Here is a 136,200-nt window from a genome sequence, read left to right on the forward strand (position 1 = left end):
AAAAAGTTTTAAAACTTAGCCAGGGATGGTGGTGCATATCTGCAGTCCCAGCTCCTCAGGAAGCTGAAGTGGGAGAATTGCTTGAGCCTGGGAGATCGAGGCTGCAGTGAGCTATCATTGCACTGCTGTGCTCCAGCCTGGGTGACAGAGCAAGACCCTGTCTCAAAAAAAAAAAAAAAAAAAAAAAAAGACACAATTCCTGGACCGTACTCCAGAGGATTCAGAATCGAACCAGGAGAGAATAGCGGCAAAGGGCAGGGTCAGATTCTCATGCAGCCCCTTGGAAGATGTGGTCCACTCATCCTAACTCCCTAGGAAATTATTGCTCTGGGACTCCAAAACCACTGATTTAATTTATAAAATCCACCTCAGCCCAACACCATCAACATTTGAGAGGGACCCACCTGCTGGTCCTTCATTCAGTTAATAAGTATTATTCAGAATCGATTGTGTTTTAAACAAGGGAATAAAAATGTTTTTAAATAAAAATTTCTGTCTCTGATTATTTTTTAGGGTTATGATGGATGATCAGGCACACAGAAGCCCAAGGAGACCTCTGAAGACAAAGCATTCAGTCTAGATGGAGGAAAGACTGTCACTAAATAGAGGGAGAAGAGGGAGGTTACGCAGGAGAGAGTGGCAAGAAGATAAACGGGGAAGGGAAGGACCAAAGAAGCCGAGATTTCCTGGGAAACTAATGAAGGATGATTCTGGCTCCTTGGACCCATGGGAGGGAGACCAGCTTGATGGGTTAGTACCAAGGTGAAAGCTTTTGAGGCTGCTTTGTTTAAGCACCTGCTCTGTCCCTTTCCAACAGGCATTTGGCTCAACCTATTTGAGCCTCAGTCTCCCCATCTACGAATAGGCTGATAATAGGACTGCTCTCAAAGAGCCGTGACCAGCAAATGTAATGAGGTTGTTGGTGTTTCCCAGGCTCCGTCAGCTGGTGTGGCCACACAGCTATAGCTAGCCAGAAGCACGCAGTCCATGGGAACCATTATGATTCTAAACACCTTCTGGCAGTACTCAAACTTTTTCTATCTAAGTCATCACCTCTTAGTCAAGGGAAAGGCTGTCCCCTTATAGACCCTTCCAGTGACGATCAGTCCTGTTTCTGATGTACTTTATTTATTTATTTACTGAGACAGAGTCTTGCTCCGTCACCCAGACTGGAGTGCAGTGGTGCAATCTCAGCTCACTGCAACCTCTGCCTCCAGAGTTCGATTCTCCTGTCTCAGCTTCCCAAGTAGCTGAGTGCGCACCACCACGCCCTGCTAATTTTTGTACTTTTAGTAGAAACAGGGTTTCACTATGTTGGCCAGGCTGGGCAACATAATGAGACCCCATCTCTAGAAAAAAGTTTTAAAACTTAGCCAGGCATGATGGTGCATATCTGCAGTCCCAGCTCCTCAGGAAGCTGAAGTGGGAGGATTGCCTGAGCCTGGGAGATCGAGGCTGCAGTGAGCTGTCATTGAAGTCGAACTCCTGCCTTCAAGTGATCCATCCACATTGGCCTCCCAAAGTGCTGGGATTACAGGTGTGAACCACTGTTCCCAGCCCTTCTGATGTACTTCAAAGCCAGACTACACACCAATAAAAGAGTTTATAGGCTTTGTCTCATCCCATTGGTGAATGAGGAGAGGTGGAGCAGGAAAGGAGCCTGTTCCTGGGGTGGCGGGCCCAGCAGCTCTCATGGCTGCCTATGCCTCCCTCTGGCTCAGTTTAAACTCAGCGGGGCTTAATCCCAGGTGCACCGTCTGTTTGCAGCAGAGCCAAATGGGTTCCTTGCAAGGATTTTCTCTGCATCTCTTGCTCTTCCTCAATCTGGTTGCCTCTTTCCCACCATAACTTGCTACTCCAGGCAAAAACAAGACAAATTCATTGGAAAAGGAGCTGAGATTGACAAGAATTTAATTTTCCCTGAGAGATCCTTTAAAAAGGGGCAGGCCAGCACTCAGAGCTAAAGCGGGTTTATTGACTAGTAATTGGTTAATTATCTACACCAGTGGTTCTCAAACTTGAGCATGCATCACATCCACCTGGAGGGTTGATTCTTACACAGACTGCTGGGCCCCACGTCCAGGGTTTCTAATTCAGCAGGTCTGGGTGGGGCCTGAGACTTTGCCTTTCTACCAACCTCCCAGGTGATGCTTATGCTGTTGGTTCCAGGACCATACTTTGAAGACCACTTACTCTACATTTTGGAGAAAGAAACTATGAGTTATCAAAAGCTACAGATTATCATTAAAAAGGCAAATTGAAAGCTACTCTCCCTTAATGGCAAATTGTAATGGAGGCTAAAAGGAAGCAAAAAATATCACTAAATAGGCCGGGCGCGGCGGCTCAAGCCTGTAGTCCCAGCACTTTGGGAGGCCGAGACGGGCGGATCACGAGGTCAGGAGATCGAGACCATCCTGGCTAACACGGTGAAACCCCGTCTCTACTAAAAAGTACAAAAAATTAGCCAGGCATGGTGGCGGGCACCTGTAGTCCCAGCTACTCGGGAGGCTGAGGCAGGAGAATGGCGTGAATCCGGGAGGCGGAGCTTGCAGTGAGCTGAGATCCGGCCACTGCACTCCAGCCTGGGTGATGGAGCGAGACTCCGTCTCAAAAAAAAAAAAAAAAAAATCACTAAATAGGCATCAGATAATCTATGACATCATACTGGATTACAGTACTGGTTCTGATCACCAGTGCATGGTGTTCAGTTTATCGTTTGTGAGCATGGTGGTCGTCTTCTAATTTTGTTTTTAATTTATGGAGAACTTTGGCATCCAGTATAATATGAGGGCAATTGAATGACCCATTGTTCCAAAACCATCTCCTGTTTCGAGAGAAATTTCCAGCATCAGAGTCAGAAAGTTAATGACGACGTGTCTAGACCTACATAGAGAACTAAACAGGAAACCCAGAGTACCTTCTGGCCCTTCTCTCATTGAACTTGGAAGCATTAATTAAATTAGTTGTCAACACTTTGGTGCTGAGACAGTGAGAAGCAAAGCAACACAGGTAGAACCACGCCTAAAGTCAGCCTCAGAGGAAGAAAATGAGACGGAGAGGCAGCTTGAAGATTTTAGTCTAAGGGCTGGGTGCGGTGGCTCACGCCTGTAATCCCAGCACTCTGGGAGGCCGAGGTGGGCTGATCACCTGAGGTCAGGAGTTTGAGACCAGCCTGGCCAACATGGCGAAACCCTGTCTCTACGAAAAATACAAAAATTAGCTAGGTGTGGTGGCTTATGCCTGTAACCTTAGCTACTTGGGAGGCTAAGGCAGGAGAATCGCTTGAGCTTGGGAGGCAGAGGTTGCAGTGAACTGAGATCTGCACCACCACCAAAGTGAAACTCTGTCTCAAAAAAAAAAAAAAAAGAAAGAAAGATTTGGGTCTTAGGTGGCTGTCCAAGGACAAAACAGGGAGGGAGATACTGAAACAAGGTTACGGGCGGTATCAAGGCACCTGCTTTCAGGTACCACCATCTCGATTATCAAAGGGGTTACAGGATGCAAAAGTGACAGCAAAACAGGTCCTGACTGCTCCAAAGGGAAATCAGCAGAGTCATTAATGACTTGGCTCCTGACCAGCCCCGTGTGCCCTGTTTAATTCTCAAGAGCCTCTCCTCCCTTACGCACTGTCCCAGTTCTCTCCCCGTACCCAGGAAGGCATGCTTTCTGTGTAGGTCATTCCACAAGGAGGCTGGGTCACTTATTTCTGGGAGGATGTGGTGCAGGTCCATGGAGGGGAAGATCAGCAGCTCAAGCTCAGACAGAAATATGTACCCTGAAATTCGAGATGCCTTGTGCTAATTCCCATGGAGACTGGTGTCAGGTAACTGAGGACAAGACCGTAAACACAGTCGCATCTGTCCGACCCTGTTCTGCAGGCAGCATCTAGGGGATTCTCTCTCCCTAGGGCAGCCTCCTTGGGCCTAGCAGCCAGCTCTTGCTATAGAAACCTCGCCTGGAAAGGAATATTTCCATTGCGCAGGCTCAAAAGAGGCTTTACAGTGAGCTCAGGGCCTTTCTGGATAGTGGTGTACTCAAATTGGGGGGAATGATGAAAGTGTTAGGATGGGTAACGTTAGGGTGCACAAACCCAGAAGGCTGAGGGTTATGCCAAGAAAGGCTTTTGAACATATCAGATAAACTGGTTTTTGTAGCCTTCTGCTCATGAGCCAGGCACTTTGCCTGTGTTGTTTCATCCTTACTACAACCATGTGAAAGTGCAAAGATAGGCTCAGAACTAACTCACTTGCCCAAGGACATCCAGCAGGTAGTGACAGAGCCAGGATTCCATCAGACTCACTCAGAGCCCATGCTCTGTCCATCCCACCATGTACCCCCTAAAGGGGAACACCAGTAGGATCTCTAATTAAGGAGGAAAAGGTGATATTCAGGTGTTCTCTATTTCTGCAGCATGAGAGCTTTAGGTTAGACACAAGTGGGGATTGTTCAAAACAAAAATGGACTGTCTCAGGAAGTTAAAGAACTCCCTTTAGGGGATGATTTGGGAGCATGACCCTGCCCTGAAGTGGAAGAATGCAAAGTGAAGGAGGGCCCTCCGCAATCTAGGGGCAGTCCAGAGGAAAAGGCACGGATGTGGGGCCTGCACGTGGTTCTGGGGAATCACAGGAAAGGGAGAGTTGCTAAAGTCCCCCAACCCCACCAAACACACACACGCAATCCAAAAGACTAACTGAACATGTGGGGCCTTTTTTTAAACTTTACTACTCAAAGGAATGAAGCTGTAGTTTACACCAGGTGTCAGGTGGCTGTTTTTGGCTGTTAGACTTGCCCGCCCCTTCCCCGGGACACCCTTCCTTGCCTAGGATAAATGTTGTTGCTTATTCAGACTGTTCGGAGGAGGAGGAAGCAGAATATTTGTGCTCAGGAGACTTTTTTTTTTTTTTTTTTTTGATACAGAGTCTCGCTCTATTGCCCAGGCTGGAGTGCAGTGGTGCAATCTCGGCTCACTGCAACCTCCGCCTCCCTGGTTCAAGCAATTCTCCTGCCTCAGCCTCCAGAGTACTGGGACTACAGGCGCACACCACCACACCCGGCTAACTTTTGTATTTTTAGTAGAGACAGAGTTTCACTATGTTGGCCATGGCTGGTCTCAAACTCGTGACCCCGCATGACCCACCCGACTCGGCCTCCCAAGTGCTGGAATTAACAGATGTGAGCTGTCCCGCCCAGCCCAGACCTTCTCAGCAGAAGTCCATCCAACCCTAGGGGTTTGCACCCCGTGGGCCCTGCAACGAGGGAGGGAGGCAGCTGTACGTTCCCATCTGTGGAGGGCTGGTATGTCCTGCCACAGAGTCAGGGGTCCTCAGATCATGGGTGCCAGCCAAGAGTGGAATGATTAGGAGCAAAAGCAAATCTAAACCTTGATAGTCTAGTGGACTTCAGCATCCCCAGGTGTCCCCATCTGCAAGCAGTTCACCACCAGAAATGAGCTCCCTGGGGAGGGGCTCTGTGTGTAATTGGCTCCTCTGAGAGACTCCCTGCCCCCAGCAACTTCAGGCAACCTCACTTCCTAGGAGGAGCAGAGAGCTTTGCTCCCCAGTCTGGGTGAACAGTGTCAGTCGCTCAGGGTATCCTCTTTGACCACCTTGCCTACCCGGTGTCCCAGACACCCTCAGGTGTTCCCATTCACCTCTCCTACAACACTGTCTTTGCATTCAGGCATCTCTGTTTTCCCCACGAGTCTAAATCCTTTTCATCCTTCAAGGACTAACTGGAAGACACTTCCTCCCTGAAGCCTCCCAGGCTACCCAGCCCATGAAGATGTCTCCTGTGAATTTTTCACCAGTCTCTATTGCTCATTTGGCCTTCTCTGAGACCTCAATTCTCCTCACCATTAGTTGCCTTGACTTTTTTAGCTGTATCTCTGTACAGATGATTTCGCTTTTTAAACTATTTCCCGCAGCACAGAGTACACTCAGTCCAGTGAGCACAGCAGACATTTCGATTGCTAGACTGCCTGAGTATGAATTATGGACAAACTTCTGTAAAAAATTTTTTACTGGGTCTGCATTACATCCTCTCAGACACAAATGTCCCAGCCTTCACAGGGTATATCTGTTCATACAGAGGAAAATAATAAAACAGAAAATGGAAAGCATTCATAATGCCACCATCCAGAGTCAACCAGTGCGTGCTAGCATATATCCTTCTGCGTGCCTGTGTGTGTGTGTGTGTGTGTGTGTGTGTAAACAGCTTCATTGAGATTATCATTCACACGTGTCATACAATTTGATAGCCACGTGGAAAACATCAAATTAGATCCATTCCTTACATTAGGCACCAGGGTAAAAGCTTTTGGATTAAGCATCAAATGGATCAAAAGCTAAATGTAAAAATGAAACCATACAAATAATGCAAAAAACAGAGAGTGGAATACTTTATAATGTAGAAAAGACAAAAGCTTTTCTAATTGTAACTCATAAAATCCCTAACTCATAAAGGTAATAAACTATTAACAAATTTGGTTCTGTAGCATTATAAAAACATCCTAAGTAAAATATCCTAGTAAAATCAAAAGGCAAATGAAAACCTGGGAGAAGGAATTGCAAATTGTATCACAGACAGTCAAGGTTAGTTAACAATCAAGATTAATGAATTGTTAATATCCTTAACAATTAAAGAATTTCTCAGAAGAAAAAGCCTAATAACCTGATAGAAAAATGGGCAAAATATGAACAGACATTTCACAGAAAAAACGAAGCAAATGAAACTAGTGAAAATATGTTTACTATTGTTTTCCTAATAACAGAATTGCAAACTTAAAATATGTACACTATGGTACTATTTCTTATCTTTCATATAGGCAAAAGTCCAAAAGTTGGACAATATAGTCTATTGGTGAGGCTTTGGGGAAACATTCTCCCCTATTGCTGATGGGGATTCAAAATCACACAATCTCTTTGGAGAAGGATTTTGTAATGTCTAGCAAAATTACATGTGCCCTTGCCTTTTCACCCAGCAACCACAGTTCTAGGAGTCTACTGCAAACATAACTACCAGAAATGTGAAGTGGCATATGCTCCAGTTATTCATTGCAGCACTATTTGTAATAGCAAAAACTGAAAACAACCCAAATGTCCATCAGTAGGCCACTGGTTGAATTCATTAAGGAGTATGCACACAGTGAATTGCTGTGCAGCAATAAAAGGAAGGAGGATAGATGGCCTCCAGAGTATAGTGGTAAGTAAGAAATACAAGGTCAGAAGAGTAAATACGGTATGCTAGCTTTTTTTGTTGTTGTTAGAAAGGGAGGAGGGGCCCGGCACAGTGGCTCATGCCTGTAATCCCAGCACTTTGGGAAGCTGAGGCAGGCAGATTACCTGAGGTCAGGTGTTTGAGACCAGCCTAGCCAACATGGCGAAACCCCATCTCTACTACAAATACAAAAATTAGACAGGCATGGTGGCAGGCACCTGTAGACCCAGCTACTCAGGAGGCTGAGGCAAGAGAATCACTTGAACCCGGGAGGCAGAGGTTGCAGTGAGCTGAGATCGCACCACTGCACTCCAGCCTGGGCAACAGAGCAAGACTCTGTCTCAAAAAAAAAAAAAAAGGCCAGGTGTGGTGGCTCACGCCTGTAATCCCAGCACTTTGAGAGGCCAAGGCGGGCAGATCATGAGGTCAAGAATCCCAGACCACCCGGGCCAATATGGTGAAACCCCATCTCTACTAAAAATACAAAAATTAGCTGGGCATGGTGGCAGGCGCCTGCAGTCTCAGCTACTGGGAAGGCTGAGGCAGAAGAATGGCTTGAACCCGGAAGGCAGAGGTTGCAGTGAGCCAAGATTCCGCCACCACACTGCAGCCTGGGCAACAGAGCAAGACTCCATCTCAAAAAAAAAAAGTTAATTAGAAAATATTATCTCTAAGATGAGAAGAGAAAGAGAATGGCAGCTGTGACAGCTGAGTGGGGAAGGGGCAGACATGGAGGCTAAATTCTCTGCTTCTATCTCTCCTATAATTTTTACTTTCAGCATGTAAATATGTTAGAGTATTGAAAAACAAAATTATGCTTAGAAAAGGCAACCCCCTTCAATCAAAAACAAACTTAGCCAAATGATGGTTATAGTATAGCAAGTTGATTTTGTAATCACAGGGAGAAGAATTATTTTAAGTGACTTTAAAACGCAGTACTTTGACCGAACATCTCTCTAGGGAAGATGCAGCCTAGGGGCAAAGAGAACCACAGAGAAATCTGAAACCATATTTGTCAGTCTTCCTAGTTATTCTTCCGGACAAATGGCCCAGTTTCTTCAACAAATAAAACGAACAAAAATTGAAAGGAAAACATTCTTTTATGGATTAGAAAAGACTTGAGACAGACCTGTGACCAAATGCAAGGGTGAAAAGAGAATTTTGAAATAAAGAAAATTGAACTGTGACATTAACTGATATTAAGGAAGTGTTAATTTTGAGCGTCATTTTATTTAATTTCATGATTTATTTTATTATAGTTCATTGTATTATTATGGTTCTGATTAATTTATATTACGGTTTATTTGAGTACTGTGATTATGGTTTTTTTTTTTTGTTTTTTTTTTTTTTTTTTTTGAGGCGGAGTCTCGCTCTGTCGCCCAGGCTGGAGTGCAGTGGCGCGATCTCGGCTCACTGCAAGCTCCGCCTCCCAGGTTCCCGCCATTCTCCTGCCTCAGCCTCCCGAGCAGCTGGGACTACAGGCGCCGCCACCACGCCCGGCTAATTTTTTGTATTTTTAGTAGAGACGGGGTTTCACTGTGTTAGCCAGGATGGTCTCGATCTCCTGACCTCATGATCCTCCCGTCTCGGCCTCCCAAAGTGCTGGGATTACAGGCTTGAGCCACCGCGCCCGGCCGATTATGGTTTTTTTGTTGTTTTTTTTTTCCTGTTAAGATATTTTTTCCCCTTTTGTCTATGGTATATTTATTTATTTCTAATTTTATTTTGAGTTGTTTGTTGTTGTTTTTTAAAAAGTGTGCCTTTAAGTGAGATTCCCAGGAATCAGCAACAGAAGCTCAGTGGTGACTAATGCCCTAGATGTCCCAGGGCTCTAAGTCCTACGTGGAATACCTAAGTCAACAGTGAATTTTTCAGAAGGGGCAAGTAAGAAATGACAGCCTTAGGACCACGGCAGCGACGGCCCAGCGGGCTCCGTGCGTGGGTCCGCGACGGCTTGGGGTCCGCCCGCGGACTGCGGTGCGAGCTGGCGGCCGGCTCCCCTCCTCCCCCGCCCGTAGCCGCCGCTGTGATTGGGCGGAAGATGGCGCTGGGCGGATGGAAATCCTAATGACAGTCTACAAATTCGCCTCCATCTGTACCATGGAGTGGTGAATCAGATCGGAAAGATGCTTCAAAAGCAGATTCTCTACTGCACGCTGAGGAACAGTACAAAAAATGGCTGAAATCAGGTGGACATAAAATCGACAGTATTCAGGAAATCATGTTGAAGGATGAACCATTGAAGACTCCATTTCCCAACTGAATGATTGTTCTTTCTCACAGTTTACATTTTAAGAAAGCATTGGTATTAAATGGACTACATTAAAATGATTTTCGAGGAAAAAAAAAAAGAAATGGCAGCTTTAAAGGCAACGACCCTATAACAAATATTCTGTTGAATTGAAATTGATTGAAGCAGAAAAACTTTCTCGGCATGAAAAAATCACACCGTCAGAGGCCAAGAGCGCAGGCTCCCGCGCTCCAATTCCAGCTTTCTCACTTCCTACTCTCTGGCCTCGGGCCCGTTACTTAGCCTCCCTGTGCCTCAGTTTCCCTGTCTACAAAAGGTAAACAGGTAGAAAGAAAACCTATTTCATAGAGCTGTTGTGGGGAATAACTAAGTTAAAGACATGTAAAGTGCTTAGAACAGTGACTGGCACATATGAAGCACATTATTATTAAACAATAAATCTGATTTTTTAGCATTTAATTTTTAGAAAAAATTGATCAGTCATGTATATTGCTCCTCTTAGTTTTTTGCACCTTTCTTTTACATTTTTCTTTTTTCTTTTCTTTTCTTTTTTTTTTGAGACGGAGTCTTGCTCTGTCGCCCGGGCTGGAGTGCAGTGGCCGGATCTCAGCTCACTGCGAGCTCCGCCTCCCGGGTTCACGCCATTCTCCTGCCTCAGCCTCCTGAGTAGCTGGGACCACAGGCGCCCGCCACCTCGCCCGGCTATTTTTTTGTATTTTTTAGTAGAGACGGGGTTTCACCGTGTTAGCCAGGATGGTCTCGATCCCCTGACCTCGTGATCCGCCCGTCTCGGCCTCCCAAAGTGCTGGGATTACAGGCTTGAGCCACCGCGCCCAGCCCATTTTTCTTTTTTAAAAGACAGAGTCTTGCTTCGTCGCCCAGGCTGGTGTGCAGTGGTGTGATCATGGCTCACCACAGCCTCAAACTCCTGGGTTCAAGGGATCCTCCCGCCTCCCAAGTAGCTAAGACTACTGGTGTGTACCATCACACCCAGCTAATTTTTTTGGCGGGGGGGGCTAAATATGGGGGTCTCACATGTTGCCCAGGCTGTTCTTGAACTCCTGGCCTCAAGCGATCCTCCTGCCTCGGCCTACTTTTGCACCTTTACCTAGTGAACATGCCAATGGGGGAAAGATGACACAATCTGCAGTGATGCTCCCTCTTCTAGCGACTCCGGGGGCGCAAACTGGGGCCCACGGAGTGGAGGAGCACAGGCCGCCCTGAGGGCTGACCAGGCTTGGTGCCAAATGACCTCAGAATGGCCTCCTCCGGGAAGCCTCACTCCTCCCTGGTCCAGAGCAGGAGCCCTTCTTTGCCTTTTTTCCACTGCGGGTAGCTACTCCTCCAGGGCACATTCATCACATTAGAGTAAATGAAATTCACACAGTTCTCCCCTCCCCTGCAGAGGGGCACATTTGAGGGTAGGGCTGTGTTTCATTCTCCCTGGTAATCCCCAGCACCGCACCCAGCTCTATAGCGCTTCAGATCCACTTGTCAAAGTGACCAGAACTGTGGTCCAGGGGACAGCCTGTATGTGACAGACCCGCTTAAAGGACCTAGTGCCTGCACAGAGAGGAACCGTCAGAGGAGATGGCAGGAGTGGAAAGGGAGCCACAGGCAAAATCCTAGTCTGCATTTCTTTCTTTCTTTTCTTTCTTTTTTTTTTTTTTTTTTTTTTTTGAGATGGAGTCTCGCTCTGTTGCCCAGGCTAGAGTGCGGTGGCACCATCTCAGCTCACTACAACCTCTGCCTCAAGGGTTCAAGTGATTCTCCTGCCTCAGCCTCTTGAGTAGCTGGGATTACAGGCACATGCCACCAGCCCAGCTAATTTTTGTATTTTTAGTAGAGATGGAGTTTTACCATGTTGGCCAGGCTGGTCTCGAACTCCTGAGCTCAACTATCAGCCCGCCTCAGCCTCCCAAAGTGCTGGGATTAAAGGCATGAGCCACCATGCCTGGCCTTTTGCTTTTGGGAGACAGGGTCTTGCTCTGTCCCCTAGGCTGGAGTGCAGTGGCTGGGACACGGCTCACTGCAACCTCAACCCCCCTGGCTCAAGCGATCCTCTCTCCTCAGAACCCTTGAGTAGCTGGGACTACAAGGCGCATGCCCCCATGCCCTGCTAATTTTTGTATTTTTTTGTAAAAATGGGGTTTTACTATGTTGTCCAGGCTGGTCTTGAACCTCTGGGCTCAAGTGATCCACCCGCCTCGGCCTCCCAAAATTCTGGAATTACAGGCATGACCCAACACACCCAGCCCTAGTCTGCATTTGTACTTGGGGTCCACCTTGTCCAGCAACTTGAGTTCTACCTCCTCAAAAAGATGCTTGCCTAATCATCTTCACTGTATGTTCCTTGCCTCATTCCACAAGCCTTTACTGAGAAGCCCCCTGAAATACAATCTCGCCCCAACAAACTTCAGAATGATAAGAGATGAGCCTCATCAAAGAACATAATCAACAGAGTGAAAAGACAACCTAAGGAATGGGAGAAAATATTCACAAATCATAAACCTGATCAGGGACTAATATCCAGAACATATAAAGAATTTCTACAACTCAACAACAACAAAGAAACACAAATAACTCAATGAAAAAATGGGCAAATGACTTGAACAGACATTTCTCCAAAGAAGATATACGAGTGGCCAACACGCACAGGAAAAGATGCTCAACATCACTAATCATTAGGGAAATGCAAATCAAAACCACAATGAGATATCACCTTATACCCACTAGGATGGCTATTATTAAAAAAGAAATAAAGAAACAGTAAATCACAAGTGTTGGTGAGAAAGTGGAGAAATAAGAAACCTTGTACACTCTTGGTGGGAATGTAAATGGTGCAACTACTATGGAAAACAGTGTGGAGGTTCCTCAAATAATTAAAAATAGAATTATCAATTCCACTTATAGGTATATACTCAAAAAAATTGAAAGCAGGATCTCAAAGAGATATTTGCACACCCATGTTTATAGGGCATTATTCACAACAGCCAAGAGGTAGAAGCAACCCCAGTGTCCATCAGCAGATGATTAGATAAACAAAATGTGGTGTACACATACAATGGAATATTATTCAGCCTTAAAAAAGAAAGAAATTCTGGCCAGGCACGGTGGCTCACATCTGTAATCCCAGCACTTTGGGAGGCCGAGGCAGATAGATCACTTGAGGCCAGGAGTTCAAAACCAGCCTGGCCAACATGGCGAAACCCCATGTCTACTAAAATTACAACAACAACAACAACAACAACAACAACAAAATTAGCCAGGTGTGGTGGCACATGCCTGTAATCCCAGCTACTCGGGAGGCTGAGACATGAGAATCACTTGAACTCAGGAAGCAGAGGTTGCAGCGAGCCAAGATCACACTACTGCACTCCAGCCTGGGCAACAGAGTGAGACTGTCTCAAAAAAAAAAAAAAGGGAGAAATGTTTAAGAGTGTAAATTTTATGTTATGTGTTTTTAGCACAATTTTTTTTTTTTTAAAGAGAAAATCTGGTGCAAAAATAATTCTAGCTGGGCACTGTGGCTCATGCCTGTAATTCCAGTGCTTTGGGAGGCCGAGGTGGGTGGATCATCTGAAGTCAGGAGTTCGAGACCAGCCTGGCCAACATGGTGAAACCTCATCTCTACTAAAAATACAAAAATTAGCCAGGCATGGTGGTGGGTGCCTATAATCCCAGCTACTCAGAAGGCTGAGGCAGGAGAATCACTTGAACCTGGGAGGCAGAGGTTGCAGTAAGCTAAGATCACGCCACTGCATTCTAGCCTGGGTGACAGAGCAAGACTCAGTCTTAAAAAAAAAAAAAAATTCTAAACAGTTGATTGAATAATCTCAACTACTTGGGGATAAAACTACTTGGGGATAAAACATGATTTTTCTCCTAGTATAATTGCCCCCAACTAATCCAGACTGACCCATCCTTTTTTTTTCCCCCTCAAATAGAGGGTTCCTTAATCACATCTTTTCCACCTCCCATAGCTTTCTAGCCACCTTTGCTTATTTCCGATTTAAGACTCAGTCCTTTGCATCCTGAAGCCTCAAGTCTCATCACCTCCCGGTCCACCCCCGCAGACTGGGTCTGTCTGCGACTCTAGTTTACGCTTGATCTCTTTACCCATCATCTCCTCCCCTCTCTAGAACCAGCCCTCCAGGGTGTGTTGGTGCAGGAAGAGAGAGAGGCAAAGGGCAAGTGTGTCCTCTCTCAGCACAGCGAGGTTGCATGGATCCATCCTGCACGCCCTCAGGAGCCGAGAACTCAAGGCAGCAGTTCTGGGCCCGCTCTGTCGGGCAGTATATCCCTTCCCCACTATCTCCCTCCCATCCTCTTCTCCACAGCCCAAGGGCAGATCGAGAAGCCCGATGGCCAAGTGAACTACCATCTGGGAGCAAAACTCCCCTTCTTGCAAACACCTCTGGTTTTCCTTATGATTCTCTTAGGTCCTCACCCTACTCCTTGGTTTCTAGAAAGAGAGTGAATAACCCTCTCCCCAAAACCAGTCCAGCTCACCCTCTGCTTTGTCAACCCTCAGAGCTTGAATTGGGAATCATGGAACCAGATCGGACTTCCCCTGTAAGGCGAGGGGAGCTTGGCAGACTCCAGCTTCTGGGGGCTTACAGGTGGCTCTCAGAATGGAGAGAACTTTGGTTCTCACCTTTAGACCCTCTATCAAACCAGTGGTGTCAGAGAGGGGAGAGATCACTTTCAACTTTCAGTGACAGGGAATCAGAAAAAACGTTTCTGGAGAGGGAACATTTGAACTGGGTCTCAAAGGCTAGGTCAGATTTGGCAAAGTGAAGATGAATGGTCAGGTGAGAGGGAGGGAAGGCAGAGGTGAAGGCTCAGACACAAGGAGCTTCATGGCACGCAGGCGTACCGGTTAGCTACGACAAACATGCGTGCAGGAGAGTGGAGAAAGGGAGTGACAGCATGCCCAGTGTTTCACATTGTCTTTGGCTTTGTCTGAGCTCAGTCTGTCCCGTGATGCTTTGAGGAGGATGTAGGCAGCTGTGCAGCCATTCTCAGGACCTGTATTTGCATTTGCACAGGCCAGTGAAGCTGAGAGTACCGAAGTTCACTGATGCTGGCCGGGAGCTGTTTGGAATGACTGCCAGTCTTGAAAGTAGAGTCCATGTATCTCAAGACATAAAATTAGCAAAATTCTTCTGCCGCCAATCCCATTTTCTTGCAGTCTTCATGCAGAAGCACCAGCTTCTCTGAGCATTTGAATCACTCCACACAGCTCCTTCTATGCTGAATGACACTGCCCAAAATACACCGGAAGCCTGTCCAGCACCCTGGAAAATCCATGACTATACCACATGAGGAAGCCGAGTCAGGGGAACTGGGGGCTTTAGGTTAGCTGTGGCCACTCACGTGCTGTGTGATTTTGGACAAGTCAGTCTCTGAACCTCAAATTCATCAGAAATGCAGGGGTGAGTACTAGCTGCCCTAGCACAGGATTAAATGAGGGAAATAACGTGCACAAATATGTTAAAAAGTGTCAGCCGGGCATGGTGGCTCATGCCTGTAATCACAGCACTTTAGGAGGCTGAAACCAGCAGATCACTTGAGACCAGGAATTTGAGACCAGCCTGGCCAACATGGTGAAACCCCATCTCTATTAAAAATACAAAAATTAAACAGGCATGGTGGTGCATGCCTGTAGTCCCAGCTACTTGGGACATTGAGGCAGAAGGATTGTTTGAGCCCAAGAGGCGAAGGCTGTAGTAAGCCAAGATCACACTACTGCACTCCTGCACTCCTGGGTGACAGAGCGAGACTGTCTCAACAACAGCAACAACAAAAAAAAAGTAGTGACGTTGATGTGTATCTTACATGATGAATGCAGAGTTTCCACTCCTCTCAAGACCCCAGAGTATAGTGCATAGGGAAGCAGAAAGCATTTGTACTCCCAGAGGGGAGGCTGGCTGTGCAGGGAGGACATGATCAATAATACTGTCAGCTTAAAATAAGAATCAGTGTCACCAAAACACTGCTTCCAAACCAACCCCTGATGTTCTAGGTCCACCATTTCTCTGCCCCACCTCCCTGCTTTACCTCTTTTTTTTGTTTGTTTTGTTTTGTTTTGTTTAGATGAATCTTTTTTTTCTCTCTCTCTCAAAGAGAGGGTTTGAGAAAAACCTAGGCTGTCGCCTAGGCTGAAGTGCAGTGGTGTGATCTCAGCTCACCGCAACCTCCGCCTCCCAGGTTCAAGCAATTCTCCTGCCTCAGCCTCCCGAGTAGCTAGGATTACAGGTGCCTGCCACCATGCCCGGCTAGGTTTTGCATTTTTAGTAGAGACAGGGTTTCACCAAGTTGGCCAGGCTGGTCTTGAACTGCTGGCCTCAACTGATCCACCTCCGCCTCCCAAAGTGCTGGGATTACAGGCTGAGCCACTGCGCCCAGCCTTTCCTCTGATTTCCATGGTACCTATCACCATGGTATGCAGGTACTCACATCAAATCTGTTTTTAAGTTCAAAACAGAGCCATATGTGGGAAGACACATTCCTCTTCTGAAGCCTTATCTCCGAAGCTGAGCTTGGAGTGAAGTGACAGGAGGAACTGACTCCTTGGAGGATGGAATCTTGAGATTTTATGTGGGAGCAGAAGAGAAGCAAGCACCAAATATCTATCAAATGTCCACAGAGGGAAACACTGTAGTAGCTGCCTAGAGATTCAGTCCTGCCCAAGTTTCCCTGCTCAGATTTCAGGTGCAATTTTGAGAACTGTTCTTCCCCAGTGGAGTGACCTAGTCAATGACCTCACCCTTTATGGGAAGGCGTGCCCATACGCACAATAACACAGTACTCATAAAGTCCACGAGAGGCCGGTCCAGGCCTTGGCCAGGGAAGCATCCATGGACTTGGGCGTTCGTCGCAGAATCTTCAGACGAATCTGGATGAGGAGTGAGGCCCTGCCTTGGAGGTGCTGCCCTCCCTCTGTGGCATGGAAGCCCTGCTGCCTGTGACAGGAGGCGACTGCACCTCACCTGCGGCCTGTATGCTGCAGGACCCAGTGAAGAGCTTCCTTAGCTTACCGCTGCGCAGGCACTAGGAAAGGGAGCACGTGACAGGGAGATTTGCCTTCTTGGTCTGGTAGCAAATGTAGGCCCACCTGGTACAGGTAGGAGGTTCCGCAGGCCTTCCAGATCTTCTTGGCAGGTTTATGGGCGAGAGAAAGCGGTTCCCAGCCCCCTGCCCTGATGCGGCTGCACCTTCTGGAGCACCGTGAACACTCTGCCTCCAGCCAGGCCCCCAAAATACTCTTCTGTCTCTACAGTTGTGCCACCTTTCCCCAGCACCAGGGAGCAGCTCGGCAGGACCAGGCTCTGGGGGCCAGCACACGCGCTCTTCACAAGCCTAAGAGGGCTGTCGTGAGGGGAAAAAAATGGCATTATATGACGTCATTCCAGCTTTAATACTCATTCTGGAAAGAAGGGAGGATATAAAGAAATAGACATAGATTGTGTACACACATACATGAAGGGTAAGTACTTGGAAATGTTAAAGAGTTCGTTTTAAAAGTCCTTAGGCAGCACCCCCTTCTCAAGTTAACTCCCACTTGGTCCAAGGTGGAGCTCCGGGCTCCGAGGAGGCGCGGTGAGGGTGGGAGGCCTGGGCTGCGCCGACCGCGAGCGAGCCTCCTCGGTCTCCCTCCTTAGCGGAGAAGATCCTCCAGGCTAAGGTCCAAGGCCCAACTCCCTTGGGGCTGTCGCCGCCCACCTCCTCCCCGCCACCCTGGGCTTTGGCTTTGTCCTCGACCGCGCTCCGGTAGTGCGCCGAGCGGTCGCGGTCCTGCTAGCCGGGGCCGCGTTCCCACCGCGAAGGCCCGGGCGCGCGCTGCTCGGGATCGGCTCCGGGACTCCAGCCACCAGGTGGCGCCACACGGCTACCTGCGCGCCGCTCGGAGGCGGTCGGGTCGCCGCGGTGCGGAGGAACCAAGACCGGGGGTAACCAGTCACCCGAGCCGACCCACCGCGCGCACTGCCGAGGCTCAGGCGCCCCAGTTCGGTGCCCAGAGGCCCGCCCCGGGACCAACCTGGACCGGCAGCTTCAGCAAAATTGCGGGATAGTTTAAAAAAAAAAAAGTTTTCACCCCACCCGCCACTCCCAAATCAATTCAAAAATAGAAATTAAACTGGGCTGGGCGCGGTGGCTCATGGTGAAACCCCGTCTCTACAAAAAATGCAAAAGTTAACCTGGCTTGGTGGTGTGCACCTGTAATCCCAGCTACTAGAGGGGCTGAGGTAGGAGAATTGCTTGACCTGGGAGCGGAGGTTGCAGTGAGCCGAGATCACACTACTCCACTCCAGCCTGGGCGACAGAGCCAGCCAGACCCCGTCTCAAAAAAAAAAAAAAAAAAAGTTAAACTATGATGGGGAAAGTTATTGGCGACAACGATGCAGACCCGCATGGATACAGGCAGCGGGGCACATGAGTTCTGGAGCCCAAATCGCTGAGTTCAAATCCTGCTTAATGACCTTGCGTGCGTTATTTAACCCCGTATAACCCCATTGCCTCATCTGCAAATGCAAATAATTTACTTAAAACTCACGTCATGAATTGTTGACAGGAATTAAATGAGTTGATACCCACATATATGTATACGTGTGTGTTTTAAATATGTATTTAATATAAGTGCGTATAAATGTATGTATGCATATAATCATATGCATGTAAAATATGTAAAATTATGTACATATATAACCTATGTTATATGCCTAGTACATAGTATATGCCTAGTACATAGTAAGCACTAGTGTTAGCTATATTTTATGCATTTATATATTTATTCGTTATGCAACTTATATGAATTATTAATTTTTAAAAACATTTTCACTCAAAAGAAAGACACTATTGGGGTTTAACCTTTTTTTTTTTTTTTTTTTTTGAGATGGAGTTTCGCTCTTGTTGCTGAGGCTGCAATTCAATGGTGCGATGTCGGCTCACTGCAACCTCCGTCTCCCGGGTTCAAGCGATTCTCCTGTCTCAGCCTCCCAAGTGGCTGAAATTACAGGTGCCTGCCACCATGCCGAGCTAATTTTTTGTATTTTTAGTAGAGACGGGGTTTCACTATGTTGGCCAGGCTGGCCTTGAACTCCAGACCTCCGATGATCCACCCGCCTCAGCCTCCCAAAGTGCTGGGATTACAGGCGTTAGCCACCGCACCCGGCCTGTTAACTTTTTATATGGAAATTTTCAAACATTTACAAAAGTTGAGAAAACAGTATAATGAACCCACATGGGCACATCACCCAGTTTCAATAATTAACACATTGTCAATTCCGTTTTATCTATACCCCAGGACCCCTCTGCCACTCAGCTAGGCTATGTTAAATCAAATCTGAGATTACATATCATTTCATTTGTAAATACTTGACAATTATAAAGTATTTTTTAAAGTTCAATGTTTGATACTTCCTCCATGCACATATTATATTCTTCAGTCCGTAGATTTCCCATGACACTGGAAATCTTTTCCAAACCAGCATTTGACACAGAAGTTGGAACTGAATATTGAATCAGTTATGAAAAATTTGGAGCAGTGATGTATTTGTCTGAAAAGCATTTCCCCTTCTCAAGAGATGTGTTCTCCCTGAGGAAGGGAATATTACGCTCAGCCGCTGGTTCTCTTCTTGTGAGAATCTACAGCGTGTTCTTTTATCTGCAGTGACACACCCCAGGTTGAATGATCACTCCAGGGAAGGAGATTTCTTGTAATTAGTCAGATTCTTGCACTCAGAGAAGGATCTAATCCATTTTCAGAAGGAAACCACTTCTCCAGACAGTTGAAGGCTGTAGGATATATAGCCAATACTGCAGGGTAAACCACTGTCTGCTCAAAGTGTCTTTACACCAGCGCCAAGTCCCATCCATACTAAAAATTTAAGCACATTTATTTCCTCCAGGAATGTTGTTAACGTGTTAAATTATTTACTTAAGATACTAATACACACACATCCCAGCCTAATAATACATTAAGAGCCCTTTGAGACAGGAGAAAGAAAGAAACCAGGGAAATAGTTGTTCTTATTCAACTGTATGCTTTTTGGGTTTTTTTTGTTGTTGTTGTTGTTTTTTTTTTTTTTTTTTTTGAGGCAGAGTCTCACTCTATTGCCCAGGCTGGAGTGCAGTGGCATGATCTCAGCTCACTGCAACCTCAGCCTCCCAGGTTCAAGCAATTCTCCTGCCTCAGCCTCCCAAGTAGCTAGGATTACAGACGTGCACCACCACACCAGGCTAATTTTTGTATTTTTTTAGTAGAGACAGGGTTTCACCATGTTGGCCAGGCTGATCTTGAACTCCTGACCTCTAGCAATCCACCCGTCTTGGCCTCCCAAAGTACTGGGATTACAGGCGTGAGCCACCGCACTGGCCCACCCTGCTCATCTTTAAGTTCCTCAGTGCCCAGCCTCATAGAAAGCTACTCAGGAGGCTGAGGCATGCGAGTCGCTTGAACCCAGGAGGCAGAGGTTGCAGTGAACCGAGATCACACCACTGCACTCCAGCCTGGGTGACAGAGCGAGACTCGGTCAAAAAAAAAAATGTAGGTGCCCGATAAATGTTGATTAATGATTCCAGTCACTAAGACAACTTGCTATTGCCCCAACTTGCCTCTCTTTTAACAATCTGCAGTTAACTTGAGGTAGGAGGCAGGATTTTACTCTGGACCAGATTGAAGACTGGCTGAAACAGGAAGGAGGCGAAAGCACCTCTCCGTAAGACACACCCACGAGTGCCATATCAGTCTACCACCTAGAAAGTTATAACCATAATGTGATCCAGCGTACAACCACAGACTGGTGAGGCTGAGAAAACAAAGGTTATGCTTTTTTTATTTTACAAAAGCACTCTTAAAAATTATAATACACAAACCAGATATGGTGGCTCATGCCTGTAGTCCCAACTACTCGGGAGACTGAGGCAGGAGGATTGCTTGAGCCCAGGAGTTCAAGGCTGCAGTGAGCCAAAATCACACGACTGCACTCCAGCCTGGGCAAAAAAAAATATATATATATATGTGTGTGTGTGTGTGTGTATATATATATATATAAAATACACACTCTTAACAATTTAAATAAACTTAATTATAGAAAGCCAATATATTATATATAATATATAAAAAATATATCTCATACATAGTATTGACACATATTTTGTAATATATTATCATATATAATATATATATAATGTATATGTTTTTTCTCCTTCCCTGTCCAATTATACTCTCTTGAAGTAACCAGTATTAGCATGCTGGTGTATATATCATTCCATATGTTTTCTATGCTTACACAAGCACAGAATTACCTGTTGAAGGTTTCATTTATGCTTTTAACAAAAACATGGTCATATTCTTCATTATCATTTGCCACTTGCTTATGTTTACTTAGTATGTCTTCTACACCTTCCCAAGTCAATACATATAAATGTGGTTCATTCTACTTGATGATTGCATAGTATTCCATAGAATAGATGTACTAGAATGTATTCAATCAACCCATCACTAATCATGGGTTTTGGTTATAGCTTATCAGCTTTGTTAATTGTTTCATCTGGGCTAGTCCTGTTTTAGTTGTAATCTCCTAAATAACAAAGACCATACCGTAAACACAAACTTACTTCTCAGAACTTCATCATTGCCTACATTTGTCACACATTTAACATGACGTGAATATCCCTTTAATTTTGGAAAGGCACATAATATCTTCTCATTTGTTAAAAGGAAGACAGTTCTTAAGGTGATAGGCTTATATTTGGCACGTTTACTGAGCAGGAGGAGATAATTTTTAAAATTTCCTAATCCCATATGGTCTGATTTTTCTCCATATGTCAACCTCCTTCCCAACAGGTGCGTCATACTTTCCCACGGCACTGCTCTCGTATCTCTACAGAAATCATTTAAACTTTACCTCCTTACCATAAAATGATTTAAGTTCCACAATGAGACTGCTTAATCTAACACACTCATTTTAAAGATGAACAAAGCTAAGCATTCATAACTTAGCTACCTAGTAGAGGAGCTGAGGCTAGGACTATCCAGGGCTGTCTCCACTACAGGACACAGCCGTTCCAGGGCTGGGGAGTGGCTGGGGCACAGCACATAGGTGACAGTACTTTTATTTGTATAAATTATAAAGTAGGTCGTTAATTTATAAAGTAGGTCGTTAATTTTTCTCAAAGACTGAACAGGTAGCTGATCTGTGCCACTTGCTAACCACCTGTTTGAAGAAGGAACTCTTGCTGCTGGACCTCAGGTCTACAGCTTGTTTTTCGCCAGAGGCTGCTCTTGCTCCAGCTTGCGGTTTTCTCTGCATCCAGCAGCCAATAGAGTTGTGAATGCCCCTCTTTACTTGCATTCCCACACCATACCTGGCATGCCAGTGTGCCCTGGCTTGGAGTTGAGGCTGCTGACTATCTAGTTATATAAAAGTAAAATCCTTCAGGCATAGCCAGAGGAAGCCCATCACGGGTGGACACAGATTTGTGGGGCCTAAATTTACAAAGTTTTTGAGATCATCTTTAATGGAAAACAATATAAAAATGTCTTATTTTTGCCATTTATGAAAAAACATATGCACACATTGCTAGGTCCTCTGCCTGGTGTCTTAGAAAGGTCTAGTCCCTGACAAGTGAAGGTGATGAAGCTTAATTTCCTTTATCTTCAGGGCACAATTTCCCCTGGGCCTTATACGGAGTCAGTAGGGACATACCTGGGCCACCCTTTGATCCTTCACATGTAGATGGACAGAGCTGCTCAGACCCCTCCATGAAGTTATGCACACAGTAGCCCAAAGTCCAAGAGTTCCAGGACAGTCCCTGTTTTCATATATGTAATTATGTGTCAAACGATGCATCTTGACTTTTCAAAAAATATAAGTGATAATGTTACAGAATAGAAGTACCAAAGAAAAACAAAAAAAAGCAAGCAAAACAAAACAAAACAAAACCAACACCCCAAAATTCATACAAATCAGGATGGAATTACCAATTGTTCCCTGTGGATTTTTCCATTCCCATCTCAGAATGGAAAGAGCAAGCCCAGGACGGACAGTAACAGCACCCAGCAGCTGCAGAGTGCAAAAGTTCCCACCTGCTAAGAAATCAGCAGGAATCTTTAGAAGGAAATTCTCTTCCCTTATTGGGTAGCAGTAATTATGCTGCCAAGAAAAATCTTGCCTTCATAGACTTATGTTGCATAAGAAATAAAGTTTAGCTGGAACAGACAAGTTGAGTTCAAAAAACTACTGAAGAATCTCCTTCTAGTCCCTGTCCTTAGCTTTCCATTCCATAGTAACTAGACCCGAGATTTCAGAGCACAGTATTGAAGCCGCTATGCTGCATAAGTATCCCACACCCAAAGACTCAGGCAACTATTCCACAGATTTCTTTATTTTTTTCTTTTTTCTTTTTTTTTTTTTTTTTTGTGACGGAGTCTTACTCTGTCGCCCAGGCTGGAGTGTAGTGGTGTGATCTTGACTCATTGCAACCTCCACCTCATAAGTTCAAGCAATTCCCCTGTCTCAGCCTCCCAAGTATCTGAGATTACAGGTGCCCACCACAACACCCGGCTAATTTTTGTATTTTTAGTAGAGACAGGGTTTCACCATGTTGGTCAGGCTGGTCTCGAACTCTTGACCTCAAGTTATTCGCCCACCTCTGCCTCTCAAAGTGCTAGGATTACATGCGTGAGCCACCACACCCAGCCAATTCCACAGACTTCTAAGGGGCTATCAGGGAACAAATGTGTAGCAAAATCTGTTCATCAAGCATTTATGAATCATCCAGGAAGGTGAGGATAGGTTTTTGGTTTGCTTTACAGGAGACATCCTGTATCTGAAAGGCAGAAGACACCTATCTCAAGTCCAGGGTTAGCACAATGTATTCACTGCCTGTTCGAGAATAGTAACAATGATCATAATAACAGTCATAACTATTGTTTGTTGAGACTATGTGCTTTAAATGCATTATCTCACTTAACCTTCATATCAACTTTGTCAATATTCATATTTCACCTACAACCAAATAGACTTAGTGATGTGAAGAGACAATGTCATACAGCACACAGTGCTAAAGTTGATACTCAAACCCAACTCTATCAAACTGCAAAGGCCATCATTTAACCACCGTGAAAGAAAATAAAATCTCAGGACCCCATTCATTTAACCACCGTGAAAGAAAATAAATCTCAGGGCCCCAGTTCATGACGCCAAAAGGAAAAAATTAAGCTGAAAGCTGGGTCATGCCAGAAATTGCCTTTCTCTTTGCAGCTACAGATAAAAGGCCGGATGTCTTCACAGTTAGCTACTCTACGTTCACCTTATCAGTGATCAGTGCTGATTTACTGAGTGGGAGACAACTACATAATTGTCTGTGCTCCTACTTGCTCCTTGTCTCTTTCAACATGTGGATTCAGTCATATGACCACATCCTCCCTCTTTCTCTTCCAGCCTGCTTTTTCCCTTTAAATACTGAAGCCTTCAAAATGATCTTTGGAGAAAGGCCCGGACCACAGGCTGTTTCTGTGACATCTGTGTTCCTTTCTTCCGGCCATGTCCTTAACCTTGGCAAAATAAACTGCTAAGTTGATTGAGATCTGTCTCCGATACTTTTTGATTTATACCACTATACTTTCCAGTCTTCTTTTTTTTTTTTTTTTTTTTTTTTTTTTTTTTTTTTTGAGACAGTTTCACTCTTGTTGCCCAGGCTGGAGTGCAATGGCGCGATAGCTCAGTGCAACCTCCGCCTCCCGGGTTCAAGCAATTCTCCTGCCTCAGCCTCCCAAGTAGCTGGGATTACAGGCATCCGCCACCATGCCCAGCTAATTTTATTTTATTTTTTTAGTAGAGACGGGGTTTCTGCATGTTGGTCAGGCTGGTCTCAAATTCCTGGTCTCAGGTGATCCGCCCCCCTCAGCCTCCCAAAGTGCTGGGATTACAGGCGTGAGCCACCGCACCCTGCCTCCAGTCTTCTTTAATAGGCAACAGATGGATTTCTAAGCAGTTACCTCAAGAAAAAAAAAAAGAAAAGGAAAAGTCCATGAAACAAATCCACAAGGATTAGCCAGTCTCTACTTAGTGATGATGCCTACAGAAACTGCTGTTGGCCAGGCTCCATTCCCTCACCAATCCCAGCAGCAGAATCACCTGAGTACTTGCAAAAAAGCCAGATTCTTGAACAAACCTGCACGTTATGCACATGTACCCTAGAACTTAAAGTATAATAATAAAAATAAATAAATAAATAAATAAATAAAAATAAATTTAAAAAAAAAAGCCAGATTCTCGGGCCCACCCCAGATCTATGGAATCAGAATCTCTAAGGATAGAGCCTGGGAATCCTCATTTAAAATGATCCCCCATACCCCCAACTCCCAAGCAATTCCCCTTCACAAAGAAGTTTGAGAAGAGCTGCTTGAAGGATGAGCATTCTTCCCAGCTTGCCTGAAAGACAAGTTTATAACTGTTATCCTGGCATATCAATAGTGCCTCACCTTATCCCCATTAAGTGTTCCAGTTTAGACAACCAACTTGCATGTATATATTTCTATATTTTTTGTACCAAAATGAAACCATACTGTACATGCTATTTTATAACCTGAAATGTTTATGCAATGATTTCTCCTTTTCCATATAAACTTTTATCTTTTCTCATACCAATCTATATTCAGATTTTCTCCGTCATCTTTAAAACATTCCCTACATCTGGTTTAATCAGTCTACGCATTGTGTTATAATAGTTTCTCTTCTAAGCTAGTAAGTTTCTCTATCTCTTCCTCCCCACCCCACATCCCCACCTCTCTCTCTCTCTCTCTGACACTGACTTGTTAATAGACTAGGCCAGATATATTATAGGCTGGGCCATGTTTTGGATTTTTCTGGACAGTTCTTTATGGTGTTAGTTTGGTCCCTTGTTTTCTGTATTTCTTATCAACTGAAAATTAGATTAAAATTTTTATTCTTATCAAGTTTGAGCCAAGTTTGGCCAAACGTCACAGGTAATGTTGTTTATTTCATCGTATGTCACATCAGGAACATGTACTGTCTTGTTGACCCACAATTAGTGACATTGAGATCAACCACCGAATGAGAGTGACTTTTTGATCCAATGACAGGACACAGTTACATTGTTTTCCTTGCAACTGGGTAAAAATCTGTATGGTATCACTTTGGCTCTATATAAATATTCAGTTTCCTATCAACCATACAGCTAACACTTTCAACAATTTGATACTTGTTGCCTGAGTTCAGGGTGTTGCAAAATGTCAGTTCACTAGTTCTATCAATCTTCTATGTGATTAGCAGACATTCTTCAGTAGAACAGAGATTTTTCTTCATTATCTGGGACCATTTAGTTACCATGAAAAGCAGTTCCTATTGGAAAGGCAAGTTAAATGTTTCTTTTCTTTTCTTTCTTTCTTTTTTTTTTTTTTTTTGTTGTTGGTGTTGTTGAGACAGAGTCTCACTCTGTCGCCAAGGCTGGAATGCAGTGTGCAATCTCAGCTCACTGCAACCTCAGCCTCTGGAGTAGCTGGGATTACAGGCGTGTGCCACCATGCCCGGCTAATGTTTGTATGTTTAGTAGAGATGGGGTTTCACCATTTTGGCCACGCTGGTCTTGAACTCCTGACCTCAAGTGATCCAACCACCTTGGCTTTCCAAAGTGCTGGGATTACAGGTGTGAGCCACCGCACCCAGCCTGAATGTTTATTTCTTACACTTGGATTATTATTTTCAAAATAAGGAACTAGTTTAATAGCCACTTGGGCCCAATTTCTGTGGTCCATTTGCAGTATCTCCATCAAGACAGCGAGCACCTTCCAGAAATGTCTAGTGGTTATAGAAGAACTAAACAATGCCAAAAAGTTTGGCCACACTACGCATAGATATGACTGGCAACTGGAAATACTCTACTGGAAATGGTAGCCCTGATGAGAAGCTGTGGCCTAAGCTAACTAGTTTTTCACATCTGATCCTCTAGTCACATCATATATTGCTTTTTTTTTGTTTTTTTTGTTTTTTTTTGCTCGGGAAGTTCTCGAAGAGTGCTTCGTTTATGATAGAACACTCTCTTGCCTCTCCGAAAAGAGTTTTCATTAAGCAGAAACAGAGCTGCTCTAGTGAATGGGCTCTCAACAAACAGGAGTACTGTACCATGCAATGGGACAGTGATTCTTTGTGTTCCCTGAATTTGACACGTGGTGTAGGACTTTTTAAAAGGGTATTTCTGGTTGGGCACTGTGGCTCACACCTGTAATCTGTGGTTTGTTTTCAAAGTTGTTTTGGCTATTCTAGGTCCTTTGCATTTCATATTAATTTTTACAATCAGCTTATAAATTTCTACCTTAAAAAAAAAAAAAAAAAAAAAGACCTGCTGGGATCTTAACAGAGATCGCATTAAATCTATAGGTCAATTCAGGGATAACTGACATTTTAACTGTATTGAATCTTTTGACTCATGAACAAGATATATCTCTCAATTTATTTAGGTCTTCTTTAATTTATCTAAGCAACATTTTATAGTTTTTCAGTATACACATCCTGCATATCTTTAACTTTTTTTTATTTCTTATTTTTTTTTGTTGTTGTTTTGAGATGCAGCCTCACTCTGTCACCGAGGCTGGAATGCACTGGCACAACCTCAGCTCACTGCAGCCTCCGCCTTCCAGGTTCAAGTGATTCTCCTGCCTCAGCCTCCTGAGTAGCTGTGATTACAGGCACCCACCACCACACCAGGCTAATTTTCGCATTTTTAGTAGAGACAGGTTTTCTCTATGTTGGCCAGGCTGGTCTCAAACTCCTGGCCTCAAGTGATCCGCCCACCTCGGCCTCCCAAAGTGCTGGGATTACAGGTGTGAGCCACCATGCCAGGCCTATTTCTAATTATTTGTTGCTTATATTCATTGACTTTTTAATTCTTTTAATTTTTATCGTTTACAGTTCTTTATGGTTTTCTGTCCTTTTTTATTTATTTATTTTTTTTGAGATGGAGTCTCACTCTGTCACCCAGGCTGGAGTGCAGTGGCGCAATCTTGGCTCACTGCAAGCTCTGCCTCCTGGGTTCACACCATTCTCCTGCCTCAGCCTCCCGAGTAGCTGGGACTACAGGCGCCCGCCACCACACCCAGCTAATTTTTTGTATTTTTAGTAGAGATGGGGTTTCACCGCGGTGGCCAGGATAGTCTCGATCTCCTGACTTCGTGATCTGCCCACCTTGGCCTCCCAAAGAGCTGAGATTACTGGCGTGAGCCACTGCGCCCAGCCTCTTTTTTATTGTTTAAAAGCATCCCATATTTATTTCAATCATGTAAAATCATCTCATCGAAGAAGGTAAACGTTTTTGCTTTTTAATTTTTTTCTGCTCCCTGCATAGTCTGTTTTCTCTAGCTTTCTGTCTTTCATGTTAAAGGATTAATTTTTAGCGGTCCATTCATAATTAAGAGGGACACACTAAGAAGCCAATTAGCAGCTCTGCATGCATGGGCAAGGAGGGTTCAGTAGTAGCTATCACTATAACTGCCCATTTAACAAGAAACCCTAAAAATGTCAGAATCCGTCGTATTTTTGCCTTTGGCTAGACAGCTTCTCCAGAGAAAAATCCTCCAATCTGCTTAATGAGCTATAAGCTGATGGCCAGAATTCTGGGAGCCTAGTTGGAAGAAGGAGGGAGCAAGAAGAATGAGGGTGGGCAGTCGCAGTCTTCCATATATAGATTCATTTTCATTTTCCGAACAGTGCCTCAGCGCTCATTCTGTCCGCCTTTGTTTCTGAATTTGATGCTTCTCTACTTGAATTTCTCAAGAAAATAAGCTTCCTTTCTTGTTCAGAGGTAAGGAAGAGGTAGCCATCTGGCAGGGTCGGATATGGAAAGGGATCTGTGGTTTTAACTCTTCCTTATGTTCTTTCAACAAGACTCTGTTATGAGCCCCTCTCACCTCCAGCTAGTTAACACAACTGAAAGGTTCCGATTCTTGAACCTTTCAGAGTAAACTTTGTAAACTGGCATGCCTACTGGCATTTTCTCTGCAGGCTACTTTCCATTTTTCATCAACCACATTTTTCAGTTGGTTGACAGCACTAATTTGCTGGTTTCTTCTATCTTAGGTGGATTTTAAAGCATGCTTATTTTTTGCACAAGTGTGCAATCCACAACATTTATCTAGAAGCCGAAATAGTTTTGAATTACCAAGTAATAACCCAAAGTAGCAGTCCTGACCCTTCGTGCCATCGAGTGTGGCTGCAGAGTTCTTACATCTAAGGAAGGAAGGGAGGCTGAAAGGTAGGGTCTGGTTCACTCAAATTAGTAATTTTAAAACATATTGTCATTTGTAAAGATATATAAGAAAGTATAGATGACTATTTTCTTTTTTAAGAGATAGTGTCTTGCTTTGTCACCCAGGCTGGAATGCAGTGGCATGATCACTGTAACCTCAACTGCCTGAGCTCAAGTGATCCTTCCACCTTAGCCTCCCAAGTAGCTGGGACTATAGGCACACACCATCATGCTAAAGTGAGAAGTGCTTGAAGCCAGGAGTTCAAGACCAGTCTGGACAGCAGAGGGAGATCTGATGATGTTTTTAAAATTTTTTTTGTAGAGATAGGCTCTCCCTGTGTTGTCCAGACTGGTCTTGAATTCCTGGCCTCAAGCGATTCTCACTTCAGCGTCCCAAAGTGCTGGGATTACAGGCGTGAGCCACCTCACTCAGCCAATTTCTATAATCCTCCTATGATGGCAAACCAATATAAAAGTAAAAATTAAAAATTGCAACATCAGACAGAATTGCACTTACATAAAAAGAATGAAAGAATAATTACAAATCAATAAAAAGATGAGCACCCAGTAGAAAAATAAAGATGGTTAAAATATGTGAAAATAACATTTTTCACCTATGAGGCTAACAAAATTTAATAGGCCATTTCTTGAATTGAGGGGTGCAATTTGCAATTCTCTCGAAATGTGAAATGTGATTACTGTTTTTGACTAAGAAATTCTAGTTCAGGAAGTATCATGAGCACATAAATGGGTGCTTGAAAAGCTGTATGATGGGTAAGCATAGACAGAGTAACAACAACAAAAAAAGAAAAATAAAGAAAAATAAAATGAAGAAAAGCTGTATGGCAAAAACCCATCAGCATGGGATTGATGAAATAAGTTACCATTCCATCTCACAGTGGGATACTCTGCAACAATGAAAAAATGAAGTGGGGAGGTGATTTTCCTTTTGTTTAAACCTTTTTGACTTAATCTTTTCTAATAAGTATGTTTTACTTTTATAATCAGAAAAATCAACATTGCCATTTTGTTTTATTCACTTAGAAGCGATTTTGAATAGTAGTTGAGAGTATGACCTTGGGAACAAAATTGCCTGGGTTCAAGTCTGAGCACCACCCCCTTTTAAACCTTCAGCAAGCTGCTTGATGTCTTTGCTCCTGTTTGCCTGTCGTTTAAAGGAATATAATAACAACCTCATGAGGTTGTCGTAATAATTAAATAAATATATAAGATATTAATACTTGGAACCTACCTGGCTCACAAAAGGCAGTTGATATGTATTAGCTATTGTTATTTCATTTTGGAAACACAAAGATTATTTAATGATTTGTGTTTAGGCTGTGTCAAAATGTCTCTGATGTCAAACAGCTGTTTTAAAATGCCAGTAGTCAATGGAGAAAGACAAGAACCAAGTGATAGGTTTAAATATTGGAAAGGAAGAAACAACATGTAATTATTTGCAGATGATGCAATTGCCTACCTAAGAAAATATGGGAGAATCAACTGAAAAATTATCAGGATGAGTAAGAAAATTCAGTAGAATAGAAGAATAAAAGAGACATATTCTGAATTCAATAGCCTTACACTAAACTAGCAATTAGAAAATAAAATGGAAAAAAAAAGATTCAATTGACAATAACAAAAAAATATAAAACATCTAGGAGAAAGTTTTACAGAAATGTATAAATGCACACAAAGAAAATCAAGGTGTTGGCTCCTTTCCGGAGGCTCTAGGGGAGAAGACATTTCCTTGTTCATTCAGTTTGTTGGCAGAATTCAGTTCCTGACAGTGACAGGACTGAATTTACCTGCTGGCTGTCAGCTGAGGACTGTTTCCAGTTTCTAGAAGCTGCCCACATTCCTTGGTTTGCAGCCCCCTTTTTCTACCTTCAAAGCCAGCAACAGCAGGTCAGTTCTCCTCATGCTTTGAATCTCTCCTTTCATCTCCTTTTCTCTCAAAGAAGATAGGAAAGTTTCTCACTTTTAAGGGTTCATATGATTAGATTGGGCCACCTAGATAACCCAGGAAACTTTCGCTATCTAAAGGTCGGTAACCCTTACGCACTTCTGCAATGTCCCTTCTGTCATGAAGGTAACATATTTACAGGAGCTGAGGATTAGGATGTGGATATCTTTGGTGGGACGTTATTTTGGGGGGCTGTTATTAGAAGAGTGTCTGCTTTGGAACCAAACCTCAGGGTTTAGAATCCGGGTTTCACCATCTAATGGCTGAGCAAGACTGAACAGGTTACTTTACATTTCCCCATCTTTATAATGGCTTCAGCCTCATCCATCATAAGAATTACATAACATGTATATTTAACAGGATGCCTAACATGCAAGTGCTCAATAAATGTCAGGTATAATTATTAATAGTCAACTTAAATGAACATTTTCTGATCCCAATTAGGTCTCACCTTGTTTCCAACCCAGGGCTGCAGCCTGTCGAGAAAGTTTTTAATCTTAATTCTGTGGTTTTCAGTATTGTAACTTCCTTCTAGATTTGTGTTATCTTCCCTTTGATAGCATGCTTGCTTCTTCATCTCAGTCACAAAGTCAGGCAGGGTCACCCTGTGGCTTTGGCACAGATGGAGACAGTTCTCATCTGTGAGAACAACTTTACATAGGAGACCCTGACTATATGGGCAAGGTGCTAAGAGGAAGCGGAAAGGAAATACAGAGTTCCCTGCCGTTACAGAGTTCAGAGACGAATGGCTGTTTTAACAAAACAACAGGAAAAAAATGGGGTCACTGCAGTGGCAACCAAGGCCTACTCTATGCCACTCAATTTGGGTTTAATGAACAAATAGATAAATAAGAGAGATATTATCACTATTCTATAGATTAACAAAAAACTGAGGCTCACACCATCGTTAGGACTTGTTCAGGCTCATATGGCTGATAAAGGGCAGCATAGGATGCAAATCCAGGATTTCTGACTTTGCTAAGTCCTATGCTTCCTCCCCTTGGCACCTTCTTTCTAAGGATATGGAAACCAAAATGGAAAATAGTTTCCTATGCTTATCTAAAACTGGAGTAGGGTCTGCCACTGGCACACAGTTCTGTTTGCCACATCTGAGAATCTCAAAAACTCGAGAAAGTGGACAACTAAATGATGGAAAAAATCCTGGGGCTTTGATAAAAGAGCTACTTAATCAGAAGAAACTAAAAAGGATAGAAAAAAAAAAAATTGAGACTCATCAACCTTGAAATGTTATAGTTAAGAAAAGAAACCTATCAAATCCAGACTGACAGAACTAAGATGGACAGGGACGGTTTATGATAATCTAGTTGGCACTTTTCAAACACATGTTAAAGTACTTCTTCACAGACCAGAAAACAAACTTATCAAACTCTGCATCTCCACAGAGTGCTGGCCAGAAATATTCAGGCAGGCAGTCATGCCTGCCTGATTCAGGCTAAGTTGATTCAACTAAGTTGAATCATTAGGAATTAAATTGTGTTTTCCCATATGAACAGAAATATGAAGAGTCCTGGCCAAGGGGGTATCACGTCAAATAAACCATACATATGGCCAACGTAATATTAAAACTCAATGTTGTCTCTGGAAAACTCTATATACATTAAAAGTAAAAGGGTCTTTATGTACCATATCTTGGTTATATGGTTAAAAAACATTTTTTTAACAGAGATCGTGTCTCACTACATTGCCCAGGCTGGTTTCAAACTCCTGGGCTCAAGCGATCCTCCCACTTCAGCCTCCCAAAGTGCTAGGATTACAGGAATATAATCCTAAAATGATATTAACTTTGCCTGTCTTTAGAATTTAGGAGGGTTCTTACTGATGTTATATGAATGAAGCAAGTATTTTTTGTGTGTGTTATGTGAGCCAGGGTCTTGACCTATTGTCTAGGCTGGAATGAAGTGGTGCCATCACAGCTCACTGCAGCCTCAACCTCCTGAGCTCAAGCAATTCTCCTACCTCAGCCTCCCAAGCAGCTTGGATTACAGGCACACACCACCATACCCAGCTAATTTTTTTTGCAGAGATGGGGACTCACTGTGTTACCCAGGCTGGTCTCAAACTCCTGGGCTCAAGTGATCCTCCCATCTAAGCCTTCCAAAGTATAGGCAAGGTGTGAGCCACTGTGGCCGTCCGGCAAATCTGTAAGAAAAAAACAAAAGCCAGGTGCAGTAGCACTGTGTCTGTGGTTCCAGCTACTCGGGAGGCTGAGGCAGAAGGATCACTTGAGCCCAGGAGTTCAAGGATGCGGCACGCTATGATTGTACCTATGAATAACCAGTGCACTCCAGCCTGGGCAACATAGGGAGACCCCATCTCTTAGAAAAAGCTGTCCAGGTAGGTTGGGATAATTTGAATTGCCAACTTGCTGTTATTTTCTAGTACCTGAGCTAGACTACTTTTTTATCTACAAAATCCATTTGTATTGCAGAAAAACCACGGATTCACAATGGCAATGATTGGATTGTGGCAGTTGGTATTTTCTATTGTGGTAGCACAGGGACTCTCTGGAACACCCTTATCTCTTCTAGAGATTTGTACTGAATGTCACCAAAAGTACTTTTCTACATAGTATTTCATTATGAGATCAGTTGGTCCTCAGGTATTATTGCTGTTCCCATTTTACATGAAAGGAATCTAAAGTTTAAAAGTCACCTTAAATGACTTGCTCCCAGTCACATAGCTCGTTAGTGGCAGAGCCAGGATAAGCAGCCAGGTCTTACAAAGTCCTAACCCAGTGCTCTACTACACAATACTATCTCAAAATTATTGGGAATTATTTTAGGCTCATCCAAAATGACCAGAATGTAATGAGTTGTTTCTGTCCCTTAACTCCACCACATTATCTTGGGCTACATATAAATTGTATCTTAAATGAAAAATACTACTCTTTCCCACAGGATAACCAGCAGCTGTCTGGTTATCTTGGTTGTATTTCTTCCAAGAATCTTTGGGAGCTGGCGAGATGTATACATAGCCAAGGCAGGATTTCTAGGTGATAACAGTATGACCATAATCCAGACAGTAGACTATAATCCAAGTCTTCCCAGCAAAGTCTTTCCTATTTAGCCAATCTGTTTTTTTTTTGTTTTGTTGGTTTTTTTTGTTTTGTTTTGTTTTTTTTTTTGGGATGGGGTCTTGCTCTGTTGCCCACGCGGGAGAGCAGTGGTACAATCTTGGCTCACTGCAGCCTCGACCTCCTGGTCTCAAGCAATCCTCCCACCTCAGCTTCCCCAGTAGCTGGGACTATGAGCGTGTGCCACCACACCTGGCTAACTTTTGTATTTCTTTTGTAGAGATAGGCTCTCACTATGTTGCCCAGACTGGTCTTGAACTCTTGGCTTTAAGTGATCTTCCCACTTTGGCCTCCAAAAGTGCTGGGATTACAAGCATTGTACCTGACCAATTGATTTTTTAAATGCCTATGATCACTCCCTCTCACCACCAGATGGCCAATGGCATAGTGAGACTTTCTTCTGACTACAAATGCTCTGTTCAGATTTTTCTCAAAGCCACGTGACTGCAGGGGGAGTAATTATTGAGTCTCTTCTTCCTAAGTCTTTAGGATCTGGTATACCCCAGATTTCTTCAAGCTCAGAAAGGCCAGTCTTTGAAGAACACAGCTTTCAAGATATCCAAATCCAATACCTAGGTGTGCAAACACCGATTTCACTCCCTGCATCATAGCAACCCAATCTATCTATAATCTACATCCTGCCCCCATCCACCTTGCCCATTACTTGACTAAGAGAAGGTAGTTGGTGTCAATTGGGAATCCTATGGGATGGAACCACTGCTGCTTAACAATCATTTCCTCAGCTATCTTCCCATAGGGTGGGATAGAAAGTTCCCAGTCTGACCTATCTCTCTGACCTATACCAGCTTTAAGGATCCTCACATGAGCATTTTTCATGATGCAGGGAATTGGCAGGCAGCCTGATCCTTTCCTTTATTCACTAAGATTGTTGCTACAATGCAGAGTTACTAGGGAACAAAAATATTATTAAATTAACTTGATCAATTTTAAAACCCTATATGGATAATCCAGGCAAGAATAAAACCTTTACTCAATAGCAGTTTTACCCATTTTATCCAAAGAACTTCAGCAGCCCCTTTCCACACGTGGTAACTGCTGAACCAGAAAAGAATCAGAAAAAATATGGAACAGAACTGCATTCTTAACAAACCATGCCATGTAGCCTAACTTCTACATTATATAGATGAGGAACTAGACCTAGGAACTGAGTTGCCCAAGACCAAATAGTGACAGAAATTACTAAAATCCAGGCCTCGCCCCTCAGTCTCTGCCCTTTCCCTTGTCACATTTTTTTTTTTGTCTTGAGACGGAGTCTCGCTCTGTCGCCCAGGCTGGAGTGCAGTGGCGAGATCTCGGCTCACTGCAAGCTCCGCCTCCTGGTTTACACCATTCTCCTGCTGGGACTACAGGCACCCGCCACCTCGCCCGGCTAGTTTTTTGTATTTTTTAGTAGAGACAGGGTTTCACCGTGTTAGCCAGGATGGTCTCAATCCCCTGACCTCGTCTTGGCCTCCCAAAGTGCTGGGATTACAGGCTTGAGCCACCGCGCCCGGCCTAACCTGTCACATATTCTTCGTTGGAAGAGCATCACAACCCATCACATGGCCCTGAGCTCCATCCCATGTGTCATACCTGGTGGCAAGTAGTTTGAGGATGGGACTCCAGAATGTATTCCCTGTGCACTTTCAGTGTCTTGCTCTACAGTTTATAAACCATGTGGCCTTCATTCACACATAATGGCAATAATTTGCCAGAGCAGTCTCACCTTCCTCAGAAACATAAATAAACTAACAAAAATAACAGGTTTTACTGATCCCGAGTCAAGTGTTTAAGAGGCAAAACTGCAGGGAGCAAAGGGTTATTACACAGCAGGAGAGGTACAACAGGTGTGGAGCTATTTTAGTCTTTTTGGTTAAGTGGTGGAAATTTTGGCTCAAATACTAGTGCCTTGCTGAGAAATACTGTGGGATAAGTGATCATACTGGGCCTTTGTGGGACAAGCTTGAATTTGTATTGGCAAGTCATATAAATATTACTTACCCTTGTAACAGTCTAGCAAGAAAACCTCTATCATGACTGAGGTGGCTGACACTGGCATCAGTCCTCTCAATTTTCTATTAGGCAGAAAAATCTCAGGTTTTATTATGACAGGTGCATAAAACAAAATGCATTAGCTATCTCATTTTAGATTTTTTTTTCAGAAGATTCCTAAAACCCTCTTAAGGATTTATAAATACACTGCACACATAATTTTTTTTATAAAACAAAACAAATATTTGTCTACATAAATCAGTCTCTTACTGAATTCCTCTTCAAGACTTTGAAGCAGCTATGTATATACATTAGCATATGTGCCAAAGTCTAAATGAAACTGGGTAAACTGGATAAAATAGTCTCTTAATTTTTTAAGAAAATGTGAGTACATTCATGAATAGGTCCTCTTGCAGGCTGAGACTCAGTGAGAGTAGCTCAAAATTAGTTAGGATAAAGTCTGTAAACTAAGCAACCAGAGCATTACTCAGGCTTCAGAACACAAAGAAATTCTATTTTCTATTCATGGAATCATCCCCTCCTCACCCTCAAATCCTCTTTCCTGTCACTGTGCACAAGACCTCAGTGGGCTCTCTTCCCTGGCTCTAATCTCTTGTCCCATAGTCCAAGGTGACCAGAAGCAGCCAGCCACCCTAGCAATACAACCATAAACCAAACTCAGGATCCCATCTCCTGCTGGTGTGGGAGTGAACTAACTCACACATTCTCCCTGCACACCTCCCCAAATGTATCTAACCGGCTACATTTAAGCCTTGCAGACCCATATTAGCCCTTATTTAAACTAAAGGATTGGTGGGCTAGACCTACTTTGTTACTGTAGTAAAATAAAATTACTATTTTAACCTTTTTAAAGTATACAATTCAGTGGTATTTAGTGCATTCACAAGGTGTACAACCATCAGAACATTCTGATCACCCAAAATATATCTTGTAGCCAGTAACAATCACACCTCCATTACCCCCAGCTGGCAACCAGAATTTTGCTTTCTAATCATTTACCAAAGCAGATAACGTTGCTTAGGCTACTACAGCTTATACTTCTACTCACTGAGAAAAGCCAATTACTTCAATGACTCAAAAGGGCTTTTGTGTAAGATTTTGAGCATTAACATCTGGATTCAAGTCATTATATCCCCGTTTATTTTGTTAAACTTGGGCAGATCACAAAAATCTGGGCCTCTCACCCCCAGTTTTTGAAATGGAATGATTATACAGCCTTCGCACCCCACCACAAGTGCTGATCATTACTTGACCTTATTTTTTCATCTTATAGTGGAATTCATAAAAGCTAAAAGATTTAGATTATATTACCCAAAGACTAAAGACTCATTAATCAGTTTTCCTCTTAAGGATTTAGGAAATAGTCTGCCTCGTATTTAGAAAGAAGGTTTAGCCATTTTTCCATTGCTTCCCTTCTAAGCTCAAATGAACCTACTGACTTTTTAAAGCTAACCATCTGCCTGAACTTGTATTGTCTGGCATACTAAGTGCACTTGATAGAAGCTGGAATAAATGCCTGAAATATCCATGAAGCCAAATGGTTGCAAGTGACACTAGTGAAATGGTTTTTGTAGAAACTGAAGGTTTTTTGGTTTAAAATTGTCATTATTTGAATTTTTAAGTTGCAACAAAAATATTATCTACTTTACATTCATGCTTTGTGACATCAAAAATCAGATATTTTAAATGGAAATCAATGAACAAAATTTGCTTTGAATATATACACACATAGTCCAAGTCAGTCAGATTCTGCAGATTATCTGGGATATCAGTATTTTTTAAAAGTTCCCCACATGATCCTTTTTGTTAGTCATGAAATCATCTCCGCACAAAATAAAATGTTCCTAACTGTTGAGAAGCACTGCTAAATATCACTGTGCAGCACAGGCATTATCTACCTTTTCTTCCCCTACTCTCCTAAGAAAAGGTTATTTCACATAAAGTCACATCCAAAAATCACCTTAATAACCTAAACTTCACAATCGTAAGTTGTAATCAAGTTTCACACTCCCAAGCTATCCCACCGGTACTGTTATTTAATACGCTATACTAAAATTATGGTAACAATCCAAATCTTTAAGGCCATTTACTGATTTTCCGGGCTCTCAATAAACTATGATTACTTCCCAGAAAAAAAAAAAATAACATTGCTTCTTAATTTCTTTTGGTATTACTGGGGAGAAAAAAAAAGGAAAAAATAAATGATGACTAGATTATAATTATCAACTCAACTCAAAGCAAACATTTCAAGGTTGCTCTGCAGCTTAGCCTGATTACTGTGTCACCCCACAAGGGAGGTGTGAAAGTTTTCAAATCAGAGATTGCCACTAATTCAGTGCTTTTACTTTATTAGCAGTTCTGTATCACTTAACGTATACAGTAGAGATTTCTAAGTTACATATAAATAAGCTTTCTGCTCTTAAAAATTAAATGACCCGAGTCTATTTTAAATGTTCTCACTACAAAAGTATGCGACATAGTGGATGTTAATTAACTTGACTGAGCCATTTCATAATGTATACATTATACCCATATATGTAATTTTTGTCCATTAAGTTTTAGAAACCCTTGAAAGAGCCATTAACAAATCTACACACAATACTTTCAGTAAGTGTCCATAAATATTACATCTATGTCTAAACTTTGTGGTACCTGACAGAGGAGTACAAGGTAGTCTCACGCGTGTAATTCCAACACTTTGGGAGGCTAAAGCGGAGGATCATTTGAGGCCAGGAGTTAAAGACCAGCCTGGGCAACATAGTGAGACCCCCACCTCTACAAAACAAAAAGTTTAGAGTTACCAAAAAATAAAGCCTATGGTTAGCAAAAAGACAAAGATGTATCATGTTTAAAATAGTGCCTTTTGTCAAACAATTGTCAGTGCTTTCATTTTATTGTGTTGTTTGTAGATTAAACTGCTAAACATGAGATTTAGGCAAATGGAGACCCTTAAAATACATAGGTTGTGTTTTCAAACTCAAAAGAGAACTCTGAAGATGGGTGTATTGTGCACAAAATACCCAATGAGCCTATGCTCAAGGTGGTTTCCACTGTGTATTCAATTTTTCTCTACTAGCTAGTTTCCCTCAAGACAGCAAAATGGCTCTAACAGTCCCAGGCCTAACCTTACACAAGCAGACCACACTCCTTAGCGAGAGCACTTCCTCATCCATTCGTCAACAAATCCTAGGTGTCATTCTCTTTGGATCAGCCTAGGTTACCTGTTCAACACAGAATCAGACTATTACCTTGTTTACAACAGTGGTTCCCCACCCAATCTGATATCCTTTTACTATGCTGAAATAAAATTCCTAGATAATACCTACCTACACACAGACACACACAGCTTAAAGAAAAACCAAATAAAACTCTAATTGTTAAGGGAGAAATAAAATTTATGATAAAATATATGTTGTAATACATAAATGCTCAGGCATGGCTACAATAGAATACAGAGATGAATGTGACAAATGAAAACTGACCCTTGTGTATTATAATGGCAATCCCAATAATACGTTGATGATTTAATTTTCCAAAATGGCAAACAACTCTCGAAAGCATTCTAAACATTATTTCCTTGGTTTATAAGGTAGTTGTGTTGCTAAAAATTCAGTGTACTGCATATTAAAACCACACAAAAATATTTTGCATTAATATATTAAAAAGTCAGACTCTAGGATCAGGTCATTATAAACAGGTTTTTTACCTATTTGAATATCTGATAAGAAATCGGAAAGTCATGTAGGACAAGGGATAATTCTTCCTGGTCCTACCCATCGAATTGTTTGCAGCGTCCCCTAAACACTGAAAAAACACCCCTACAAACTGTCAAAATACCCCTCTAGGAAGACCTGCCACCCTTATTAAGAGGTACTGAGTTAGAGTGATGAGGCTAAGTCAATAACGCTCACTCAAACTTTGATTACTGCTAAAAAATAGGGGAGGGTGGAATGGAGGATAGAGAAAACAATATCCAACATTACTAGCTTCCTCATTTGTAAATTAAAACTCAGAGAATTTCAAGTGTTCCCGCGAATGAAGGACTTTCTATGAAAGTAACTAGAGTAAAGCAAAGTCCATTTTATTTGTTCAAGTTCAAAAAACATTAGAACTAAGATCCCTAGAAGATGGTATTTTGCTAAATAAAATATATTAGGTTTTAATTAACACTTGAATCCATTTGATGAAAATGTTAGGTTTTAGGCAAAAGCAACGATATTATGGATTAAATATCCACTACTTAAAATCCAAAATATCCGCGATTTAATATCCCAAATAATTTATTTGGTTTAAATAGTATTCATGCCTGCACATTCACTTACTTTTTGGTTGACATTGAAAATCATCATGAGCAGAGCTGCAGTACTGTGAAGACAAAGGCCTGCTACTCTTCACACGAACCCTCAGTGAACTAAAAGTCTCTTAGACCAAACCACCACATGGAGATAGGAAGTTCATCGCTGTTATCTCACAAGCACTTTCGTTACCTTTAAGATAAGCAAAGCTCCTTGTGCTTCAGATTCCTAAGTATGGGAGAATGTTCTCCACTCAAAATTTCTGTATTCCAGAAAGAGTATCACTGACAGCTACTTTGCAGTTCCCTAGCAGCCTATCTGTAAAGAAAACATAAAACAACTGACCCCATTTAGTCATTTTTTCCCCTCTTCTCAATTCTGTTCAAGACATAGTTGAGACAACCAAATCACTAGGATGTTTGCAAAGTCTCATGTTGGCTACAGTTGCAAATATTTTTATTTGGTGAAGCAACACCTTTAGCAGAACAGGGATTTTTAAAAGGCAGCTCATATTCCATAACTCAGTTTGGCAGATTTATTATCAAATACGTAGTAGGATTTGGATACAGAGATGGGATTTCAATATTTTTTTAAAGAAACTCAAAGCTAGTATTATTTCTTTATAGCTCTTAAATCTGATTTTTCTTGTTCTTCTAAAAGCATAAAGATAGCTCAGAGAAGAATGTTGCCAAGGCTAAGGGAAGAGGGAGTATTCACAAAGCAAACTTCATTAACAGCAGTCATCCCTAAGTAAACTATCAAAAACATTAGTGACAGCAGCAGTATAGGGCTTACGCACCAGTGCATATATCTATCAGCAAGGCCCAACTTACCAACCAGTTTACTCCCAAAGAATACACTTATTTTGGTAGAGAGCCTTACAGATAAAAATCATTTCTACAAGTCAAAACTAATTAAAATCTAAATGCCCTGCCAATACCTACAGGTTTATTTCTTAATATCTTAGGCATTAAAAAGTCTGTAATTCTGTAACCCACATTAATTTTCAGAGGAGGAAAGAAAGTAGACAACTATTACATAAACCAAAATTAAGGCATTTCAATTTTTCAACAGAGGTAGAAAAGTATTTATGGGGGAAAAAAGCTTTGTTTATTGTAAAGTTAGATAAACTTAGGTATTAAATTGGCAACGAGTAAGAAACATACATAGCCCAGTATCGAACACAGTTCACACAGTTACCCTTGGCATAACTTACTGGGTTCTGTGATAGGGGTCTAAAATACTTCTAGGTTAAAATTTAATTTTTTCTTTATCTTTAGAGGAAATGCTGGTCCACTGCCATCAAAATGAGGGGAAATAAATGTTAATGTGTGTTTAGTTTCCATCTAAACTTTCTATTAAACAGCTCTAAAACTGTAAACACGTGCTTTATTTATAAAAGGACTTTTATATTAAAATTTAAAATAAAGTCTTTACAAAAGATCTAAATGGAACTTGCATTTACAAATTTGTTTAAAAGTGTCAGGATTACAAAACTGCTATTACCAACTATTGATATCAGTTATTCTAGGTGGATGACACATATTCTCCCTTCTTTTAAAGATGAAAACAAAATGGCCACATCAGTTTTTCTATTGTAAAAAAGCTGTGAACTTGATAACAGTCGTGCTATAGTCTCTTAATACCACGTTTGGTCCTTAAATCTTACTTGCCTAGGTATAAAATCTATTATTTTAAAAAGAAAAAAAAAAAAAAAGCAGATCCAGTGGGAGAAAGAATGTTTAATAAATGGTATTGAGACAAATAGCTATCTGTTTGGAATAAAAATAAAATTAGATCCTTAAATCTTGTACCATATAGAAAAATACATATTACTGATGGATTCAAGAGTAAAAAATAAAAATGTAAATATCCAAAATTCTACATACAATTTTAGGGGGTACACAGATTCTCTGAAGCCCACCCATAGATCCCAGATTATTATCTATAAGAGGAACTGTTAATTATAACCTCTATTAAAATCTCAATGCCAAATACTAGCTGTATTTAAGTCACATGCAACAAATGAAAATGAACACATTAACTCATTGTTATAAGTTTATAAAATCTCCAAACTGGACTAGAAACAGAGAGGCATGTCAATACAAATGGACACTGACTTAAAAAAAAATACACCAATTTAAATAAGTTTGAATGCATACTGTACAAGTGTATCCATGTCTGTTAGCCTTTCAGAAATATAAAATCAGTTAAATCTGTAGTACTTAAAATTCAACATATGTAATGTTATTCTCAAACTTGATTAAATAAATACAAAGTTATGTTTAATATGAGTAACTGCAACATACTTAAACATCTAAACATATAATAGGAATTCTATATTAAAATGCAATACTTTCACCTGCATTAATCTCTTACACAATGAAAAAATACTTGCAGATAATTAGCATTAAGAATGCAAATATATTTTTACTGTGGAAGAAAAATTACAGTAATAAGGTTAGAAATTATATATCTGTATAATCTACAATGAAGCTGTAGATAGTCTACATTATGATATTCTATCTTAAAATGAAAACAATTCAATATTTAAGTTTACAACAAATTTACTCAAGGCAAAATATGTTTATTACAGAACAGGATCTTAAAGTAAGCAAGGCAACATGAGATCAACCATTTTAGATTTTTTTAATGAAGTGTAGCTTTGAAATTGTAATAAAGGTGAACATAAATTCTAACATGCTCTTCTCTTCTTATAAATGGGATGATGTAGAAAAGCAAAGCTTCAATGTATAGGGATTGGAACCATCTGTAAAAAGTAAAAAACAGAGTTAATATTTCACTTCTTCAAACTTTCAATATCACTTTGAAGTACCAGAGTAAATTATTTCACCTTTTTATACTAAATATAAAGAATATGGTGAATATAAAGCAGGAATATAAAGAAGTAAAACTGACCAGACTTGGTGGCTCACCTGAAGTCAGGAGTTCGAGACTAGCCTGGCTAGTAAGGCGAAACCCCTCTCTACTAAAAATACAAAAGTTAGCTTGGTGTCGTGGTGTGCGACTGTAGTCCCAGCTACTCTGGAGGCTGAGGCAGAACTGCATGAACCTGGGTGGGAGGTGGAAGTTGCAGCGAGCCGAGATTGTACCACTGCACTCCAGCCTGGGTGACAGAGTGGGGTGACAGAGTGAGACTCCGTCTCAAAAAAAAAAAAAAAAAAAGTAAAATTTCTAAGTAAGGTAAGGGGAAGATTTTTATTCATATTTACTGAAAGGTAAGCTCATGAAGGCAGACTTTATTGACTGCTACATTTCTATTGTTCTCAACACGGTCCGGCACTCAATTTTTTTTAGTGAACTGATCATTAAAGAATAAACAGTATCGGCCGGGCGTGGTGGCTCATGCCTGGGAGGCCAAGACGGGTGGATCACGAGGTTGGGAGATCAAGACCATCCTGGCTAACATGGTGAAATCCCGTCTCTACAAAAAATACAAAAAAACTAGCCGGGCATGGTGGCGGGCGCCTGTAGTCCCAGCCACTCAGGAGGCTGAGGCAGGAGAATGGTGTGAACGGGAGAGGCGGAGCTTGCAGTGAGCTGATTATCAGGCCGCTGCACTCCAGCCTGCACTCTAGCCTGAGGGACCGAGCGAGACTCCGTCTCAAAAAAACAAAACAAAACAAAACAAAAGAATAAATAGTATCAGGATTAAGCAGCAAAGTTCACATTGCAAAAATACTGCCAGCAGTTAACTCTCTATAAAAGTCAATTCAGGCCAGGCGCAGTGGCTCACGCTTGTAATCCCGGCACTTTGGGAGGCCGAGGTGGGCAGATCACGAGGTCAGGAGATCGAGACCATCCTGGCTAACACGGTGAAACCCTATCTCTACTAAAAATACAAAAAATTGGCCAGTCGTGGTGGCAGGCGCCTGTGGTCCCAGCTACTCGGGAGGCTGAGGCAGAAGAATGGCGTGAACCCAGGAGGCGGAGCTTGCAGTGAGCGGAGAATGTACATGTACAAAGCTGGAATTTACATTTACATGTACAAAGTTGGAATTTACAAAGCTTTGTACATGTACAAAGCTGGAATGTACATGAAGACATCTGTGATCCCAAAAGTTTCCAGGAAATCTAGTATTAAATCTCTCTTCATCAATGGGGCATGTAAGTTTTGAAATTACTGGAAAAAAAAAAAATTGGGTATACTTCACAAAAATATTTCCACTTTGCAAATTTTTCTTTCCTTTAATTTTTCAGACCAGGCAGAAAATGGCTCTTCCTCAACTGTATATATAAGAAATCAAAGCAAAGAACCGGTTTTGCTATCTTAATGTATCACAATTTTAGTATTAAAAGCTGTAGTTCATTAAAGAAAAAAAATTCCTGTAAGGGGAAAAGCATATGCATCAACAAGTGTGTACAAGACACTGCGGAGGATAAAAACATACATAAGTGTCCCTATCTGCAAACAGTTTACAATTTATATACTATCTCTAATGTATTTCATATAACTTTAAAGCTTTTTAAAACTTTCTCTCAAAAATTAAGCCTGACTCACTACTTAATAACATTTCCCTTTTTTTTTTTTAAACTAAAAGTAAAATGAGAAGGAAGTCGACATTGTGGCTTGTGCCTATAATCCCAGCAACTTGGGAGGCTGAGGCCAGAGGATTGCTTGAGGCCAGGAGTTCAAGACCACCAGCCTAGGCAATACAGCAGGACCCCCCCATCTAAAACATTTTTAAAAATAAATATACATCAATAAGCTGGGCATAGTGTTGCATGCCTGTAGCCCCAGCTATTTGGGAGGCTGAGGTGGGAGGATCACTTGAGCTCAGGGAAGTTGAGGCTGCAGTAGGCTGTGATTGCACCACTGCATTCCAGGCTAGGACATGAACAAGACCCTGTCTCAAAAAAAAAATAAAGTGTTTCTTACTTTTTATTAAGGAATTTTCAAACATACACAAAAATATAGATAGGTTTAATGAATCCCCACATACCTATCACTCAGTTTCAGTAATTGTCAATATTTGGCTGTCTTACTTCATCTACCTACCCTTCACACATAGTTTTGAAAGCCAGAATATTTCAAAGCAAATTTCAGATGTTATTCCACCCATAAATCATTCAGTGGTTTTTTTTCTCTTTTTTAAACCATCATTCATCACCACACCCAATAAGGTTCCCCTATTATTTAAATACCCTTTAGATCCAGGATCAAAGTAAATTACACAGCACAAAGTTTCAAAAATTAAACTTGAGTCTTCTCATGCCTGTAATCCCAGCACTTCAGGAGGCCGAGGTGGGCGGATCATGAAGTCCAGGAGTTTGAGACGAGCCTGGCCAACACGGTGAAACCCCGTCTCTACCAAAAATACAAAAATTAGCTGGGTGTGGTGGCAGGTGCCTATAATCCCAGCTACTTGGAAAGCTGAGGCAGGAGAATTGCTTGAACCTGGGAGGCGGGGGTTGCAGTTAGCTGAGATTGTGCCACTGCACTACAGTCTGGGGGACAGAGTGAGACTCGTCTCAAAAAAAAAAAAGAGGCCATTGTTAGTATAATGGAGACAATAAACAAGCGGTAACAATTTCACTTGGCACAAATTAAAACAACAGAATACCATTTTTAATCTATCATACTGGTAAAAATTGAGTATCTGACAACACTCAGTGTTGCTAAGAGTGCTGAGCAATGAACATTTTCATATACCACAGGTGGTAATGTAAACTGGTGCAACCTTTATAAGGTACAATCTAGCAACATTTTACCTAACTATAAATCTTCATGTCCTACACTACTGAAAAACTGTCCTAAAAACACACATTAGAAAGTGCAACTATTGATCAGTCGTGGTTGCTCACGTCTGTAATCCTAGCACTTTAGGAGGCTGAGGCAGAGCTCAGGAGTTCAAGACCAGCCTGGGCAACACAGTGAGACCTTGTCTCTATTAAAAAAAAAAAAAAAAAAAAAAAAAATTAAAAACTAAAAAAAATTAAAAAATAAAAAAGTGCAACTATAAGGATGTTTATATTATATTACAATAACACATAAAAACAAACAGAAGCAACCAGAGTGTTCATCAGTGGCGAGATACGGTAAATAAGACAAAACTGTGATACATCTCAATTATAAATAGCTATCCTGAAAATGCTTTAAAAAAGCAGCTTTGAATGTGGCAATATAGAAATAGCTCCAAGATATATTAAGTGAAAACAGCAAGACATAGGCAAGTATGTACAGAAGAATCATTTTGTTTTTCTATTTTTTTTTTTGAGACGGAGTCTTGCTCTGTTGCCCAGGTTGGAGGGCAATGGCGTGATCTCGGCTCACTGCAACCTCACCTCCTGGGTTCAAGCAATTCTCCTGCCTCAGCCTCCCAAGTAGCTGAAACTACAAGTGTGTGCCACCACGCCGGGTTAATTTTTTTTTTTTTTTTTGTATTTTTAGTAGAGACAGGGTTTCGCCATGTTGGCCAAGCTGGTCTCAAACTCCTGACCTCAGACGATCCGCCTGCCTCAGTCTCCCCAAGTGCTGGAATTACAGGTGTGAGCCACAGGGCCCGGCCAAGTTTTAAAAATATATATAATTATATACACACACTAGGGAAGAAAAAAAGAATGAGACAAAAGGTTCGAGGTTGTAGAAAGCTTTAACTTTTCATTTTGTACCTTTATGTACTGTCTGAGTTTTCTAACCATATGCATGTATTGCTTTCCTCTAAAATGATCAATAGGGATTGTGGAAGTTATAGCTCGAAGGTGATTCCAACCTCCTGGTACTCCCACCCTGTATAGTCCCCTCCCACACTCACTGTACTATGTTTGGTCTCTGTGACCAAAAAAATTGTAACGTTAAGTGATGGTATGCCACTTCCAATGTTAGGTTATAAAAAACATTGTTGATTTATCTCTTGGATCACTCAGAGAGAAGTCAGCTACCATGAAAAGGCCAATGTGGCTTGACTGAGCCTGCACACAACAACATGAGTGCGCCTGGGGGTGGATCTTCTGGCTTCAGTCAAGCCCTGAGATTACTGCAGACTTAGATAACAGTTTGACTGCCAACTTCATGAGAGATCCTAAGCCTGAATCACCCAGCTGAAATGCACCCAAAATACTAACCCTCAGAAACAGTAAGATGATAAATGTTTGCTGTTTTAAGATGCTAAATTGTATGGCAATTTGTTATACAGCAATAGAGAACTAATACAGGAATTAATATGCCTTTTGTTTTCGTATTTATCTGTATTTTTTAAGAAGCCTATTAAGTGTTATTTTTATATTACCATGAATGTTTCTGTGAAGGTAACTCCCACTAAATAATTATGACACAAATACAGCATTTTACTTACTCGGGACTCTTATCTGATAGTGATTCAGCGCCGTCAGGGCTTCTACTGCATCAGTTTTGCACTCCCATTCTAATAGCCCAGAAAGTGTTTTGGCTGAAGCTAAAACAAAAAAACACAAACTCAGTTATTATTACTTGCTTATCACCAACTTAACCAGAAAACTTTAAAAGAGGGACTGTTCACTTACGTTTTGCATCAAACACTTTATATTTGATGAATGTAAGAACTTCATGGTCATTACACAACTGCCAAAGAAAGTAAAACTTCATTAAAAATATAGCCAAAATAATATCCCACTTTTTTACAGAAAGTAAACTTTATGGCAGAATTTAAGTTTCAATTCTGGAATGAATGGATTAAATCAAGTATGTTTTTACATACTTTCTCAAGTTGTATGAGAAAATCAATTAAAAACAGTAAAATTCTATAAATTATGTTAAGTAACTTAGTGCCGTACAATAAAATCACCAATTTGTTAACTAAAATACATATTCTCAGAGTTGACCAGGATTTATCTAGTACTTAAGGTAGGGAGTAGAGTTCCAGAAAATCATTTATCTGAAGCATTTCTTACAATTCTTACTTAGCATTTTCTAAGTTAGGGGAAACAATATGGATAAAATTTTGTTGTGGGTGAGATTTAAAGACATGAATGTCTTTAAATAACTTTCTGAATGCAGGAGTAAGACGACCTCATTCTAATTCCAACGCTCAAAAGGAGTGAACCACACATCAACAAAGACCAATGAGGAATGGAGGCCAGAAAAGTACAACGGTCAAAGAATAAATTATCCATACCAAGTAAATAAAATACTAATAATATCAAAAGCAAAAGAATGAGCAAGGCGACTTCCAAATGAAGCTAAAACAGATTTTAAATAGGAAATGGCAACATTCTATACACATTTGTATTTCAGTGCCTACCTTTGTGAAGGTCTCCTCTGTGACACACAATGGAACATTGTAATAATGCAAAACACAGGAGGGTGGCTGGATTATATTCTTAGATGCTTGGCCAGCACTTGTAAAGCGATTATTTTTGCTCATTGCAAAATCCTTGTAGCTACTCGTACCATCCTCCAGCTCAAATATTTGACTTGGAACAACTGAATGTTGTTTAGACACACTAAAGATTAGAAAGAAAAGACATACAAAAGTACTTTGTTAGATAAAAAGCAACAAGTAGTCTCAGAATGCTGATATATTTTGCTTGCATAAATCTTAACCAAAAAAGGCATACATAGAGCTATTTAAATAGAAGATTTAGTTTGGGTTATAATCAATCACTCTTGTAGTTTAGACATCAATTAGAAAGAAAATCTATTAAATATATTCTCATATTAGAAAACTTTAACATAAAAACTTGCCCATTTTAACGTTTTATCATCATAAAACTAAAAAACAGGTATAGCCAAGCAAAATCTGAGTGATATGACCCTAATCCTTATCTAAAATAACAATACTACAGCTGTTGTTTAAGATGTGCCCTCAGTTACATTAAAATATTCTCAAGTTGACATTAATGTCTCTAATAAAAAAGGATAAAGATTTAAAAATATTTTTAAAAATTTATCATTTAAGATAGATAATTACCAAACATTAAGTCTTTTCCCAAATAATTTGACATTATTAAGGTGTGTGACAGCTCTTTCTACAGCATACTCATCACCCATTTCTACCAGTGCTGTACCAGGAATGGTCTTCATAAATTTTACCTGTAAACACAAAATCCCAAAAAGGTGACCATTTAATTCCCTTTTACAGTAGCAGAATTTTTTAAAGACAATATGACCTAAGTGGTTTAAAATACAGAAGATCACCTGGATTTTAACTATATTCTGCCATGTTACGAGATACTCTTAACTCTTATCAAAATTCAGTAGTTAAAAAGGAACACTATACTACTATTGTATAGCCCACTGAAGAACAGCACATTAATACATAATGTTATATATTAATTATGTGATTTGAGGGCAATATACTTAACTTCTCTGAGCCACGGATTGTTGTTGAAAATGTAGATAATACCATCTGGCAGGACTCATTAATATTTATTCTTTCAACAAATATTTATTAAGTGTCTAATATGTTTTGATAAGCACTGTGGTAGGTACTGGGGATTTAATGGTGAATGTTAACAGACATTATCTTCCTGAACCTTATATTCTAGTAGTTAAGTCAGAAATGTAAAAGTAAACAAATAGTAATTACAAACTATGTAGAATTCTATTAATGCAACAAACAAGATGCTATAAAAGAAATAATACAAAATAGCCTTGAGATAGCATGGTCACAGGAAGGCCTGTACAACGTAGGGGAATACATGTTATTTCAGGACAGTTTGGGCAGAGGACAAAGTTACCCTCTTGTACTATTTCCAGTTTTAGAATATAATGCTGTAAGGGTTAGAAGGTGTAAAGTATGATATCATTCAGCATAGTGCTTAGCCTTGGGAAGTCCCTAAGTAGCTATTAAGTACAGTAGTTCCCCCTTATCTTTGAGGGATACATTCCAAGAACCCCAATGGATGCCTAAAACTGCAGACAATGTCTGGCGCAGTGGCTCACACCTGTAATCCCAGCACTTTGAGAGGCCAAGGTGGGATGCTTGGTTGAGCCTAGGAGCTTCAGACCAGCCTAGGCAACATAGTTGAGACCCCATCTCTACAAAAAGAAAAAAAATGCAAAAACCAGCTGGGCATGGTGGCACGCACCTGTAGTCCCAGCTACTCAGAGCGAGACTCCGTCTCGAAAAGAGAAGAGAAAAAAGAAAGGAGAAAAGAAAGGAGGGAGGAAAGGAAGAAAGGAAGGAAAGAAGGAAGGAAGGAGGGAGGGAGGGAGGGAAGGAAGGAAGGAAGGAGGGAAGAAAGGAAGAAAGGAAAAGAAAGGAAAAGAAGACAGATAGAGGTTAAGCATAGTATATACTATATATAAGCATAGCATATATATACTACACTTTTTCCTGTACATACATACCTATGATAAAGTTTAATTTATAAATTAGGCACAGTAATAGACTAACAAAATAATAAAATAGAAAAATTATAAATGATCTACTATAATAAAAATTATGTGAACATGCTCTCTCTCTCACAGAATCTTATTTTACTGTAGTCACCTATTGTTGGAGCAGTTAACAGTGAGTAACTGAAAGCAAAACTGTGGATAAGGGAGGCCTCCTGTATCAATGGCATAGATGACACCTTGAATGTATTTCCTTCTTATCTATTGACCTCTAAAGAATACTGAGAATATATTTACACAACAAATGCAACATGGCATCTATTTCCATCACTTCAACTACCCACTTTAATAGGATATACTACACCTGTACTTGAACAAAACTCAGTTGTAACAATTTTTCAGCTTTATTTGAAATCTCTTGTCTTCTCATGGGCAAAATTCTCTCCCTTGATTTAATCCAATGACTATCTACAAATCTAATAGTGACTAAATATACACATTAAATATGTGGTTCTTGTATTGGTAAATCTTCAAAAGAAAGAAAAAATTAACTATATATGGATCTTTAAAGGATTATGATAGTTTGAGTTCAATGTACCACAGCCTATCATTTAAAATGTTTTAAAAACTTGGGAGATGTAGAGTGAAAGACACTAGAATTAGTCAAATAACATACAGAAAATCTAAGTTTCATTAGAAAAAGTAATTTGAGTTTCTAAATCATATGAGACAGTTTATAACACAAAAGACAAAGATCTACTAAAAATGTTGATTAAATTGCCTGATTCTGATTGTCTGCATATGTGAATAGCACAAAAAGAAAATATAAAGGAAGTTAAAATATACATTAAAGCCCATTTAATTATCAAACATGCAGTTCCCTCCACTTAACACTTGGGTCTAAGATAAAGTGTCTGTGTGAAAATAATACTTCTCCCAATGCTACTAAACCTATCCCATGTATTCTTGGCCAGTTACGCAAGCGTAAGTATCCCATATGTTATCCCCCAGACCAAATATGGAGTTTTCTTTTTTTTTTTTCCTACTGTGATCAAATGGTTGACAAAATTCTTGTTTCAGAATTTTGAAGAGTTGCTTCCTTTGATCAAGGAGGCTTTAGAATTAATGAACTAAGAACTAAATGTACCAACTTTTCAAGCCATGTTCCCCTCCCACACAGTGACTCACATGCTGCAAGTACCTACTGTTGCAAAGAACACTAAAATCACTTAAAACAGGAAAAAAACACATTACTACAGTACTAAAACTCAAATTAGCAAGTGTATCAAACAACTGGTAACTTAAGACTACCATTCACTTTCCTAGTTAAATTTTCCATGATTCTTTGAAAAACTATTTATCTCACATTTGTGAGACATCAATAAATAAAATGTCGCAGATTTGGGGAAAACACAGTTATTTGATAATAAAGTTACAATTATTAAAGACCTCCAAAATATGTAAATTGCTAGACAGAAAGTTTTGGACACATTCTATCAAAGTGGGTCAGTTTCAAATACTGATTGAGCTAAATGCACATGGTTCCTCTGAAGATAATAGAACCCTGGCATTTAGGAGGCAAGTGCCTAAATTCTAGAACTCTTCTGAAATTCACAACTTCTGGCTAGGCTCTTAAGCTTGTTTTTACATATACCCTCCATGAAAGTAACTGTTCTTTCAACATGTTAAATGCTAGAATCTCTTTGAAATGAGATCACAAAAATATAGACTTCACGCCTCTCATACCATAAGGTTGATTACTACTACTTTAGACTTCTTTTTATAATGGTTATTTAAAAAATATTTGTAGTATCAACAACCTATACTTATTACTTACCAACAAAAAACATTTTCCAGAGTTCCTATATAATAGATTTTTAGCTTATGTGGGTCATTACTGAAAGAACTTGGATATTCCTGATACAAGGAGAAGACACGTATTTGCAGCCTTTTCAGAATTACTACTGAGTATCCTAGCAAAAGAAACTAATATAAAGAGAAACTTACCTTTTCAATATTTCCATATAAGCAGAATAGGTTGAAGACTCTTGAACAATTCATTTTTAGTTGATGTAATCCACTAACCATTACAACTGAACCAGAGGGATTTCCTCCATGCATGTAAGAGGAAGAAGCCTGTGGTAATGGATAAGCAACAAGCTCAGGTGTATCTCGAGAGCCCATTCTGTAACGACTTGGCAAAGGCAATAATGGACCATGGGATCCTATAAAAATGATCAAAATAAACAAATTAACTAACATATACATATAGTTCTGTTTGTAAATACTTTAGGAGATATACTGCACCACATAAAAAATAAACTCTTAATATTAGCTAGTTTGATGTACCAAGAAAATTTAAATGTATGGATATTTCAGTATAACCCAAGGAAAATTAATAAAATTTGTATTCATTTGCACCAGATACAATATATATTGACCTATACCTGCATACACCAGGCTATGAGTTTATATTTTTAAAATATGACAGTTTAACAAAAAAGGCAATAAGGTGGGGGTTAAGAAAATGAATGTAAAATTTGGGGCCACTGTATATAAATTATACTTCAAATTTTAAAAATATCACACACCAGGTCCTATGGGGGGGGCAGGGATAGCATTAGGAGATATAGCTAATGTAAATGACGAGTTAATGGGTACAGCACACCAGCATGGCACATGTATACATATGTAACAAACCTGCACATTGTGCACATGTACCCTAGAACTTAAAGTATAATAAAATAAATAAATAATAAACCTCCTGCCAATGTCTTTTGGAGGAGTAATAATATTACATGTACAGTGAAATCTAAGAAGCTATCTCTATACAGATATAATAAAAAGAACCTCTTCAGTCCCACTGAAAAGTTGTTTCCTTGAATATATTTTACTGTGTACTTTCAGGTTGGTATCTTATTCCTAATTCTAATTTAGGAAACTAAACCCTATATTTAGTTAATAACTCAACTACACACAGGTGTCTTATTACAACTTCCATTTTTTGAAACAATATCAAAAACCCAGAAGGAAATAATGCCTGAGTATCTAAAACTATTTCAGCAGAAACACACACACAAATCTGTGTTTCTTACATTGAGAATCCTCATTAAGAATCAACTTGCTAACTTTAGAGTAGCTTTAAACAACTTTATCTGTTTTTCCCATCCACAATAAAAGTAACAAAAAATAAAGCGAGAGTGTAGAATGAAAAGAAATGACGGTGGAGAAAACTGACACTCAAAGTAGGCATAGGGCACATTTTACAGCAATAAGAAGACAGAGAAACTCAAAAGCAGCAACTAAGATGGAGACATGCAGCTCAGAAACAGAAACCCTACACATCTTAGGTGCTCCTAAGTTAATTATAACAGAAGCATCGTCTGGGGTACATGCAAAGGTCCCCCGATGTGCAAAACCAATCCAAAAACCCAAGTCCTTTCTCCATTTCTCAAGAACTAAAGAGTATGCAATGTCACTGAGTTGCACTTTTTGTAAATAAGACTAAGGGACAACTGTCATCTATCTACTAAGTGAATTACTAAGAACTACTAAATTTTGGTATTCATAACATACTATTAGAGCTTATGGTGGACTCCAATTTTCGGTATTCTAATAACAGCTGCCATTCATAACAATACAGTAACACTACCACCAAGCACACGCAAACACGGTGTGAATTTCGGCAGTTTTAGGGAGGAATACTTTATCAATTTATCATCATCAGTGTCTCCTTAAATTGGTCATGGATTTCAACTACTCCTTTTATTGGCAACTGGTAGTTTAACAAAACAATCCAAATGAGCGACTGTTTAGTCATTACATATTTTAGCCTCTTAGACTGTTATACACACACCAAGATTCAAATATCAATTATTCTTATTCCTACTGCAAAAGTACATATACATAATATACTGCCTCCCCACCACCTACCATTTGCTTATACAGTAATGACACTTCACCATCATCACACTGAATTTTCTTTTTCATGGAAGTAAAAAGACACATGGTAGATAGGCAGTGGAAACTTTTACTCTATGTATAGTGGCTAAGGTCCAAAACCTCTGAGATCTACAGCCCTAACAACCAAAATCAGTCCAAAAGAATAACTGATGTTTATAATTATGACTTTGAACCATCATTATTAAATTACCTTATCTATACTACTTAAATTATTACCTATATTGTTTAAGATAAGAAAAATCAGAAGTCTTTTAAAAGTTTTCTTTTTTTTTTTTTTTTTTTTTTTTTTTTTGAGACGGAGTCTCGCTCTGCCGCCCAGGCTGGAGTGCAGTGGCCGGATCTCAGCTCACTGCAAGCTCCGCCTCCCGGGTTCACGCCATTCTCCTGCCTCAGCCTCCCGAGTAGCTGGGACTACAGGCGCCCGCCACTGCGCCCGGCTAGTTTTTTGTATTTTTTAGTAGAGACGGGGTTTCACCGTGTTAGCCAGGATGATCTCGATCTCCTGACCTTGTGATCCGCCCGTCTCGGCCTCCCAAAGTGCTGGGATTACAGGCTTGAGCCACCGCGCCCGGCCGATAAAAGTTTTCTATACTAAAATGATAATAGAAAGTCTGGGTGTTCAAAAAACTAATGCTTCAAATATTTAAAAAACTGATGTGGAAAAATAAATGGTATATTAACATCTTGAAGGCATTTTTCATCTTTTAAGCTTTAAAATCTTTGGTCTACAAACCATATCCAAAGATGCTACAAATTAATATACAAACTCTTCTTGAGCTTATAGCAAATAAATCTATATATCAATTTCTGCCACGGTTCAACTAAGAAAGCTTCTACCAGCTCATATCATTAAGTCTGGGCTTCCCAAATTAAAAGATGTAAAGAATTGTGATGATTCACATATATTTCATAATGCTATAATAAACCAATGAATAAACTTACTCTGATGGAATCTATGGGTCCTGAACCATAATTAACTCTTTCTATTCCCTTATAGGTCATCATATAGGAAAAGGAAAGGTAATCTATAAGGTGATTCCAAAATGCAAGTAAACCTGTTTTGCTGAACTGCTGATCTGAAGGGATACATTTGTGATTTGCAATATTTGTAAAAAGGCTCAATATCACTAGCACACATCCCCATCTTTGCTTTTTCCCCTATTACTCATCTTACTTCACTTCTCTGCCTCTTTATTCACTCTCTTTCCTCCTATATCCCATTTTGCTTACTTCCCTAGAAAAGTAGAACAAATTAACCTCAGAGTTAAATATCTTAATGGAGACAGGTCAGAATGGATATCCCCCTAATACAATCCCACCACAACTCTCAAAAAATTTCACAATAGGCTTTTTAAAAATAAAAAATTTTTGCAGGGTATATAACATATTTTGTTTATACTATTTTTCGGTAAAAATTTTATAAAGGAAGGCAGACTTATACTAAGAAAAAATCTGTTTCCACACTACTACAGTACAGTTCCTTGTCCTCCATTTATTCTTTCACAGATGTTTCTAATCCCCTTTGGCAAACTATTTAACCAGGTTTTAGCCTTCAGCTGACTGCCATGACTCTACAACTATACTACAAACTTGCAACGGCAAATTTTTTGTAATCCTCCATTATCAAAGTGCAAAAGACACCCAATGTTTCTTTATTGCAGGATCAGAACTACCCATACAACCATGTTTAATATTTACTCTGTTACAGGAATAACTAAGAAAAATAATCAAGGTACACATTCACTAAACCAACTGTAGTAAGATTTTCATTCTATACCACACTTACTGTTTTGACAAAACAGAGATGGTTTCAATCTTTTCTGCCATATAGACTATGGAACCTTAAAACACACACACACACACACACACACACACACACACACACACACACACTCTCTCTCTCTCTCTCTCTCTCTCTCTCTCTCTCTCTCTCTCTCTCTCTCCCCCCTAGAGTTCAAAAGAAAAACACTAGAAAATAAGCCAAAACTCACAGCTAAGAATGGTCATTAAAGTAAATATGTAAGCAACTTGAACCGTTTAGGACAATAGGCAATACCAGGTGCTTTTCAGTGACCAATCCCAAGACTACAACATAGCAATTTCTATTTTCTGCCACTTTTAATAGTATTGTGCTTCAACTTTAAAGCACAGAATAGGTAGAGTCAATAACTACCACTAAAAACTAAAGAATATTTTAAAACCATTTACAGCTAGTTAAAAGATCTACTTATAAGGACAATAGTTTGATACCTAATGTTACCCTAACTTTTTCCTGGGGCAGATTATTATTCTAGGTTCCATAACCTTGTCAATGTAGCAAACAGTAAAAGCTGAGAAGTTTTAAAAGCGGAATAAATATGAACAAATTTAACTGAAGCCAAAATACCAGCTATAGAACTAAAAGGTGAGTCTAACCAAAAGCATGGTTCCTTTTTGACAAATACCCTATTCTTTCTGCCTTTATTACTCAAAATTCCTCTTTGTTCCTAATTGCTGGAATGAAAGAAAATACACTTACTGAACAATAATTCTTCTTTCTGGTCCTCTTACAAGCCAGAACCCATTAAAAATCAAAACCAAACCAAAATATAATGGCAAAAAAGTATTCAATCCCCGACTAGTAGCTCTCACTTATCTCAATGTTTTTTTTTTATAATCAATATCCTAAGAAAACAAATTTTGGACAACTCCTGGGAGCACATTATAAGGGACTGATCCCATATAAACCGAGGCAGATGCGCAGGAAAAATACAGAGACAAGAAATGTGCCATACTTCATCAGAAATGCAGCAAGTCAAACAGTTCATCTATACTACCTTCTTTCTGCCTTGACAACTTACCATAGCCATCATGTCTAAACGAAGAAGGGTGTTCTCCCAAAATGGCTTGTCTCTGGCGACCCTTTCCTCTATCTGACACAAAAGTAGAAACATGATTTTAACAATTTTGACCCAAGTACTTAACAGAGTTCTCAGATGGGAAACACCCATTCAAAACATCCAATACAACAATTCATAAAAGAAATATGATTCCTGGTTAACTTTAAACATCCATTCATATCCAATTTAAATACAACACCAAGAGTGTAAAAAATTAATTCTATCTAACAAATTCCACTTAACTTGAATATATCTTTTTGGCAAATGCCAAATACAATCACACTTTCAAATTTAAGGAAGAATGGATACTTTTCAGAAAGTGAACGTACACAATGCTAGAGGTTTGACACTGTACAGAAGTTTTTACCAATACATGTCTTTAAAACAAGCTTTAAGTGCAGTACTTTTGAAAGACAGTACCTGAATCATACTATTAGCTTCAACAGCAACACATTTTCAAAGTGGGCTTCTTTCAAGAAGTTTCAGCATAAGCCAACAACAACCTGTATTACATGGTTTCACAATCAGTAAACACAGAGTATTTTACATGTATATGCACATATTTACAAACACCTGACTTGAGAGCTGAAAATGTTCACATCACTGGCTCATATTATATCATGAATAGGTCATTGTCTATTGACCTTAACACCAGGTAGGACTATGAGCAACCCCCAAACTTTAAAGATGCCAAGATAAAGCTAACCAAGGGGGCTACATTATTGGATGAGAATACTACAATACTCTAAAGGATAATTTTTATTCTAGCTACATTTTCAGAAAAAGCATGCCAATTTTCCCAAATCTAATTAGAGACATCAACAAAAAAATTACTTATAAGTGTCTAAAATAGCACCTCCCATGTTGGTTAGTAAATTTTAAAAATCATTGTACAATACTTTTAGAAAGTTTGCTGATAAAATTACAGTGCCCAATAAGATTTTTAAAAATATGAATCTTAAAACTCTGGTCATTCTAATCCTTGAATATTCAGAGAGGCTTTACCTATATCCTTAGTCACGTAAACAAATGAGGTTTATGGGAGATGAGAAATACTTTAATTTTCACTTCAGTCTAGAGAAGTAGAGTTTTAATCATGTATTCCAAGTTATTGTAGCATTGAAATGGACTGACACCATCTAGTTTAACTTTTATTCAATGTAAAAATTCTCTTTACATCATCTCTGTCAGTTGGGACCATTTAGCTTCTGCTTACCCAAAACCAATAAGAAGATTTCCAGATAGCCCTAAATTGTGAGAAAATTAATTTTTATATTGTATAGAAATTGATCCTCTACCCATATTCTACCCCATTTGGGGCCTTACATACTTAGTCATTGTCCAAAACCTCTTCTAAATGCTTGAGTAGTTATTATGACTGTCCCCCCGACCCCATTTCCCCCAAGTCATTTCTTCTTCAATCTTAACATTCACAGTTCCTTCTACTACAGGGCTTCTAACGTCTCTCATCATGCAAGTCTCACTCCTTTTGAGCCAATCTAGCCTACTAATCCATCCTGTTAATATTCCTCTGCTTAAGCATATGCCATCGAACACTAAATACAATTCCTTATCTGACCTAGGAATCTTAAAACCACAACCATAATGTCTTCATGACTCAGTTTTACTGATACAGTTAACAGTGTGCTATAAAGGAAAGAGAACTGGGTTGGGAATCAGATGATTCCAATTTAAACCACTAGTTTGCTGTATAGTCACAGAAACAATTTTCATTCATAAATGAAGGAGTCAGATTATCTTCCAAGGTATCTTTCAGCCAAACATTCTCATTAATAATTCACTTCATTTGAAGTATTCGCTACCTAATAGGTCACGTAAAACAGAAGTGAGCAGAAAGCTGAACACTAAATATAACAGTTTCTTTTTTTTTTCTTTTTTTTTTTTGAGACGGAGTCTCGCTCTGTCGCCCCGGCTGGAGTGCAGTGGCCAGATCTCAGCTCACTGCAAGCTCCGCCTCCCGGATTTACGCCATTCTCCTGCCTCAGCCTCCCGAGTAGCTGGGACTACAGGCGCCCGCCACCTCGCCCAGCTAGTTTTTTTGGTATTTTTTAGTAGAGACGGGGTTTCACTGTGTTAGCCAGGATGGTCTCGATCTCCTGACCTCGTGAACTGCCCGTCTCGGCCTCCCAAAGTGCTGGGATTACAGGCTTGAGCCACCGCGCCCGGCTAAATATAAGTTTCTAAACAGTGGTAAGCTTTCCTAGAGTCAATTGATCTGATGGAAGCTGTGGACCTTCTCCCCAAAAAGATGCACCTATCTACAGGTTTTAAGATTTCTGGAGGGGATCCCTGGCATCCTGGTTAGGGATTCTTTACACTAAAATATAACTCAAGCTGAAAAGGGCTTTGAAAAAAGTGAAGTTATGTTTTTAAAAGAGCTTTTTTTTTTTTTTTGGTAAAAAAAAGTTTATGAAGGTCTTTATTTAGGGATAGCAACCTAACAGTTTCAATAGCTATCAACTTGAGTGTAAGCTAAGAGCTCTACAGAAACAAAAACATAAACTGTTATGGTCTTGCAAGACAAATATCTGTAAGGAATTAGAAAACAAAAAAAATTCCTTGAAAGCATAAACTAAAACTCTTTTACTTGCTTTAATTATATTTCACTATTCACTTATCTACCTTACACATTTCCAAACTTATCTGACCGACTAGAATTATATGAAGAACTAACCTCAGCTGGCTTTGTGTAAACTTCAGACCTTTTAAAAGAATAAATGTGAACACTATTAAAACAAGCTTATCTATACCTGTTTAAAGAGACCCTGAGAAAACCACAACCAAAACTATTTCAAATGAGATTTTTTTGTTAAAAAACAAAACCGAGTGGTCAAAAACTGTAAATTGACAGAAGTGAGAGATTTCTCATCAACCACTTGTCCTGTTGTTTGAGTGCTAAGGATTTGCTTTCTAATACTGACATCAACTGCACCAACCCGAGGCCAAGCAGATTTCCCTAAGTAGTGAAAAACATGGGGTCTAGCCAAAGCTGCATTACAAAACAAATCTATTTGCAATTTCATGCATGAGGCAAGATCATTTCCTGGGAATTGAGAGTTAAAGGAGCCAATCATGTAAAAGTCCTAAATATGCAAACATGCAAAAGATCAATCATCCCATTGTCTTTTTCTTTTTGCTAGAGTACATGCACTATAGAGTACCCACTGCCCAAGATATTTTGTATGCCATAAAATTTTTTTCTAGTCACTGACTTTTACAGACATACTTATCTTGAGTTTTTCCAATCTGTGGTTCAAACACTGATATTGTAGTTAAGATGTAGCCAATACTGCAGCCCCCTTGTTTTTACAAGATCCACATTTTAATTTGTATATTCCAGAATTGCCACACACTTAGTTGAACAATTTTATCAGTCAAATTTATGCTCATGAAATCTAGCACTTATAGGTGAAGATGCATCTCAAATGAAATGCTCTTATTTTCAGATTTATCAAGTTTAAATATATTCTACCTTGAACAGACATGTTACTTTCACCTACATTTGAAATGTCAAAATTTCTAGTTACACAAATTGACATAGTGATAACCTTAAATTGTTACAAAAAGTGACAACTTATAAACAGCCACTTTACAAAAATCAAACCACACAGAACATCTTTCACATATAATGTACCTTTTCATTATGTCAGAATTTCTGTTTAGTGTCCACAATTGAGGAAAAAACAAAAAATTTTAAAAGTAAACAAGTGCAGCAAGTGTGCACCTTTCTAATCCTTTTATTTTTACTATCTGTGTGGATTGGTTGAGCGTTATCAATTCCCAAGACCTGTTAATAAACTGGTCCTCGTTATTTGCCAATTAACAATTTGAATCTAAGCTGCAAACAGTTACAGTAATGGGCATTAAGATTTACAACATTGCAGATGAAGTCTAGTTTCCGTTAGTGGAAAGTCTTAATTTCTACAACTGAAACCTTAAGGGAAATCAGACCAATATATACATACAACTTGAATAAATGGGCACAGTCTATCATGGTGTTCATCCCATGCAATTCTGAAGTACTGTTAAGTGTCCTCCTTTAAAAACTTGGGGTGATGGTGCATGCAGTATGCAGTCAAGGTGAATTGCGAGTCTGAGTTTTTCAGAGGGCTTTTTGCTGATGCCGATGTTGTGCATGATGAAGTGTAGAGTCAGCCTGCTGGAGTCCTCTATCCTTCTTAATGCCTCGTCCAGCTTGGGGGAAAGTCCTTTCCATAGAGAAGCAGTGTGCAAGTTTGCAGTTTGTAAGGAATATTCTGAATCAGTTTCCTCTCCTCCAAAGAGAGAGAGCTGCTTGGAGAAATGCAAGTCCTTGAACTGCGGGCGTGCCTGAATGTGTGGGCTCCTTGTTGAACTAAATATAAATAGCTCAGTACATACCAGTAGGGGGCACTAATGTTCAAGGTTATTTTCCAGCATTACATGGCCTTTTGCAACAAAAGCATTCAACAACAAGGTTTTCATTTGAACTAGCTCATCTCAGGAAAAAAAGAATCTAACTGCATGTAAATATTTGTCAGCAGATTAAGTACATTCTAAAATGCATGAAATACCTACCTCGTCTTCCCAAATATGGTTTAGTGTAGTCCCAACTGTCATTGTCATTCCTAATAACATTTAGACGAGTTGGCTGTTAAGATTGAAAATAATGTAAGTTCAAACTGTATATCCAAAGCATAAATATTTCTTTGGTAGGGTGTTGGAAAAAAATATTTACCCGTGCATATTCAATTTTTAGTGTGCAACATCCAGCATATATATCAGCTCCATTGAGTGCTGCTTTAGCTTTCTGGGCACAAAGGACTGATTCAAACATAAGCTCTATTAAGGAAATTTGGTTTAAGGTATCTGATACTTAATCATTATTCACTCCCAAAGGACAGGATTGAAAATAATCAGAAGTAGCTCTTTTATTTCTGGAAATGTTTTACCTATTTCAGGATGAACTTTAACAGAATTGTTTTGTTTTGTTTTTGAGACGGAGTCTTGCTCTGTCGCCAGGCTGGAATGCAGTGGTGCAATCTGGGCTCACTGCAACCTCCATCTCCCGGGTTCAAGCAATTCTCCTGCCTCAGCCTCCCGAGTAGCTGGGACTACAGGTGTGCGCCACCACACCCAGCTGATTTTTTATTTTTTTAGCAGAGACAAGGTTTCACCATGTTGGCCAGGATGGTCTCGATCTCTTGACTTCGTGATCCGCCCACCCTGGCCTCTCAAAGTGCTGGGATCACAGACGTGAGCCACCGCGCCTGGCCAGGAGAATTTATTTTTAAGATCAAGGGTGGCTGGGCACAGTGGCTCACATCTGTAATCCCAGCACTTTGGGAGGCTGAGGCAGCTCAGGAGTTCGAGACCAGCCTGGTCAACATGGTGAAGCCCCGTCTCTACTAAAAATACAAAAATTAGCCGGGTGTGGTGGTGGGTGCCTGTCATCCCAGCTACTCGGGAGGCTGAGACAGGAGAATCACTTGACCACAACTCTGTCTAAAAAAAAAAAAATAATCAAGGGTACCAAAGAAAACAATACAACCAAACTATCTACCTTAATTCTTTTAGGTCATCATTAGTACTTTATAAATTGGAAAGCAGAGGAGATAATGGAGCATGGTCCCATTCCCTAGCAAAGGACAACTTGCAACCTTGAAACAGAAAAGATTTTACTCTTTAAGAAGAATATTACAAAGAGTCAAAATAATACAAAACAAAATATATGATTTTTATATATTTCTGAGAAGGCAGAGTTTTATAATACTTTATCTAAAATTTTATCAGTGTTTTAAAAAAATTACTTAAATCCATAATTTTAAAAAAATAAAATCACAAAGGTATATAAGGTAAAAAAACAAAAAAACAAAAGTGCCTTGCCAGAAGTAAGCACTATTAAAGAGTTTGCTGTATATCCCTACCTATTTCTATGCATACACATGCACACGTAGGTTGGGGTTTTCTCTTTATTATTATTTTTCAAGATGGGTCCAGCTTGGGGGAAAGAGTATTATCTATACTATTTTGTAAAACTTGCTCTTTTTACTCAACGTATGACAAATTTAACATAAAGAAGTTCTTACATAAACCATTACCATTTTAAAGGTTCAATTAAAAAAAGGTAAGATTTTACTGACTCTAAAGTTTTGGTACTTCCAAACTATTTTAAAGAGGGAGTCAGAAAAGTTCACTTGGGATAAATTCCAAAATAGTACAAGTGTACATATCTTCAAATAGTGTTATTTAATAGCTTAAAGAGGAAGTACTAGATTGCTTTCTGGTAGCAAGTCATTCTTATAAATAGTAAAATTCCCTATGAGTACTGCAGTTTCATTTTTTAAATCTAAGTCATGTAGATTTTTGTGAGAGGAGAAAGTAAACACCACTTGTCTAGGAATGCTTAAGCCAGAAAAAATAAGATCCGCATTAATTACACATCAATAAAAATTTACAAATAAAGGATATTCAACCATTGCTTGTATCCCATTTCTTTTGAATATAACAATACGCTGCACTTTGCCAACAGGGTTGCAGACAGTATATAAAACATCCTATGAAGGAAAAGAACAAGATTTCTTCACACTTTACATTTGGAAAAACATTAATGCTATGCTTCGTTTTGTTTTACCTAAAAACCATCAACTGTCAAGATGTCATTTCTATTGATTATTAATAAAATTAGATTTTTAAATTATTACTTTTTTTTTTGAGACAGGGTCTCACACTGTTGCCCAGGCTAGAGCGCAGTGGCATGATCACAGCTCCCTACAGCCCTGACTTCCCAGGCTGAAACAATCCTCCCACCTCAGCCTCCCAAGTAGCTTGAGACTTCAAGGCATGCACCACCACACAAGGTTAATTTTTCATTTTCTGTAGAGACAAGAGTCTCACTATGTTGCCCAGGCTGCCTCAAACTCCTGAGCTCAAGGAATCCTACTATCTCAGTCTCCCAAAATACTAGGATTACAGGCATGAACCACCATACTGGCCTAAAATTATTACACTTTAATAAATCTTAAGTTATTTCTTCACCTAAACAATACACCCACATTAAAGTAGTTCCAATGGAACATTTGGAAAGCACTGTCACCTATTTTATCTCCTAAATGAATCCTCAATTGTTATTTTCTTAATAGGTGACTAAAATAACTTCTGATGATATAAAATAAACCAAAACTATAATCAATGAGTATTTTTTCCAAATGTGACTCTGAAATGTTTAATATCATAATCACTTGCATTATAGTAATAAATATGTATTAAGAGCTAATATTAGAACAACTCTGGTACTCATTTTTCAAGGGATAATGGCTATAAAGAAAAGTCCCAAGGAAGATCAAACAGTTAGATGTCACTAAACAAGACACCTGAGTCATCTAAGATTCTAAATACCTACTTAGGAGTAATTATTCAACTACCAAGAAATTTCTTGAGCACCTATAATTTACAGTTGCATTGTTACACACCAGAGATATAACAAAAAACAGAGTACCTATACTATATTACTTATATGTTTTCCCAACACCGAATATTATAAATATATTAATTCTATATATTTATAAGTCTATATTTAAGATACAAAATGTCTAATTAAATCTCAAGAATATCTTACGCTTTAAGTTTATGTCCCAATATCATATGCCCAGACTACATATGATACCAACTGAAGTTTCCCTTACTATGATGTTCTTCTATTCATTACAAAAATCAAGTGTCTGTGTTACTAGCTTATCACCAGTAACACTTTTCAAAAGAGTAAAGAAGCAGGGAATTTAAAGTAAATCAAAGACAGATTTTTAACAAGCTATTGCAAAATAGTTCAAAATGGTATGTGCATCTTACCATAACATGGGATTCTGTCATTACCTAGTAGATGCTCTTACACATATGCTGGCATATGCGTGACAGAGATTTTTTGAACCATTTCAAACAAGTCTCTCTAATTCTTTATTATCAAAACCAACACTGGTACTGATTATACATTAAAAATTTCAATGTGCCTATTTAATTATGACAACTGTGCTTATCTTTTTAACTACAGTGCTCAGCATTTTTTCTTTGTTCATTAAACTTGCTAGTCAAGATTAATTTTCAAAATTAAAAAAGCTATTTTCTAGTATCTAGATGGTAATGAAAAAACTACAGATCAGTCACTCTGGACACAAACTGCAAAATCACTTTTAATTTCATTTGTCACACTGAAACACATACCACTGTAATTGGATAAAGCGGATTCTGAATTGAGAGCAGAAGAACTTTGTTGCCTCCTGATGGATCATCAGTATTTCCTGGCCTAGTGATCCTTTTGCTTGTAGAATAGTTGAAAAAAGCCTGTTGACCAGCAATGTACACGGGTTCATCTGCAGCAAATGTCACACATTCTTTGGCACTATCTATGTTTTCAAATTCCACTAGAGCCTGTCGTTTAAATGGCATCATCATCACATAGCTGAAAAGGGAGATAAGGAGGAAACACAAAAACACAGGAAGTTCCGTTAACATTATTTGTCCTCAATTAGGTAAAAGCAGACTTTAATACAAATGTGTCAAATCCCACAGATTAGTACTCTTCACTACCTGTGTTCAATGTAAGTCAACTCTTTTTTGAGACAGAGTCTCTCTATATCACCCAGGCTGGAATGCAGTGGCGCAATCTGGGCTCACTGCAAGCTCCGCCTCCTGGGTTCACGCCATTCTATAGCCTCAGCCTCCTTAGTAGCTGGGACTACAGATGTCCACCACCATGCCCAGCTAATTTTTTATATTTTCAGTAGAGACAGGGTTTCACTGTGTTAGCCAGGATGGTCTCGATCTCCTGACCTCATGATCCGCCCACCTCAGCCTCCCAAAGTGCTGGGATTACAGGCATAAAATAAATCAACTCTTAAATCATCCAAAGAATTGTGGTACACCAGGTAGATGTACACATATGAAAGCTTATCTCCCAGTGATTAAGTTTATCTACCTCATGATCTCCTCAAAAACAATTACCTGTTATTAGTTACTAACAAGACAACCCAGTTTATTCTTTGGGGTGCTACTCCGAAGCAGTATTAGAAAATTTCAAAGACACAGAAACCAACGGAGACTAAACTCAACAGAAGGTTGGCAGACAGAATCCCTACTTAACAGCAGAAACTACTAACCTCTCTTGAATTTTCTTGAATAAACATCCACACTAACAGCTAAGAACTGACTTTACTTTTAAAACAGATATAAATGGAAGCAACCACAGACTGACCAAAGTTCCAAAGTTCATACAAATAATCTCCTCCGAAACATTTTTACTATTAACCATCCATGAAAAAAATTCATTAGAATATGGCAATCATGATTGTCTATGAGCAGGAAGGTAAGATGTTTACTTTTCATAGTATACTCTTTACTAGAGAGACAAACAAAGCAGCCAAAAAACCCCAAAATACAACACATTAAGTAGTTCTTTTTGGAGGAGATACATTTTAAAACAGAAAATGAAGAATAAAGAAGTAAAGGAAGGGTGGAAGACAGAAATCACAGCACATGGATCACAATGGGGGAAACACGTCCTCTATTCACAGGAACGAGAACCTTAAAAATGCTTTAAAATACAATTAAGTGGTTTTAGTAATAGCAGAAGGCCAAAGAAATGTCGGGTCCAGTACTCAGTGACATCACTGTTTCTCAATCAGGCATCCAGGACCTACTGCTACACTATGGAAACTGACAAATGGTACAGTATTAATAAGAAACAGATCACCTTACAGCCTGGCAAATTATTATTATAATAAATGTCAGCCTCCTCATTGATAAAACTTGGGAGAATTGTCAAGATTAGAGTTACTACATACAAACTGCTAAGCGGATTGCCTTGCACATTGTACACCCTCAATAAAAGGTAACTATGACTGTATTATTATTATTTTTAACATACCTTTCCTCATTCATCTTTATGTCCTCAGAAGCTAGAAACAGAGCCTGGCACATATTTGTTACTCTAGGGGGGCTTGTTAGTTTTCCCCACCCATATCATTCAAAATTAAAGAAGTACAAAAACAAGGTGTTGGATTTAAATATTTACCAACTAAAAGTGCAAGATATAAATCCCAGGAGACATTCATTTTAGAAACACAGACGCTTCACTGAAGTTCTAAAGTCTTGCACATGGAAAACAGAAAACCGTGGTATCAGGTCTATGCTAAAGAAATTCAAGGAGAAAAAATCTTCTTTCACAAAACAAAAAAGTTGGTTTAATATCTAAATGTATTACTAAGTTTATGTCATTATGCTAATGATGCCATTTGAAAACAGAAAATTATAAAGGTACTGATATGGTTTGGCTCTATGTCCCCATCCAAACCTCGTATTGAACTGTCATCACCAGTGTAGGAGACGGGGCCTAGTGGGAGATGATTGGCTCATGGGGGTGGTTTCTAATAGCTTAGCACTATCCCCCTAGTGCTGTCTCCTGACAGAGTTCTCACAAGATCTGGTGGTTTGACAGTGTGCGACACCTCCCCCTTTGCGTGCGCGCTCTCTCTCCCTCTCTCTTTTTTTCTCTCTCTCTCCTGCTGGCTATGTAAAGACATGCCTACTTCCCCTTCACCTTTTGCCATGATTCTAAGTTTTCTGAGGCCACTGCAGAAGCAGAAGACTGTATATCCTGCAGAACCATGAGCCGATTAAATGTCTTTTCTTTATAAATTACCCACTCTCAAGTACATCTTTATAGCAGTATAGCAATGTAACAACAGACTAATACAGATACAGAAGTAAATTATTTATTGGCCTGTTAGAGACTTAGTAAATTTGCTTTCAGTAACTAAAATAAGAATTGAGCTGGCCGGGTGCGGTGGCTCATGCCTGTAATCTCAGTACTTTGGGGAGGCCGAGGTGGGTGGATCACAAGGTCAGGAGTTCAAGGCCAGCCTGGCCAACACGGTGAAACCCTGTCTCTACTAAAAATACAAAAAATTAGCCAGGCATAGTGGTGGGTGCCTGTAGTCTCAGCTACCTGGGAGGCTGAGGCAGGAGAATGGTGTGAGTCCAGGAGGCAGAGCTTGCAGTGAGCCGAGATCGTGCCACTGCACTCTAGCCTGGGCGACAGTGAGACTCCGTCTCAAAAAAAAAAAAAAAAAATTAGCTGGGCGCGATGGCAGGTGCCTGTAATACCAGCCACTTGGGAGGCTGAGGCAGGAGAATTGCTTGAACTCAGAGGGCGGAGGTTGCAGTGAGCCGACATCGCGCCACTGCAGTGCAGCCTGGGTGACAGAGTGAAACTCTGTCTCAAAAAAAAAAAAAAGAAATGAGATAAAAGCACAACTTAAAAGTGAAGGTTACCCAGAAAAGTAGCATCAATGAAGAAAAAATTAAAATGTTTTATTTTCCTTTTTATTGCCAATATTCAATATAAAAAAAACTGAAATGTTATAGACATTTTACCATGTGCTTAAATTGTCTGGTGCACAGGTTTTTTTCAATCTTTAAAACGCACTCATATGAAACCAGGTATGGTGGCTTGTGCCTATAGTCCCAGCTACTTGGGAAGTTGAAGTGAGAAGACTGCTTGAGCCCAGGAGTTCAAAAAAATAAAGAAAAAAGGTATTAATATGAGAAAGAGTGGGAGATCAAAGAGAGAAAAGGCTAAAGAAACAAAAAAGCTAAGGGACATGGTGGGATCAATGCTTTTAACTCCATCAATTTAAACATCTTTACTAATTTCTAAAAAAAAACATAGGAGAAGACAACAGATTTAGTGCACAAACCGGGTCCCAAATGTTGTATTGTAAAACTAATCATTTCCTAATACCTCCTTTAATGGGAGAGAAGGGGAAAAAGAAATACAACATATACTTTAAATATTCTTTTCATTATAATTCATACAGTATAGAAAAATAACAAAAGTTAACAAATACAAGCAATTTTATCCTGACACAACACAACCATTCTTAATATCTTGTTATATTTTCTTCTGAGCTTCTTTCCTATGCATCTAGTTTTTAGATATAAGCATACTATATATTGAACTTGGTAATTCACCATTTTAATATAAACAGTTTCTATGCTGTTTATAATCCCACACCTTCCATTAAATAAAGGGAAAGGTTCCAAATTGTAACATTTTGAAGCAAAATTTCTACTGGAGTCTGTTCAAGGTTCTTTCAGCCTTAATAGCAGCCACCTCTTATGCAAGTTCATTTCATACAACTGAAACTCCTATTATACTTATTTATGCCAATTAAGCTCTTAATTACACACTAATTTGTTCCAATTATTTCACAGACTTTTCTAACCACATAACTACCAATCTTGAGAGCAAATGATGCAAATTAACTGAATGACATTCACATACGGAAGACTTTACCGGAGACTAAGGATCAAACAACCTAGAGTCTAAAAATGCAAAGGCCACCCAGGAGTAATTCAAATTACTAACTTAAAATAGTTCTTTCTTTAATCCCTAACCTTCAGGTCATGGTACTAATTAACATCAAAATAGTTAGTGCTTCCCAAAGTTTCCATTTGTATTTGCTCATCAACTTGTTTTCTGACATCTGCCTAAGAAAATAAATTTTAAAGCCCTAAATATACAAGAATAGAAGAAAAATAAACCACAGACATCCACCTCTTTATAATTCCACAGGACAACATGCCACTTACATAATCATTAGAAGGTCCTTATAGAGACTGGGGTTAGTCTACTGCCAACAGCAAGACTAAAGGTCTAAGGAGTCTGTCTACCTAATACGTAACTCTCCACACAGATTTAATTTCAATATCCACTCCAAATGACTGAGAATTGATATAATCAACTTAGTGATACACTTTCAACATACAAACTTTACTACGCCCACGTGGATTCTCAATTTGTACGTCCAAGGTTAATGTGTATTTGCCAAGTCATTTACTTCTCAATGAGGTCACCGAACAAAATAAAATTATACCATGATGGAAAGTATCACCTAATACTACTATTCCTTTGAAGAAATAATCCATTTCTGCTGGATACCCTCTGCTGGACATCTCTGATCACTACGTCACTATCTATGCATTATCCTCTCAATACTCAAAAACTTAACCATGAATTTTTATAAAATTGAAGTAGTATCTGAGAAAATACATTGAAATTTCTCTTCTATTTATATACTTGAACTTGATCTGTGTCTTCGGTAGCTATAATAAAAGCTCTAAACATATTCATCAAGAAAAAAATAATAAAATCAACTCTAGATTATACTAAGAAAAGAACAACAGCCGGGCATACTCCAAAAATAATTTAGAATTTTTAAGTGTCTATTTTTGGCAGCAGATTCACTTTTCTAATTACATTTTCACTTAAGTTAATATTATTAAGCATACACCAGCTGTGGGAAGAGACAGGGGGAACCTGTGTGAATACAACTCACAAAAGGAAGACAAACTAGGATAAAATATTGCTCATGATTTGCATTAAGAACTCAGAGAGCCTATAATCCCAGCACTTTTGGAGGCTGAGGTAGGAGGACAGCTTGAGCCCACGACAGCAGCTGGGGCAATGTCAAGAGACCCCCATCTCCACAAAAATTTTTTTTTAATTATCCAGGCATAGTGGCATGTGTTTGTAGCACTAGCCATTCGGGAGGATAAAATGGGAGGATAACTGGGCTCAGGAGGTGGAGGCTCCAGTGAGCCATCAATGTGCCACTACACTCCAGCTTGGGCAACAGAGTGAGACCCTGTCTCAAAAAATAAAAAGAACTCATAGTAGTATGCACATAAACAAAAGAACTTACACAAATATGCACCTAAACAAATAATGTCTACCCTTAATCTATTTACTTTTAGTTGCCAATTCCTAAATATTCCAAAATCAAGAAGAAAAAAATCAATATTTAAGCATCACTACTCGAAACTCTGAAGATGAAGTGTGTAATCAACTCACTGGTTTAAAGAGTGTTTGAACAGGACTCATGTACCCATTTGAAAATCAGATGAAAAGTGCACATAATTTCTTTATACAACTTTGCTGGGGAGTGAGAAGTGATCATAGCTCCACAAAAATACATCCATGCATCACCCAGGAAGGTTAAAAATAGCAGGCTTAAAACGTTCCAAAGAAATACAGTCATAGGCAAACAATAGATCCTACTTTGTTTATATATACAAACAGTATTTACTATGCTAAACATCAAGGCTTGTAACAAGCAAGCAAGGATTATTCTGCCACACTGTTTTCAATCTACATGAAGTCCCTATCGTCCTTACCATATTGTCCCAAATTTTTCCAGCGCTTCCACAAGGTCTGCTTCCACCACAGATTCACAGAGTCCTCGAACATGGACGACGGGTGAAACAGAAACTTTATGATGACTTCCACCTGCCTCCTAGCAAGAGAAAATAATTTCTAGTTAAAAATTTTTAAGTCTAAGGCTGAACGCGGTGACTCACGCCTGTAATCCCTGCACTTCGGGAGGTCGAGGTGGGCGGATCACTTGAAGTCAGAGGTTCAAGACCAGCCTGGCCAACATGGTGAAACCCCATCTCTACTAAAAATACAAAAGTTAGCCAGGAGTGGTGGCACATGCCTGTAGTCCCAGCTACCGTGGAGGCTGAGGCAGAAGAATGGCTTCAATCTGAGAGGTGGAGTTTGCAGTGAGCCGAGATTGTGCCACTGCACTCCAGCCTGGGTGACAAAGTGAGACTCCGTCTTAAAAAAAGAAAAAAAAAATTTAAGTCTAACTTGAATTGCATCTTTTAGTAAATTCAAATCTGCTTAAAAAGTAAACATTTTTCCCAGCACTCTGGGAGGCCGAGGCGGGCGGATCACGAGGTCAGGAGATCGAGACCATCCTGGCTAACACGGTGAAACTCCGTCTCTACTAAAAATGCAAAAAATTAGCCGGGCGTGGCAGCATGCGCCTGTAGTCCCAGCTACTTGGGAGGCTGAGGCAGGAGAATGGCGTGAACCCGGGAGGCGGAGGTTGCAGTGAGCCGAGATCATATCACTGCACTCCAGCCTGCGCGACTGAGCGAGACTCCACCTCTAAAAAAAGTAAACATTTTTAAAATCCCAAACCAAATCGCAATTCACAAGTTAGCAAAAGGATATGAGAATAAAATAATTGTTTGTTTTAAAATTTTTAATCTCTAAAAAGGGAGTATTCTATCTCAGTAAGAAGTACAAAGATATTATTTAATAACATTTCTACTTCAAGAAAATCTCAGAAAGAAAATTTAGCAGATACATAGGGCATGCTACAACTGGAAGCATATTTGATACTCATTTCAGTCTTACCTCCATAAAATCAAAATCTCAACTAGTCCAAATGAACAAAAAGTTCCAATTAAAAATTTTTCCTCAACATGAAGATAATATTCTTATCTTTCCTGTAATGTAAATTTGTATCATCTTTTGTTCTTGTTTAATTGGTTATCCAGTCCCACTATAACTTGAAGATACTCACTTAGCAGGATAAATTAATTAAACACATGACAACTTAAATTCATACAAGGGTACTATCTTTGCAAGGCAGGGGGATGAACAAGAACTACTCAAAAATGCAAGCTCTCCTGGGCATCTACGGAATATTGTGTATCTTCGAGTATGCAGGGCAGGATGTTTCAAAATGTAATATGGTCTTAAACTTTATTTTTAAACGTAGTTATCTGTAAAAATTACTTTGAAAATGCAAATAGCTTTCATTTACTTATTCAAGTACCATTAAGACAAAGATCTGTATTTACAAATGCCATCAGGCACTTCTCTTGCATCATAACTTCAGAAATGACTTCCACCATGTACATCCTTGTCTATACAAAAAAATTTTAAAGTTTTTTTCTCCATAACCAGACTAATCTGAAAGCACTATTTTGCCATTAAAATTTAACAATTGTTTTAAGAAAATTAAATCTCATTAAGGCTATTTTAAATGACTCACCGATTTTTCTTTATTATAAAGACTGTTAGGAAAATACAACAAATGGAGTGCCCTGCCAGTAAAAATTTATGTCACAGCTGAAAGAAAGGAACTGATTTAACTATATGAAGTAACCAGAGAACTACTCAGGCTACTGTCAAATCCAAAAAATAAACTCAGTTCTTTGCCAATACTAATTCAATCCTTGGAATTTATTTGAATTGCTGATGCCCCATCTTTCCTATGGTTAAACAGATATCCCTTACATGCCACTAAGTTAGAAATGAATCATTCTGACTATACCCTAAGTAAATCAACACTTTCTGGCTGGGCGCAGTGGCTGACACCTGTAATCCCAGCACTTTGGGAGGCCGAGGCGGGTAGATCACAAGGTCAGGAGATCGAGATCATCCTGCCTAACAAAGTGAAACCCGTCTCTACTAAAAATACAAAAAAATTAGCCGAGCGTGGTTGCAGGCGCCTGTAGTCCCAGCTACTCAGAAGGCTGAGGCAGGAGAATGGTGTGAACCTAGGAGGCGGAGCTTGCAGTAAGCCGAGATCACACCACTGACAGAGACTCTGTCTAAAAAAAAAAAAAAATCAACACTTTCTTAAGCAACATTAACAATGAACAATCAAATGTGCATATCATCATTACATTCTTAAATATAACTGGAAATGAATAAAGCAGGAAGAGCTCTAAATAATACCTACCTGCCAAACAGAGCATGTATTTAAAGAATAACAAGTTTTACTCTCAAAATAATTAGACAATAATAATCTGCAAGATATAATTAAGAGAATCATATCAGTCCATTCTTAGAAATCAGGTGACAAAGGTAAAATAAAAGGGCAACAGAAAACTGTATTGGCCTGGACTCTTCAAAAAGTTAGTATCAAAAAACAGTGGAGGGAAGATTCCATATGGAGACTAAGAGATACAGCAACCAAATGCTGGGCCAGGCATGGTGGCTCACACCTGTAATCCCAGCACTTTGGGAGGCTGAGGCGGGTGGACCACAAAGTCAGGAGTTCCAGACCAGCCTGGCCAAGATGGTGAAACCCCGTCTCTGGCATGGTGGAGGATGCCTGTAATTCCAGCTACTCGGGAGGCTGAGGCAGAGAACTGCTTGAACCCAGGAGGCGGAGGTTGCAGTGAGCCGAGATTGTGCCACTGCCCTCCAGCCTAGGCGACAGAGTGAGATTCCGTCTCAAAAAAAAGACCCAAATGATGACGAGGCGCGGTGGCTCGCGCCTGTAATCCCAGCACTATGGGAGGCTGAGCCGGATGGATCACAAGGTCAGGAGTTCGAGACCACCCTGGCTAACACGGTGAAACCCCATCTCTACTAAAAATACAAAAAAATTAGCAGGGTATGGTGGCAGGCGCCTGTAGTACCAGCTACTCGGGAGGCTGAGGCAGGAGAATGGCATGAACCCAGGGGGCGGAGCTTGCAGTGAGCCGAGACTGCGCCACTGCACTCCAGCCTGGGCAACAGAGTGAGGCTCCATCTCAAAAAAAACAAACGCTGTATGTGAGCCTTTATTATACAATAGTTAAAACTACTATCAAACACATACATATTAGGGACAACTAAAGAAATCTGAATACAGACTGGATATTAGGTTAACATAATAGAATTAATTATCACATAATAGAATTAATTATCACAGTCTTTAAGAAAATAGTAATGGTTATATAAAAGAACATCCTTATTCTTAAGAATGTTGTGATATTTAGGCATGAAATGTCATCATGTTTGAAATTTACTTTCAAAGAGTTTAGGGGAAAAAAGTATATATATAAATATAGATATGCAGATGTAGAGATAAAACCCCACACAGCAAAAAGTTAAAAACTGCTGAATCTAAGTGAAGGGTATACGTAAGTTGAACATTTTATGTAATAAAAAGTTGCAGAATTATTTTATAATATTTAAAGCCTACAAAAAGGTATGAAGAACTTTATTAAACATACCCATGGCCAGGCACAGTGGCTCACACCTGTAATCCCAGCACTTTGGGAGGTCCAACCCAGGCAGATCACCTGAGGTCAGGAGTTTGAGATTAGCCTGGCCAACATGGCGAAACCCCATCTCTACTAAAAATACAAAAATGAGCTGGGAGTGGTGGTGCACGTCTGTAGCTACTCGGGAAGCTGAGGCAGGAGAATTACCCAGGAGGCAAAGGTTGCAGTGAACCAAGATCACACCATTGCACTCCAGCCTGGGCAACAGAGCCTCTATCTCAAAAAAAAGAAATACCCATGAACCCACCATCCAATTTAATAAATAAAACATTATTGGCCAGGTGTGGTGGCTCACGCCTGCAATCCTAGCACTCTGGGAGGCAGAGGTGAGCTCAGGAGTTCGAGGCTCAGGAGTTCGAGACTAGCCTGGGCAACATGGCAAAACCCGGTCTCTAGCAAAAACACAAAAAATTAGCTGGGTGTGGTAGGGTACGCCTGTAGTCCCAGCTACTCAGGAGGCTGAGGTGGAAGGACTGCTTGAACCCAGGGGGTGGAGGTTGCAGTGAGCCAAGATTGTGCCACTCTAGCCTGGGTGACGAGCAAGACCCTGTCTTAAAAAAAAAAAAAAAACCCACAAATTGATCGCATCTGCTCTTACTATCCCCTTCCTTTCCCATTATAGGTAACCACTATCATGAGTATAGTGCTAAAAAATATAACTATTTTTCAAATTGCTCTTCTTACAAAGAAATGGATTATACAATCGATTTTTAGATCTCTCAAAAAAAAATCTCATTTTAATATATTATTATTAAATTATATTTCCTAAGTAGAATAAACTGAAACCACAGTCATCACTTAAAAGCTGGATGATGTGGGCTGGGCACAGTGGCTCACGCCTGTAATCCCAGCACTTCGGGAGGCCAAGGCAGGCAGAACACCTGAGGTCAGGAGTTTGAGACCAGCCTGGCCAACATGGTGAAACCCCATCTCTACTAAAAATATAAAAATTAGCCAGGCATGGTGGCAGGCACCTGTAGTCCCAGTGACTTGGGAGGGTGAGGCAGGAGAATGGCATGAACCCGGGAGGCAGAGCTTGCAGTGAGACCTTGCGCCAATGCACTCCAGCCTGGGCGACAGAGCGAGACTCCATCTCAAAAAAAAAAGCTGGACAATGTTAAATATACTCAGTATGGTAATTAGGGGAAGATATGATTGTCTCAACCTCAAGGCAGAAAACATACCCCTCACCCCCTTGTATTTCCCTTATTCCCACTCAATGAATCTGCCATTCATAAGTTTATCTACCTTGATACTTCTATTTTTAAATTAGGTCCCCTTTTCTTTAACACACAATTTTCTCATTCCTTCTGTAGTGTTTTATTAAAAACAAAACCAAAAAAAACCCATGGTTGTTTCCAAATATAAAACCAATATATCAAAGATATCTTTTCAAACTATCTGTCTATCATCCTCTCCTGAGCTTCGTTTTCCCCCTCTTTTTCCCCCAAAATACTCATACTCTTCTTAAATCACTTCTTTTCTTTACCTGTACTATATACTGGTGACAAGAAATCTGGTGTCATTTGTAGAGTCTTTTCTTTTTTTTTTTTTGAGACGGAATCTCACTCTGTGGCCCAGGCTGCAGTGCAGTGGCATAAGGTCTCACTGCAACCTCTGCCTCCCAGGTTCAAGCAGTTCTCCTGCCTCAGCCTCCCGACTAGCTGGGACCACAAGCATGCACCACCACACCCGGCTAGTTTTTGTGGTTTTAACAGAGACAGGGTTTCACCATTTTGGCCAGGCTAGTCTTGAACTCCTGGCCTCCAGTGATCCACCCACCTCAGCCTCCCAAAGTGTTGGGATTACAGCTGTGAGCCACGGCGTCCAGCCTGTAGAGATTATTTTACCTACTCTAAAATAACCTCTTTTAAGCATCATACTATGAAGCTGATTCCTAAACTAATGAACAAATCAGTCTTGTTTTTACTCCCCATCAATATATTAATATTGTGGTCACGTCTTCTCCAGCTTAAGGAGTCTTTTAATCCTTCCTCATACAGGAGCCCAAGCTATTTCCATTTCAGATGTTTAGTTACCTAGGCTCTCTCGTTTCTATATCTATTGCTTACCAGACCAGCTGCGTATCCAGAAAACGAAGGCACGCTTGCAACATACATTCACTTTACAAACTTGCATAATCTCTTCTTTAGGTCAATTGGGTTAACTATAATGGTGGCATTATTTGGTCTCTACTACAGGCTCTAGACCTGTCTACTTACAGACATTTCAAATTCTCACCCCTTCAAAGGCCATTTCAGGAACAAACTCTTAATAATACAATTTTTTTTTTCACTACTCCCTCTTCACAGAAATACTAACGTTAAATGCTAATTTTGACTACTGAAGATTAAGGACTAAACTCTACTGAAGAGAAGAAAAGCTCAGTACAGTATAAAAAAGGTTCAATAAACATTAGTTAGCACACCCTACCTCATCTACATTTCCTTCTTCTACATAATCTTTCAATTACCAATATTTGTAATGATTTATTAAGTCACACCTAAGTTTACTCTTCAGGCGAAATATCCTCCAGGTTCTTCTGTCACTCCTTTTATGATGCAACTTGTAGTGCCTTCTCCATTCCGGTAAGCTTTGTCTGGATACATTAAAATTTATCAGTGTAGTCCCAAGAATGGGTACAGTATTTCCAGACATAAAACCATCACCTATCTTACTCTGGACACTTCATATAGATCAAGGGACAAAGTTTTAATGGGCAGCTGTAAATATCATTTTAACCCACACAATGTTTAATCACATTTTTTCCTTACTAAATTAAATAATTACGTCTCCTGGTCTTTTCCTCTTTGTAAAGAAGCACATCTAAAATATGGGGAAACTAACTTTCCTATCCTAAGTTTTTCAGTACATTTGATCACATAACAGAGCAAAGATGTAAAATCATAGCCATATGAGTGAAGTAACTTTTTAAAAAATAAACTTTTTTTGTTGTTCATATAATAGGAATCATTTAGTTTTGCCTACCCAGAACTCCTTACCCCTTCTGCTTAAAAATAAAAACATGCAAAAAAAACCAATAAAAACAACTCCGTATTATTATCATACATGGGTATTTTCAATCACACGGTCATGCCTCCTCAACCTCAGAGGTGGCCTGGTGATTAATTAGATGGGGGAAGAGCGGAAGATCAAAAATGCTTGATAAGAAGGGATAAATACAGGCTGGGAAAGACAGGATGCTCTTTAGCTGCTAGCTATAAGAACGTCAGCCTAGCTTTACCACTACACAAGAGAAAAGGAGAATTGAAACATGGAAAGAGAATCAAGTCTCTATGACATCATCTAAATCCCCGGATCCAGCCATTCCTAAAACCAGTGTCACAATTTGGCTTTCCCAGTTACACAGGCCAATAAATCTTCTACCCCGCTCCCTTTTTGTTTTCCTTAAGCTTATCTAAGTTGTTGCTGTGACTGTAAGTCCTGAAAGTTGGATTCAATTTCATGGAGGCAAAAAATGCAACACATGATGTAGAACCACAGATTTTTAGATATCTAATATTTTTTCACTATCATAGCCCCATCACCTGATATATGGTAGAAGCTCAATTATCATGTTTTAAATGAGGTTAGAGATCACTGAGTTCCAGGAAGGTTAAGTGAAAAAGCTTGTTAACAGAGCCAATATACTCGCCTTGATTGTGCTACTGGCTCTATGAACAGCTCTTTTCACCGTAACGTACTAACATGAAGAAACAGTCTAAAACCAAAAGATGGTAAAACCTACTACTTTTCATTTCTTTCCCCAAACTAGGCCTAAAAATCCTCATTCTACTAGAACAGCTTATCTGGAGGAGACACAAGACACTACTGCTATGCAAGCTTCAGGCTCTGGCACTTACCTCTGGGGCACACAACCTTTAACTATTTTATTTCCAGGAAGTAGTTACTACAGTCTTCTAAACTTCTCCTGTGGGAGCTAAGTGACCTCATCCCATCTCCCAACCCATATGCATGTAATAATAGATCACAGTAATATTGCTATCATCTGTAATATACATTGTGCAAGTATAACAGAATAGTGTATCTTGAATTAAAACTGGATTTTCTATGTGCTGTATAATTCTTTGTTTCGAAATCCTAGGAGCTACAATTTTATCTTGGCATTTTGCCATCTTTCACATCTATTTATTAAAAGTTGAGAAACAAATTTTCACTTCATCAGCAAACCACCTAATATCTGATTTGCCTATTTATTTACTAGCAGAAAAAAGAAAAACTTTAAAATCTCCAAAATAAATTAGCACTCCATTCCAATTCCTCAAGTGGTTTTGCCAAGTGAAGCCTTAATATTTTCAAGTCAAGCTGCCTTCTTAAAAGTAAGAAGATACAGAAACTTACTATTAATACGATCTTGAAGGTCATGCCTATTAAATTTAAGAACACTACTCCACAAGAGAAAAATAACTGTACAATATGTGGCAGGAACCTCTATAATCAAGCTTTATTCAACAATGCAGCTCAGTGAATGTGAAAAACCCTAGGAGTTTTTTGCTCTATTAAAAAAGGTACCAGAAGACATAAATTTGAAGGGTGTTTTATTTCTCATATCTAAAGTACTAACTTTTCTCTCATTTCTCTTTATACCTTCAACATAATGATCACTCACAATTATCCATTAATTTTTAAGTTAAGAGCCTTTGTAGAACCACTATGTTTTTCTTAAATATTCATTTTCCTCTTTAAATCTAGTTAATATATTATCAAAGCACTCAAGGTTAATCATAAAAAAACCAAACAATGTAAATCTTCAAAGGCTTACTTTGCACTTTACAAACTTCCAACTAGAGTTGAAAAGAATGCCATCATTGTACCTAATCTGCATTTACTCTAACAGTCTGACCACAGAGGTATTTCTTCTCTCGGCTGAAGGACCACTGAAGTTGTGCAAAACCCTTTTCAGTTACAATGAATTACCAAATCTCCGAACGAAGAAGCATAAGACAGTAAACTTCTCTCCGGGGAATGCCTATCCTAATAATAGAATTTTATTATGTATAGGTTTCCATAGTTGCCACGATTTCAAAACAGTATCAAAAAATTACATGAAAAATATTTAAAAACAAGATAAACAAGGCTTCATTAGATTTCATAGTACAATAATGGTTTTACTGTTAAATGAAAACAAGTCACCCTTTCCTAAGAAACATATCAGTAGTAAGATAAACAAAACATTAAAAGTTATACCTCAATCTGCTTGTGTCAGTTCCCGCCTGGGTAACTTAAAAGCAGCATTAGCATTACCTTAATCACTTAACTACAGCTTCGGGTAAAAAAGGTATGTGTTTCAACCTTCATATTTTACAGACTAAGAGAACTCAGAGTAGTAAACTGACTTTCTCAGACTCACATTAATTGTATGCTAAGGCCAGGTGCTGTGGCTCAGGCTGTAATCCCAGCACTTTGGGAGGCCAAGTCAGGTGGATCTCTTGAGCCCAAGAGTTAAGAGACTAGCTTTGGCAACATGGTGAAACCCCTTCTCTACAAAATACAGGAAAAAAAAAAAAAAAAAAAAAAAAAATTGGCCCGGCGTGGCGATGCGGGCTTGCAGTCCCAGCAACCCGGGAGGCTGAGGTAGGAGGATTGCTTGAGCCAGGGAGATCAAGGCTGCAGTGAGCCGTGATCATGCGCCACTGCACTCCACTCCAGCTGCGGACCATGGAGAGAGAACCTCTCAAAAAAAAAAAAAAATGTATGCTAAGACTAGACTCTTGACCATCCCCAAACCCTACTCAGTGCCATTTCCACCGCTCCATACACTTCGCTTTGGATACATTAATTATGTTATTTTCTTCCCAATATCCAAAATAATACTACTGATTTAATGCTTTATCTGTTTTCAAAAACAAATTTTTTCTAAACTGATTTAAGTATTTTTCCAAAATGCTTGAAGACATTTCATGATGCTACACAAAAACTCAAGCAAGATTTCTAGCAACGCGGTACACTGAACAAATACATCTAAATATCAGTTATATTCCTGTTACCAATTTCCACAAGAGTTGGCTTTGAACTGAAACTTCCTAAGAAAAAATGCCATTTCCTTCATTCATACTTCCAAGTTACATTTTGAATATTTCAAATAGCTAGGCACAAAAATCTAAAGTAATAGCTAACACCGTAAGACTGAGAGAAAAAGTTCCTTTTTTAAATGTGTTGCAAAGTTCGCCCTCACTGTAACGCTGGGGACTACTGACCAGCCTTTTTTATTTTTATTTAAAAACTCAAACGGCTATAAAGGGCTTCTAATGAGCGTCTTGTTTTTAAAAGGTAAGGTAAAAATCCTTTTAACCTAATAGTAGGATATATGTGTACAATTTCATAATTCTGCTAAAGTTTGTAGAATTAATCACAATTCACATGTGTTAAATGTTTAAAAAACATCTAAGTCATTAAAACAGCTTAAGTGCACCAAAAAAGGGCAATAACGTTTGCTCCGCTTTGTTTCCTTAAAGTCTCCATCCAACTGAAGCTAACTACTTGCTGTGGACAAAATGATCACATTCCTTCTGTCTCCCGCTAACATTTCTGGTAAGAGAAAGACAACGCTCTGGGAATGTGCGTTTAATGCAGCCCTTAGCTCAGTTCATCCTTTCATGGGGCAAATCTGGAATAAATTACCAAAGAGAAACTTTAGTAATTTTAAGATTTGTCTTACTTGAAGGTAGGGGTGTACCAACAGCGGCCAACACTTCTGTTAAAGTGTTGTAACCGAAGAGGTAAAAAGTGCACTGAGCAATCATCACAAAACTGGGTAGAGCAAAGGATGCACGCCATGCTTATAAAGAGTTTAATTTTAAAATTTTTTAAATGAAACCTTCAAAGGAACTAGCATGTGAACGCCAAGGCATAATCTGTTATTTAATTACGGCTCTCCATAGATCCGAGTCGGAGAGCCCCCGGTGGAATCGACGCAACCATCCCGGGATGGTGACCAGCGCGCGGATGCTGCGGGCAGAGGGGCTGAAGGGAACCGGTGGTCCCGACGCTGGCCCAGAGCCCGAGGAGTTAAACTAACAAAGAGCTCTCCGAGCCGCGAAACCCTCCAGAGCGGAAGCGACGCCTCCCAGCCGCCGCCGCGCCGCGACCCTCCCCAAGTTCAGGGCCCGGCAGTGGACTCGCTGTGGGGCCTGCGGCCAAGACAGGGCCGGGTTCGCAGTCGGGATGCGGGAAACAGGTAGAGGCCAGAATACAAGCCCCAAAGAGAAGAGTGGGCGCTTCGCCAAACGGGCCGGCGCACCGGAAAAGGCTAATAAAGCGAGCGGGAGGCCCCGCACCGAGGCCCCGCCAACCGGCCCGGCTTCCCGGGGAGCAGCCAGGCACAGCGGACAGGGGGGCCGCGCTTTGTTACCGGTTGGGAGAAGCTCCGGCCACCGCCTCCGCCATCGCCCCCGCCCCGAGGAGTCGCTTCCCGACGGTTCTCGCCTTCCTCGGCCGAGTAGTCGATCTCCCCCTCCTCGGTCTTGAGACGTTTGGCCTGGCTCTCGTACTCCCGGTCCTCCTCGTACGTCTCCCTGGGGGAGGAAGAGGAGGAGGACATGGCGGCGGCCGGAGGGACCGGCGGGCAGGAGGGTGGGGGTGGCGGTGGGACGCGCGCCTCGGATGCCGCCGGCCAGTCCTCGCCGCCGGCAGCGCCTCTTCTGCGAGGGTCTCCGCGGCCCGGCCGTCCGCGGGGACTGCGCGGCCAGGAGACGGGCGGCTGAGAAGCGCGGACGGACTGAGGGGGGCGCCCCGGGAAGAGGCTCCGGAGCGGCCGCTCCCCTCAATTACCGAGCCAACATCCAGCCTCTCCCTCCTCCTCAGTCTCCGCTCCCTGCCCGGAGGAGCGAATCTAAGGATGGGGACGCGACCGTGGCTTCCGGTCTTCCCTCCTCCCCTAAGCCGCTCCCAGCTGCGCAGGCCGAGCCTCCGCCCCCGCCTTCGCGGCCGTCGCTCAGGATCGAATCCACCGCAGCCTGCGGGAAGCGCCCCCCCGGCCCGGGTCCTGCTCCCTATTGGCAGGGGCGGGAAAGTCGACCGGGTTTTCCATTGGCTGTGAGGGCCGTTCGTCAAAAGCCGCCCGCGGCTCGGCCTCGCCTCCCTCCCCGCGCCTTCTGAACTCGCTGCCGTCCTGCGAGGCCCGGCGCGCAACGTCCGCCGCGCGCCGCCTGGGAGCCGTTGCGACCCAGCGACCGTTGGCGCTGTGCGGCTCCTACCCGAGGCCAGGCGTGGAGCGAACACGGACGAGCGACGAGAAGTGCAGGGAGGGCAGGGCTGCGGGTGTTAACCGCCCTACCGCTAATTTAAATGCTTTGTGTCACCTCTTCAAAAGAGAACGAGGAAGAAAACCTCTAAAATCCCAGCAGACATACCCCCCGAAGAGCCCCAAAATTGCAGGCGATGAAGGGAGAAAACGGCTTGGAGCCATGAAAGTGGTCTTTCCACTGTTTTGTGTTCAAAATCTGGTAGAAGTGGGCGGACTCTCCCGCCCCTAGCTGGGTGTTGGAGAACAGCTGTCAGCGTCGACTGAAGGCTGCGAGGCGCGCGTCGGCAGGAGGCGCTGCACGCGGGCGCGCGTAGGTCTGAACAGTTACAACTCGTTTGTAACCTGCGCCCTTTACTGACAATGTAAGGGACTTGCCTGTCCCGTAAGTCCCTGCTCCAGTTAAATATGTTTTAATCCTTGCATATAAAATCTCATCCTCCATCCCAATTCTTTCTCTTCCGGACAGTGTTGTATTTCACTTGATCATTTATTGTCGAAAGATACAAAAGCCTTTGGAAATTATGTGACCACAGCTTGCTTCCTCTGTGGCGTCCTGAGGGCTCTTCCAAGATTTTAGTTGCTGCTCTCTTTTTGTAACAGGGCCCCTTATAACTCCCTCTTAAGATGTTCTGTTTTTAAAACTCTGGGAGCGCCAGAAGACACGAACTGTGTGCAATTTTCATTTTCGCAAGCCCAGTTCCTGTGCAATCTCCAGCACAGTTTAGGTACTCAACAATGCTGAATGAGTAGTCCTTGGGAAATAAAGGTCCAGTGTATCTTTCAGGAGAGAAACTGGCAAATCAAGGTAACCTAACTGCCCCCTGTCAGGTGCCTCTTGGAGGATTAGCTGAGATCAAGAGCCTCTTGTGTTTCCGTTGTCCTTGTCCCTCAGATGCTTCCCCAGATGTGGCTGTTCCTTTCCTAGCAGTGTAGATTGCTTCCTCCTCCAGCCTAGTTCTCTCCAAAGTTATTTCCTCCTCCAAAAAAGCTATTTTTATTTATTGCTGAGAGTGCTTTAATGTAACACTTTTTGTACGTTGTAAATTACACCGCCTGTCATTTTGGAATCCAATTGCAAGATTTTCCATACTATGCAGCTATAATCAAATGTATGTGCGGCTGCAGGTATACATTGACAAAACAGAACTAAAAAAATTATAAATTTATTTTTTAAATTAAAATGGAAGTCGACAGAAGAAATAGCAAAAGGTAGCCGCAGAGCTGGCTGCAGATGAGAAAATGTCATTGGCAAAAAGCTCTGCAATGGTTTGGGAAAGTAAAATAGCAGCAAGGGAAACAATGATACAATTCTGCTTAAAATATGTCCTATGGATTCATATGTCCCCTAACATGTTCAGAATGCAGACACTACCTGGCCTTCAGAAAGCTGAAGATACCAAGGGTCAAAAAAAAGGTCTAACAAACCTACTTCGTGTGTTATCTTTAGCATCCATTGTCCTTTTTATAGCTGTCTCAGTATCAAAGATCAGGAAAGGATGAGCGGATTAATAAACTTGATACAAAGGAAACGTCTTTGATGAGGTGAGATGGGCCATTCCCAAGATATTTTTAATTTGCTCAAAGTAAAAGCGGCAGAAGAGCTGAGAGCTTAAAACAATTATTTTTTCGGAGAAAGAAAACAATAGAATATTATGTGAAATCAAGAGTGATGAGAAGCACTAAATATCTTTTAAGTATGAGCAACTACCTGTTAATTTTGTTTTGTGTACATTTTCGTATGCTAGGTGAATTTAGTTTGGTAAATTTTATTCACTCACAACTGGATTTACTAGGCCTTATACAAACTTTCCAAATATTTCATGTGAAGATGCAAATATTTTAAACTCTCAAAGCCCTGCATTCAACCTATGGATTATACCATGTTACAATGCAACTCTCACACCAATGGGTAAGGAAACCCAGCCTTGCCAAACCTAGGGCTGCTGTGCTCAGCGTTCACAAACAGCAGGTGGAAGCCAGTATGTACCAGTATTAAACTGTGTTCTTTTTGTGATAGCCCAGTTGAGTACAAAAAACAAAAAAAAAATTGAAGAAGTAAAACTCAGAAAGCATTTTTAAAGGACTTCAGTCAGTTCGTTGACCATGGGTGAAATGTGAGCTTGTTGCAGATGAGTTGTTCAAACAGTGATAGTAGGTCCTTTGATAAGGAAAATACTAGCTAACTCATCACCGTGCCATGAGAAGAGCTAAAGAGGGAGGACATAAATTATATTCTACATGATTTCACCTAGGTGAGACAAATTACATACTGCCCAGTAGCCAGAAATACCTAAGAAAAGCAGAAACAGCTCCTAAATGCCAGGACTGTCTGGAACCTCTGATGCATTATGGTCTCAGACCTTTGACTATTTTCTGAACGCTTGATTGAATTGGCTGCTGTCGAGTAGGCAGCAGCCGAGAGCTCCCATTGCCACAGCTCAAAGGGGACTCCAGTTATACTGGAGTAGGAGACAGGCTTGGGGCAGACCTAGGGAAATTGAGAGTCAAGGGCCTTTATAATCAATCTAGCCTCAAATTGCCCTTTAGTTTTAAATCTTGTTACTGACCTATTATATTTATAAGACACTGTGCTAGGTGATGAGAGGATTATGTGAGAGGGTTCCTGCCCTCTCAAAGCTTGCAATCAAGTTGTGGAAACAAGGCTTATACCCAAGAGATAGGCTACAAGCATCCATATGTAATAATATGCATATAATAATTAATAGCACATTTAAAGTGTCAGTCACTGTGCTAACCACTGAAAGGGTTTTGTCAATAAATTCTGACAGAAGCCTTCTACCAGAGGCATTATTATTACTCTTCCCATTATACAATTAAAGAAACAGTCTAGGAGAGATTAAGAAACCTGTTTTAGGACAGGCACAGAGGGAGGCAGAGGCAGGCAGATCACTTGAGCCCAGGAGTTTGAGACGAGCCTGGGCAATGTGGCAAGACCCCGTTTCTACAAAAATTTTAAAAATTAGCCTGGAGTGGTGGTGCGTGCCTGTAATCCCAGCTACTCAGGAGGATGAGGTGGGAGGATTGCCTGAGCCCAGGGAGGTCCAGGCTGCAGTGAGCCGTGATTGCACCACTACACTCTAGCCTGGGTGTTGGAGTGAAACCCTGTTGAAACAGAAAAGAAAAGAAAACAAGTAAACCTGCCCTAAAGCTGCAGTTAATAAATTGAAAAGCTAGAACCAGAACCCCAGCAATCGGGTTCCAGAGCCAGTACTCATCATCAGGAAACCAATGATTTAATTATTGTGTTATTTACTACCATGGACATACAGATCTAATTTATAGTCACTTATTATATAATGATGCTAATTCTTTCACTAATTTCTCCTTTTTATTTATTTCTTTATTTGAGACAGGATCTCACTCTGCTGCCCAGGCTGTGGAGTGCAGTAGCACAATCATAGCTAACTGCAGCATCTACCTCCTGGGCTCAAGCAATCCTCTCACCCCAGCCTCCCAAGTAGCTGGGACCACAGGCACATACCACTGCACCCAGCTATTTTTTTTTTTTTTTAATAAAGACGGGGGTCTCACGGCTGGTCTCAAACTCCTGGGCTCAAGAGATCCTCCTGCCTTAGCTTCCCAAAGCGTTGGGATCACAGGCATGAGCCACTGAACTCAGCTTCATTCACTAATTTATACCTGGGTTTATGTAGCTATAATCCTGGGAAAGGCTGAATATAGCTTTCATCATTTGCATCTGTATAAGGAAATTCAATTTACTTCCACAGGAAATTACAAATGTAATGCACTGTTTTGTGTTAATTTTTAAATTCTTTTTTCTTGTTTTTTTTTTTTTTTTTTTTTTTTTTTTTAGACAGGGTCTTGCTCTGTCACCCAGGCTGGAGTGCAGTGGCACAATCTAGGCTCACTACAAGCTCCGCCTCCTGATCCTTGTGCCTCAGCCTCCCGAGTAGCTGGGATTACAGGTGCGTGCCACCACGTCTGGCTAATGTTTGTACTTTTAGTAGAGATGGGGTTTCACCATGTCGGCCAGACTGGTTGTAAACTCCTGGCCTCATGCAATCCACCCACCTTGGCCTCCCAAAGTGATAGAATTACAGGCATAAGCCACTGCACCTAGCCTTAAACTTAATTTCTGTAGAAAACCCCAGAAATTATGTGAAAAGTGTCGCCATTTTCTGATGGATGCATTATTTGAATAACTAAAGATGCAAATTAGTTTCTCATACCCAAACTCAATTTCCAATATTGCTGCCATTTCATTGAATATGCAAAACTTTTGTTTCCTGCTTCAACTCCTGTAAAAGTCCAGTAAAATCTTCATGCACATCTTATTGTGAGTCACACTTCCAAAGGATTAGAGCCATAGAGGTGTGTTGTGATTAAGACAAACATACTTAACATGAAATCCAGCTATTCAGAGACAAATCAGTTAGTTTCTATGAAGTTTTGTTAAATCCAGAGTGCGCTATTTCTGACGATGACACTTGTTTGACAGAGATCACTGAGAAAGAGCACTGTGGCACTGTTGCTGAAACTAACCCCTTTAATTCAACCTATATTTGCTTAGTTATGGTCAAAAGAAGCCGCAGTTCCAGGAGGATGCTCTCTGCAGGAAATGCCTCAAGCACTATTAGCTCAAGATGTAGTCAAGTGTAACCACAGTGGTCTACTCTATCAGGAACCGTCATGCACAGCTGCTCTGTGAATCCAGCTGCCACAGTGTTTGACCTCTTTTAAAAAAACTATGATAAATCTGCAAAAATAAAAGATTAACCTTAGAAGTGCTCACTCATATACCAGATAATGAAAGGTAAAATTCAGGGTTTTTTTTTGAGATGGAGTCTTGCTCTGTTGCCCAGGCTGGAGTGCAGTGGCGCAAACTCAGCTCACTGCAAGCTCTGCCTCCCAGGTTCACGTCATTCTCCTGTCTCAGCCTCCCGAGTAGCTGGGACTACAGGCACCCGCCACCAAACTCGGCTAATTTTTTGTATTTTTAGAAGAGACGGGGTTTCACGGTGTTAGCCAGGATAGTCTCAATCTCCTGACCTTGTGATCTGCCTGCCTCGGCCTCCCAAAGTGCTGGGATTACAGGCGTGAGCCACCGCACCCAGCCAATTCAGGTTCTTGTTATTGGTTACAGCCATTTGACGTTAGTCTTAGAAATAATATTTAAATTATTTTCACTTTTCCCTCTGACTTGTGTGACTTGATATTGCTTTAGACATTTAAAAAATAATGTTAATACATTATAATTTAATAAAGAACAAAATGATAGCATTTCTGTCCACAGTTGAGAGTGAATAGAATTTGCCAAATGAAATTCACCTTGCATATGAAAATATGGATAAAATTAACAAATAATTGCTCATACTTAACGACAAAAAAGTGCTACTGATCATTCCCAATTACTTCACAGAATATTCTATTGTTTTGATTCTCCTAAAGAAAAATAATTCAATTTTAAGCTCCTAACTCTTCTTTTCTGTCTCTTTTAATTTGAACAAATTAAAAATATCTTCAGAATGGCCCATCTCACCCCATCAAAGAAGTTTCCCTTGTAAGCAAGTTTACTAATTCGCTCATCCTTCCCTGATCTTTGATACTGAGACCACTATAAAAAGGACAATGGATGCTAAAGATAACACATGAAGTAGGTTTGTTAGACCTCAGTTTTTTCACCCTCCCTACCTTCAGCTTTCTGAAGCGGGTAATATCTTTGCATTCTGAATATGTTAGGGAACATTTGAATCAATAGGACATATTTTAAACAGAATTGTATCATTGTTTCCCTTGTTGCCATTTACTTTCTGAAACTATTGCAGTACTTTCCTTACCTTCACCCCTAAATCCAGAAAATTAATAGGTCACTGTATTAGTCCATTTTCACACTGCTAATAAAGACCTACCCGAGACTGAGAAGAAAAGGAGGTTTAATTGGACTTACAGTTCCACGTGGCTGGTGAGGCCTCAGAATCATGGTGGGAGGTGAAAGGAACTTCTTACCTGGTGGTGGCAAACGAAAATGAGGAAGAAGCAAAAATGGAAACCCCTTATAAACCCATCAGATCTCGTGAGACTTATTCACCATCATAAGAATAGCACGCGGCCAGGTGTGGTACCTCCTGCCTGTAATCCCAGCATTTTGGGAGGCCGAGGCAGACAGATCACTTGAGGTTGGGAGTTCAAGACCAGCCTGGCTAACATGGTGAAACCCCGTCTCTACTAAAAATACAAAATTAGCTGGGCATGGTGGCCCGCACCTGTAATCCCAGCTACTCGGGAGGCCGAGGCAGGAGAATTGCTTGAACCTGGGAGCAAGAGGTTGCAGTAAGCCAGCATCACACCATTGCACTACAGCCTGGGTGACAAAGTGAGACTCCATCTCAAAAAAAAAAAAAAAAAAAATGAGGGAGAAAGACAATAGGGAAAACTGGCCCCTATGATTCAATTACCTCCCCCTGGGTCCCTCCCACAACACATAGGAATTCTGGGAGACACAATTCAAGTTGAGATTTGGGTGGGGACACAGCCCAAACTGTATCAGTCACCTTTATTTTAAACAGGAAAAAAAGTCTTTTTACCTATGCATCTTTTCTTCGGTAACCACAAGTCAGCTACTAGGTTTGGCCTAGACGTGTGTTGTCTAATATAGTAGACACTGATCACATGTGGCTATTTAAATTTAAATTTAAATAAATTAAAATTAAATAAAATGTAAAATTCAATGTCTCAGTCATGCTAGCCACACTTTAAGTGATCAATGGCCACATAAAAATGACTACCTTATTGCACAGGATTGGACTGGACTGATCTCATTCATCTTTGTGTCTTCAGCACCTAGAACATTGCCTGGCTAGATGTTTGTTGATCTAAACTAAGCTTCTCTTTCTCTGCCACAAGAAAAAGAAGCATATGAAACAAAGCATGTCAGCTTTGCAAATTATGTCTATGAAGATGTCTCAAAAGACTGATCTATAATATGATCTGCTCCTCACCCATACTTGAAATGAAATCATTTTTAAAATATAATTCCATTTTTCAAATAACTGCATAGATATGGTTCATTTTGTGCACTTGATGTACCAAAATGCATATCATTTACATTTATAAATCAGTCAATTGTAATAAATGTGAGAGATGCATTTTAACAAAAACTTTCCTAATGTGAATATTTTCAAAAGTGAAATTCCTTTACAAAGTGAGTAATTACTCTCTGATTTACCTGTAAGCACATCATTATATAAAACTCAGAATTTGGGCAGGAGAAGGGAGAGCATCAGGATAAATAGCTAATGTATGCGGTGCTTAATGCCTAGGTGATGGGTTGATGGGTGCAGCAAACCACCATGCCACATGTTTGCCGACGTAACAAACCTGCACATCCTGCACATGTATCCCAGAGCTTAAAATTAAAATAAAACTTTAAAAAATAAGAATTTGCCCTTAATTGAGGAATTAGACAAAAAATAGTTTTATGTGAATGTGCTATTATAACCATCTAATGTAAAAAACTTTATAGAATAAAGTTACTATTATTACTAACTACAAATAAATAACCAGCACTGTATAGCACTTTACTATGTACAAAGCAGTATCACATACATTGCTTAATTTGATTCTCACAGAAACTGTATAAGCTAACAGGGAAGGTCCTTACTGTCTCCATTTGGCAGGTGAAGTTCAAAAAGACTAATCTTTTGTCTCTAAATTCCCATCTTCTTTTCACTATACCAATAAGGACATATGAACTATCTATGGTAAGTACATTGGAATTGGAACTTTTAATTTTTCTGCCTTATTTAGATGGAAACACTTTCCTAGAAATATAACTTTTTTTTTTTTTTTTTTTAAAGACTGAGTCTTGCTCCATTGCCCAGGCTCCAGTGCAGTGGCACAATCTTGGCTCACTGCAAACTCCACCTCCTGGGTTCAAGTGATTTTCATGCCTCAGCCTACTGAGTAGCTGGGACTACAGGCACCCTCCACCACACCCAGCTAATATTTGTATTTTTAGTAGAGACAGAGTTTCACTATGGTGGCCAGGCTGGTCTTGAACTCCTGATCTCAAGTGATCTTCCCACCTCTGCCTCCCAAAGTGCTCAGATTACAGAAGTAAGCCACCATGCCTGGCCCTAGAAATATAATTTTTAAGCAACCTATAATTTGTGTAAACTAAAACTATTGTTTTATACCTCTGAAGAAAAATTTATCTCACCAACTATTTATAAGAAGGCCCTCAATCAATATTTGCTAAAAGATCAATGAATACATGAGTGATCCTGAAAACAAATAGAGCAGACTATTATCAGTCAAAGTTCAGTTGCAAAGAACAGAAGCCAGTCTGGTTAGTTTAAGCTAGAAGTATTAAAGCACTTAAAGAATTGAAACTACTAAAGGAGTGACTCACAAAACCATAACTCAGAACTGGGGAACCAGAAGAGCTGTGCTGTTGTTCATTGTGAAGCTGACTGCTCCAGCACTACGCCACCATACCACACTCTGGAAGCCATCACAATCAGGAAGCTGCCACTTCCATGGCCAGCTCCAGAATCACACCATACCAACTATAATCTGCACTGGCAAAGTAGATGCACCGCCCCATGTTTCCTGATATTCAGGAAACTAATAAGTGAACCCTGGAACCTCCAGAACCATTGTTACAGAAGAAAAAATAATGCGTCCAAAGCCAAACCTAGCAGCAGAAACAGCCTTCCAGATCTTACAGAGGCTCTGATTGTTGAAACTTAAGTAATAATAGGTGCAAGAGAGTCTAGAGATGCAATATTTGACTTACTAGTCTCTGTAGGAGTCTTGGCCAATTGGCCAACATGTGTGCTCTTTTTAGAATCTTTTGTTAGTAGCAAAAATTGAAAAAAAAAAAGATTCTTGCAACAAATTAAGAGAACTAAAGATAGCAATAATCAACTAACATATTACCAAATCAACTCTTGTTATAAGGATTTATTATAAGATTTCAGTGCAGGCCGGGCGCGGTGGCTCAAGCCTGTGTTTTTGTTTTTTTCTTTTTTTCTACCAAAAAAAAAAAAAAAAAAAAAAAAAGATTTCAGTGCAAAGAAGAAAGTACTAATACACCATTTTATCTCAGTCTGAAAGCAAAGTCTCTAAGATGGCTTCAGCTATTCTGCAACTGGCACCAAAATGACCACAGGAAGGGAGAAGAGAGAAAGCTAATCTGCTTAATTGTTTCCATAGTGCAATGTTTTTTTACAGAAAAATAAGTGAAATGTACAAAACATGATTCTTGGAAATGCTTCTGCATGAATACTAATGTGTATATCTGCAACTTAGACGTAATTTTTGGTGTTTTTTGTTTTTGTTTCTTTGAGACAGAGTCTCGCTCTGTCACCCAGGCTGGAGTGCAGTGGCCTGATCTCGGCTCACTGCAACCTCTGTCTCCCAGGTTCAAGCAATTCTCCTGCCTCAGCCTCCTGGTTGCCTCAGGCAATCCGCCGGCCTCAGCCTCCCAAAGTGCTGGGATTACAGGCATGAACCACCAATGAGCCTATAATTTTTGTTTTTGGTCCTGTAGACAGTAAGACAAAACTCAAGTCCTTTTAAACTAGGGAAGGCAAAATATTTCTACCTAGTCAGATTGAGTTATTTTCACAAGCAGCAGCATTTCCACCCCATCATCCAGCTAGTGGTGGGGCACTAGAGGGAAATAATTATTGGGTGAGAAAAGAAGAGAGAGTTCTGTAGCCACAGCCTTATGTGTTGAGGGATCCTATGTGCACTGTGGTGTGGCATTCTGAATGGCTGGGGCACCACAAGGGCCCTGTGTGGTGCGATGCCCTTCCCGGGGAAGGAAGACGCCAGAAGAAGAAAAATGAGTGAAGAAAGCTGAAATCACCAAAAAAAAAAAAAAAAAAAAGTCATCTACTTCACAACTTTAAAACATTACCTCTGCCCAGTCTTGTAGTGGAGAAGGATGATTGCCTAGGGACCTCCAGATTATCAGACCCTAATCTTTGAGATTCAAATATAAAAAAGAGAACAATGGGTCAAATAGACAAATGATCTAGAAATTAAACGGATTGGAGCATCAGGCCTCTATCTATTGCTATTTATTTACTTCCTGGCATTTGGGAGAGATCTCTTTGGAGGCAGCTGTGACATGCCAGGCATCACAGTTCAATACTGGGGCAGATTCAATGATTCATAATCCCAGTGACATCCTTGACACATTGTGAAAGAATTGTTTCTCTTTCTTAGACACCCACAACTACAAAATCAGTTCCCTCATGCCCCAACCCCCTACCCCACCAGCCTTCTTCTGCAGTAATAGAGTTTTCAGCTGGGCATTTGACCGCACAGAGGCTACATCTCCCAGCCTTCCTTGCATCTAGGTGTGGTCATGTGACAAAGTTCTTGCTAATGGAATAGGAACAAAAATGATAGGTACATCTTCTGCATCACTTGCTTCAAAAATGTTGTGTGCCCTCCACATCCTCTCTTTCTCCTTCCCACGTGCAGGAGTACAGAGGTGGCACTGAGTTAGTTTCCAACATGCACAACATATAAGGGATGGCAGAGAAGCAAGATGGAAGGCACAGGGTACCTGGAGGATTTTTACTGAGAAGAGCCACCCCAGCCTGGACCTCACATTTCCAGACTGTTATCTGAGAAAGACAAACTTCTATTATGCTTGTGTACCTTATTTTGGGATTTGCTGATATGGCCATCTTTAGCCAATACCTAACATATCTCTGGTAAGTCTGCAGATGGGGGAACTAGATGGATTGCTGGAAACTACAGCTTTGTTTTCTCTAGACTGTATTCTTTTACACTTTTCAAGTTTTGTGCTACATACATTTATTCTCTTTTTTTTCCCCCAAGTTTTGTGCTACATACACTTACTCTCTGTTTTTTGTTTGTTAGTTTTTTTGAAACAGAGTCTTGCTGTTACCCAGGCTGGAGTGCAATGGTGCGATCTCAGCTCACTGCAACCTCCACCTCCAGGGTTCAAGCAATTCTCCCGCCTTAGCCTCCCAAGTAGCTGGGATTACAGGCGCCTGCTGACATGCCCAGCTAATTTTTTGTATTTTTAGTAGAGACAGGATTTTGCTATGTTGGTCAGGCTGGTCTTGAACTCCCGACCTAAGGTGATCCACTTGCCTCAGCCTCCCAAAGTGCTGGGATTACAGGCGTGAACCACCGCGCCCGGCCTATTCTCTGGTTTTTAAAAATCCATCAATTCCTTAATTTGTTAATGTCTTTGTATCGCTGTTAAACAAAAAACAGGGCCGGGCTCGGTGGCTCATGCCTGTAATCCCAGCACTTTGGGAGGCTGAGGCCAGTGGAGGTCAGGCGATCAAGACCATCCTGGCTAACACGGTGAAACCCCGTCTCTTCTAAAAATACAAATTAAACAAAAAACAATGTTATATTCGTAGAGAATGTTTTTTTCATCCTGGCTGAGAAAAAGAGCCATGTATTTGTCCCCAGACTTTTTTTGTTTTGTTTTGTTTTTTGAGACAGAGTCTCGCTCTCTCACCTAGGCTGGAGTGCAGTGGCACTATCTTGGCTCACTGCAACCTCCACCTCCCAGATTCAAGTGATTCTCTTGCCTCAGCCTCCTGAGTAGCTGGGATTACAGGTGCCTAACACCATGCATGGCTAATTTTTGTATTTTAGTAGAGGCAGGGTTTCACTATGTTGGCCAGTCTGGTCTTGAACTCCTGACCTCAGGTGATCCATCCACCTCGGCCTCCCAAAGTGCTGGGATTACAGGCATAAGCCACCATGCCTGGCCCAGACTTTTGATATCTTGGCTTCCACCACCAATGTTAGCAAATATTTCTAGCAGAGTCTGGTAGCAAAAGCAACAGTCTTTAAATCACTAAGTATAATGATGACTAGAAGAACCAGTCGAAACACGACGACATTCATGTGTTCCTGAAACCATCCCCATAAACTTTATAAAATTAGTCAGGGAAGGAGGGAGGGGTAGAAACGAAAATAAACCAAGCTCACAGGGCATTCAGCGTTAATCATGAGGCCAGCTGCTCTCTGTCTGCTTCCTCATGGTTGCTTGGTGCCTGTTGCCTCAGAATCACATAGAACCTGTTACAAGATTTTAGTTCCCCTTAACTCCTCAATAGATAACAACTGGAACATTATAAAATGTTTAGCTTTATGTTTGAGATATTCTTTCTGGTCCCACATATCAACAACATTACTGACATCAGCTGGTCTGAAGGAACCCCCAGGATCTCACTCACCAAGGAATGCAGTTTTTACATCCTGATTATTTTATTCCCCTTACACTGACCAATCAAAAACTCCAGTCTTCCAGCCCCTCAGCCTCCATGATCATCTTAAAAGCCCCAGCCCAGAACTCCTGGGAAGAAAGGATTCGAAGTTCTCCTCCCATCTCCTCACTCGGCACCCTCTGCTGCAAACCTTGCTGTCTCAGTGTAACTGGTCTGTTACTGTGGATCAGGCATACAACCCTGTGGGTCCTACAACATTGCCACAAAACATAATAATTGTATGGGAACACACGGCTTCCTCTGCTGTCATCTGCCCCAGTAAAGACAGTTACATTCAGTTAGTCACTTCATGTGTTACTACTCCTACGTTCAACAAACATTTATGATAAACATTTCAACCTGACCCTGTTGTAGGCCCTAATAAAAGAATAAATGAGACACAGTCCCAACCCCCTCTGTGTCCATTCCAAGTACTCATATCTTAAAGACGGCTAAGGCAGATGGTTATATCTTTTTTCCTCCACAGACTTATGTGAGATTTCAAACACAGTGGATAACACAAATGAGGGTAAAGAGATATCCTCCCTGTAACATGAAATGATGTCATTACTCAAAAGCTAAAACCACGAGCTAGAATCCTCCCCCAGTGCCATTCTTCCCACTTACGAAACAATAGCATTAGAAGCTATAGTCAAAGGCAGACTTTAACTCTCTCTGATAAACTATTAATAACAAATGCATTTTACCAAAGTTAGCAAGATCCCCATACCAACTATAAGAGCCATAAAAATGATAATATCCTTTGTCAAAGTAATTTTACTCAGGAGAATTGAAGCTTAGTCCAAACCAATATAGAAGTCATATGTGGCGCTCGCGTCGGCAGCACATATACTAAAAGTGGAACGATACAGAGAAGATTAGTATGGCCCCTGCGCAAGGATGACACGCAAATTCGTGAAGCGTTCCGTATTTTTAATGAGATCACCTGGACACAGGAAGGGGAACATCACACACCAGGGCCTATTGTGGGGAGTGGGGAGCAGAGAGGGATAGCATTAGGAGATATACCTAATGTAAATGACGAGTTAATGGGTGCAGCACACCAACATGGCACATGTATCCATATGTAACAAACCTGCACGTTGTGCACATGTACCCTAGAACTTAAAGTATAATAATAAAAAAAAAGAAGTCATATGTGTAGAGACGTTCACAATATTATCTATGACATCTAAGAGTCAAGAAATCATTAGATAAATCATGATTGTCAACTAGATATACTGAGCGGTAATTATAAGACTCTTGTGACAATAAAAAACAATTTATTATTTAATGTAAAGTTTTGAAAAGTCTAATTTTTCTTTTTTTTTTTTTTTGAGATGGAGTTTTGCTCTTGTTGCCCAGGCTGGAGTGCAGTGGCACCACGATCTTGGCTCACTGCACCCTCCACCTCCTGGGTTCAAGTGATTCTCCTACCTCAGCCTCCCAAGTAGCTGGGATACAGGCATGCACCACCACGCTCAGCTAATTTTGCTTTTTTTAAAGTAGAGACAGGGTTTTACTATGTTGGTCAGGCTGGTCTCGAACTCCCAACCTCAAATGATCCACCCATCTCGGCCTCCCATAGTGCTGGGATTACAGGCGTGAGCCACCGTGCCTGGCCTGAAAAGTCTAATTTTTAAAAGTCTGACTGTGTGTACCAGGGCTTCCCAACCTTGGCACCATTGATGTTTTGGTCCAGATAATTCTTCGCTGAGAGGGAACTGTACATTGTAGAATGTTTAGCAGCATTCTTGGCCCCTACCCGCTGGATGCCACTAGCGCCACCCATCCTCAGTAGTGACAATCAAAAATGCCTCCAGACATTCCCAACTCCCCCCAAGGTGGCAAAATCACCCTGAGTTGAGAACCTTGTGTTATACTCTATGATCACAGCTATGTAAAAATGTATGCATATGTGGACAAAGCTGGGAGGAAATTTGGAAAAATTTAAAAGGCATTTTTAATAGGATTATGAAGTTACTGAAGTTTTTAAACATCCTCTTTAATACTTTTGCAATAAAAATACTAAAGGTTAAAATTGAATACTGTTATGAGTCACAAACTCTTCTAAGGAGTTTTAATCTTTAAAAGTTATTATACAGTTTCATTATTAGAGATAATTTTAATCTCCCATTATAATGACATCAAAGGAAACTTTATTTAGTGGATTGCAAAATCATTTTTTAAAAACCCATAAGGCCAGAACTGATATGTGATTCAGATGGAGAAGGACAGAATGACTCATTAGTACTAAGCATAATTCTTATTCCACAGAATGCTTCTTGGAGCTTGCTCAAATTCAGAAAGAATTTCTAAGGAAATTATGTATAAGAAAAAAATGAATTCAGAATGATTCCATCACTGCTACCCAACACTTGATTTGAGTAAGAACTTAATGTATGTTTGGCGTCAATGGGAAAGTCACTTAAAATATTTTGACAATTCTCAATTTTATTTTTTTAAATGTATTAAGGATTATAGCATCTAACATTCGCAGAATGTTCTACAGTGTTCATTCTCTCATTTAGTGAATTTGAGCCCAAGAAATAGAACTTCAGTTGTGAACATGTGCTGAGTAATATAAGTAGGTAATATAGAACAAAGAGTGTAGGCTACTCTGACACTGTAGGGTTGAGAAAGAATAAAATTGTCAATATTCAAATAGCCATTCTCTTCCTTGCTCCAGTAGAACAGGTGATTTTAAACTGTTTTAGAACAGTTTTAGAAAGTCTCAATGATATTATTCTACAAAGCAATATATCTGAGAGGTGGGTAACCCAATGCCTAAACCTTGCCAGAGAGGCAGGTGTAGATGGTTGACAATCACCCCCTCCTGTTCTGAGGCATATGTGTGATTCCATAAATAAACGCAGGGGTATCTGATGCTTGACTTAGACAGCTATGCCTGGAGGCTTGGGGAATTTGGAGGCTGAGGAAGAAAAGAAAAGGTAAAAGGCTACGAGCAAGAATCTCAAGAGACTGGAGAGAAAAACATGGCCTCTCACTCCTCCACATTTACTCTACCCCAACCCATTTGGTCCCGTGGACCCAATTAGGTCTTTATGAAGATCGGTGTTAGAAGATGAAGGAACTTTCTCATGCCATATTGTCAGATTCAGCATGTACAGCACTGTTTGAGACCCAGGTAATAAAGGACGAGTGGGCTGGGGGCATTGCCTTCATTTCTACACAGTGGGAGCAAAGCAGTCCAGTAAGTGCTGTGTAGGACAGGGCAACAGAAAATCAGAAATTACAGGAAGGGCCCCATCAGCAGGGCCAGCACCTCCATCCAACAGATTTGGTACAAGGGACTTCTGTCAGGAGACTGGACCTTCACAGGAACATAAGCAGACTTGTCCCTAAGGACATACAGGAAGCTCGCTCACAACTCCCAAATTAACTGGTGCAGATTTTATGAGGGGAAGTTATTGAAACCTTTCAGCTAGGCATTTAGTGTTATTATGAATTTTTTTGGTTTCCATGGGTTAACTAGGTACGGGAACATTCCGACTACATCTGATTTACAAAAAAAAATACCCCACCAATTCCTGATTTTACATTTCATAGGTGTCCCTCACTTTAAAAATAAGTATTTCATAAAAGTTCACTGTAAATAAGATATGAAGCAAATTCTATTTTCTCATAGGTAGCCATTTTAAAGTATAATTTACATAAGGAGTCGTCATTAAATTCTTTTTCAGTGAACAAAAATTCCAATAAGTGGATCAAAAACTTTTGATAATGAAGGACAGTGAGATGAAGGCTAGCTCAGAGTAGGCTAGGCACTGCAAGCCAATAGAGACACATCTCCAACTCTAAAAGTATTCCTCCACCATTAGCCACTGCCATGGTCACAGTTACCAGATTGTCAAGTTCATATTATGAAGCCTAAGAAGTAACAGTATAATAGCATCACTTCTGCAGGTACTATGATCATGACTCCGAATTAAAGTTCACTTAAAGCGACATAGAACAAATCAGTTCTGTGTCCATTCTGAAAGTTTAGAATGTTTTATATTGAATGAGGTGATCTGTGTTAGGGGCTATGCTAGCCGGCACACAAGGGCAAGATTCTAATCCATCAGTGGTAAGAGAACCTGTAACAGACAGCTCTCATTTTTAATAGCCAGTTTCCTCCTTATGATAGAACTCTCATTTCCTGTAAGGAACCCGATCCATGTGTCTCAAGTGGAACTGAACTCTCACTCGGGGCTACACAGCCATCATCACAAGAGTGGGCAAGTGACCCGACCAAGCCAACCAGAGTTCCCCATTTCCCTAGTCTGCTTGGTTATTCCAGAGAGATACATGTGACCAAGTAAAACATATCAGAATCAACCCTAGGAGCTTTTTGTCAGAGCTACTGGGAAAGACTGGCTCTTTTTACCAGATTTACTAAGCTAAGAACATAGGAGACTGGGATTGGAGAAGGTCAGAATGAAGCTGCAAGAGGTAAGCAGAGCTAAGAGATAGAAAAACAGCCCTAAAGACATCCTTTGAGCCCCTGGATCCCAGTTATGTCTAAAGCTGGTTCCACATTGACTCTTTTTTTTCTCATACCACCCATTCAGGTACAGTAGGCTTCATTGCTCCAATCCAGACAGTTTCCCAAGGTCATCAGGAGTAGAGATTCCCAGCATTTCCCAGTTCTGGGTTCCTGGGGTTTCTTCCAGGCAATGGTGCCAACAAAACAAGTGGTGGGACAACAAGAATACACAAGCACACGATTCACTGTCTTTGTTAACTTTGACCAAAGTCAGGGCAAGAGACAACAGTTGGAACTACCTACAGTCACTCCCAAGCCTGCAGAGTCTAACTAAACCTTTTTATGTAACATACACTATTTTCCTTCTGATATTATTTTATATTATTTTATTTTACTTTATTTTGAGATGGGGCACGATCTCGGCTCACTGCAGCCTCCACCTCCTGGGCGCAAGTGATCCTCCCACCTCAGCCCGCCAAATAGCTGGAACTACAGGTGCACACCACCTTGCCTGGCTAATTTTTTTGTGTTTTTTTGTAGAGACAGGGTTTCGTCATGTTGCCCAGGCTGGTCTCAAACTCCTGAGCTCATGCAATCCGCCCACCTCAGCCTTCCAAAGTGCTGGGATTATAGGCATGAGGCATGGTGCACCCAGCCAATATTATACTTTTATCAGTGGTACAAATCACTTTCAAAGCTCCACTCCAGATAGTCCCCCAAGGTTCAGTTAGCTAGACCACCTATAGTTTTGCCCCTAATTGTTTACTTTATTCAATGTGGTCTTTGTCATTATCATAAAGAGGTGTTCTATTGTCAGAACTGGAAGGGGAGCAAAGCAGCAACCACAATCATACCAGGTGAAATTCCCATGGATTCTTGGCTCCCTTTGCATTTGTTTTCACATAAACATTCTGCAATTTCTGCCAATTTGCGTCCTTGCTTTCTCTCCCTTTCTAAAACTTCTGGCTGACAGGTTCACTTTGCCCTGAATTTACTGATTTAACTCATTTTACTTCTACTAACTAACCTAAGGAGCTTTTCTTCCTCCTACATAATAGATTCACTCTCTGAATTTCTCCTTTAGATCAAAATTGTCCATTCAACTTGAGCCACCCACTTTAGTGAACCAATAAATTCCTCTTTTGGAATTCCTCTTTTGGAATCCTACCTGTTTGGGTAGGATTTCTTTCACCAATAAGTGATTTGAGCTCCTGCCACAATCTGCTGAACTATTCAGTTCTTCTCAGGGTTTTCATTCCTACAGCCAACTATTGGGATGCTACTATGGTTTGAATCTGTCTCCCAATATTCATGTGTTGGAAATTTAATTGCCATTGTAACAGTATTAAGAGGTGGAGTCTTTAAGGTATGATTAGGCCCTGAAAATAATGTTATCTTAGGAGTGGGCTCCTAACAAATAGATAAGTTTGGCCCCTGTCCTGTCTGTCCTGTGTGCTCTCTTGCCTTTCTCCATGGTGATGACACAGCAAGAAGGCCCTCCCAAGATGCAGACCCCTCAACATTGGACTTCTCAGCCTTCAGAACTGTAAGAAATAAATTCATTTTCTTTATAAATTACCTAGTCTGTGATATTCCATTATAGCAACATAAAATAGACTAGGACAAATGCTCATTACCATACATTCTGGGATTCAAAATAAAGTTAACTAGAAAAAGGAAGGAAAGCATGGTAGACTGACGACACTTCTGTGCCTCCTCCCAAACACCAGTGACACAATAGTAAAGGAATACACAGAAAAGAGGTTTTAGCCCCCAGCAACAAGTTGGAAAAGGAAACAAGAACAAAGAATGTTCAACAAGGCCGAGCACGGTGGCTCAAGCCTGTAATCCCAGCACTTTGGGAGGCCGAGACGGGCGGATCACGAGGTCAGGAGATCGAGACCATCCTAGCTAACACGGTGAAACCCCATCTCTACTAAAAAAAATACAAAAAAAAAAAAAAACTAGCCGGGCGAGGTGGCGGGCGCCTGTAGTCCCAGCTACTCGGGAGGCTGAGGCAGGAGAATGGCGTAAACCCAGGAGGCAGAGCTTGCAGTGAGCTGAGATCGGGCCACTGCACTCTAGCCTGGGCGACAGAGCGAGACTCCGTCTCAAAAAAAAAAAAAAAAAAAAAAAAGAATGTTCAACAAACTTAGGGAAGATAGAAAGTGAATGGAGAAGTAAAAATTACTTAATAGGACAGAGGAAGTGGAAATCTAAGCATCTTGGAGGGGAACTTCAATGAGTAATGAGCTATAAACAGTCTCAGTGCTTGCAGGCAGCAAGAACCACAGAAGGTAGAAGTGAAGCTGGGACTCCAAAATTAGTAAGATTGGAGGGCACATGTGGTTGGACTTCCAGTCTCCTGAACAACTCTCCAGCAGCCAGACCCCTGTCTGCTCACTACCCAAAAAGAGAACGGAGGTTCATACTCTGATTAACCCAACAGTCTCTGAACTTGAAGATTAAGCCACATGCAGAACAAAATGAGTTACAGAGCTGAAAAGACTGGAGTTTCATGTAAGAGACTATGTACTGAACTGTGAACATGTCAGGCATATCCCTTTCCTGCTCCCAAAATGCCAGCAACCAAGCATGTACCTACCCCCACCCCATGCCCCCCCACCACCAAACCTAATCAATCCTCTGGAGAAACTGGATAGTCCCAGAAAAAAGGCCTTCAGGCTCTGACATTACAGGGTTCTGCAATAATAAAGCTGGTTCACCATATAATCATCCTACAGAAAAGCCCTTTAGGCAACACACGTTGCCAATGCACCCAGAGTTTCCAAAGAGACTTTTTAGGAGGCACTCTTAAAAATAATAGCCAGCCAAGGATCCCAGACATTTCAAAAAAGTCTGCAACATGAAAGACAAATACCAAAACAAACAGAGAAAAATGGAATTCAGATGTTAGAAACCAGAGAGTTCTTGACCCTGAAAAGAGTAAAGTCAAGTTACAATCACTGTTTGTGAAGCTGTTTGATCAACAGAGTTAGTGCTGCTATGGCTACAGTCTCATATCGCCAAGGATAACATTCAACTACAAGTAATAGAAAACCAGACTTCAATGGCTTAAACAAACAGCCGTTTATTTTTGTGACATAACAAGAAGTTGGAGGTGGCAGCTGCAGGCATTCGTTCAATATCTCAATCATGGCAGAAATGGCACCTCTGTAATTTTCCACTCTTTTCTTCAGGGTCCAAGACAGCTGTTGCAGTTTCAGGAATCACATATATATTGTTCAAGGCCACAGACGGAAAAAAGGAGGTAAAGATAGTACCAACTATATCTGTCTTTATTGTATCATCTTATTGGTCAGAAGCATGTCATGTGGCCCCCGATTTGGCTGGGAAAGTTCATATCTATACCCAGAAATGCCATTGCTGCCCTAATAAAATTAGGATTATCTCAACAAGAAAGAAGAGGGAAATGGTCACTAAGCAGGTAACTAGCAGCGTCTATCACAGTCTTCAAAACAAATTGTAGTTCTCTGGAATTTATACTTTCATAAGATCATAAATGATTTTTAGGTGGTGACATAGAAGAAAGACCTGGAAAATGTTGATGAAACTAAAGGTAGAGATTCTGGTGTTTTATCTTTCAGATGACTAGAGTTTAGCCTTTTTGTAGCTGACATCACTTAAATGTCTTTCCTGTAACAAAGACCAGGAAGAAGCCACAGTTCCACAAAAATATGAGGTTATAAAGACATGGAATTCAACCTAGATGCCCATCAATGGTGGACTGGTTAAAGAAAATGTGGTAATACACACCCTGGAATACTATGCAGCCGTAAAAAGAATGAAATCATCTCTTTTACAGCAACATGGATGGAGCTGGAGACCATTATCCTAAGCAAATTAACTCAGGAACAGAAAACCAAATACTGAATGTTTTCACTTATAAGTGGGAGTTAAACATTAAGTATACATGGACTTGGCCGGGCACGGTGGCTCAAGCCTGTAATCCCAGCACTTCGGGAGGCCGAGACGGGCGCATCACAAGGTCAGGAGATCGAGACCAGCCTGGCTAACACGGTGAAATCCCGTCTCTACTAAAAAATACAAAAAACTAGCCGGGCGAGGTGGCGGGTGCCTGTAGTCCCAGCTACTCCGGAGGCTGAGGCAGGAGAATGGCATGAACCCGGGAGGCGGAGCTTACAGTGAGCTGAGATCCGGCCACTGCACTCCAGCCTGGGCGACAGAGCGAGACTCCGTCTCAAAAACAAACAAACAAAAAAAAGTATACATGAACTCAAATAAAGGAACAACAGACACTGGAGCCTACTCGAGGGTGAAGAGTGGGAGGAGGGTGAAGATCAAAAAACTATCTGTTGAGTACTATGCTTATTACTTGGGTGAGAAAATAATCTGTACACCAAACCCCTGTGACATGCAGTTTACCCATGTATAAAACCTGCACATGTACCCCCTAAAACTGGAATAAAAGTTGGGGGGGGAAGAAGGGACATATTTCAAAAGGGGAGAGAACTTAACTTTAGAAATTAACAAATGTTCACAAAATTGAAAAAATATATATATATGGCATTTCCATAACATTTTCCAGCCATATTTCCCACCTCTAATTTCAGTTTTGGGTTTCTACATACCTTCCTGTATATGGTAAATGTTGGCTCACCAATGGCATCAAGAACAGCACCACTACAATTGCTGTAAGAATTCTCACAGGTGAATATTTGCATTTAATATCGATGGTATGTTCCAAGATAGCTATAAGAAGTATACTGTAGACTCAAATGAGAACATTACACATCACTATGCGCCAACAGTTCCCATACTCATGTACAGTATAACCTTATTCCAGTTAGAATTCCAAATGTAGAGATCTTTGTTTTGCTTCTATTAACAGTGCCTGGAATATTGCTGGAATACAGTAGGGCTCAATGAGTATTTCTTTAATGAATGACTGAATCTCTTCGGTCATTTCCCTTTTCTCTTTACTTCCCTATTCCACCTCCCGCTTCTTTTGCAGAAGAAAACCACAACATGTCTGACATGTGAGGGCCTTGACCACAAAAGATAGAATTGTCCCCTACTTCTCATTATATGCTATAGTATTTTCACACTGTGCAGCCAGCAAAATGGTTATTACCGATCACCTACAGATAGTTGAAAGTCTAGAATTTTTAAATTACATCTAAAAGATTTGATGAAGAAAAATAATTTGCATAGGCTTTACCTCTGCTCCTACTATGTGTAAAAAGCATATTGTCATGGTTGTTTGTGGATTCTTCCTGACCTGTGCCACGGGCAAATGCTCCTGTGTTTTTTAGGGTATAGTTTTAAGGAGAGGGGAGTGAGGTGGTCAGGATAGGATGTGTTTGCAAGACCAAATACAACATAAGTTTGAAGCAGGACATTTTTAAGCAGACATTTTGATGTAGCCAGGTCAAAATGGCCCCGTATAAGTGTAAAATCACTGTTTTTTTAAAAAAGCACAAGTAATGGATGCAACAGACATTCTTGAACTTAGTTCACCTCCTATCAGCACTATCACTAAGGTACTACCTACAAATTTAATGAGTTTTTTTTTTTTTTAACTGAGAATAATGGAATCTGTTTGGGGGGGGGATGTGTATGTATATTTTTTCCCCCAACCAGAGTCTAATGTATATAATAAGATCAAGGATAACATAATCAGGAGGTCTACAGAAAGCAGACTGTCCATCCTGTAGCGTAGAACAGTTTAAAAACACCATTAAAAAATTTTTCTCTGGCACAGTGGCTTACGCCCATAATCCCAACACTTTTGGAAGCCGAGGCGGGTGGATTACCTGAGGTCAGGAGTTCAAGACCAGCCTGGCCAACATGGCAAAACCCTGTCTCTACTAAAAATACAAAAATTATCCAGGCATGGTGGTGAGCACCTGTAATCCCAGCTACTTGGGAGGCTGAGGCAGAGAAAATTGCTTAAAACCCAGGAGGCAGAGGTTGCAGTGAGCTGAGACTGCACCACTGCACTCCAGCCTGGAAAATAGAGCAAGACTCCATCTCAAAAAAAAAAAAAAAAAAAAAAATTCTCCTTTTTCAGTACAAAAACCCAAGATCCGATAGCAATTCATTTTCCTATCACCCAAAGAGATTTCATCAAGCTTTACATTCTTTAATAATTTTATTAATAATATTAATCATACTAAGTAATTATTATTTTACCATCAGAAAAAGTGGGCCACTAATTTCTCAGCCTGGAGGGATTCGAGAGAGGTCCTCAGCTCCACAGCTCCGGTCGCTTTGGTTCCTTCAGAGGCAGTTCATTGGTCATTTGGGTCAGCAGATTTGCATGAGGCCTGGTAAGCCAAGGAGGAGCCATCGTTGAATAGTCCATCAGGACTGGTTGCTATGGAGAAAAAGACAGAAACAAATAGATGTCTATCATTTAACTGCTGTGGCCTGTGAGCACCAGAAGACAATGTGTGCCTCGCTGAGGGGGAGTAAAAGTCAAGGTGGAAAAGTGAATCTGAGATGAGAACCGGGTTCTAGATTCCAACTATTTGAAAACTGACCAGCCAATCAAAAGTCTCATAGCCTTGGCTTTTAAACAGTCTTCTGGATGATTCAGTCATGGGGACAGATGTCCAGTGGCATCTTCAGGATGGTGGCTCAGTGATACTGGATTGCAGCATTCTGGGGCACTGAGGGGAGGGGCTTCAGATCCAGTTGGTATCCAGGATCTTTGCTGGTCTCTGCTGTGGAAGGACTAGTTTGGTCTTATTCCTGGATGATGACCCCTGAATGAAATGTTCGTTTCTCTCTGCCACTCATGGTATTCTGCTGCCCCCACTGATGGAGTTGATGGTTTTGTCCATTTGCATTTTCGTCCTGAAGTCTCTAAATACAAGGCTTTTTGTCCAAGCACATACCTCTATTCAGGGTGTGCTGGTAAATGTTTAACTGGCTATCTCCAAATTACTTCTTGTCCTCGGGCCCCTAACTGCTCGGGGCTGTCTCTAGCATGCCTCTTCTAGGACTGTCAGTTACTCTGGTTGTGCCCTCATGGACTCTACCTAATCTCCAAATACGCCACATGTCAAGCATTTTGTCAAACAGCTTACATATATGAACTCATGCAATCCTTACAGCAACCCTGGCAAGTAGATACCAGAGGGTAGAGCGTCTCAAAGATTGCACAATGTTTCTTCTCTGGTCTCTAGGTAAATAGAGATGAGAGCTTAGGGTGGCCAGCAGCAGACAGGGACTCCAGAGAGCGGCACTGAGAAAACTGATGGTAGTGTCCCACACTCCCTTTCCCTTCAGCCCTCTTCTCATGCAAGACTGTGTTACTAGCCAAACCAGAAAGGAACTGGGGAACAGCCAGCATTGCTGTCACCTCCTGGTCCCAGTCCTAGCCTCCACACCCCCATTCACTTTTTTTTTTTTTTTTTTTTTTTGAGATGGAGTCTCACTCTGTCGCCCAGGCTAGAGGGCAGTGGCGCGATCTCAGCTCACTGCAACCTCTGCCTCCCAGGTTCAAGCAATTCTCCTGCCTCAGCCTCCTGAGTAGTTGGGCTTACAGGCATATGCCACCACACTCAGTTAATTTTTTGTATTTCTAGTACAGATGGAGTTTCACCATCTTGGCCAGGTTGGTCTTGAACTCCTGACCTCAGATGATCCACCTGCCTTGGCCTCCCAAAGTGCTGGGATTACAGGCATGAGCCATGGTGCCCTGCCCCCATTCACTTTTTCAATAAATATTTATTAACTGTCTTTTATGGACAAGGTACACACTAGGTATTTCAGGGAATGCAACCGTGAGTAAACCATGATTCTCATTTGTCTTGTGAGAGATTATAATCTAGAACAGATGAGATGTGTACACAAATTATGATTTTTAAACTTTGCTACTTTATAAGTGTCAGAAGAGTTTTAGAGACAGTGAATCAAACCTCTTGTGTGACCCTATCCCCCAAATGCTCGGTGAGCATCTCTCATAGCTCAAGAGCAGCTTGCATTTAGATTGGTGATTTGTCCTTTAAAGAAATATGCCAAACACCATTAAAGATATATGGACTGAACACGGAAAAATGAAAATGGTTTATTTGTTAAAGTAGTGGAATTACGGGTGATTTTTTCCCCAGTGGTTTTGATTTACGTTATCATTATATAATGGTGCTTGAGCTTTGTCATGTTTAAAAGAAAAAGTTGAAATTATTGTCATCCACAACTCAGCTCCAGGGACTGATTCCCAAGTTAGCTTAGCTCACCTCTGAATTAATCTCCTGAGGATCTTAGAAAACTCTATAGAGTTCCACAGAACACTGCCAGCTTTACATAGTCACAGCAACATATTTTTAAACCATTTGTGGATGTTTTCTACATCATATGTAACATGAAATGGTTTTTAAATGGTGTTAAACCTTTGAAAAGTGATGTGCTTGTAGAACTGTCTTCTTAAGACCCACTGTGGGATTTTTCCCCTCCCCCGCCATCCTTTTGCTGTTAGTGATAACAGTCCCACAAGGGCACACTGTCAGTTAACTAGATAGGAAGTTTCATTAGGCAAACAGGTGTCAGCAGTGGCACAATCTACTCATTTATAAATGATTGTATTAGGGTTCCCTAGAGGGACAGAACTAATACACATATATAAAGGGGAGTTTATTAAGGAGTATTGACTCACACAATCACAAGGTGAGGTCCCACAATAGGCCATCTGCAAGCTGAGGGGCAAGGAAGCCAGTCTGAGTCCCAAAATCTCAAAAGTAGGGCAACCAACAGTGCAGCCTGCAGTCTGTGGTCGAAAGTCCAAGAGTCCCAAAGCTGAACAACTTGGAGTCTGATGTTTGAGGGCAGGAAGCATCCAGCACAGGAGAAAGACAGAGGCCAGAAGACTCAACTAGTCTAGTCTTTCCTCATTCTTCTGTCTGCTTTTTATTACGGACATGCTGCCAGCTGATTAGATTGTGCCCACGTAGGTTGAGGCTGGGTCTGTCTGGTTTTTTTTTTGTTTTTTTTTTTTTGAGACGGAGTCTCGCTCTGTCGCCCAGGCTGGAGTGCAGTGGCCGGATCTCAGCTCACTGCAAGCTCCGCCTCCCGGGTTCACGCCATTCTCCTGCCTCAGCCTCCCGAGTAGCTGGGACTACAGGCGCCTGCCACCTCGCTCAGCTAGTTTTTTGTATTTTTTTAGTAGAGACGGGGTTTCACCGTGTTAGCCAGGATGGTCTCGATCTCCTGACCTCGTGATCCGCCCGTCTCGGCCTCCCAAAGTGCTGGGATTATAGGCTTGAGCCACCGCGCCCGGCCTGAGGCTGGGTCTTTCTTTCTCAGCCCTCTGACTCAGATGTTAACCCCCTTTGGCAACACCCTCACAGATACACCCAGGAACAATATTTTGCATCCTTCAATCCAATCAAGTTGACACTCAATTTTAACCATCACAATGATCATTACCTGATTACTCGCATTTAACACCAATCTAAGCCAAGAGTCCTCTGATGAGAAACTGGGCTCTATAAATATGAGGAAAGATTTCTCTGAGCCCTTGGCAGCCGTTAAGCTACTCCCATTAACAGCCTCCCTCATACTCTGTATAGGATTTCCCACTCATAAAGAAGGGCATGGGGACTGCATCAGCCTTTAACAAGATATGATTCCTGAAACTGCAGTCACCATCTTGGACCATGAGGAAACAAAGGAGAAAATCACAAAGGTGCCATTTCTGCCATAATTGGGATATTGAACCAATGCTTGCAGCTGCTACCTCCAACTTCTTGTTTTGTGACAATAATAAATGGCTATTTGTTTAAGCCATTATAATCTGGTGGTGGGTTGCTTGCATCTAATCCTTAGTGATATGAGACTGTGGCCATGGCAGTGCTAACATTGCCGATCAAACAGCTTTACAAGCAGTGACTGTAACTCGACTTTACTCTTTCCAGGGTCAAGAACTCTCTGCCTTCTAACATCTGAATTCCATTTTTCTCTGTTTGTTTTCGTATGTGTCTTTCACGTTGCAGGTTTTCTTGAAATGTCGGAATCCTTGGCTGGTCATTAGTTTTTAAGAGTGCCTCCTAAAAAGACTCTTTGGAAGCTCTGGGTGCATTGGCAAGGTGTGTTGCCTCAAGGGCTTTTCTGTAGGACAATTAGATGGTGAACCAGCTTTATTTTTGGGGGGACCCTGTAATGTCAGCAGCAGCCCCTCCAGAGAGATCCTTCCACCATTTCTCCTCATCAACTCCCCCTCCACTCTTCCCAGCCCCAACTCCAGCCTCTCCAGTGATCTCAGACTTTCAGGAAATAACTTAGGGAAAATAGATCTTTATTTTAGAGGATGATATGGCCATATCTGAAGCTATGTGTCAAGTAATGTTATAGCAGTGCTCTATAATTCTTGGTGATATCACAGTATGCTGTACTCAGTGACAGCCTAACTGGAAAAAACATTAAGTAGTAATAATGATATTTGACATATTGAGAACACACCATGTGCCAAGCAGTTCGTTAAACACTTTATACATATTAACTCATTACCCAGCCAAGTATATGCTCAGTACTTCCCATTGTACCAATGAGGAAAGGGAGGCCAGGAGGTTATGTAACCTGCCTAGAGTTACACAGCTAGTGAATGGATCGTTGGAATCAGGTTTTTCGTTGTTGTTGTTGTTTTGTTTTTTGTTTTTTTGTTTGTTTTTGAGACGAAATCTCACTCTGTTGCCCAAGCTGGAGTGCAGTGGCGCAATCTCAGCTCACTGCAACTTCTACCTCCTGGGTTCAAGCTATTCTCCTGCCTCAGCCCCCTGAGTAGCTAGGACTACAGGCACCTGCCATCATGCCTGGCTAATTTTTGTATTTTTAGAAGAGACGGCGTTTCACTATGTTGACCAGGCTGCTCTTGAACTCCTGACCTCATGATCCACCTGCCTAGGCCTCCCAAAGTGCTGGAATTACAGGCATGAGCCACCATGCCCGGCCTGGAATCAGATTTTCTTACAGTGCAAGCAGGTATAAGCAAATTATGTTTGGCAGGACACACTTTAAAGTCAGACTTCAAAGAATTCTCACAACGTTCCAAGGAACATGACCTCACAATAAAAAATTATGTAACACACAAAGAAACAAGCCACAATATGTGAGAGTCATCAGAAACAACAGCAAAATCAGTTTGCAAAAACTTTTGATATTAGATGATCAATTATAGATTTATTTTATAAATATATAGAATGTATTTAACATTGAAAGTATAAACAGGAGAATATAAAAACTGACAAAGCAGATCTGAACAACTAGAATAACTAAAAATTAAAAATTTTAATTGAAATAAAAAATCAAAGGGACGGTTAGCATATTAAAAACATGAAAATTTAACAATAGGCTGTCATGACAAAAAAAAAAAAAAGAGAGAGCAAGAGAATCAGGCCAGGCACAGTGGCATATCCCTGTAATCCCAGCACTTTGGGAGGCCGAGGCAAGTGGATTGTTTGAGCCCAGGACTCCAAGACCAACCTGGCCAACATAGTGAGAACCCGTCTCTATCTTAAAAAGTAAAAAATATTTTAACTTAAAAAAAACATTAGTATACTAGAAGATAGAAGTCAAGAAGTTTCTCAGAATACAGTACAAAGAGAAAAAGAGTATCTTCAAAAACCCTCTAGCAGGTGGTACATTAAAATCATATCCATTAAAATCAGACATTTAAAAATGATGGCCACTATCATCACATCTATCAAATATTGTACTAGGGGTCTAAGCAGCCCAATAAGATAAGAAAGAAATAACTGGAAAAGTAGAAAGAAAACTGTGGTTATTTGAAAATGATAGAATCTGATGGAATAATCTCCAGATAAATTCTTAGAATAAGTAAGGTTCTTAGACACAAAAATCAGTTCACAAATATCAACAGCATTTCTATAAAGTACAAGATATAATAACATTAGTTTTTAAAATACCATTAAAATGGCAATGAAAACTATAAAGTGATTAGAAATAAATCCAGCAAGTTATTCTTGTAACAGCTATGTGTAGAACAATATTGCATTTGTGTCCTATTGCTGCTGTAACACATGACCACAAACTTCGCATCTTAAAACAACCCAAGTTTATTATCTTACTGTTCCGGAGGTCAGTAGTAGGAGAGAGTTTTATGGGCCAAAATCAAGTTGTCATAGCCACATTCTTCCTGGAGGCTCTAGGAGAGAACCTTTTCATTGCCTTTTCCATGTGATACCGGCTGCCTGCATTTCTTGGCTAGTGGCCCCTTTCTCGATCTTCAAATTCAAACCCTGCTTCAGTCCTCACATCTTCTCTCTGACTTTGACCCTCTTGTCTCCCTCTTATAAAACCCTTGTGATTACATTGGGCCCATCTAGATAACTCAGATGTAATGTAACATATCACAGGCTCTGGGCATTAGGACATGGACATCTTGGCAGGTGGCATTATTCTGTCTACCACAAATATAAATGGAAAGACATATCAGGTTTTTTGTTTTTTTGGGTTTTTTTTAGGTGAGGTCTCACTCTTAGCCCAGGCTGGAGTGCAGCAGTGCAACCATGCCTCACTGCTGCCTCAATCTTCTGGGCTAAAGCAATCCTCTTGCCTCAGCCTCCCAAGCAGCTGGGACTACAGGCATATGCCATCATGCCCAGCCAATTTTGTATTTTGTGTAGAGACACAGTCTCACCATCTTTCCCAGGCTGGTCTCGAACTTCTGGCCTCAAGTAATCCTCCTGCCTCGGCCTCCAAAAGTGCTGGGATTGTAGGTGTGAATCACCACACCTAGCTAAGACATACCTTTTTCATAAAGAGAACATCATAAAGATGTCTGTTCTCTCAAACTGATTTATAGATTCCATGCAATTCTGAATCATACGCCATTAGGTTTTTTTTTTTTAATTAAACTTTACAAGTTTTTTCTAGCATTTATATGAAAGAACTAAGTGCTGAGTATAGGCAAGACACTCCTGAAGAACAGATGCCCTACTGGATATTAAGACTTAGTATGAAGCTATAATATTTAAGACTTAGTGGTATTGATCAGAGACAAATCCACCAGGAGAACAGACTCACGTAGAGACCTGATATATGATAGAACTGTACTGCATCAGGTCATAGAAGCAAGCATACACTATAATTGCATTGATACAAAAGTTGAAAACAGGAAATATCAAGCAATATATTATTTAGGACACACACACACACACACACACACACACACACATATATGTATGGTAATACTACAAAGAAAAGCAAGGCATAAAATTTACCACTGGTAACCCCAAGACTGGGACGGTTGAGACTCGGGAGTCTTACATAATGCTTGCTCCAAAGTACTGCTAATGTTCTACTTCTTTTTTTTTTTTGAGACGGAGTCTTGCTTGTCACCCAGGCTGGAGTGGTGCGGCACAATCAATCTCGGCTCACTGCAAGTCTCCTGCCTCCCTGGGTTTATGCCATTCTCCCGGCCAGCCTCCTGGGCAGAAGGCTGGGACTACAGACTCTCAGCCACCTCGGCCTCGCTGTTTTGTATTTTAGAGACGGGGTTTTTCCACCGGGTTAGCTGTGATGGTCTCGGACATCTTTCTCTGACTTTGTGATTCACTGGCCTCGCCTCCCAAAGTGCTGGGATTACAGGCTTGAGCCACCGCTACCGCCTTTAATGTTCTACTTCTTAAGCTGAATGTGGGGTGTAGAGGTGTTAATTTTATTATTAGTCTTTTTTTTTTGAGACAGAGTCTCACCATCACCCAGGCTGGAGTACAGTGGTGCAATCTCAATCTCATCTTACTGCAACCTCTGCCTCCCAGGTTCAAGCGATTCTCATGCCTCAGCCTCCAGAGTAGCTGGGATTACAGGTGTGCACCGCCATGCTTAGCTAATTTTTGTATTTTCAATAGAGACAAGGGTCCACCATATTAGCCAGGCTGGTCTCAAACTCCTGACCTCAAGCAATCCTCCCACCTCAGCCTCCCAAAGTGCTGGGATTACAGGGGTGAGCCACTGAGCCCAGCTTATTATTAGTCTTTAAATTGTGCACTATGTTATAGATACCCTTTTGTTTGAATACTATCTTCATATTTTTAATTTAAAAGGTAATCTGAGTTCATTTAAAAATTTCCTTTAAAACAAGTTAAAATGCATAAAACAATGTAAAGTTAAAGTATCAGTGTTGTATCCAGTTCATATAAACTAATCAGATAAACATTAAGACTACGTTAGAAAATGACATAGAAGTCATTAATAAACAAATTCACACAAGAATAAATCTAAATGGCAATATATGGAATTTTATTTGTTTTTTTTTTTTTGTTTTTTTTTTTGAGACGGAGTCTCGCTCTGTTGCCCAGGCTGGAGTGCTGTGGCCGGATCTCAGTTCACTGCAAGCTCCGCCTCCCGGGTTCCCGCCATTCTCCTGTCTCAGCCTCCCGAGTAGCTGGGACTACAGGCGCCCGCCACCTCGCCCGGCTAGTTTTTTGTATTTTTTAGTAGAGACGGGGTTTCACCGTGTTAGCCAGGGTGGTCTCGATCTCCTGACCTCGTGATCCACCCGTCTCGGCCTCCCAAAGTGCTGGGATTACAGGCTTGAGCCACCGCGCCCGGCCAATATATGGAATTTTAAAAAGAAACTTCCATCAATCTAGCAGTTTAAAAATCAAATATTTAAATATTATCGCCTCTCTAATTCAAAGGGGGTTAAAAATATCATACTGGTTGTTGGTATGATACTGCTGATAGGCAAACACATCGACAAGAATTTGTGAAAAAACGATTTATCAATACCTGTCAAGGGTCCTAAAGTGTTTATGCCCTTTTGTTAAATAATACAATTTCCCGAAATATGTACTAGAGATAATTCTTATATATCAAGAAATATTTTTGTGACAAAAAAATAATATTAACTAAATGCTTATGCTGGTGCCAAGCATGGTGCTAAATCCACCCCACAAATTAGGAGACTTGGGTTACTGCCAACACTACTCAGCCTGGAGATACTAGGAGGGTCAGGATCGAAACCCAGCAGTGTGATTTCGGAGCCCATATTTTTAAGCACCACACCATACTGTAGCATTGCAACCTGGTTTCTACTTGTTGAGAGAGAAAGAAAAATTTTAATGATTAAATAACCAATATGAGACAATTATTCAAAATGAAAATGAAAGAAAAAAATCTAGAAATGACCTGAATGTTCAGTAACAGCCAAACAGCAAAATTAAGCATGGTATATTTATATGTAATAGGCAGGGGGAAACCACTCATTTCAAAAATTTTAATACGTGGAAAAAATACATCTTAAAATTGAATAAATGTGGTATTGTGATTCAGTACAAATGTATCACTGTTATAATTAAACTAAAAATTAAAGTCCTACTGATAATGGGTCGATAGTATCATCTTAATCATCTTAGCAAAGAACCACACATTGTTTTGTTTTGTTTTGTTTTTTTAAGACAGAGTCTCGCTGTGTCTCCCAGGCTGGAGTACAATGGCGCGATCTTGGCTCACTGCAACCTCCATCTCCTGGTTTCAAGCGATTCTCCTGCCTCAGCCTCCTGAGTAGCTGGGATTACAGGTGCCCACCATCATGCCCAGCTAATTTTTATAGAGATGGGGTTTCTCCATGTTGGCCAGGCAGGTCTTGAACTCCTGACCTCAGGTGATCCGCCCAACTCGGCCTCCCAAAGTGCTGGGATTACAGGCATGAGCCACTGCACCCAGCCCATACATTCTTTATTTCTATTTTAATTTAATGTGAATAGATAACGCATTCATTCATTCACATTGTCCAAGCAGCAAACAAGTATAAAAATATACACAATAGAAAGTCTCACCCCTACTCCGCTCCAGGGCCCACTGGTTTCCATTCTCAGCCTCAAATGGGTTGTCAATATTAGTATTTTCTTGTCTGGCCTTCCAGAAGGCTGTTCCTAGTCAAAGACAATATACATTCTTTGTCCTCTTCCTTTTTTATACAAATTATAAAAGACTATACACATTTCTCCAGTAAGTTACTTTTTGCATTTAATAGATCTTGAAGATCTGTCTAAATCAATACAAAAGCACTTACTCATTTTTTAATAGCTATATAGTATTCCACAGTGTAGCTATGCCATAAATAATTTAACAAGGCCTATACTGATTGACATTTATGTTGCTTCCAATTTTTTTTCTAAAAAACTTTTCTGAAGTGACCATTTCTTTTGCTATTACAAAAAAAAAGCAATGAATAATATTCATTCAATACTATCTCTAGAAATCATTATTAAAAGTATAATAGAATGCTGGGTCCAAATGTACATACACTTGTAATTTTTAAAAATAATTTCAACTTTTGGGCCAGGCACGGTGGCTCATGCCTGTAATCCCAGCACTTTGGGAGGCCGAGGCGGGCAGATGACGAGGTCAGGAGATCAAGACAATCCCGGCTAACATGGTGAAAACCCCATCTCTACTAAAAATACAAAAAATTAGCTGGACTTGGTGGCAGGTGCCTGTAGTCCCAGCTACTCAGGAGGCTGAGGCAGGAGAATGGCGTGAACCCAGAAGGCGGAGCTTGCAGTGAGCCGAGATTGTGTCACTGCACTCCAGCCTGGGAGACAGAGTGAGACACCATCTCAAAAAAATAATAACAACAATATAATAATAATAATAATAATAATTTTAAGTAGTCCCCAGTGTCTTTGTTGCCGCCTTTATGTCCATGGGTACCCAATGTTTAGCTCCTACTTATAAGTAAGAACATGCAGTATTTGGTTTTCTGTTCCTGCATTAATTTGCTTAGGATAATGGCCTCCAGCTGCAGCTATGTTGCTGCAAAGGATATGATTTTGGTTTTTTTTAAATACAATTGTTTTTAAAAACAATTGCAATTTTAATGGATACCGCTAATCTCTAATCGGCTAATATCTTGATGCTGTTAGGCTTCCTACCAAGAACATAGTCTCCCTTTCCATTTGTCCCAGGCTCTTTTTGTGAAGAGCAACACAATCTGGATCCACTACTTTTCAAAAAGCAGTGCGTATATGCAAAACTTTACCTACCAATGATTTCAGCGATGCACCCTAAAAAAAGTTAAAAGGAAATGGGTCACTATGTTAATACTAAATAATCTATCAGGGCAGGTGGGATTTGGGATTATATGGGTATTCTTCTTTATTCTTTCTTGCATTTTTCAATTTCTTGCTTTATTTTGTTTTATTACAAAAGTGATAAAACAAAATAAAGCAAGAAATTGTCACCCATACCCTGGGCGACAGAGCGAGACTCTGTCTCAAAAAAGAAAAAAAAAAAATTCTTTTTTCTTTAGTCACAGAATAGTCAGTAACTTTCAAAGTAATAAAATTTAGCATCATTCACCAGAGAAAAAGCAATATAAATCTATGAAAATTTGCCCCAAAGGATTAGGTACTTTGAGAAGAAATTTTAAACTGTCTAGATAAAGCACATTTCCCCTTTGACCTAACCATGTCCCTGTATCAGATGACAAACTCATGAAAGACCAGTAAAGAGGAAGCTGTACCCTTGCTCTGAGTTTGACCTTTCTCAAAGCAGAATGTGGTTTTACTAAAATAAGAAAATAATCTATCAAGGTCATGCAGTACTTGATTGTTATCTTACAAAATTTGGCAGAAGTTTTGCCCTAAACATATGAGCAATGCTGACAATTCCATTACAAAATTTATTTAAGCTGGTGCCACTGCTGCTGATGCATAATCTCATTTTAAGAAACTTCATTGTTTTTGGAAATCACAGTTTTAGAGATTCGTAATTTGATTTTTAAGTAGGATAATTTACATAAAGATTGCCTGAAAGGAAAAATTCTAATATAATTGAGACTCATTGGAGGAAAATTTTACTGAGAATTTCCTTTAGGGGACATTTCCTATGTAGTACAAATGACTTTTCCCTTTTAGTCAATTTTTATAATAATTCTTTTTTATGGCCCCAAACCTTTTGTTTGTTGTTGTCATTATGTTTTGTATATTTGAAATGGGGTCTTACTGTGTCACCCAGGCTGGAATGCAGTGGCACCAATCATAGCTCACTGCAGCTTCAAACTCCTGGGCTAGGTGTCCCTCCTGCCTCAACCTCCCAAGTAGCTAGGACTACAGGCACATGCCACCACACCTGACTTATTTTTTTAAATAATTTTTGTAGATACCAGGTCTTGGTATTTTACCCAGGCTGGTCTTGAACTTCTAGCCTCAAGTAATTATCCTGCCTTGGCCTGCCAAAGCACTGGGATTACAGGCATGAGCCACTATACCTCAAAACCTCTTGAACTTCTCATTCTGGGAAGAAGAAAAGATGGAAGAAAAGGAAAGCAGGTCTTAAAATCCTGGGGGAAGCAGAGGAAGGACCATCCTTAATTACATTAAGGGCTCATCCTAGGCAAAATTACAAGGAAGTTTCCTCTTCTTCTTCTATCATACCTCCTAGTATCCTTTCCAACTTACCTATTTTGTATTTCTTCAAACTCTTGCTCCTGGCCAGATGTCAAACATGGACAGCTATCTAATAAACAAATCCTCACCGAGATGGTTTCCCTTTCCAAAGAATATTCATATTTCTAAAGACCAAACAAACATAAGTCTGATAGTGGTATTTTAGAAAATATGAGAGAGCATTGGGTGCAGTGGCTCATGCCTGTAATCCCGGCACTTTGGGTGGCCAAGGCAGGTGGATAACTTGAGGTGAGGAGTTCGAGATCAGCCTGGGTAACATGGTGAAACCTCGTCTCTACCAAAAATACAAAAGTTAGCCAGGCGTGATGGTGCACACCTGTGGTCCCAGTTACTGGGGAGGCTGAGATGGGAGGATTGCTAGAGCCCAGGATGCAGAAGTTGTAGTGAGCCGAGATTGTACCACTGTACTCCATCCTGGGTGACACAGTGAAACCTTGTCTCAAAAAATAAAAAACAGAAAGAAAATATGAGAGGCTGGTGGAAAAACATAGGAGGCTTTTATCAGCATCCCTGACTCACAACACACAGGTTAGTCATATATGCCACCTGCTTAAGATTAGTGCCAGGTCCCCAAAATGCCCTAGAGAAAATATCTTGATTACTTCTGCCTTCAAATAAAGAAAGAGGGAAAAGATTTAAAGTGACAGCATATAGATTTTGTTTTTTGAAGCAAAAGAAAACCTCCAAATCATACATCATTAGGGTTTCATTTAACATACTCAAAATATATTTAAACTATTAGATACAGGAGATTCACAAAGTCTTCATAGAAAAATTAAAAATGAAGGTATATACCACATCCAATGTATATCTCAGTACAAGAAATAATTAATCCTCCCAATTATAGGAGGATTTTTTGTTACTTGGTAGGTCACTGAGTTTTTCCAGATTAGGGGCAATGAAAGCTCCCACCTACTATATATTTTTATTCTCCTGGCTGGGTGCAGTGGCTCATACCTGTAATCCCAGCACTTTGGGAGGTCAGGGCAGGTGGATCGCTTGAGGCCAGGAGTTCCAGCGAGACTCCATCTCAAAAAAAAAAAAAAGAAAGAAAGATAGTGAGTGAGTTTTCCTGAGATCTGGTTGGGTAGCACCTCCCCTTTCTTTATCCTGCTCTGCCATGATAAGGCCTGCTTGCTTCCCCTTCACCTTCTGCCATGATTGTAAATTTCCTGAGGCCACCCAGCCATGCTTCCTGTACAACCTGTGGAACTGTGAGTCAATTAAATCTCTTTCTTCATAAATTACCCAGTATCAGGTAGTTCTTTATCACACTGTGAGAACAGATTAATACAGTTACCAAGAGACTAAGACGCAGAATTGTAGCAGGGAGAAGTCAAGATATATCTAGGAGACAGCATCCCACTAGATCTGATGGCTAGAGGGGACTCACAGACCACTTCCTCAAGGCCTGGTGTCTGGGGATACAGCTGCCACCTGGCGTACCCCAATCCAGCAGGGAAAACTGGAAGTCCCAAGATTAAGAGCAAGTAGCAAGAACTCCATCAGAAAAGGAAGGGAGGGAGGGAGGGAGGAAGGAAGGAAGGAAGGAAGGAAGGAAGGAAGGAAGGAAGGAAGGAAGGAAGGAAGGAAGGAATGAACGAACGAACGAAGTAAGGAAGGAAGGGAGGCCGGCCGTGGTGGCTCACACGTGTAATCTCAGCACTTTGGGAGGCTGAGGTGGGCGGGTCACAAGGTCAAGAGATCAAGACCATCCTGGCTAACATGGTGAAACCCCGTCTCTACTAAAAATACAAAAATTAGCTGGGCGTGGTGGCACATGCCTGTAGTCCCAGCTACTCGGGAGGCTGAGTCAGGAGAATGGTGTGAGCCCGGCGGGAGGAGCTTGCAGTGAGCCGAGATCACACCACTGCACTCCAGCCTGGGCGACAGAGTGAGACAAAAGAAAGAAAGGGAGGGAGGGAGGGAGAGAGGCGGGCGGGCAGGCAGGCAGGCAGGCCGGGCGCGGTGGCTCATGCCTGTAATCCCAGCACTTTGGAAGGCCGAGGCGGGCGGATCACGAGGTCAGGAGATTGAGACCATTGTGGCTAACACGGTGAAACTCCGTCTCTACTAAAAATACAAAAATTAGCTGGGCGTGGTGGCACATACCTGTAGTCCCAGCTACTCGGGAGGCTGAGGCAGGAGAATGGTGTGAACCTGGGAGGTGGAGCTTATAGTGAGCCAAGGTCGCGCAACTCTCAATTCCATAAGGCAAGAAAACTTTATACTTTTCTGTATTTTTAATTTAAAATTTTTAAAAATGGAAGAGACTGAAGTAGAAGGGGGTGAATTCATAAAGGATTCCTGAAGAAGATGAGTTTTTTTTTTTGTTTTTTTTTTTGTTTGTTTGTTTGTTTTTTTTTTTTTGAGACGGAGTCTCGCTCTGTCGCCCAGGCTGGAGTGCAGTGGCCGGATCTCAGCTCACTGCAAGCTCCGCCTCCCGGGTTTACGCCATTCTCCTGCCTCAGCCTCCCGAGTAGCTGGGACTACAGGCGCCCGCCACCTCGCCCGGCTAGTTTTTCGTATTTTCAGTAGAGACGGGGTTTCGAAGATGAGTTTTGAGTGTGTATGTAATGTACCCCTAAATGTAAAAAATGGACCTTGGAGGAGTTTTCCTTTTGGATCCTGTGATAACACAGAAAGCACAATTAATAGTCCCTGTTTTTCATAAGATAGTTCGGGATATAAAAATTAGCTATGTGAAACACTCAGTGACCAATATATACTCAGAGTTTAAAGTTATCATTTATTACTAATAAAAGAGAAAGCAAAAAATTACTCAGAATGAATGATCCAGAATTTTTCATGACCCCATCTCAAATATATCATCTCCATTTCTTTCAACTTTCCCACCCACTGTCATCTACACCTATGTCATCATCACATCAATGATGCCTTTGGAATGGTCTTAAACTAAAAACAAAGGGAGGAAGAAAAGGAGGTAGGGACGGAAGGAGAAAGAGAAAGAATGGGGGGACAAAGGAGGGAGGGAAGGAGACAAAGAGGGAGAAAGAAGGAGGGATGGAGAGAGACAAGGAGGAAAGAGAGCAGAGAGCTCAATGTATATTGGTAACTCACTAATGGGCAGGATTATCATTCATTCTAGAAAAAAAGGAAAAAGCAGATAAACCCACAATATCACACTGGACAATAAGAAGTTTTCTTTTTTGAGGAACAAGAGCAAAAGTTGTCCTAAAAGGATACAAGTCTCCAACCCTGTGACTAAAATATGCCAGAATATTTTTGGCTCTTTTGGGTTGGCTATTTTTATGAGTATATTATTTCAACACAAATCCTCCTTCTTCATGTTTCTCAATCCTGTGTGTATCCACTGAAGTTCTTTTTTTTTTTTTTTTTTTTTGAGACGGAGTCTCACTCTCGTCCAGGCTGGAGTGCAGTGGCACTATCTCGGCTCACTGCAAGCTACGCCTCCCGGGTTCCTGCCATTCTCCTGCCTCAGCCTCCCGAGTAGCTGGGACTACAGGCGCCCACCACCACACCCAGCTCTCTTTTTTTTTTTTTGTATTTTTAGTGGAGACGGGTTTCACCGTTAGCCAGGATGGTCTCGATCTCCTGACTTTGTGATCCTCCCGCCTCAGCCTCCCAAAGTGCTGGGAATACAGGCGTGAGCCACCACGCCCGGCCTCCACTGAAGTTCTTGATGTCATTTTTTGTTAGGTCTTTTTCTTTTTAAGAATAATTCATAGCCGGCGCTGTGCAACCCTCCAAGTGTGAAGTGACAGCCTTGTGTGTGATCTCCCCAAGTTTGCGTTTTCGACATTAAAGTTTACTTTTTATTTAAAAAAAAAAAAAAAAAGAAAAGAATAATTCATGGCTAGGTGCAGTGGCTCACGCCTGTAATCTAAGCACTTTGGGAGGCTGAGGCAGGTGGATCACCTGAGGTCAGGAGTTCAAGACCAGCCTGGCAACATGGTGAAACCCCGTGTCTACTAAAAATGCAAAAATTAGCCAGGTGTGGTGGTGCATGCCTGTAATTCCAGCTACTCGGGAGGTTGAGGCAGGAGAATCACTTGAACCCGGGAGGCAAAGGTTGCAGTGAGCCAAGGTAGCACCATTGCACTCCAGCCTGGGCAAAAGAGCGAGACTCCGTCTCAGAAAAAAAAAAAAAAAAAGAATAATTCATTTCATTATCTCGCTATCTTTGAGTACCATGGTATCAATTAACAACATAAGCCACAGGACATCTGTCAACAGGAGATGTTGCCACAGCTGCAGAACTCACCTATGCCATAAAGCTGCATTTACATTTTGTCTTTTAGAGTTTGAATAAAATCTAATTTCATTACTATGCTATTGAGCACATTTATAGTGTGAGCATTCATAAACACCCCTCCATGATAAGATGACTCAATTGCCCTTTTTTCCTGAACTGCTGCAGCCTGAGATGCTACCTGTGAACAGCCTAAAATGTGAGGTCAGAGTCAGGCTAAAAGTATATAAAACAGTATGTCTTTCCCAGAGAAAAGTTTTAAAAAGAAATTCTGATGCAGATAAAATATTTAAATGAAGGGGGAAAGTAAAAACACGCAAGCCACTCTGAAACTAAATAATGGTAAATTATAACAGCTTTCAACAATACTTAGTTCTCATGAAAAGTATTTACCATGGCAACCATTGCATCCAACTGCTCTTAAACAAGGAATAAATTCAAGAGATCTATTGTACAGCATGGTGACTATAGTTAAAGACAATAATATTGTATTCTTGAGAAATGCTAAGAGAGTGGATGTTAAGTGTTCTCACTACAAAAATGATAACTATATGAGGTAATGTATTTGTTAATTAGCTAGCTTTAACCATTCCACAATGTAGATATACTTTAAAACATTACGTTGTATAAATTATTATAATTTCATATCAATTTTTTAAAAAAATAAATTTAGTTTGTTCAGCAGCAATAAAAAATAAATAATTTAAAATTTTAAATTTTTAAAATTACAGGTGGCTCACGCCTGTAATCCCAGCACTTTGGGAGGCCGAGGCTGGCAGATGACCTGAGGTCAGGAATTCGAGACCAGCCTGGCCAAACATGGTGAAACTCTATCTCTACTAAAATCACAAAAATTAGCCCAGTGTGGTGGTGGGCGCCTGTAATTCCAGCTACTCAGGAGGCTGAGGCAGGAGAATCGCTGGGACCTGAGAGGCAGAGGTTGCAGTGGGCTGAGATCACTCCATTGCACTCCAGCCTGGGAGACAGAGCAAGACTCCATCTCAAAAACAAATGGCTAGGCGCGGTGGCTTATGCCTGTAATCCCAGCATTTTGGGAGGCTGAGGTGGGCAGATCACCTGAGGTTAGGAGTTCAAGACCAGCCTGCTCAATATGGTGAAACCCTGTCTCTACTAAAAATACAAAAATTAGCCAGGCATGGTGGCGGGCACCTGTAGTCCTAGCTACTCGAGAGGCTGAGACAGGAGAATTGCTTGAACCTGGGAGGCAGAGGTTGCAGTGAGCTGAGATCATGCCACTGTACTCCAGCCTGGGCAATAGAGTGAGACTCTGTCTCAAAAAAAAAGTAAAAAATAAAAAATAAAAAATAAATTTGAAGAAAATTTTTCTTAAGCAGGTCCCAAACTATAACAAAAAAGGGAAGCAAGAAAAGGTTATCTCCTAGAATTATACACTTTCCCTACACATGCTTATCCATTTTTATGAACTCAAAAGCTCACCTTAAAAACAATAGCACCTTTTGACCCAGCATGTCACTTCTGCTCCTAAGTACAAATATTAGAGAAGCACTCACAAGATAATATGTACATAAACATACATAGCAACATTGGAATTACAAAAATTTGAAAATGAACTACATTTCCACCAATAAAAAGAGAGTTAAATGAATTATACATATAATTCATACTAAACTACACAGCACTTATGAAACTGAACAACTTGAACTACGTATAACAACAATAGTTAATCTCACAAATAAAAAGTTGAGCAAAAAAGCAGGTTGAGGAAGATTACAGTATGTAGCACTAAGCCAGATATGGTGGCTCAGGCTTGTAATCCCAGCTACTCAGGTGGATGAGGCAGAAGGATAACTTGAGACCAGCCTGGGAGACACAGCAAGACTCTGTCACTTAAAAATATATGTATATATTTTTTCATATTCATATGAAATATAAATATAAGTATTTATATATAAATATATATTATCTATACATATTTACTAAATATGTAGCACTACTAGAAGTATACCAAATAAACATTTTGGCATAAGGTCAATAAATTGAAATCAATATTTAGTTGAGGAGAAAATGAATATTAACATCAAAGAATTATTTCTGGGGTACAAGAACAAACCTGAAATCATGGCCAGGTGCAGTGGCTCACGCCTGTAATCCCAACACTTTGGGAGGCCAAGGCAGGTGAATAACCTGAGGTCAAGAGTTCAAGACCAGCCTGGCCAACATGGCAAAACTCCGTCTCCACTAAAAATACAAAAAATTAGCCAGGTATGGTGACAAGCACCTGTAATCCCAGCTACTTGAGAGGCTGAGGCAGGAGAATAACTTGAACCTGGGAGGCAGAGGCTACAGTGAGCTGAGATCACGCTCTAGTACTCCAACCTGGGCGACAGAATGAGACTCTGTCTCAAAAAAAAAAAAAAAAGAAACCTGAAATTATATGTAAAACATTGATAGCTATTGTATTATTAATTTTAGTAGTAATTGCATCATAGCACATGAACACTATTTCTTTAGCACTGTCAGATGCTGTGTTGCTCTCGTAGTCACCGATCTGCCCATGTGTGATAACAAAAAAAACACTCCCTTGCACCTGAGTTCAGTTGAGGAGCAAGATATTTGGGGGTCATCTAATTTTTCTCTAATACTTTTTTCTTTTCTTTATATATTTTATAATTTTATTAGGTTTGACTCAAAAACTGATTCGTTATAGATGTTGTACATGAATTTGGAGTTTTTCTTGGTGAAATTTTGAGATGACAAAATTAATATTCTACTGTAAATGTATCCTCATAAAGGCCAAGCGCCATGGCTCACGCCTGTAATCCCAGCACTTTGGGAAGCCGAGGCAGGCAGATCACTTGAGGTCAGGAGTTCAAGACCAGTCTGACCAACATAGTGAAACCCCATCTCTACTAAAAATACAAAAATTAGCAGGGCATGGTGGCAGCTGCCTGTGATGCCAGCAACTCGGGAGGCTGAGGATGAAGAAGTCCTTGAACTTGGGAGGCAGCGGTTGCAGTGAGCCAAGATTGGGTCACTGTGCTCCATGCTGGGCAACAGAGTGAAACTCGGTCTCAAAAAAAAAAAAATTATCCTCATAAAGAAAAAAGAGGCCATGCTTGCAATCCTAGCACTTGGGGTGGCTCATGCTTGCAATCCTAGCACTTGGGGATGAGGCAGGCAGATCACTTGGGGTCAAGAGTTTGAGACCAGCCTGGCCAACATGGTGAAACCCCATCTTTACTAAAAATACAAAAATTAGCCTGGCATGGTGGCGCAGGCCTATAGTCCCAGCTACTTGGGGGACTGAGGCAGGAGAATTGCTTGAGCCCAGGAGGCAGAGGTTGCAGAGAGCCAAGACTGTGCCATTACACTCCAGCCTGGGTAACAGAGCGAGACTCTGTCTCAAAAAAATAAATAAATAAATAAAATAAAAAAGAGAAAATAATTTCCAAATGACACTTTTTCTTGAACACTCATGATCTAAATGGAATTTAAAAGCTAAAAGTCAAATAGAGTTCTTAAAGATTATTTGTTTTGGATACTAGTATACAAGCAACTGTAAAATGATTGAAATTATAATATAATTCTATTATTCTAACTTGTATTATTTTTATAAGGAGCTATCAAGTCAATAAAAGTCTACCATTCTTCCTAAAATTGTCAACGAATACACTGTCAATATTTTAACTATTTATTTCCCTATTTAACTGTTAAAAAGTTCTTAATAATTTTGTATGTAAATTAACAGCTTTCAAAATCGTAATTATTACAGCATATTCCTCTTGCAATAATAAATATACATTTGTACTTCAACCTACTGAAAATCTCAACGTACACAGGAATACAAAGATATTTTCAGTACCAGTTACATCTAGAATATGCTTAACTATGTTTGGAAATGACTTTCCAGCTATTAACAATAAATTGAAATAACATGTCTTGTGTAACTGCTACCATGGCCTAAATAACTATGATCTGCCTACACAATCACATGACTGGGCCTCGACCGCTGAACCAAGTGCCAGAAACTACACTGAAACAGGCATTCCACTGTTTGGCTTTCCAAAACCCAAAGCTGAGGCAGGAATTGTAGTCCTTCCCTCATCTTGAAGTTTAAAATATGCAGAAACAACCTGATTTTATGTAGGGAGCATCATATGACTATTTATCACAATTATAAAGCTATGCCTGAGAATAGACATGAATTTGATTCTTTTTGGGGAGAAGGTGGGGAATGCAATGGGGAAAGATACACAAAAGGGCCAATTGTGTTTGTAGTGTTTTTTGTTTGTTTTAAGATGGAGTCTCACTCCCGTCACCCAGGCTGAAGTGCAGTGGCGTGATCTTGGTTCACTGCAACCTCTGCCTCCCAGGTTCAAGTGATTCTCTTGCCTCAGCCTCCTGAGTAGCTGGGATTACAGGGGTGTGCCACTACGCCTCACTAATTTTTGTATTTTTTGTAGAGATGGGGTTTCACCATGTTGGCCAGGCTGATCTTGAACTCCTGACCTCACGTGATCCCTCTGCCTCGGCCTCCCAAAGTACTGGGATTACAGGCAAGAGCCACTGCACCTGGCCTGTAGTATTTTATTTCTTAAGCAAAATTTGGAACTTGAGTGTTTCTTATTCTCTATCTCTTTTTTGCATGCCAAAATATTTTAATAGCAAAAGGGTAAGAAAAATAGCAGCTAAGCAAACCCTGTGATTATTAAGAAACCCATACATTCTAGAAACCAGAAATATTACTTTCTCATTTATGAACTTCGTAATTTGGAAAAAATATTTGAAAATAGGGACTTTTCTTCAGAGAAGACATTATTGGTTTTTTTTTTTTTTTTTGGAGACGGAGTCTTGCGCTGTCACCTAGGCTGCAGTGCAGTGGGATGATCTTGGCTCACTGCAAGCTCTGCCTCCCGGTTTCAAGCCATTTTCCATTCTCCTGCCTCAGCCTTCTGAGTAGCTGGGACCACAGGCGCCCACCACCACGCCCGGGTAATTTTTTGTATTTTTAGTAGAGACACAGTTTCACCGTGTTAGCCAGGATGGTCTCGATCTCCTGACCTTGTGATCTGCCTGCCTCAGCTTCCCAAAGTGCTGGGATTATGGGCATGAGCCACCGCACCCAGCCGACATTATTGGTTATTAAAGTGATGCCGACTACGTTCACTCTGCCAGAACCTAGTAGAGCAATCACTGTGACAATGGGTTTTGCAAGAGAAGATTTATTCCCAGGGCAGCCCAGCAAGGTGGTGGAATAGCAGCTCTCAAATCTGCCTCTCCAAAGATAAGGCTTAGGAATATTTATGGGTTAGAGAAGTGGGGTGGTCTAAGGAATGGGGAAAGATGACTGGCAGTGGGGAAAAAGAAGTAATCAGTGATCTGTACAAGCATAGTCCGGGTTCGTGGCTCTTCACAGGATGCATGTTCAGAAAATGGTGTTAGCATGATTTGAAGGTGGAGTTTTTGGCCCTCTGACATCAAAAGGCCACGTCTCATGCATCTGAATAGGTCCAGTTGAAGGGGAGGTGGTCTCAACCGGTTTGAACAGAACAGGAGCTGCTCTCAAGTTCCTGACAAACAACTTAAGCAACTGTTACCATGGTGACATATACATCAGAAACGTTATCAGTAAGGTAACCAGTGAAGGTTAAGTAATAGCATTTAGCAGCATGGCTTTTAGATATATGGGTAAAAAAATTAGCAAAAAGCAACCGACCAAAAGAAAGCCAGGCCAGATTAAATTTGGCAGACCGAGCCAGATTATCAGATTAGCCCTTCAGTTTCGAAAGCATCCACTTAATGAGTGATTTATGTAAATCTCAAAAAATAAAATAAAAATAAGAAAAAGCTAACTTTATAGTCAATCATTTTATTTATTTATTTATTTTTGAGACGGGGTCTCGCTCTGTCGCCCAGGCTGGAGTGCAGTGGCGCGATCTCGGCTCACTGCAAGCTCCGCCTCCCGGGTTCACGCCATTCTCCTGCCTCAGCCTCCCGAGTAGCTGTGACTACAGGTGCCCGCCACCATGCCCGGATAATTTTTTGTTTTTAGTAGGGATGGGGTATCATCGTATTAGCCAGGATGGTCTCGATCTCTTGACCTCATGATCCGCCCACCTTGGCCTCCCAAAGTGCTGGGATTACAGGTGTGAGCCACTGTGCCCCACCTTTATTTCATTATTTTATTTTATTTCTTGAGACAGGGTCTTGCTCTGTTGACCAGGCTGGAGTGGGATGGTGCCATATCCACTCACTGCAACCTCCACCTCCCAGGTTCGAGTAACTCTCCCAGCTCAGCCTCCTAAATAGCTGGGACTACAGGTGTGCGCCACCATGCCTGGCTAATTTTCGTATTTTTAGTAGAGATGGGGTTTTGCCGTGTTGGCCTGATTGGTCTCGAACTCCTGGTCTCAAGTGATCCACCAGCCTAGGCCTCCCAAAGTGCTAGAATTACAGGCGTGAGCCACCTCCTCCAGCCTACTGGGTCATTTTAAATAGCAAACTGATACAAAATGTCTTTCTGCTACAGCAATCATAATTAAAGGCAAAAGAAAACAAATAGGTCAAAAAAAAAGAAACTTGGTAGTCTGATCCTGATTGAAACCAAATGAACAAGATTCAAATCTGCAGTCGTGAGGGGCAAATAAGATGTCTACCTTAAGTGGTAGTAACCCAATATCAAAAGCCGACTCACTGGGATGTCCCCTCAATTCTGTTTGGGCACAGCTTTCTTTTCTACTATTATCTGTTACAAATCTGGTTTTCTCTACATCTCCTCAACCTCTGACCAGAAAGCCTTCGCCTTGGAACCTCTTGGTGATAGTTGTTTGCCCGTGCTAAACAACCTCATTTCCTGTTTTCTCTTTTATCTCAACACAACAGTACAGAGTGGAGGATGTAACAAGTTAGAGGGAATGTTGCAACAATAATGAAAGCAATTAGTCTTGAGTCTTAGGTTTCCTTGCTGGTTTTCATTTCAGTAGATTTATCTCTTGTGAATAACACTTAAAAGTGGACAGGGCCTGTAAAGATACCAGGGGAGAAGAAAAGGCACGTGCCTCCAGTGTCACTGTCAATGAACAGCTTGTCTGCTCGCTTCTGGCATTGGGTAAATTTTGTTTTTGTTTTTAATTAAAGCCTTACCTATCATCAGACCCTCAATTTCTTTCTTTTCTTTTTTTGAGATGGGAGTTTTGCTCTTATTGCCAAGGCTGGAGTGCAGTGGCATGATCTTGGCTCACTGTAACCTCCACCTCCCAGGTTCAAGTGATTCTCCTGCCTCAGCCTCCGGAATAGCTGGGATTACCCTGCCACCACGCCTGGCTAATTTTTGTGTTTTTAGTAGAGACCGAGTTTCACCGTATTGGTCAGGCTAGTCTCGAACCCTTGGCCTCAGGTGATCCGCCCTCCTAGGCCTCCTAAAGTGCTGGGATTACAGGCGTGAGCTACTGTGCCCGGCCCCAGACCTTGAGTTTCTTTTTGAGTTTTGTAATTTTATATCTACTTTATGTCTTTATAAATCTCACTTACCTTAAAGAAAGGCTGAACTATAAAACAGCCACGATTTAGAAAACAGCATGATTATTTAGGACAGTGCAATGAGGAAAGAAATAAAGTGCTTAGAAATTTTGCTTTCACTAAGTGCAGTATGAAATCAGTTCCTTCACAAAAAACTCTCCTACAGCAGATGAATTGCCTTTCATGATATATTTAAATTTAAGTATCTACCCTGCAGCTCATTTTTATAGTGTTTTCTACTGACTTTCTAGCAGAAAATCTGGCTCTTTTGAACATTTTTGCTCAAATAGAAATTAAATGAGTGGTTGCCTGGTGGTGGGGTTTGGGGTACAGGTAGGATTGACTCCTCTGGGGTGGGAGTTCCTTTCGGAAATAATGGAAATGTTCTAAACTTGGATTTTGGTGGTAGTTGCACAGTTCTGTGAATATGCTAAAACCATCGAATTGTACACTTTAAATGGGTGAATTTTATGGTATGTGAATTATATCTTGATAAAGATGGTTTTTAAAAATCTATTCTGGAGGAAGAATCTAAAAGAGGAAGACTGCCGTAAGAGAGAAGTTAGAGGTCTCTTAGATTTAGGTGATTTCTTTGCTAAAGTGGAGAGCCCAAGAAACCAATGACAGACTTTGTTGGTCAGCCTGGTCTCGAACTACCGACTTCAGGTGATCTGCCCGCCTCAGCCTCGCAGAGTGCTGGGATTACAGGCATGAGCCACCATGCCCAGCACTGACTTTTTTGTTAACGTACTGTTATTGCTGTTGAAACCAATATCCTGTTATTTGTGAGCAAAAGCACTCGAATAAAGGCCAGGAGTGGTGGCTTACACCTGTAATCCCAACATTTTGACAGGCAGATCGCTTGAGCTCAGGAGTTTGAGACCAGCCTGGGCAACATGGTGAAACTCCATCACTACAAAAAATACAAAAAATTACCTGGGCATGGTGGCAGGCATATGCCTGTAGTCCCAGCTACCCACGAGGCTGAGGTAGGAGAATGGCTTGAGTCCAGGAGGCAGGGGTTTCAGTGAGCCAAGATCTTGCCACTGCACTCCAGCCTGGGTGACAGAGGTGAGAGGTGACAGTGTGCTAGCAGCCCTCACTCTCAGCGCCTCCTCGGCCTCGGCGTCCACTATGGCGTCACTTCAGGAGCCCTGCAGCCCGCCAGGCACCGTGGAAGCCCCTCTCTGGGCTGGCTAAGGCCCGAGCCTCCTCCCACTGCTTGCGGTGCCCACTGCTTGCGGTGAGGTGTGGAGGGAGAGGCACGGGCGGGAACCCGGGCTGTGCTTGCGGGCCAGTGTGAGTTCCGGCGGGCGCGGACGCGGGCTCGGCGGGTCCCGCACACTGAGCCGCGAGCCGGCACCGCTGGTCCAGGGCAGTGAGGGGCTTAGCACCCCGGCCAGCAGCTTTGGAGGTTGCGATCCAGCAGTGCCGGCCCCACCGGCGCCACACTCAGATTCTCACTGGGCCTTAGCTGCCTCCCCGCGGGGCAGGGCTCGTGACCTGCGGCCCGCCATGTCTGAGCTCCTCCCCCTGTGGTGGGCTTCCGCAAGGCCTGAGCCTCCCCAACGGGCGCCGCCCTCTGCTCCGCAGCGCCCGGTCCCATCCACAGCCCAAGGGCTGAGGAGTGCAGGCGCGGCTCGGGACTGGCGGGCAGCTCTGCCTGCAGCCCCGGTGCAGGATCCACTCGGTGAAGCCAGCTGGGCTCCTGAACCAGATGGGGACTCGGATAACTTTTATATCTAACTGGAGGATTGTATGTGCACCAATCAGCACCCTGTGTCTGGCTCAGGGTTTGTAAATACACCAATCAGCACTCTCTGTCTAGCTCAGGGTTTGTAAATACACCAATCAGCTCTCTGTAAAATAGACCAATCAGCTCTCTGCAAAATGGACCAATCAGCAGGATGTGGGTGGGACCAGATAAGGGAATAAAAGCAGGCTGCGGGAGCCAGCCAGTGGCAGTTTTCTCAGGTCCCTTTCCACATTGTGGAAGGTTTGTTCTTTTGCTGTTTGCAATAAATCTTGCTGCTGCTCCTTCTTTGGGTCCGTGCTGCCTTTATGAGCTGCAACATTCCTGGCAAAGGTCTGCAACTTCATTTCTGAAGCTAGTGAGACCACAAACCCACAGGGAAGAATGAACAACTCCAGACGCACTGCCTTTAAGAGCTATAAGACTCACCAGGAAGGTCTGCAGCTTCTTTTCTGATAGCAAGACCACGAACCCACCAGAAGGAAGAAACTCCAGACACATCTGAATGTCTGAAGGAACAAACTCCAGACACACCATCTTTAAGAACTGTAACACTCACTGCGAGGGTCCACGGCTTCATTCTTGAAGTCAGTGAGGCCAAGAACCCACCAATTCCGGACACAGAGGGAGACCCTGTATCAAAAGAAAAGGAGAAAAAGAAAAATAAGCCAACTCTGAGATGTTCATAATTTATAATTATGTAAACATGTCAGTGTCTAAAGTGAGTTTGTTTTAATGACCAGAGGTGGCTTCTTGTGAACAGAGAAGAGCATTTGTTGTTAATTGGGTTTTTAATTACTATATAATTTATTGAAGAAACATTTTTCTTAAATTTTTAAGTTTAAAATAGTTCAGCTTACTTATAAATGTGATAAGTGACATACTAGAGATCTGTGCAAAGAGAAAGAAAAAGAAAAAAAAATTTCACAGAGAAGCGTTTGAGCTAGGGCTTAAATAATGAAAAAAAAAGAAAATTTAAGGCAGAAAAAATAGCACATGGGTTCCTAAGAGAGTGTATTATGTTAGATGTCCATGTGAGGCAGGAAAAATAGAGATAAGGCTGGAAAGTAAACGAAAGCCAAATTGTTTAAAGTCTTACTTATACCAGACTAAGCAGCTGAAAGTTTATCCTATTGAAAATTGAGGTTGGGCATGGTGGCTCATGCCTGTAATCCCAGCACTTTGGGAGGCTGAGGTGGGTGGATAACTTGAGGTCAGGAGTTCGAGACCAGCCTGGCCAACATGGTGAAACCCCATCTCTACTAAAACTACAAAAATTAGCAGGGCGTGGTCGTGGGTGCCTGTAATCCCAGCCGCTTGGGAGGCTGAGGCAGGAGAATCACTTGAGCATGGGAGGCAGAGGTTGCAGTGAGCCAAGATCGTGCCACTGCACACCAGCCTAGGCAACAGAGCAAGACTCTGTCTCAAAAACAAAAAAAAAGAAAAGAAAATTGGAAGCTCTTAAGAATTTTTTATGATCTTCTGGGTATTTTAGAAAGATGCTCTGCAGCCGGGCGCGGTGGCTCAAGCCTGTAATCCTAGCACTTTGGGAGGCCGAGACGGGCGGATCACGAGGTCAGGAGATCGAGACCATCCTGGCTAACACGGTGAAACCCCGTCTCTACTAAAAAAATACAAAAAACTAGCCGGGCGAGGTGGCTGGCGCCTGTAGTCCCAGCTACTCGGGAGGCTGAGGCAGGAGAATAGCATAAACCCGGGAGGCGGAGCTTGCAGTGAGCTGAGATCCGGCCACTGCACTCCAGTCTGGGCGACAGAGCGAGACTCCGTCTCAAAAAAAAAAAAAAAAAAAAAAAAAAAAAAAAGAAAGATGCTCTGCAGCTGTGAGGAAGAGACTGGAGGAGGCCATAGGTAGAGAGGCTATTTGGAGACAATTATAGTGTAACTAATGAGAGAGGACACGAATCTGAACCAAGAGAAGCCCCACTGCATAGGCTGCAGCAGGCCACTGCTACTACAACACCAGGGCTTCAGTCTAGGTCCTAGTGTTGGCCACACAGAAACCCAGTCACTGGAGCAGTGAGTATTACCAGGGAAGAAGGCTTTAATTGGGGGCTACAGCCAAGGAATTGAGAGATCAGTCTGAAATCTATCTCCCTGATCAACTAAAATTAGGGGTTTATATAGCAAGGAAGAAATGAAACTACATGCAGGAAAACAAGAATTAGGGAGGGGTGAGGAAGAGGAGTTGGTCAACAGGAAGCAGGTGGTGGGTTAGGCAATCATGATAGGTGAGGTGTCTGGTATCTCACTGTCCTGATGCAGCGATCTGGTAAGTTTCAGCTTTCTGATACTATGGGAGGCATGATGGTTGGTTTCCTAGAATGGAACTCAGAGAAGACAAATGGAACTTGCTCAAGTTTTAAGACTAAGAGGGTTAATTCATATGTTTATTCAGAAGAAACTATAAACATTAGTTGTATGCGACAATTGGGCAGATTTCACCACCAGGGCAGGCGACAAGTGGGGGACAAAGCAGACGCTCAGGGTTCACAGTCAGAGCCAAGGGCAAGTCACGTCTGTCATGGAAAGGGGGCCAGTGTTCCCAAGATGCATTGCCAAGGCTGTGCAGAACCACGGGACCAGTGCAGGACCTGCAGGACCTTCAGTTCAGGACCACATGCTAACTGCTACAGGCTGCAGCTTCAGAAGCCAGCAGAGCACACAGAAAATAGGTGGATGAAGGAGAGAGAAGGCAGGGGACCCAGCAGGGGCCCGTGGCTCTTCCTGCTGTGGTGAAGACTCATAAGCCATACTACTCTCTCTTCTCCATAGATCTGTTCACCACGTTAGGAGAAGAAGCAGGAAGACAGGGAGATTATTGAGATAATTCAACCAAGAGAAACTGAACATAGCTAAATGAATTGTGTCAATGATCAGCATTACCATGCTTTAAACCAGATAGCACATTTCGATCATCCTCACCACCAACGACAACAACTAACCAAGTGAGTGGTGGCTTAAGAGAAGACCAGAGCAGCTATAGACAAAATGATAGGAAAACCTATTTCATCTGCACAACAAAGTTGGAGCACAAGTTAAATTATGCAACTCTCTTGGGGAAGCCAAGCCGGGAAGATCATTTGAGGAATTTGAGACCAGCTTGGACAACATTGTGAAACCACATCTCTACTAAAAATACAAAAATTAGCTGGGCATGGTGGTACGCACCTGTAATCCCAGCTGCACGGGAGGCTGAAGCAGGAGAATCACTTGAACTCGGGGGGCGGAGTTTGTGGTGAGCTGAGATTATACCACTGCGCTCCAGCCTGGGAGACAGAGCGAGACTCCATCTCGAGAAAAAAGAAAAAAAAAATTATGCAACTTTGATACAGAAGCACAGAAAAAGAAGTGTTGAAGATACAAACATTGGCTGATAATATCCAGCACTTTCCAGGGAAGACACCGAATCTTGGGCGCATCAGTAGTTCGTCATCAGAGAGGAATTCTCCCTTGTGAAGCATGGACTTTCCTTGGGCATGTACGTTTCCTAGCCAGCTCTTTGCAGCAACTCAGGCTCATAAAATTGCCCTTGTTTTTTGTTTTGTTTTGTTTTGTTTTGAGATGGAATCTCGGTCTGTCACACAGTGGCATGATCTCTGCTCACTGCAACCTCCGCCTCCCGGGTTCAAGGGATTCTCCTGCCTCAGCCACCCAAGTAGCTGGGATTACAGGCGCCCACCACCATGCCCAGGTAATTTTTGTATTTTTATTAGAGTCGGGGTTTCACCGTGTTGGCCAGGCTGGTCTGGAACTCCTGACCTCAGGTGATCCACCCTTCCTCAGCCTCCCAAAGTGCTGGGATTACAGGACTGAGCCACCATGCCTGGCAGGCCCTTGATTGTTAATTCTTCTAATTCATCATCACCAGTTCTTCCATACTAGGAAAGGGAGATTAGAACATTCCAGGCCCTGGAAGAGGATAATTTCTTTTAAATAAATAGATAGGCTTTTATCTTATATACCAGTCCTTAAAAGTGTAGCTGGGGTTAGTCTCTAAGCAGGATGAATCCCAGGGCACTGACAGTACTGAGTTTCTTGCCTGAAAGACTGAGGACCAGACCCTGGACTAAAAGGTGAATTTGCACTTGGCTAGTTTCTCCCGACAACACCGCTAACTT

The 136,200-nt window shown here is 41.0% G+C and overlaps 1 protein-coding gene, 1 long non-coding RNA gene and 1 other non-coding gene across 10 annotated transcripts; 1 reads left to right on the top strand and 2 right to left on the bottom strand.

Annotated features, from left to right (window-relative positions):
- Nucleotides 1–41,196: 41,196 nt before the first annotated feature.
- HNRNPLL (heterogeneous nuclear ribonucleoprotein L like) lies at nucleotides 41,197–83,848 on the bottom strand. 8 transcript variants are annotated; one of them, XM_021924757.2, is made up of 14 exons: nucleotides 83,513–83,848; nucleotides 82,513–82,675; nucleotides 71,460–71,578; nucleotides 65,448–65,685; nucleotides 63,702–63,787; nucleotides 61,969–62,065; nucleotides 61,809–61,881; nucleotides 57,192–57,263; nucleotides 52,396–52,613; nucleotides 49,019–49,140; nucleotides 48,350–48,551; nucleotides 47,613–47,670; nucleotides 47,426–47,524; nucleotides 41,197–42,879 (listed from the first exon to the last, which is right to left on the bottom strand). In XM_021924757.2, exons 1-14 carry the CDS (start codon nucleotides 83,566–83,568, stop codon nucleotides 42,824–42,826), a joined length of 1,659 nt encoding a protein of 552 aa, XP_021780449.1. In that variant the 5' UTR covers nucleotides 83,569–83,848; the 3' UTR covers nucleotides 41,197–42,823. The 8 variants fall into 8 exon arrangements, with proteins under 8 accessions (XP_021780449.1, XP_021780451.1, XP_021780452.1 ...); XM_021924759.2 differs by lacking the exon at nucleotides 83,513–83,848 and adding an exon at nucleotides 82,932–83,116; XM_021924760.2 differs by lacking the exon at nucleotides 57,192–57,263.
- A 12,643-nt stretch (nucleotides 83,849–96,491) lies between these two features.
- Nucleotides 96,492–96,598, top strand: LOC116270479. The gene has a single exon (XR_004178506.1). It is a non-coding gene; the product is annotated as a U6 spliceosomal RNA (small nuclear RNA).
- A 9,608-nt stretch (nucleotides 96,599–106,206) lies between these two features.
- Nucleotides 106,207–119,576, bottom strand: LOC108581605. Its single transcript, XR_001894029.3, has 3 exons — nucleotides 119,532–119,576; nucleotides 115,941–116,036; nucleotides 106,207–106,513 (listed from the first exon to the last, which is right to left on the bottom strand). It is a non-coding gene; the product is annotated as an uncharacterized LOC108581605 (long non-coding RNA).
- Nucleotides 119,577–136,200: the final 16,624 nt, after the last annotated feature.

Source organism: Papio anubis, chromosome 14 (genome assembly GCF_008728515.1).
Source record: "Papio anubis isolate 15944 chromosome 14, Panubis1.0, whole genome shotgun sequence".
NCBI classification, from domain to species: Eukaryota; Metazoa; Chordata; class Mammalia; order Primates; family Cercopithecidae; genus Papio; species Papio anubis.

Coding starts and splice junctions, on each gene's coding strand:
- HNRNPLL (XM_021924757.2), bottom strand. CDS start 83,568: ATGGCTCCAAGCCGTTTTCTCCCTTCATCGCCTGCAATTTTGGGGCTC. Junction 71,579..82,512: donor GCCGGAGCTTCTCCCAACCG/GTAACAAAGCGC, acceptor TTCTCTTGCTAG/GAGGCAGGTGGAAGTCATCA. Junction 42,880..47,425: donor CTATCAGATAAGAGTCCCGA/GTAAGTAAAATG, acceptor TACTTTTTACAG/ATGGTTCCAATCCCTATACA.